The sequence below is a fragment of the Macaca thibetana genome, chromosome 5 (genome assembly GCF_024542745.1).
Source record: "Macaca thibetana thibetana isolate TM-01 chromosome 5, ASM2454274v1, whole genome shotgun sequence".
NCBI lineage: Eukaryota > Metazoa > Chordata > Mammalia > Primates > Cercopithecidae > Macaca > Macaca thibetana.
Genome location: NC_065582.1, coordinates 121,709,546 through 121,853,724, shown reverse-complemented (window position 1 = coordinate 121,853,724; position 144,179 = coordinate 121,709,546). Strand labels below are relative to the sequence as shown.

Here is a 144,179-nt window from a genome sequence, read left to right as displayed (position 1 = left end):
TCCTTATCCTATAGGTTAGTCTCATTTTGACTGAGAGAAATATATCCCTAGCTGTTATCTGCTGAGAGCCATAAGTTTCAGGGGCTCATACTCTGGCCTTTCTCTTGCTGTACCCTCACTATGGACAAAAAGCCAGGGACTGTCCTTCTATGTAGGCCATGTTTCAGGTGTCCCAAACTCAGAAATTCTCTGCCCATATGGTTATGGCCCACTAGGAGACCTATGAGACTTTCTTCCCATGGTGGCTCTTTGCAGGGAAGAAAGGGTGGGACAGAGCTTTAACTTGAGGTATGGTTTGTTCAAATATATTTATATGAGACCCTTCTGGTGGTGAGTGGAGTTGGGTGTTACTGTGGGCTAGGACTTCCATTCATATTCTTGTTTAGAACTCATAAATATTATGAGTGGGTCAGTTCCACGCAGTTTTTGATTTGGCAAAAACAGAAAGCGGTAAATTATAAAATGACAATTCCTTTCTATTCTCTCCAGATGTTTATAATTTTATTTTTCTGACATTTGAGTCAGTAGAGATGAAAATGTTCATTTATTTCAGCCTATGTGTATTAATATTTGTCTGAATAAAACGTGCAGGGTGTGCAGTCATCAAGAGGAACTAACAGGAACACCTACCACCCTCAACACAACAGGTTGGAACTCTAAGCACACACTACAGAAAGATATAGTTGTATGTACATTCTACGTACTCTACATTGGGGCAGATAGAATAGTTTAAATATAACATTTCAAGGAGTTAATCATTTATAGAAAATGTGTTCAGGCCAGATTAAGAACTATAAAACAGGTAAAACTCGAAAAATATTTTCTAAAATATGTAATTTACAAATTAGTTTCTTTAGTACCAACAATGATTTGTTTTCTTTTGAGACACAGTCTCCTTCTGTTGCCCAGGCTGGAGTGCAGTCGTCCGATCTTGGCTGACTGAAACTCCACCTCCTATTGAGAGGTGGCAATGTGCTAGCAGCCCTGGCTTTCAGCGCCTCCTCGGCCTGGTTGTCCACTCTGGCAGCACTTGAGGAGCCTTTCAGCCTGCCAGGGCACTGTGGGAGCCCCTCTCTGGGCTGGTCGAGGTGCAGCCACCTCCCTCTACTTGCAGGGAGGTATGGAGGGAGAGGCGCCCGCCAGCCCCCAGGCCAGCTCGAGTTCCGGCGGGCACAGGCGCGGGCTAGGCAGCGGCACATGGAGCGCCCTGCTGGCGCCGCTGATCCAGGACAGTGAGGAGCTTAGCACCAGGGCCAGCAGCTGCAGAGGGTGCTAGCGGCCGGCACTGCACTTGAGTTCTCGCCTGGCCTCAGCTGCCTCCCATGGGGCAGGGCTGGGGACCTGCAGCCCGCCATGTCCGAGCCCCCGTCCCCATGGGGTTCCGGGCCACCCGAGCCTCCCCGATGGGTGCCCCGCCCTGCTCCATGGCACCCGGTCCCATCTACCGCCCAAGGACTGAGCAGTGCAGGCACAGCTAGGGACTGGCAAGCAGCTCCACCTGCAGTCCCCATGCAGAATCCACTAGGTGAAGCCAGCTGGGCTGCTGAGTCTAGTGGGGATTTGGAGAACGTTTATATCTAAGGGATTGTAAATACATCAATCAGCACTCTGTGTCTAGCTCAGGGTTTGTAAATACACCAATCAGTACTCTGTGTCTAGCTCAAGGTTTGTAAAGACACCAATTGATGCTCTGTATCTAGCTAACCTAGTGGGTGGGGACTTGGAGAACTTTTCTGTCTAGCACTCTGTGTCTAGCTCAAGGATTGTAAAGGCACCAATCAGCACTCTGTCAAAACAGACCAATCAGCGCTCTGTAAAATAGACCAATCAGCTCTCTGTAAAATGGACCAATCAGCGGGATGTGGGTGGGGTCAGATGAGGGAATAAAAGCAGGCTGGCTGAGTTAGCAGTGGTAACCAGCTACGGTGTGCTTCTACACTGTGGAAGGTTTGTTCTTTAGCTCTTTGCAATAGATGCTGCTGCTGCTCACTCTTTGGGCCCATGCCACATTTATGAGCTGTAACACTCACCTCAAAGGTTTACAACTTCACTCCTGAAGCCAGCGAGACCACGAACCCACCGAGAAGAACAAACAACTCCAGATGTGCTGCATTTAAGAGCTGTAACACTCACTGCGAAGGTCTGCAGCTTCATTCGTATCAGCCAGACCATGAACCCACTAGAAGGAAGAAGCTCCAGACACATCTGAATGTCTGAAGGAACAAACTCCGGACACACCAACTGTAACACTCACAGCGAGAGTCCATGGCTTCATTCTTGAAGTCAACAAGACCAAGAAGCCACGAATTCCAGACACATGATGTTCAAGCAATTCCTGTGCCTCAGCCTCCCAAGTAGTTGGAATTACAGGTGTGTGCTACCCCACTCTGCCTACTGTTGATTTATAAATGGTCAGTTACAATGAAATAAAGAGTAAAAGGCAAGTTCAATATTGGAAATTCTCCCAATTAAAATTGGACCATTTAATATGAATTCATATATGTATAGGAGTATTTCAGAAGACTAAAGTACAACAATGGGGAATGAAACAGTGCTACTGAGATTAAGTGAATCATTTCAGATCTGATTTCAGGTGCCCCTGAGCTCTGTAAGGTTACTCTTTAAGAGAAACTGAAAGACTGAATACATAGGGCTTTTAAAACTTCTATTGTCACTGCTTGTGTGGTGTCTTGTTTTCGAAAAATTGCTGAAAGATTTATCAATGTTTTGTCTTAATCATAAACTTTCTGAAAAATCCTAGAGCTAAGTTTGAGAAACAAAAGTTTCTTGATAAAATACAGAACGCTCTTGATAAAAGATGAAAAAGAAAGAGGTGTATATTTGGGAAGGCTGCAGACCCATTAGGTTAGTTACTTTTCAGGACAACGTTAAAGTGAAAAAGGTAGTGCTTTCTCTTTATCGCTATTGAAAGCAGTGGGGAAAAAGTACAAACTTCCACCTTCGTTATAGAGCACCTGTTGTGAAAGTAGTTCTTCCTCTTTCCCCTCGTTTCTTTCTTTCTTAAGAAACTGGTAGTATCTTTCACTTTTGTGCTTTATTTTGTTGTCTTAACTAATTCTCTCTAGTACTCTGGAGTTTATTCAGGGGCTCGATTTCTAATTAAAGAGTTGTGAAGAGTTACCCTGGATAGTCCCCTGATAATTCTGAGTAAACTTTGACATCCTTACCTGCTACCAGGATGTGTAACTACCTTCACCATAATGTGCAAGTCCAGTGAGTTAAAGGCTATTGTTGTTGTGCCATGATGAATAAATGTCTTTCCTCAAAGTGCTGATAAATAACTCCAATGTATATAATAATTTTATCACAAAGCCCTCACAAACTTGAACGTCAGTATGTGCTGCACTAAATTATGTATTTAATTATCTCACACATACGTGGCTTTCATGGCTCACTATGCTCTGGAAAGCATAGGTTAGCAAATTTATCAAAAAAGAAGATGAGAAATAGGGTTCTAAAAGTAAAACACAAAGTAGAGCAAGGAAAAATAGCAAAGAGGATGTGGAATGTTATTTTTTTAGAAGTGTAGGAAAATATAGGAAGAGCCATGGGAGAATGGTCATACCATGAAGATAAAACGAGACCAGTCACTACAGCAATGTATTTTCTTTAGCCATGTTTGAGTACAAAATGGGTGGAATGTTGAATTTAGACTTGGGATTTTGCAAAACAAATATGCTGAGGGCTGACAGAGGCAGCAAAGCTGAGTGAATATACAAGAAAGGAATTAGAATAATCTATCATGAAATGTATACTGAATATAATTTCCCAAATAAGATAATTAAACATCATAAATATAACAGTAATAACTACCATTGAATAATTTATAAGTTCCAAGTACTGAGCTGATCTTGTATCATTGTATTTATTCTTAAAACATTCCTTTTATCACATTTTCTTTATTCAGTCCACTAATGATGAGTATCTACTTTGATTCCATGTCTTTGCTCTTGTGAATAGTGCTGTGGTGTACATATGAATACCTATGTCTTTTTGGTGGAATGATTCATTTTTCTTTGCGTATGTATACACCCAGTAATGAGATTACTATGTCAAATAATAGTTCTGCTCTAAGTTATTTAAAAAAAACTTCAACACAGCTTTCAACATTGGCTGAGCTAATTTACATTCCTACCAACAGTGTATTAAGTGTTCCCTTTTCTCCACATCCTCACCGGCATCTGTTATTTTTTTTTATTTTTTTAATTTTTTTTAGAAATTAACATATGCTTTTATGGAAACTTGGTATTTTACAAACATGTCATTGCAGATAAATAGGCATGAGTAGACAATTTAATAATTGAGGCAAGTGATTATCCACATGGAAAATAAACTTCCTTCTCCTCCACACACCAGGATTGTTTGTATTAACGATCTAAATGCAAAAAAAAGAAGAGTTTTTCAAATACTTAAAACATATAGGTGAATATATTTATGACTTTTGGGGAAGAAAGGACTTTTTAAAGCATAGCATAAAACATATCATTAAGAAAACCATGAATTAAAAAACAAAGCACAGCTTCTGTGAGTCAAAAGACACCGTAATAGTCACAGACGAAAAGATGAAACTTGAAATACATGCAATTCCCAAGAGATTAATAGCCTTAATAAAATGATAAGAATAAAAACCCCCCACACAATACAATTAAAATATACAAGCAAAAAATAATGTAAAAGGAATTGTCCACGATGGGGAAAATATAAATGGAAAACTGCTTCTTCAGTATATCATGGCTTCCTCATAAACAGTATCTTCCATAGAACTGGTATAATGTGGAAACTTTTACCACGAATTAGGAAGAACTACAAAGAACAATTTGCACAGCTGAATTTGATGTAAACTCCATCATCGCACACCAACGGTTGTGCAAGGAATTTTACCTTGTAAGCAAAACTACTGCTGGTAGTGCCAGAGAGAGAGAGAATTTCCTATCCTTTCGGCCTTGAGTCACTTTATCTAGTCTGTAATTACGGCCATCTAGACAGGTGTGATGTGATGTGCCACTGTGGTTTTGCTTTGCATCTATCTGATGATTAGTAACATTGAACATTTCTTATATACCTCTGGATTATTTGTATGTCTTCCTTGGAAAATATTCAGATCATTTGACTGTTTTTGTTTTATAGAGTTATTAATTTGGGTTGAGTTGCTTACTAAAAACTATAAAACTCCAATGAAAGAAATACAACAAGGTATAAACAAATGGAAAGACATCTCATATTCACCAATTTGGAAGACAATATTGTTAAAGTGTGAATACTACCCAAAGCAATCTAAGTATTCAAGGCAACTCCATTAGAGACCCAATGACATTTTTTAGAGAATTTGAAAAACAATTACAACACTCACATAAAACCAAAAAAGACTGCAAATAAGCAAATCAATCTTGACAAAGAAGAACAAAGCTAAAGGCATCATATTTCCTGATTTCAAAATATACTACAATTCTAAGCTATCGAAACAGTTTGGTACTAATATAAAGACCGATATATAGACAAAAAGAATAGAGGGCCCAGAAAGAAATCCATGCATATATGGTCAACTGACCTTTGAAATACATGCCAAGAATACACAATAGAGAAAAGATTCTCTTTTCAACAAAAGATGCTGGAAAACTAGATATCCACATGCAAAAGGATAAAATTGGACACTCATATCATACTAGAAGTAAACCCAATATGAATTAAAGACTTAAATATAAGATCTGAAATATAAAACAAAAATGGGGAATAGGTTTATGACATTGTTTTTTTTTTGCAATGGTTATTGGATACAACACCAAGAGCACAGTCAATAAAACTGAAAATAAATGAAACTACTTCGAATTTAAAAATTTCTGCACAGCAATGAAAACAATGAGTAGTGAAAACACAGCCAATAGAATGGGTGAAAGTATTTACAGACCAGACAGCTGATAAGAGGTTAATCTTCAAAACATATAAACAACTCCTAAAACACAATAGTAACCGCATCTGTTATTTTTTGTCTTTTTAATAATAACCACTCTGACTGGTGTGAGATGGTATCTTGTTGTTTTGATTGTGTTTGTCTAATAATTAGTGATGTTCAACCCTGGCAACATAGTGAGACTTGATCTGTACAAAGAAAAAATTTTTTTTAATAGCCAGGTGTGGTGGCACATGCCTGTAGTCCCAGCTGCTCAGGAAGTTGAGATGAGGGGTGCACTTGAGCTCCAGAGTTAAAGGCTGCAGTGAGCAATGATAATGCCACTGCACTTCCGCCTGGGCACCAAAGCAAGACTGTCTCAAAAAATAAAAAATAAAAATAATTAGGAATATTGAGCATTTTAAAATATATTTGTTGGCGGCATGTATGTCTTCTTTTGAGGAGTGTGTTTACGTCTTTTTCCTATTTTTTTAGTGGGGTTATTTGATTTTACTCGTTGAATTGTTTAAGTTCCTTTTAGATTGGATATTAGACCTTTATAAAATGCATAGTTCGCATTTTTTCCCCATTCTGTAGGTTGTCTGTGTACTCTGTTGATAATTTCTTTTACTGTACAGAAGCTCTTGAGCTTAATTCATCCTATTTGTAAATTTTGGGGGGTTTTGCAATTGCTTTAACAATGTAGTTATAAATTTGTTGTCAAGGCTAATTTCCAGAATTGTATTTCCTAGGTTTTCTTCTAAGATTTTTGTAATTTTAGCTCTTACATTTAAGTCTTTAATTCATCGAGTTAATTTTTGTATATGGTGAAAAGGGTCCAGTTTTAATATTCTATATATGGCTAGCCAGTTATTCCAGCACCACTTATTGAATAGGGGGTCCTTTCTTGGTTGCTTCTTATTATTGAGCTTGTCAAAGACCAGATGGTTGTATATGTGTGACACTACTTCTGGGCTCTCTATTAAATGTTCCATTGTTCTATGTGTCTGTTTTTGTACCAGTATAATGCTGTTTTGGTTACTATAGCCTTATATTGTATTTTGATGTCAGGTAGTGTGATTATCTTGAGCTTTGTTCTTTTTACCTATGATTACTTTGGCTATTCAGGCCCCTTTTTGTTCCATGTGAATTTTAGAATAGTTTTCTCCAATTCTGTGAAAAATCACATGGAAGTTTGATAAAAATAGCATGAAATCTGCAGTATACTTTAATCGTATTGATCTTCCAATTCTTAAGCGTAAAATGTTTTTATTTATTTGTGTCATCTTTTATTTATTTCAGCAGTGGAGTTCTTGAAGAGCTCTTTTCACCTCCTTCATTAAGTGTATTCCAAGGTACCATTATAACTCTATGATATATATGAGGGAGCTAATTAACTAAGTACTCTAAATTAGATAGTACCTTTAATTACTAAGTATAATATAGTCATAAAACTTATGGAAAATAGAACTAGGGTGAAATCAAGAATGTGTAAAATTTAAACATAAACAAATATAACAATTATGGGTTTGAAAGACAGATCTTATTAAAGGTGCAGGAAATGAGAAAGGTGAAGATGACCTGAGATCAGCAGTGCAGGACCAGCCTGACCAACATGGGGGAACCCCATCTCTACTAAAAATACAAAAATTAGCCAGGAATGGTGGTGGGCACCTGTAATCCCAAGTACTCAGGAGGCTGAGGCAAGAGAATCACTTGAATCCGGGAAGGGGGGGGTTGCAGTGAGCCAAGATTGTGCCATTGCACTCCAGCCTGGGTGACAGAGTGAGACTCCATCTCAAAAATTAATTAATTGATTAATTAATTAAAAAATAAAATACAAAACGTGAAGATGGCCAGTTAGATGCAGCCAGGAAGAGTCACTCCCACAGATATAACAAAATTTTGAGTAAACAAAAATAATTTGAAAAGATCTTCATAGAGAAAATGCTGAAAGTAGATGAAGACACATTGCAAACACTTAAGCTAAAGAAGAAAGCTGGTAACCCCGTGTGGGATACCCAAATGCTAGAGCTACTTTCCAGTCCTGAACGGCTTCTGGCAAATGAGTAAGAGAAGGAAATATGAGACTACTGGGATTTTAGCTACAGAGAACCCCACTTTCCCCGTTGACTTTTGAGCTGACAAAATGCTCCCTAACTCCAAAGAACAGAGCCACACCCTGATCCGGAAACCCATGGATGTGGCATGAAGCTTGGAAATGCAGAGCTGAGATACGTGGCCATGATTTGAGCAGAAAGTAACCCAAAATCTTAAAGCACTGAGCAATGTGAGATGCTTGTGTTTGTGGGCTGGAGTAGGAGTTTAGTGTGCTTCCATTAAAAGAGCCAGCCCGGAAAGGGTGAGTGAGTCCTGTGACCTGGAGAACCTAATAAAAAGAAATATGGGTGTAGTGCCAGTAATTGGAGGGGCTCCGTTAAGGCCCAGGAGCAGACCTGGTTGAAGGGGCCACTTCTCTTCCCACTGCACCACAGCACATGGATACAAATGCAAGGAAATCCAAAGGAGCCATGTGGCTAAGTAAGAACTTATCTACTGACCCTTACTCTTAAGTATCACTTACTGAATCACAACCCAAAGTAGAACACCAAATATATTTTACTAATATACTCCCCTGTAAAACCAAGGGCAATAATTCAACTACGATAAAAACCCTGTACTTAGCCTTGACACTTTGAAAACATCTAGAAACGAAGTCAACTGACTATACTCAACTTATATCACAGTTAAAGGGACACCAACCCTCCCAACTGAGAAGTGATCAGCACAAAAATTTTGGCAATTCAATAAGCCAGAAGGTTCCCTTTCTTCCAAATGAGTCCAATAGCTTCCTAGCAGGGGTTCTTAAATATACTGAAATGACAGATGTATAATGGCAAGGAAGTTCAAAAGATTCAGGAGAAAGTTGAAACCTAATCCAGGCAATCCAGGAAATCCAATAAAATGATCCAAAAGTTAAAGGCAAAAAGGTCATTTTATGAAAGAATCAAACTAAACTTCTAGAGCTGAAAAATTCATAGTAATTTCATAATACAGTAGAAAGTATTAACAGAAGAATAAACCAAGCTAAGAAAATAATCTCAGAGCTCAAAGGTGAGTTATTTGAATCAACTTAGTCAGACAAAAATAAATTTAAAAGAATTTTAAAAATCAACAAAACCTTAGAGAAATATGGGATTATGTAAAGAGACCAAATCTGTAAGAAACGTAGAAAATTTGTTTGACCAAATCTGTAAATCTGTAAGAAACGTAGAAAATTTGTTTGAGAATATAGTCATGAAAAGTTGCCTAATTTCACTAGAGATTGACATGCAAATTCCAAAAAATATATAAAAAACCCTGCCTAGATACTAAACAATACAACCATCCCTGCAACATATAGCCATCAGATGCGCCAAGGTAAACACAAGAGTGTCATGTTACATACAAAATGAACCTCATCAGGCTAGTAGCTGACTTCTCAGCAGAAATTGTACAAGCCATAAGAGATTGGGGGCATATTTTCTGTATCCTTAAATAAAAGAAATTCCAACCAACCAAGAATGTCATATCCCAGCAAACAAAACCTCATAAGTAAAAGAGTAATAAAATCATTTTCAGACAAGCAAATACTGAGGGAATTCATGTCAACTAGACCAACATTACAAGAGTTCCTTAAGGGAGTGCTAAACAGGGGATCAAGAGACCAATACCTGCTACCACAAAAACACACATAAGTAAGTAGCCCCCAGGCAGTATAAAGCAACTACACAATCAAGTCTATTAACAACCAGTTAACAATATGAGGACAAAATCAAAATCTCATATATCAACACTAGCCCTGAATGTAAATGAGCTAACCACCCCGCCAAAAGGACTTGGGTGTCAAGCTGGATAAAAAGGTAAGACCCAACTATATGCCGTCTTCAAGAAATCCATCTCATATGTAACAACAGCCACAGGCTCAAACTGAAAATGTGGAGAAAGATCTACCATGCAAATGGGAAACAAAAAGAGTAGGAACCACTATTCTTACATCAAATAAAACAGAGTTTAAAACGATAACAATTTAGAAGGACAAAGATGAGCATTACATAATGATAAAGAGTACAATCCAAGGAAATTAACTATCTGATATATATGCACTTAACATCAGAGCACACCTCTTCCTAAAATAAGTTTTATTAGCCTATAAAAACACTGAGATAAGCACACAATAACAGAGGGAGACTTCAACACATCACTGACAGCATTAGAGTGATCGTCAAGGCGGAAAACTAACAAAGACACTCTGAACTTAAACTCAATACTTAAATAATTGGAACTGACATTCTGCACCACAATCACAGAATATACATTCTTCTCATATGCACATAGAATATATTCTGAGGTTGACTACATGTTTAGTCATTTATATGGTTTGGCTGTGTCCCCACCCAAATCTCATCTTGACTTGTAGCTCACATAATTCCCATATGTCATGGAAGGGACATGGTGGGAGTTAATTGAATCATAGAGGCGAGACTTTCTCATGCTATTCTCGGCCGGGCGCGGTGGCTCAAGCCTGTAATCCCAGCACTTTGGGAGGCCGAGACGGGCGGATCATGAGGTCAGGAGATCGAGACCGTCCTGGCTAACACGGTGAAACCCCGTCTCTACTAAAAAATACAAAAAACTAGCCGGGCGAGGTGGCGGGCGCCTGTAGTCCCAGCTACTCGGGAGGCTGAGGCAGGAGAATGGTCTAAACCCGGGAGGCGGAGCTTGCAGTGAGCTGAGATCCGGCCACTGCACCCCAGCCTGGGCGACAGAGCAAGACTCTGTCTCAAAAAAAAAAAAAAAAGAGAATGGAATAATACAGTCATAAAGCAAGTCTCAACACATTTAATAACATAGAAATCATAGAAAGCATGCTCTCGAACCACAGTGTGATAAAAATAATACTTAATCTTATATTAGCCTGTTATCAAACTGCTATAAAGAACTATCTGAGACTGAGTAATTTGTAAAGAAAAGAGGTTTAATTGACTCACAGTTCCACATGGCTGGCAAGGCCTCAGGAAACTTACAATCATGGCAGAAGGTGAAGGAAAAGTACCTTTTTTCTCACAGGGCAGACAGCGAGAGAGAGAGAGGGTCGGGCACTGAAAAACACTTTTAAACCATCAGATCTCGTGATAATTCACTCCCTATCAAAAGAACAGCATGTGGGAAACTACCCCCATGATCCAATCACCTCCCAGCAGGTCCTGCCCTCAACAGGTGGGGAGTATGGTTTGGGTGGGGGCACAGAGCCAAACCATATCAAATATCAAGAATAATTCTTACGACTAAACAAATACATATAAATTAAACAACGTGCTCCTGAATGGCTCAAGGATGAACAGTGAAATTAAGAAAAAAATAAAACAATTCTTTGAAATTAATGAAAATAGAGACACAACTGCCCCCAAATCTCTCGGTTTTAGCAAAATCAGTGTTAAGAAGAAAGTTTATAGTGCGAAACACCTTCATCCAGAAATTAGAAAGATCTCAAATAGGCTGGGCATAGTGGCTCACGCCTGTAATCCCAGTACTTTGGGAGGCCAAGGTGGGTGGATCATCTGAGGTCAGAAGTTCAAGACCAGCCTGATCAACAGGGTGAAACCTCATCTCTACTAAATACACAAAAATTAGCTAGCGTGGTGGTGGGAGCCTGTAATCCCACCTACTCGGGAGGCTGAGGCAGGAGAATATCTTGAACCCAGCAGGCGGATGTTGCAGTGAGCCAAGATCATGCCATTGCACTCCAGCCTGGGCAACAAGAGTGAAACTTCATCTAAAACAAAACAAAACAAAACAAACAAAAAAAAACAAACGAACAAAAAACTCAAATAAGCAATCTAATTTCACATCTAAATGAATAGAAAAAAAAAAAAAAAAAAAAAAAGAACAAACCCCAAAGCTAGCAGGAGAAAAGAAAAGACAAAAGTTAGAGAATAATGGAACAAAATTGAGACATAAAAGTCTATACAAAGGATCAATGAAATCAAGTGTTGGTTATTTGAAAAAATTAACAAGATTAATAGACTACTGGCTAGATTAATAAATAAAAAAAGAGAATATCCGAATAAACACATTGAGAAATGACACAGACGACATAACAACTGATCCTACAGAAACAGAAAAGATACTCAGAAAATACTATGTACAACTTTATGCATGCAAATTAGAAAATGTACAGGAAAATGATAATTTCCTGGAAGCACACACTCTCCCAGGGTCGAATCGGGAAGAGATTGAAATCCTGAATAGATAAATATCAAGCTCTCAAATTGGATCTGTAATAATAATAATAAAATCAACCATAAATACCTTGGACCAGATGAATTCACAGCTAAATTCTACCAGATATACAAAGAAAAACTGGTACCAATGCTAGTAAAACTATTCCAAAAATATTGAGGAAGAGTGACACTTCCCTAAATCACTCTATGGAGCCACCATCACTATGATACCAGAATCTTGCAGAAAGACAATGAGAAAAGAAAACGTCAGGCCAATATCCCTGATGAACACAGAAGAAACAATACTCAACAAAATACTATCAAACCGAATCCAGCAGCACATCCAAAAGTTACTTCACCATGATCAAGTAGACTTTATTCCTGGGATGCAAAGTTGGTTCAACATATACAAATCAATAAATGTGATTCACCCCATAAGCAGAATTAAATGCATAAGCCACATGATCATCTCAATAGACACAGAAAAAGTCTTTGATAAAACCCAACATACCTTTAGTGTAAAAACTTCAACTAATAGGCATTGAAGGAACATATGTCAAAATAATAAGAGCCATTTATAACAAACTCACAGCCAACTTCAACTGAATGGTAAAAGCTGCAATCATTCCCCTTGAGAACTGGAATAAGACAAGAATGGCCACTCTCATCACTCCTATTCAACATAGTGCTGAAAGTCGTAGTCAGGAAAATCAACCAGAGAAAATAATAAAAGGCATCAAAATAGGAAAATAATAAATCAAACTATCTCTCTTTGCTTTGTTATTATTCTATACCTATAAAACCCTAAAGACTCCATAAAGATGCTCAAAACTGATAAATGACTTTCGTAAAGATTCAGGATACAAAACCAATGTAGAAATGTCAGCAATTTATATATACCAATAACCTCCAGGCTGAGAACCAAATAAAGAACACAATACCATTTACAATAACCAAAGGAAAATGAAATACCTGTAAATACAGCTAACCAAAAAAGGGGAAAAATGTCTACAAGAAGAATTACAAAACACTGCTGACAGATATCAGATATGACAGAGATAAATGGAAAACATTCCATGCTCATGAGTTGAAAGAATGAATATCAAAATGGCCATACTGCTCAGTGCAATTTACAGATTCAATGATATTCTTGTAAAACTCCCAAAATCATTCTTCACAGAATTAGAAGAAAAAAACCTATTCTATACTATAAGACTACAGTAACCAAAACAGCATGATACTGGTACCAAAACAGAGAAACAGACCAATGGAACAGAACAGAGCCCTCAGAAATAATACCACACATCTACAACCATCTGATCTTTGACAAACCCAACAAAAACAAGAAATGGGGAAAAGATTCCCTATTTAATAAATGGTGTTGGGAAAACTGGCTAGCCATATGTTGAAAGCTGAAACTGAATCCCTTTCTTACAGCTTACACAAAAATTAATTCAAGATGGATTAAAGACTTAAATGTCAGACCTAAAACCATAAAAACCCTGGACGAAAACCTAGGCAGTACCATTCAGGACATAGGCATGGGCAAGGACTTCATGTCTAAAACACCAAAAGAAATGACAACATAAGCTAAAATTGGCAAATGGGATCTAATTAAACTAAAGAACTTCTGCACAGCAAAGGAAACTACCATTAGAGTGAACAGGCAACCTACAGAATGGGAGAAAATTTTTGCAATCTACTTATCTGACAATAGGCTCATATCCAGAATCTGCAAATAACTCAAACAAATTTACAAGAAAAAAACAAATAATTCCATCAAAAAGTGGGCAAAGGATATGAACCGACACTTCTCAAAAGAAGACATCTATTCAGCCAACAGACATATGAAAAAAATGCTTATCATCACTGGCCATCAGAGAAATGCAAATCGAAACCACAGCGAGACACCATCTCACACCAGTTAGAATGGTGGTCATTAAAAAGTCAGGAAACAACAGATGCTGGAGAGGATGTGGAGAAATAGGAATGCTTTTACACTGTTGGTGGGAGTGTAAACTAATTCAACCATTGTGGAAGACAGTGTGGCGATCCCTCAAGGATCTAGAACTAGAAATACCATTTGACCCTGCCATTTCATTACTGGTTATATACCCAAAGACTGTAAATCACGCTGCTATAAAGACACATGAATACATATGTTTATTGAAGCACTATTCACAATAGCAAAGACTTGAAACCAAGCCAAATGTCCATCAATGATAGACTAGATTAAGAAAATGTGGCACATATACAGCATGGAATACTATGCAGCCATAAAAAAGGATGAGTTAATGTCCTTTGTAGGGACATGGATGATGCTGGAAACCCTCATTCTAAGCCAACTATTGCAAGGACAGAAAACCAAACATCGCATGTTCTCACTCATAGGTGGGAATTGAACAACGAGAACACTTGGACACAGGAAGGGGGAACATCACACACCGAGGCCTGTCATGGGATGGGGGGAAGGGGGAGGGATAGCATTAGGAGATATACCTAATGTAAATGACGAGTTAATGGGTGCAACACATCAACATGGCACATGTATACATATGTAACGAACCTGCACGGTATGCACATGTACCCTAGAACTTAAAGTATAAAGAAAAAGAGAGAGAAAAAGACACATTATGGAGCACCTATTGTGTGCCAGATAATGCATTGGCCTTTTAATAAATATTATTTAATTCTCACAGCAAAAAAAAAAAAAAAAAAAAAAAATTCATACGGAACCAAAAAAAGAGTGTGAATAGCCAAGGTAATTCTAAGCCAAAGAACTAAGCCAGAGGCACCATACTCCCCAAATTCAAAGTATATTATGAGACTACAGTAATCAGAACAGAATGGTACAATTACAAGAACAGACACATAGACCAATTGAGTAGAAAAGAAAACTCACTATTGAAGACACACACCTGCAAACATCTGATTTTTGACAAAGGTGAACAAAAACAGGAAACAAGGAAAGAACTCCCTATTCTATAAACGGTGCTGGTATGACTGATTAGCCACATGCAGCGGAATGAAACTGTACCCTTATATTTCACCCTCTACAAAAACTAACTCAAGAAGAATTAAATATTTAAAGGGAAGACTTCAAACTATAAAAAATATTTAAATGGAAGATTTTGAACTATAAAAATATTTGAAGAAAACTTAGGATAGAATTTCCTGTCAAGAGCCTAGGTAAAATATTTTTGAATAGGTCTCCAAAAGCAATTGCAACAAAAACAAAAATTGGCATGTGGGACACAATTAAATTAAAGAACTGCACAGTAAGAGAAGCTATGAAGAGATTACACAGACAATGTATGCCAAGTATATACATTGCTGAATTGACAGACTTTTCAATGAAATGAATGGTGCTTGGAAAACTGGATATTTATATGCAGATAAATGAAACTAGACCTCCTATCTCTCACCATATATAAAAATTAAATAAAGAAGCATTAAATATTTAAATTTAATACCTCAACTGAAAATACTATAAGAAAACATTGAGGAAGCACTCTAGAACAGCGTTATGGACAAAGATTTCTTGAGTAAGACCTCAAAAATACAGACAACCAAAGCAAATCAAATAACATCAACCTAAAAAGATTCTGCACAGTGAAGTAAACAAACAAAGTGAAGAGACAGCCTACCGAATTGGAGAAAATATTTGCCAAGTACCCATCTGACAAAGGATTGATAAGCAGAATCTATAAGGAGCTCAAACAACTCAGTAGGAGAAAAAAACCAAAAAACGAAAAACAAATTATTGATTGTAAAAATGGGTAAAAGCTTTGGGAGGCCGAGACGGGCGGATCACGAGGTCAGGAGATTGAGACCATCCTGGCTAACACGGTATAACCCCATCTCTACTAAAAATACAAAAATTAGCCGGGCGCCGTTGCGGGCACCTGTAGTTCCACCTACACGGGAAGTTGAAGCAGGAGAATGGCTTGAACCCGGGAGGCGGAGCTTGCAGTGAGTGGAGATCGCGCCACTGCACTCCAGCCTGGGCGACAGAGCCAGACTCCCTCCGTTTCAAAAAAAAAAAAAAAAAAAAAAAAAAAAGAATGGCCAACAAGTATATGAAAAAATGCTCAACATCACTGATCAGACAAGTGCAAATAAAATCTATAATGAGATATCTTATCCCAGTTTAAACGGCTTTTACTCAAAAAAGTAGGCAATAATAAATGCTGATGAGGATGTGGATAAAGAGGAACCCTTGTACACTGTTGGTGAAAAGGTAAATTAGAAATTAGTACAGCCATTATGGAAAACAGTGTGGAGGTTCCTCAAAAAACTAAAACTATAACTACCATATGATTCAGCAATTAATACTGCTGGGTATATATCCAAATAAAGGAAATCAATATACTGAAGAAATATGTGCACATGCATGTTTAATGCAGGACTATTTACAATAGCCAAGATATGAAATCGACATCCATTTCTACCAATAGACAAATGGATAAGGAAATCCTGGTACATAATACACAATGAATTAATATTCAACCATAAAAATAATGAAATCCTGTCATTTGCAGCAACATGGATAGATGTGGAGTTTCCTCCAGTTATGCTAAATGAAATAAGCCACACAGAGAAAGAAAAATATTGCATGTTTTCAGTCTTATGTTGGAGTTAAAAACAAAAATTAACTCACGGACGTATAGAGTAGAAGGATGGTCACCAGAGGCTGGAAAGGGTGGTGAGAATGGGGAGGGTTAAAGAGGGCATGGTTAATGGCTACAAAAAATCAAGTTAGAGTGAATAATATTCAGTACTTGGTAGCACAATATAGTGACCATAGTAAACAGTAAGTTATTGTATATTTTAAAAGAACTAAAAGAGTGGAATTGAAATTTTCCCAACACAAAAAAAGATAAATGCTTGAGGTGATGGGATTCCCAGTTATCATTATTTGATCATTACACACTTTATACATGCATCCAAAACAACATGTACCCCATAAATATGTGCAATTATTATGTATCCATAATAATTAAAACTAATCTTTTTATCTTCTAACTAGAATATGCAACAGTTCATTAAGGGAAATAATAAATGGAGAAGTGCAAGCTGTAAATTCTCTGTTTAGCTAGGATTGTAGCTTGTCGTTACTACACAAATCTAAAACTAATGAAATTTGAAATTTCTTTGCCAAAGATTTTTATTTTTTTGGAAGAGTCTTTAAGTTTCATTGTCCCACTTGAAAGTACCTCCGGTGTATGTGGCACCTCTAATTAATGATAGTGAAGTAAGAAACATATGCATAAGCTTTTGCCCATACTTTTCTTACTACTGTTTTATAGGTAAAATGTAAGTGAATAAGAAATATGTAATTGGTGAAAGTTGAATATAATTCCAGTTTCCAATTGCCAGGGATTTCTCAACTTCTCTGATTTTGATTTCTTCATCAGTAAAATAAAATTAGGATCAGAGAACTTTTGCTAGGGTTCAGAATGAAACGCTGTGTAAAAGCACTTTCAAAACTTTAATATAAAAATCTGCATCCTTTAGGGTATGCTGCCCTCATGTGGATGATGGTTGATAGTGCTGAATAAGTATGACGAGTCCAAATTACTAGGAATTTAATAATTTTGTTGACGGCAAAATAATAGTTCTCTCTCTCTCTCTCTCTCTCTCTCTCTCTCTCTCTCTCTCTCTCTCTCTCTCTCTCTCTCTTCCCCCCCCAAAAAACGGAGATGAACACACACAATGTATTTATTGGGAAATTCTGTGGTTATTCTCCAAACACTAGTTTGTTTGGTATTTATCAAGAAAGACTTTTTCAGGTTAGAGCTAGTGCTATTCATAAGTTAAAGTTAAAACAAAGATATAAGTACATTAAAGGTTTAAGCTGATTTCATTAGCAACATATAGACTCCATTAACAGGTTTAAAATAATTTTAAACAGTAAAATGACATAATTTTTACTCAATACTGTATATTAAAACTCCTAAATCTATTTCCACTAAAATGTAGTTGATATCCAGGATTGTCTGATACAATTTTCAAGACCATTGAATTAAAATATAATTAAATTTCAAAATAATACTGGAAAATAGTATTGTCTCATCTCAAAATGTTCAATACCTAGTTTCCTGAGGAAGTAACAAAGTTAACATAACAATAACAACAAAATGATAAACGAGACATTGTAATCTTAGCGTTATTGTGTTTTAATATGCCGTTTGGAAATCACTCACATTTGAGTTTAAATGAGAGATAATTTTCCAGGTCGTAAGAATTGATTTGTTCAAAGTCATTCAATTAGGGGTCTATATAAATTCAAATTACAGAAAAACTTGATTGCAGATTTTTAAATACAGTTTGTATCTATGTTGTATAATCATCAAAATTCTATGAGAAAATATCATTTCACAGAGAAATAAGCCTGGGGGAAAATGTGTGTGTGTGTGTGTGTGTGTGTATGTGTGTTTGCATGTCTGTGTTGTGTATGTAGGTTGAGAGGGGGAGCATGCATTGAATTTGATAGAACTGGTTATATTTCACTTGAAAATATTTTGGGACATCAAATTAAATAGGGTCAGATATTCCAGGAACTCAAATTCATCAATATAGTTGAGGAGTTATACTAAAGTTTGGCGAAAAGTGTTGTCACGTGAGAACAGATATAAAAAGCACAAAAATATCTAGGCAAATTCTAATACATTTCTAATTGTATTGATTTAAATGATCTTTTGCTATTCCTGCTGCCAAAAATTAATTTATTTTAGCCTATGGTAGTTGCATGAACATTTAAACACAGCACAGATAACTGAACACTTTCAAATGTTTCCATTTGCACCCCCCAAAAAGCAAGTATGTAAAGACTAAAACATATTATCCATTAATTCCTGAAGCCCTTAATATAATAAAGTCTTCATGCATTTCAGATTCAATTTTGGTTAAAATTTTTAAATATGTACTTCTAACTTTAATTGACTCTATTAAGCAACACTTGTAGAAAAGTCTTAAATGTGACCCAATACCCTTACTGATTAAAAAAATAGCAGTGAAATTTCTTTTTATTTTTCTTTTTCTTTTTCATTATACTTTAAGTTCTAGGGTACATGTGCACACCGTGCAAGTTTGTTACATATGTATACATGTGCCATGTTGGTGTGTTGCACCCGTTAACTCGTCATTTACATTAAGTATATCTCCTAATGCTATCCCTCCTCCCTCCCACAACCCCATGAAAGGCCCCGGTGTGTGATGTTCCCCTTCCTGTGCCCAAGTGTTCTCATTGTTCAATTCCCACATATGAGTGAGAACATGCGGTGTTTGGTTTTCTATCCTTGCAATAGTTTGCTCAGAATGATGGTTTCCAACTTTGTCCATGTCCTTACAAAGGACAGGAACTCAACTTTTTTATGGCTGCATAGTATTCCACGGTATGTATGTGCCACATTTTCTTAATCCAGACTATCACTGATGGACATTCAGGTTAGTTCCAAGTCTTTGCTATGTGAATAGTGCCACAATAAACATACATGCTCCTGTGTGCTTCACGTGTTCATAGCAGCATGATTTATAATCCTTTGGGTATATACCCAGTAATGGGATGGCTGGGTCAAATGGTATTTCTAGTTCTAGATCATTGAGGAATCACCACACTGTCTTGCACAATGGTTGAACTAGTTTACAGTCCCACCAACAGTGTAAAAGTGTTCCTATTTCTCCACATCCTCTCCAGCATCTGTTGTTTCCTGACTTTTTAATGATCGCCATTCTAACTGGTGTGAAATGGTATCTCGTTGTGGTTTCGATTTACATTTCTCTGATGGCCAGTGATGATAAGCATTTTTTCATATGTCTGTTGGCTGCATAGATGTCTTCTTTTGAGAAGTGCCTGTTCACATCCTTTGCCCACTTTTTGATGGCATTATTTGTTTTTTTTTTTCTTGTAAATTTGTTTGAGTTATTTGCAGATTCTGGATATTAGCCCATTGTCAGATGAGTAGATTGCAAAAATTTTCTCCCATTCTGTAGGTTGCCTGTTCACTCTAATGGTAGTTTCCTTTGCTGTGCAGAAGCTCTTTAGTTTAATTAGATACCATTTGCCAATTTTGGCTTATGCTGTCATTTCTTTTGGTGTTTTAGACATGAAGTCCTTGCCCATGCCTATGTCCTGAATGATACGGCCTCGGTTTTCGTCTTGGGTTTTTATGGTTTTAGGTCTGACATTTAAGTCTTTAATCCATCTTGAATTAATTTTTGTGTAAGCTGTAAGGAAGAGATCCAGTTTCAGCTTTCAACATATGACTAGCCAATTTTCTCAGCACCATTTATTAAATAGGGAATCCTTTCCCCATTTCTTGTTTTTGTTGGATTTGTCAAAGATCAGATGGTTGTAGATGTGTGGTATTATTTCTGAGGACTCTGTTCTGTTCTATTGGTCTATTTCTCTGTTTTGGTACCAGTACCATGCTGTTTTGGTTACTGTAGCCTTGTAGTATCATGTGAATTCAGGTAGCGTGATGCCTCCAGCTTTGTTCTTTTGGCTTAGGGCTGTCTTGGCATTGCAGGCTCTTTTCTGATTCCATACGAACTTTAAAGTAGTTTTTCCCAATTCTGTGAAGAACATGATTGGTAGCTTGATGGGGATGACATGGAATCTATAATTTACATTGGGCAATATGGCCATTTTCATGATGTTGATTCTTCCTATCCATGAGCATGGAATGTTCTTCCATTTGTTTGTCCTCTTTTATTTTGCTGAGCAGTGGTTTGTAGCTCTCCTTGAAGAGGTCCTTCACATCCCTTGTAAGTTGGATTCCGTAGTGTTTTATTATCTTTGAAGCAATTGTGAATGGGAATTCACTCATGATTTGGTTCTCTGTTTGTCTGTTATTGGTGTATAGGAATGCTTGTGATTTTTGCACATTGATTTTGTATCCTGAGACTTTGCTGAAGTTGCTTATCAACTTAAGGAGATTTTGGGCTGAGATGATGGGGTTTTCTAAATATACAATTATGTCATCTGCAAACAGTGACAACTTGACTTTCTCTTTTCCTAAATGAATATCCTTTATTTCTTTCTCCTGCCTGATTGCCCTGGCCAGAACTTCTCCTCAAGACGAGCAACCCCAAGACACATAGTTGTCAGATTCAACAAAGTTGAAATGAAGGAAAAAATGTTAAGGGCAGCCAGAGAGAAAGGTCGAGTTACCCACAAAGGGAAGCCCATCAGACAACAGCAGATCTCTCAGCAGAAACTCTGCAACCCAGAAGAAACTGTTGGCAATATTCAACATTCTTAAAGAAAATAATTTTCAACCCAGAATCTCATATCCAACAAAACTAAGCTTCATAAGTGAAGGAGAAATAAAATCCTTTACAGACAAACAAATGCTGAGAGATTTTGTCACCACCAGGCCTGCGTTACAAGAGCTACTGAAGGAAGCACTAACCAGGGAAAGGAACAACTGGTACCAGCCACTGGAAAAACATGCCAATTATAAAGACCATCGATGCTAGGAAGAAACTGCATCAACTAACAAGCAAAATAATCAGCTAACGTCATAATGACAGGATCAAATTCACACATAACAATATTAACCTTAAATGTAAATGGGCTAAATGCTCCAATTAAAAGACACAGACTGGTAAGTTGGATAAAGAGTCAAGATCCTTCTGTGTGCTGTATTCAGGAGTCCTATCTCATGTGCAGAGATACACATGAGCTCAAAATAAAGGGATGGAGGAAGATCTACCAAGCAAATGGAAAACAAACAAACAAAAAAGTAGGGGTTGCCATTCTAGTCTCTGATAAAACAGACTTTGAATCAACAAAGATCAAAAGACACAAAGAAGGCCATTACGTAAGCGTAAAGGGATCAATTCAGCAAGAAGGGCTAACTATCATAAATATATATACACCCAATACAGGAGCACCCAGCTTCATAAAGCAAGTCGTTAGAGACCTACAAAGAGACTTAGACTCCCATACAATCACAATGGGAGACTTAAACACCCCACTGTCAACATTAAACAGATCAATGAGATGGAAAGTTGACAAGGATATCCAGGAATTGAACTCAGCTCTGCACCAAGTGGACCTAATAGACATGTACAGAACTCTCAACCCCAAATCAACAGAATATACATTCTTCTCAGCACCACACTTACTCCAATATTGACCACATAGTTGGAAGTAAAGCACTCCTCAGCCAATGTAAAAGAACAGAAATTATAACAAACTGTCTCTCAGACCACAGTGCAATCAAATTAGAACTCAGGATTAGGAAACTCACTCAAAACTGCTCAGCCACATGGAAACTGAACAACCTGCTCCTGAATGACTACTGGGTACATAATGAAATGAAGGCAGAAATAAAGGTGTTCTTTGAAACCAGTGAGAACAAAGACACAACATACCAGAATCTCTGGGACACATTTAAAGCAGTGTGTAGAGGGAAATTTATAGCACTAAATGCCCACAAGAGAAAGCAGGAAAGATCTAAAATTGACACCCTAACATCACAATTAAAAGAACTAGACAAGCAAGATCAAACACATTCAAAAACTAGCAGAAAGCAACAAATAACTAAGATCGGTGTAGAACTGAAGGAGATAGAGACACAAAAATCCTTCAAAAAATCGATGAATTCAGGTGCTGGTTTTTTGAAAAGATCCACACAATTGATAAACAGCTAGCAAGACTAAGAAAGAAGAAAAGAGAGAAGAATAAAATAGACACAATAAAAATGATAAAGGGGATATCACCCCCGATCCCATAGAAATACAAACTACCATCAGAGAATAATATAAACACCTCTATGCAAATAAACTAGAAAATCTGGAGGAAATGGATAAATTCCCGGACATATGCACCCTCTCAAGACTAAACCAGGAAGAAGTTGAATCCCTGAATAAACCAATAATAAGCTTGGAAATTGAGGCAATAATTAATAGCCTACCAACCAAAAAGACTCCAGGACCACACGGATTCACAGCCAAATTCTACCAGAGGTACAAAGAGGATCTGGTACCATTCCTTCTGAAACTATTCCAATCAATAGAAAAAGAGGGAATCCTCCCTAACTCATTTTATGAGGCCAGCATCATCCTAATACAAAAGCCTGGCAGAGACACACACAAAAAAGAGATTTTAGACCAATTTCCCTGATGAACATTGATGCAAAAATCTTCAATAAAATACCGGCAAACCCAATCCAGCATCACATCAAAAGGCTTATCCACCATGATCGAGTTGTCTTCATCCCTGGGATGCAAGGCTGGTTCAACATATGCAAATCAATAAACGTAATCCATCACATAAAGAGAACCAAAGACAAAAACCACATGATTATCTCAATAGATGCAGAAAAGGCCTTTGACAAAATTCAACTGCCCTTCATGCTAAAAACTCTCAATAAACTCGGTCTTGATGGGATGTATCTCAAAATAATAAGAGCTATTTATGACAAACCCACAGCCAATATCATATTGAATGGGCAAAAACTGGAAGCATTTCATTTGAAAACTGGCACAAGACAGGGATGCCCTCTCTCACCACTCCTATTCAACATAGTGTTGAGAGTGATATTTCTTAATCAGATGAAAAATAAGAAACAATAGCTATTAAACAAATAAACAAAAAACAACAAAATAAAACAATCAAGAAACCTAACTTCAGAAAATTGTCTACTTAATAATGAATGATTAGAATAATTTTTAAAAATCAGGATCAAGACAAAGATGTTCTTTGACATCTCTTCAATTTAATGTTTAATTTGATGTTTTAATTAATGCAATATACGTATTTACATATTGTTTTCTAAAACAAAGAAATTGCTGATTTAAAACAGAAAGTTTATCAGAATTGCTATATATTAAAATAATATACAAAAGTAAATTGCAATCTTATATACACATAACAATCAGAAATGAAATTTTAAAATTACTGAGACACTACAAATAATACAATATGCCTAGTAATAGCTGTAACATAAAAAGAATATAGTCATTCTCAAATAAATTATCTCAATGGTTAATTCTGTGTTTGTATGAACTTGATTTCCAAAATCTGTGATATAAATAATGGGCTTGATGTGGTTTGGCTGTGACCCCACACAAATCTCATCTTGATTATCCCCACGTGTTGTGGGAGGGACCAGGTGGAGGTAATAGGATCATGAGGGCAGTTTTTGCCATGCTGCTCTCCTGAGAGTGAATGAGTTTCATGAGATCTCATGGTTTTATAAGCATCTGGCATTTCCCCTGCTTGCACTCATTCTCTCTCCTGTCCCCGCTTTGAAGAGTTGCCTTCCGCCATGATCGTAAGTTTCTTGAGGCATTCCCCAGCCATGTGGAAACTGAGAGTCAATTAAAACTCTTTCTTGATAAATTACCCAGCCTCAGATATTTTTTCACAGTAGCATGATAATGGACTAATACTGGGCTCAAAATAGCTAAAATACATTTGAAGGACAAAGTCATAAATACTCACTTGAACAGATATTAAGGTAAATAATAAATAATAACACTTAAGTAATAATATAGTGTAGTAACAACACAGTGATGGAAAACTAGTATATAAAGACAGGTAGAGACCTAATCATATATGTGTAGCTAATATGTCTCTGCATTTCATACCACTGGGAAATGGGAAAAATTATAGATTGCTTAATTAATGACCTGAAACAATTGTTTAACCACATAGAAACAAAAAGAGAACTGCATTTTTTTGTTTGCCTAACAAAACCAATTACAAATTTCTTAAAGAAACAGATTTTAGAAAAAATAATTTTTATTATATATTATCTGTCAAATAGATATATAGTACTTATATAATAGATACTATTGATGTATACATAATACAATGTTTATTACATATTAATATTATATATATTTTATATCATGTTAACAACTCCTGGTCTAGAAGTTTGAAGGTGAGAGGGGCATATATTGAGTATTTTGTGTGTTATAAACTTTAATTCTATGCATTGTCTCCATGCAAGAGGATGCTTAATTGTCTAGCAAAGAGAAGGGTGTCTTCAACTGACCTATAGGGTTCAGGGGAATATGGAGGTTCAAGGTTCTCAAATACATCAATCCATCTGTCCCAAACCCATGTCTTGACTTTGGTGTAGGATATTTGCTGGCTAGAAAAAATAATTGTTATGAATTCAGCATCCTTTGTAATTCTGATAAGCCAAAGATTAGGTCCTGGTTATGATTTTCAAGACAGTTTGTCCATTTGCTACGGAACATAAGGGTCTCTTTAAAAACTATACTATAAGTACTGTACTCTAAATACAGTATAGTGTATATAAGGCTACAGTAACCAAAATAACTGGCACAAAAACAGACACATAGATTAATGGAACAGAATAGAGAGCCAAGCTCTCCCACAACCATCTGATCTTTGAGAAAGTCAACAAAAGCGAGCAATGGGGAAATAATTCCCTATTCAATACATGGTGGTGGAGTAACTGGCTAGCCATATGCAGAAGATTGAAACTGGACCCCTTCTTTCCACCACATACAAAAAACAACTCAAGATAGATTAAAGACTTAATTGTAAAAAACTGAAACCATAAACACCTTGGGAGATAACCTAGAAAATACCATTCCGGACGTAGGAGTTGGCAAAGATTTCATTATGAAGGTAAGAAAAGCAATCGCAACAGAAATAAAAATTGACAAATCGGACCTAATTATACTAAAGAGCTTCTATACTGCAAAAGAAACTATCAACACAATAAACAGCCTACAGAATGGGAGAAAATACTTGCAAACTATGTGTCTGACAAAAGTCTAGTATCCAGAATCTATAAGGAGTTTAAACTAACAAGCAAAACAACCCCATTAAGAAGTGAATAAAGAACATTAGCAGATAGTTTTCGAAAGCAGACATATATGTGGCTAATAAGCATATGAAAAACTACTCAAAATCAATAATCGTTAAAGAAATGCAAATCAAAACCACAACAAGATACCATCTCACACCAGTCAGAATTGCTATTATTTAAAAGCCAAAAGATAAACAGATGATGTCCAGGTTGCAAAGAAAAGGGAATACTTATATACTCCTGGTGGGAATGTAAATTAGTTCAGCCATTGTGAAGCAGTTTGGTGATTTCTCAAATAACTCAAAGCAGAATTAACATTCAATCCAGCAATCTCATTATTGGGTATACGCTCAAAGGCATATAAATTATTTTACCTTAAAGACATAGGCACACGTGTTCATTACAGCACTATTCACAATAGCGGAGACATGGATTCAAACTAAATGCTTCTCAGTGGTAGACTCAATGAAAAAAATGTGGTATATATACACAATTGAATACTATGCAGCAGAAAAACAAACAAACAAACAAAACAAAAAAACAAGATCATGTCCTTTGTAGCAACATGGATGGAGCTGGAGGTCATTATCCTATGCAAAGTAACACCGGAACAGAAAACCAAATACATATTCTCACTTATAAGTGGCAGCTATAACATTGAGTACATATGGACATGAAGAAGGAAACAACAGGCATTGGGGACCACCTGAGAGTGGAGGGAGGAAGGAGGATGAGGATAAAAAAACTACCTATTGAGTCCTATGCTTATTACCAGGTTGATGAAATAATCTTTACATCAAACACCCATGACACAGAATTTATCTGTGTAACAAACCTTCATATGTACCCCTGAACCTAAAACAAAAGTTTGAGAAAATAATTACTATAAAAAAAGAAAACCTGTCATGGATGCCTTCTGCTTTATATTGTGTCCTGAGATATACAGGGCTGAATTGATTCTGTTATTTTCTTTCTATCTTACGTTGTTGAAAGTAATAAACACAGCTAACAGCTACGTAATCTTATAATCGTTATTGGTCCCATATTTCTTAAGTGTAGATTTTGCACAAAAATAGTCCATCCTCTTCCATCTGTTCCTCACCACAATTCACCAATAATGAAGATAGTAGTAATTGTGATTGTAGTGCATGCCAAGTGATATCTACCTCACTTCTACCAGTAATGTAGTTTTTATAGCTATATGGTCTAGCATCGCTACAATATTACTCTCTGTTTTGAGTTCCCAAAGAAATAGGCTCTCAGGAAAAAATCTGAGTGCAAATTATTTCTGTAATAAGCATTGCCAGGTAATTCCACAAGGGCAGTGGGTAACATTAAATAGGGAAAGGACAAGATCCAATATAAAGGTATTACTAAGTCACCACTGTGGAAAACTGTGCACACATGTAATAAAAATCAACATAATATTTAACAGAATATTGTGTATTCTGTTCAATATTTAAAAATATATAAAATAATATGTTACTTAATAATAAATACAAAAAATCATTACAAAGAACATGAGAATCAAAGAATTGAAGTCACAGTCATAACGAGCAAACGAACAGACAAGATATATAGAATTGTATCGTAATATTTAATTTCTTTAGATGACTATCAAATAGATTAGTGTTTGTTTAACCTCACTTTGTGTGTGAAATTATGTATGACTATGTATAAAAATAGTTCAAATAAAACCTTTGAGATGAAGGTAAAAAATTAAGCTTAATACTTTTTATAACAGATTTATTTGAAAGTAAATTAAACAAAAGTACATAAGCAAAAGCATTTCAGAAAATAAAAACAACAAGAAAGATGAAGATTTTACAAAATTAATGCAGGCCAAAATGCCCAGAAAAAGCACCTTAAAAAGGCATGTTGTATATTGTAAAACATAACAAGAACATTTAATTTTTGCGAATTATGTTTTCATGAAGAATATGAACTTTGTTATTCCTTATTTACTTTGTATATGCTTATTTTGTCAATTAGTAAAAGAAAGTCATAATAATCTCCAAATATAAATGGGACTCTGTCTATTTCTCCTTTAATTTTCATAAATTTGCTTTCTTTGATGCTCTTAGGTACATATATATTTCTGATTTTTATGTCTTTTTGATGAAATGACAACTATAATTATCAAATCACCATTTTTCCCTAATAATTTTCCCAAAAATCTACTTTATTTGATGTTATTGTAGCCACCCCTGTTTTTTAATATTTGTATTGCTATAAAATGTGTATTCTCATTTTATTTTTAAACTTTTTCTTTATAAAATGAGTTTCTTCTAGACATCATATAGATGTCTAGAAAAGCCAGTCTGACAATGTTTAACTTTTAGTGAGAGTAGTGAGACCATTTATATTTATTGTGATTATTCATATGTTTGAAGAGAAATTTATTATTTTGCTATTTGTTTTATAAATTCATCTTATCTCTTCTTTGTTCTTTTTTTTTTCTTTTCTACCTTCATTTGAATTAGTAGAATATATTTTATAATTCTATTTGACATTTTTATTGGCCTTTTAGATATTTTTGTTCCTTTTTTTGTGGTTGTACGTTCAGTTTGCAATTAATATCATATTTTGCATAACAGCTTTACAACATTATACTTCCTGTACCTCCTCCCAGATTTTCTGCTATTATTGCCATATATTTTACATCTATGTGTTATAACTTCACAATACAATAAATAATAGTAGTTATTATTTTGGTTTTAAGCAGTCATTTAACGTTTAGTGATATTAAATAAAATTTTTAAATATCTTTTATATTCACACACATATTTATAATTTTAACACTCTCCATTCACTTGTCTACATCCAAATATCCATTAGATGTTATTTTTCTTCTGCCTTTAACTTTTTAGTAAAGAAGTGGTCTTCTAGAGAAGATTAATTTTCTTGTTTCTTGTAGCTATAAAAAATCTTTAGTCTTTATTTTTAAAATTATATTTGCTGTATATTTAATTGTCTGGGCATACATATATTTATTACAAGGATTGTATTTTTTCAGGACTTTTTAGATTTAACTTTATTGTTTTCTATCTTGTATTACTTTTAATGAGAAGTCTGTTTCTATATTTTCTTCATTCATTAGGTGATACAGTTTTTAAAACTTTTCTACAATTTTTGAGGTTTTTTTCTTTATAACTGGAGTTCAATACATTGATTATGATATGCTCAGGATGACTTTTTTTTTTTTCTTTTTACCTGGTTAATTGAATTTCTGGGATGTATGCATATATAGAATTCACCAAATTTGAAAATAATTATTATTTCTTTCAAAATTGGTTTCTGTGGATGCTTCCTCTTTCAGAGAATATAATTACATGCATGTTGGGATGCTTTGTTTATTTTGTAGGGGGAGTGAAGAATGGTTTTGTTCATTTTGAGTAGTTTATATTACACTATTTTAAAGTTTATTATATTTTTCTATAGTATGTCTAATCTGTTAATACTATCCAAAATGTTCTTAATTTTAGATATTGTGTATTTCATCTCTGGTAGTTTAATATAGGCTCATGTTTAGATCTTTTATTTTCCTCCTCACATGCTCACTTTTATGTTTTTCTGGCCATAGCTACTTTTTTTCAGGTCTAAACTATATTACTCATGTAAATTTAAAATTCACACACAGAAATACAGAGCAACTGCTAAATATGGTAAAGATATATCCTTTCAAAAGCTCCAGGCAAGAAAACTTGCAAAATCAATAAACAAATATTAAAACTAAATAAAGAGCCTAACAGGTTGTCTGATAAAATATCGAGTTGTAAAACTCAACAGCATTCTGTAAACCAGATACAATTAGAAAATACAGCAAAACCTATCCTTAGAGGATTATCTTAAAGAAAGCTCAATAGTCATAAGCTGTTTATAATCGCTGTTTTCAAGTCTACTAATTCCATCATCTGTGACATTACTGTGACTTGGTCTATTAAGTAATATGCCATATTTTATATCATATATGTCACATATTTATGATTTGTTGAATATTTCAGAACTTTTCACTACGATTTTACCTTGGTTACTGGACTTTATTTATTTGTTCATTTATTTATTTATTTATATTCTTTTAAATGTTTGGTAATTTTGATCTGGTAGAGATAAATTTCTTTTTCTTTTTTTTTTTTTTTTTTTTTTTTTTTTTGAGACAGAGTTTCGCTCTGTCACCCAGGCTGGAGTGCAGTGGCCAGATCACAGCTCACTGCAAGCTCCGCCTCCCGGGTTTACGCCATTCTCCTGCCTCAGCCTCCTGAGTAGCTGGGACTACAGGCGCCCGCCACCTCGACCGGCTAGTTTTTTGTATTTTTTAGTAGAGACGGGGTTTCACCGTGTTAGCCAGGATGGTCTTGATCTCCTGACCTCATGATCCGCCCGTCTCGGCCTCCCAAAGTGCTGGGATTATAGGCTTGAGCCACCGCGCCCGGCCCGGTAGAGATAAATTTCTAAATGATCCATTAGAAGCTAGTTTTAAAGTTTATTAAATCAAATTCTAACATTTTATTTCAGAGTAAATTTTACGCCACCAATGAGGTAATACACTTTAAAGAATGTGCTTTGATGTATGGAGACCTTTCACCATGGTAGGAACCAATATGGACTAACTATTCCTGGATCACCTACTGTTTGTAGTGGTTTTATGCCCTATTATAGTATTTTCCTCACCTGCATTTGCAGATCAGTATTCTGACAAAGACAATGATTATTGAAGGGGCTTTGAGGATTACTATTTTTAATTTTAAGTGGTTCTTTACTGAAGCAAAATAGTTCACATTTCTGAGGAAAAAATGAACTTAATTGTTTAGTTTCTAGTGATTATGTTTACTGCAAGTTATTTTATTTTTCTTAACTTCATGGGACACCCTTCTCTCTTAAGCATCTGTCACTCTTTTTCTCACCCTCAAGTGTCTTTTGTTTATGATTTTTAACAATTCAAAAAATTGATTTATTACTTTTTTGGAAAAAAAATTATTTCTAGAGAGCAATTGAACTGTTTCATAACAAGTCTCCACTCTACTTTAGAAAATTATATTGTCTATCAGGTTATATTGTGGATCAAATTGCATCACCCTCTCATATTATCTTGTCGTTCCTGACTGAGACTATAATTACAGATAATTTTTTACTTAAAGTTTAATTATTTTTAATCTTAATCAAATGTTCTTATAGAGAGCAGATAAATCATTGTAAAATATATTTACATAGAATATAATTTTCACAGGTATCGAGACTAAATAAATTTTTAAAATTAGGAAAAAAAAATTAGTCTCTTTCTTAAAACGTTTTGCAAACTGGATCTCTCCCCTTTATAATGAAAAATATTCTGTGTTACTTTAATGTAACAAGAAGCCATGAAGCTAGAAGGAATAACTTTGCTTATTTTGCATCTTTTCCTAGAAAATAATACGTTGTCACACCTGTGATTATAGTCAGAGAAGACTCGGGCAATATTTATTACACAATAAGTGTGGCATAATTTTAGCAGAAAAGTATGTCTCTAAATGTGTTACATCAAATTTTATTGTCTTTTAATTAAGATCCTATTTCAGTATTTTAGTGCCATGATTTTTATCTCCTTATTCTACATATTTTTTCTGCCAATATTTATTTTATACTTTTAGAGATGTTTTTCTTGAGTGTGTTTTCTTTGTGTAATTATCTTAAAATTTGTATCATGGAGACTAGAGTGGTTCTGTACTTGTATACTATTCTGAACATAAATATGATCCCTATTATGTTTTTAGCAATTGTTAAATTATTCTAGCAAAAATCCATATATTAAACTGATTCAGGTATGAGTTACAGAGATCTTATAATATTGTCTTTTCAGCACCTTTGAGTGCTCCATGTGTCTCATTCTGGCGAAACATACATTGACTGCTTAGTATCATGCATCCCAACACATTACCTTACCCCCATATTTAAGTGTGTCATTTGCAGAGTTATATACTTTAAACACAATAAAACAAGAATTTAAAAAATTTTACGGGAGGTGTAGTTGAGGAAATAGATATATCTTTATGGCACAAAAAGAAAAAAAATAAATGTTATTGTACTGACAAACATATAAGCTTGGGCTTAAGAACAGACAAAAACAAGAAATGGGGAAAAGATTCCATATTTAATAAATGGTGCTGGGAAAGCTGGCTAGCCATATGTAGAAAGTTGAAACTGGATCCCTTCCTTACACCTTATACAAAAATTAATTCAAGATGGATTAAAGGCTTAAATGTTAGACCTAAAACCATAAAAACCCCAGAAGAAAACCTAGGCAATACCATTCAGGACATAGGCAAGGGCAAGGACTTCATGACTAAAACACCAAAAGCAATGGCAACAAAAGTCAAAATAGACAAATGGGATCTAATTAAACTAAAGAGCCTCTGCATGGCAAAAGAAATTATCATCAGAGTGAACAGGCAACCTACAGAATGGGAGAAATTTTTTGCAGTCTACTCATCTGACAAAGGGCTAATATCCAGAATCTACAAAGAACTTAAACCAATTTACAAGAAAAACGAACAAACAAACCAACAAACAAAACAGCAAAAAGAGGGCAAAGGATATAAACAGACACTTTTCAAAAGAAGACATTTAGGCAGCCAACAGACAAAGGAAAATAATGTTCGTCATCACTGATCATCAGAGAAATGCAAATCAAAACCATAATGAGATAACATCTCACACCAGTTAGAAAAGCAATCATTGAAAAGTCAGGAAACAACAGATGCTGGGGAGGATGTGGAGAAATAGGAACACTTTTACACTGTTGGTGGGACTGTAAACTAGTTCAACCATTGTGGAAGACAGTGTGGTGATTCCTCAAGGATCTAAAACTAGAAATACCATTTGACCCAGCCATCCCATTACTGGGTATATACCGAAAGGATTATAAATCATGCTACTATAAAGATGCATGTATATGTATGTTTATTGTGGCATTATTTACAATAGTAAAGACTTGGAACCAACCCAAATGTCCATCAATCATAGACTGGATTAAGAAAATGTGACACATAGACACCATGGAATAGTATGCAGCCATAAAAAAGGATGAGTTCATGTCCTTTGCAGGGCCATGAATGCAGCTGGAAACCATCATTCTGAGCAAACTATCACAAGGACAGAAAAGCAAACACCGCATGTTCTCACTCATATGTGGGAATTTAACAATGAGAACACTGACACAGGGAGGGGAACATCACACACTGGGGCTTGTCAGGGGGTGGGGGCTGGGGTAGGGATAACATTAGGAGAAATATCTAATGTAAATGATGAGCTGATGGGTGCAGCAAACCACCATGGCACATGTATACCTATGTAACAAACCTGCACATTGTGCACATGTACCTTAGAACTTAAAGTATAATTATAATAATGAAAAGAATAGTGTCTTGAGATAATAAAATTGCAAGAGGGGCTGCTCATAAAACTAAACTAAAATTTTTAAAAAATGAATTTTGCTAGCTAGGCATTAACCCTTTCTACTATTTGTGGTTGAGATTTTAAAAACAGTAATATACATATAATGTTCATTTCTATAAACAGATTATTAGGTATTATTACCAATCATTGTAACTAAAGATAAAAAAACTAGGGTACTTAATGAAATGTTAAGGTTTTGAAGACCCATAGACTTTGTGATATAAAGGTAATGTTAATATTATCTTTGGTTATACATACTGAATTTTGACATGAATAATATATGTGAAGAAACAATATAAAATTTTTACAAGATAAATGTGTGCTTTCAGAAAAGTGAGTTTCTCTGTGTCATATCACTTGATATCAAAAAATATGCAAAATCAAAGAAATGCTTTCAAAATCAACAGAATATGGAAGATAGGCTCTAACAATCTCTAAAATATACTTAAACATTTTTTCAATTTTAAAATTTCTTTTGAGTACACGGTAGATGTGTATATTTGTGGGATACATGGTATGCCTTTCATAAAGGCATGCAATGTGTAATAACCGAAATAGCCACCTTATGGAGAACGGGGTATCTGTCTCTTCAAGCACTTATCCTTTGAGTTACAACTCAATTACGTCTTTTAAGTTATTTTATAATGTAAAATTATTACCATAATCACCCTATTCTGCTATCAACCATAGGTCTTCTTTATTCTTTCTATTTATTTTGTACACATTAACCATCTCCACCTCCTTTCTCCCTCCAACCCCTCACTACCATTCTCAACCTCTGGAAACCATCCTTCTTCTGTATGTCTAAGAGTTGAGTTGTTTTGACATTTAGATTCCACAGACAAGTGAGAACATGTGATGTTTGTCTCTCTGTGCCTGTCTTATTTCACTTAAAATAATGATCTACAGTCCCACCAATGTTGTTGCAAATGACAGAATCTCATTCTTTCTTATAGCTCAGTAGTACTCCGTTGTGCATTATGTACCACATTTTCTCTATCCATTTCTCTGCTGATGGACACATAGGTTGCTTCCAAATCTTGACTATTGTGAAGAGTGCTGTAACAAACAGGAATGCAGATATCTTCAATACACTAATTTCCTTTCTTTTAACTACATACCTAGCAGTGAGATTGCTGGATCATATGGAACCTCAATTTTTAGTTTTCTGAGGAACCTCCAAACTGTTCTCCATAGTGGTTGTGTTAATTTACAGTCTCATCAACAGTTCCCTTTTCTCCACATCCTCAGCGTCATTATTACTGTCTGTCTTTTGGATATAAGACATTTCAACTGGGGAGAGATGATAGCTCATTGTAGTTTTGATTTACATTTTTCTGATGAACAGTGATGTTGAGCACCTTTTCATATGCTTGTTTGCCATCTGTATTTCTTCTTTTGAGAAATGCTTACTTTGCCTATTTTTTTAATGGGTTATTAGATTTTTTTTCCCTATAGAATCGTTCAAGCTCCTTATATACTCTAGTTATTAAACCCTTGTCAGATGGATAGTTTACAAATGTTTTCTCCACTTCTTTTGGGCTTTCTCTTTACTTTGTTAATTGCATTTTTTTTTCCTGTGCAGAAGCTTTTTAACTTGTGATCCCATTCGTCCATCTTTGCTTTGTTTGCCTATGCTTGTAAGGAATTGTTCAATAAATTTTTCTGTAGAAGGATGTCCTGGAGATTTTCCCAAATGTTTTCTTGCAGTAGTTTCATAGATTGAGATCTGTACTACCGCACTACCACTGATGTTCTCTTAAGGCCCAGGTTCTCTCTCTTTCTGTCTCTCTCTCTCTCTCTCTTTTTTTTTTTTTTTTTTTTGACAAAGCCTTGCTCTGTCATCCAGGCTGAAGTACAATGGCACAGTCTTGGCTCACTGCAACCTCTGCCTCCCAGGATCAAGCAATCCTCCCATCTCAGCCTCCCAAGTAGCTGAACCTACAAGCACATGCCACTACGCCAGGCTAATTTTTTGTAGTTTTAGTATAGATGGGTTTTTTTTTCCATGTTGTCCAGGCTTGTCTGGAACTCCTGGGCTCAAGTAATCTGCCTGCCTCAGCCTCTTACAGTGCTAAAATTATGGCATGAGCCACGGTGCCCAGGCACCCCAAGGTCTCATAAGTTGGCTTGTGGTGAATGTTACTTTCCCTGGAACTCACCTGTTAAGGAAGTGGGTTCCTCTCTGGCCTAGGTTAGGTCCAAAAATGCCATCTAAGAATCAAGTCCTTGAACTAGGGACCTTGAGAGCCCAAATGGTGCTCTACACCTTATGGTCATGCTGGTACCTAAAGTGCAAGACAAAATCCCCTTTAAATTTTCCTCTGCTTTTCTCAAACAGAAGAAGTTTTAAACCATATCCAACAGAGCTGATAATGTGCTGTGTCTTACCTTAAGCTAGCATGTCTCACACATGGCTCTGAATGTAGAACCTGAGTATCATTGCTTGTTATTCAGGGCCCAAGGGCTTTTCAGTTAGCTGGTGATGAATGTTGTCAGGACTGGGTCCTTCCCTTCAAGGCAACAGGTTCCTTTCTGGCCCTGGGTGTGTCTAGAAATGTCATCTGGGAGCTAGAGTCTGGATTAGGGACTTTAAGACTTTTACTAGTGCCCTATCCTGCTATGTCTGAGATGATATCCTAGATTCAAGGTAAAATTTTCCCCACTCTTCCTTCTCCTCTCAAGTGCAAGGATGAGGTCTCTTTTGGAGCCATAAGCTGTACAGCCTGGGTTTAGAAAAGAGGTGATGCCAGAAGTCCTTTGACTGTCCTATCTTATGTCTCAATATGTCACATGACCCCCAGTCCACTCTCTCTGGGCCTGGTACAGCAGTAGGACTCACATAAGTGTTGCAGTCCTTATGACCTAGACTGCCTTTCAAGTTTACTTGGAGAAACAGAGCACTGTAGTCCTCTGTGGTGAGGTTTGCAGGCACTCAGGTTCTGACCACTGGACTTGGTGGTTCCCCTCTGACTAGGGCTGGTTTAAATGCTCCCTCTGTGGGTGGGTGTTAGCTGAGTTCTGTCTGGGTTTATTTTCTTCTCTGAGTTCAATGCCTCGCTTTTGCTGTGTTCTCCTTGTCCAGTGCCTGGAAGTGCTCTCCACACCACACTGCTGCTGTGGAGTGAGGAGGGGTAGCATCTGCGATTCATGATTTTTTTTTTTTAACTCTTCAATGCCTCTTTCAGTTATATCAAACTAAAAGCTGGTACTATGAGTGATCACCTGATTTTTCTTATAAAGATTTTTTTTTCTGCATAGATATTTGTTAACTTGGTGTCCTTGTGGTATGTGGAGGAATATCGATGGAGGTTTCTATTCCACCATCTTGCTCCATCTCTTGTGAAATATTCTTAAATGAATACAAAATTTAATGTCTTGAAAAAAAATGGAGAACCCAATACCAAGGTTATTTATTTATTTATTATTATTTTGTTGTTGTTGTTGTTGTTGTTGTTCTTATTGCATGGCTTGATATTTGCATGGTTGTTTCTGGAGGAGATAAGGATAGCAAAGATTAATTTACTAGCTATAAAATCAGCTATAATTTCCTAAGGAAAAAAGGAAAACATTTACTTGTTATTTTTCCAAATGAGAAGGCAGGTTAGCTGTCAAACACCATTGTTCTGAACTTTAGCTTTCCTCTTATTTGATATTCTATAGGAATTGACAAAGTTTTAAAACCTCATATACTGGATAAGTAGAATACAAAAATGCCACCTGGTAAGCACAGGGATTTTTTCCGACTGTGCTAAAATAAGTACAGATGCAAATATTACCCTTAATTTTTATTTTTTCTTTACCATATTGCATTATCACATATCTCCAAATATCAGGTAGTATTGACAGACTATATTATAAGCAATACTCTTTGAGTGCTCTAAGTACAGAGAATGAAAATGGAAAAGAAAAGAAAATTAGAATTTAAAGAAGATTGGAAGAAAATCAGTAATTTAATTTAATAAAAACTGATTATTTTTGTGTATTTCTAAAGTGTTTAAAATTGTTCCTCATATAGATTTTGTATATGTTTTATTAAATTTATGCTTATCTTTTTTATTGGATTGAGAACAATTTATCTTTCTTATTGTATAAAATTCTACACATATCTCAATTTAAATTTTATACCTTATTATTTTCCTCTATATACTCTCTTGAACTTTATAATAGTTTTCCAAATATTCCTCCATATGAACTGCAAGTAAAGATAAATTACCTCTCCCTCTCTATTTTTGACATAACAGATTGTCTTCTTTTGTCTAACTTTTCTCATCTATACCTCTAAACACATGTTTAATTGTAGTAAAGATAATGGCCTCCGTATCTTAATTTGAATTTAGTATGATGCTGGCCTCATAAAATGAGTTAGGGAGGATTCCCTGTTTTTCTATTGATTGGAATAGTTTCAGAAGGAATGGTACCAGCTCCTCTTTGTACATCTGGTAGAATTCAACTGTGAATCCATCTGGTCCTGGACCTTTTTTGGTTGGTAGGCGATTAATTATTGCTCCAATTTCAGAACCTGTTGTTAGTCTATTCAGGGATTCAACTTCTTCCTGGTTTAGTCTTGGGAGGGTGTATGTGTCCAGGAATTTATCCATTTGTTGTAGATTTTCTAGTTTATTTGTGTAGAGGTGTTTATAGTGTTATCTGATGGTAGTTTATATTTCTGTGGGATCGGTGGTGATATCTCCTTTATCATTTGTTATTACATCTATTTGATTCTTCTCTTTTTTCTTCTTTATTAGTCTTGCTAGTGGTCTATCTCTTTTGTTGATCTCTTCATAAAACCAGCTCCTGAATTCATTGATTTGAAGGGTTTTTTGTGTCTCTATCTCCTTCAGTTCTGCTCTGATCTTAGTTATTTCTTGCCTTCTGATACCTTTTGAATGTGTTTGCTCTTGCTTGTCTAGTTCTTTTAATTGTGATGCTAGGGTGTCAATTTTAGATCTTTCCTGCTTTCTCTTGTGGGCATTTAGTGCTATAAATTTCCCTCTACACACTGCTTTAAATGTGTCCCAGAGATTCTGGTATGTTGTGTCTTCTTTCTCATTGGTTTCAAAGAACATCTTTATTTCTGTCTTCATTTCATTATGTGCCCAGTAGTCATTCAGGAGCAGGTTGTTCAGTTTCCATGTAGTTGAGCCGTTTTGAGTGCTTTTATTAATCCTGAGTTCTAGTTTGATTTCACTGTGGTCTCAGAGACAGCTCGTTATAATTTCTGTTCTTTTACATTGGCTGAGGAGTGCTTTACTTCCAACTATGTGGTCAATGCTGGAATAAGTGTGATGTGGTGCTGAGAAGAATATATATTCTGATGATTTGGGTGGAGAGTTCTGTCGATGTCTATTAGGTCAACTTGGTGCAGAGCTGAGTTCAATTCCTGGATATCCTTGTCAACTTTCTGTCTCATTGATCTGTTTAATATTGACAGTGGGGTGTTAAAGTCTCCCATTATTGTTGTGTGGGAGTCTAAGTCTCTTTGTAGGTCTCTAAGGACTTGCTTTATGAAGCTCGGTGCTCCTGTGTTGGGTGCATATATATTTAGGATAGTTAGCTCTTCTTGTTGAATTGTTCCCTTTACCATTATGTAATGACCTTCTTTGTCTCTTTTGATCGTTGTTGGTTTAAAGTCTGTTTTATCAGAGACTAGGATTGCAACCCCTCCTTTTTTTTTTTTTTTTTTTCATTTGCTTGGTAGATCTTCCTCCATCCCTTTATTTTGAGCCTATATGTGTCTCTCCAGGTAAGATGGGTCTCCTGAATACAGCACAGTGATGGTCTTGACTCTATCCAACTTGCCAGTCTGTGTCTTTTAACTGTAGCATTTAGCCCATTTACATCTAAGGTTAATGTTTTTATGTGTGAATTTGATCCTGTTATTTTGATGTTAGCTAGTTATTTTGCTCATTAGTTGATGCAGTTTCTTTCTAGCACTGATGGTTTTTACAATTTGGCATGTTTTTGCAGTAGCTGGTACTGGTTGTTCCTTTTCATGTTTAGTGCTTCCTTCAGGAGCTCTTGTAAGGCAGGTCTGGTGGTGACAAAATCTCTCAGCATTTTTTTGTCTGTAAAGGATTTTATTTCTCCTCCATTTGTGAAGCTTAGTTTGGCTGGATATGAAATTCTGGGTTGAAAATTCTTTCCTTTAACAATGTTGAATATTCACCCTCACTCTCTTCTGGCTTATAGAGTTTCTGCCAAGAGATCCACTGTTAGTCTGATGGGCTTTCTTTTGTGGGTAACCTGACCTTTCTCTCTGGCTGCCCTTAACATTTTTTCCTTCATTTCAACTTTGGTGAATCTGACAATTATGTGTCTTGGAGTTGTGGCAATCTCTGTATTTCCTGAATTTGAATGTTGGCCTGCCTCGCTAGGTTGGGGAAGTTCTACTGGATAATATCCTGAAGAGTGTTTTCCAACTTGGTTCCATTCTCTCTGTCACTTTCAGGTACACCAATCAGATATAGATTTGGTCTTTTCACATGGTCCCATATTTCTTGGAGGCTTTGCTCATTTCTTTTTATTTTTTATTTTCCTCTAAACTTCTTTTCTCATGTCATTTCATTCATTTGATCTTCAATCATTGATACCCTTTCTTCCACTAGATCCAATCAGCTACTGAAGCTTGTGCATGTGTCAGGTAGTTCTTGTGCTATGGTTCTCAGCTCCATCAGGTCATTTAAGGACTTCTCTACACTGGTTATTTTGGTTAGCCATTCATTTAATCTTTTTTCAAGGTTTTTAGGTTCTTTGCAATGGGTTTGAACATCCTCCTTTAGCTTGGAGAATTTTATTATTACCGATCGTCTGAAGCCTTCTTCTCTCAACTTGCAACTTGTCAAAGTCATTATCCATCCAACTTTGTTCTGTTGCTGGTGAGAAGCTGCATTCCTTTGGAGGAGAAGAGGTACTCTGATTTTTAGAATTTTCAGCTTTTCTGCTCTGGTTTCTCCCCATCTTTGTGGTTTTATCTACCTTTGGTCTTTGACAATGGTGACATACAGATGGGATTTTGGTGTGGATGTGCTGTTTGTTAGTTTTCCTTCTAACAGTCAGGACCCTAAGCTCCAGTCTGCAGCTCCCAGCATGAGCGACACAGAAGATGGGTGATTTCTGCTTTTCCAATGAGGTACCAGGTTCAACTCACTGGGGCTTGTCAGACAGTGGGTGCAACCCACAGAGAAGGGCAGGACATCACCTCACCCAGGAAGCACAAGGGGTCAGGGAATTCCCTTTCCTAGCAAAGGGAAACTGTGACAGACAGTACCTGGAAAATTGGAACACTCCCACCTTAATACTGTGCTTTTCCAATGGCCTTAGCAAATAGCACACTAGGAGATTATATCCCACACCTGCTTTGGAGGGTCCCACACCCACAGAGCCTTGCTCACTGCTAGCACAGCAGTCTGAGATCAAAATGCAAGGCAGCAATGAGGTTGGGGGAGGAGTGTCTGCCATTGCTGAGGCTTGAGTAGGTAAACAAAGCAGCCAGGAAGCTTGAACTGGGTGGAGCCCACCGCAGCTCAAGGAGGCCTGCTTGCCTCTGTAGACTCCACCTCTGGGGGAGGGAATAGCTGAACAAAAGACAGCAGAAACTTCTGCAGACTTAAATGTCCCTGTCTGACAGCTTTGAAGAGAGTAGTGGTTCTCTCAGAATGGAGTTTGAGATCTGAGAATGGACAGACTGCCTCCTCAAGTGGTTCCCTGAGCTCTGAGTAGCCTAACTGGGAGACACCTCCCAGTAGGGGCTGACTGGCTCCTCATACAGCCAGGTGCCCCTCTGAGATGAAGCTTCCAGAGGAAGGATCAGACAGCAACATCTGCTGTTCTGCAATATTTGCTGTTCTGCAACCTCTACTGCTGATACCCAGGCAAACAGGGTCTGGAGTGGATCTCCAGCAAACTTCAATTTCAGTTTTCTTAAATGTATTAAGACTTGTTTTGTGGCCTATCACATGGTTTAACTTGAAGAAAGTTCCATGCACTATTGAATAAAATGTGCATCCTGCAATTGTTGGATGAAATGTTCTATCTATCTATCTATCTATCTATCTATCTATCTATCTATCTATCATCTATCTATATATCTAGTCCATTTGTTCCAAGGTATAGTTTAAATCCATTGTTTCCTTGGTGATTATCTGTATTGATGACCTGTCTAGTGCTGTCAGTGGAGTACTAAAGTCCCCCATTATGATTGTGTTGCTGTCTCTCTCATTTCTTAGGTCTATTGGTAATTGTTTTATAAATTTAGGAGCTCCAGTGTTAAGTGCATATGTGTTTAAAATTGTGATATTTTCCTGTTGGTCAAGACCTTTTGCCATTATATAATGATCCTCTTTGTGCCCTTTAAATTCTCTTACTTTAAAATTTGCTTTGTCTGATATAAGAATAGCTACCCCTGCTTGCTTTTGGTGTCCAATTGCATGAAATGTCTTTTTCTAGCCCTTTACTTGAAGTTTATGTGAGTCCTTATGTGTTAGGCGAGTGTTCTGAAGGCAGGAGATAGTTGGTTGGTGAGTTCTTATCCATTCTGAGGTTCTGTATCTTTTAGTTGGAGCATTTAGGCCATTTACACTCAATGTTAGTTTTGAAATGTGAGGTACAATTGCATTCATCATGCTCTTTGTTGCCTGTGTACTTTGGTTATTTTTTTGGTGGTGTTGTTTTTGCTTTTAAACTTGTACTTTTGTTTTATAGGTTCTGTGTGATTTATGCTTTAAAGATATTCTGTTTGATGTGATTCCAGAATTTGTTTCAAGATTTAGAGCTCCTTTTAGCAGTTCTTGTACTGGCTTGGTAATGGTGAATTCTCAGCATTTGTTTGTCTGAAAATGGCTGAATCTTTCCTTCATATATGATGCTTAGTGTTGCTGGATACAAAATTCTTGGCTGATACTTGTTTTGTTTGAGGAAGCTAAAGATAGGGCCTCATCCATTCTGGCTTGTATGGTTTCCGCTGAAAAATCTGTTGTTAACCTGATAGGTTTTCCTTTATAGGTTGCCTGGTGCTTCTTAAGATTCTTTCCTTCATCTTAACTTTAGATAACCTGATGGCAATGTGCATAGGTAAAAATCTTTTTGCAATGAATTTCCTGGGTGTTCTTTGTGCTTCTTGTATTTGCATGTCTAAATCTCTAGCAACGCCTGGGAAGTTTTCCACAGTTATTCCCCCAAACATGTTTTTCAAGCTTTTAGAATTGTCTTCCTCCTCAGGAACACTGATTATTCTTAAGTTTGGTTGTTTAACATAATCCCAGACTTCTTGGAGGCTTTCTTCTTTGTCTTTGTTAGATTGGGTTAATTCAAAGACCTTGTCTTTGAGCTCTGAATTTTTCTTCTACTTGTTCAGTGCTATTGCTGAGACTCTACAGAGGATTTCACATTTCTAAAAGTCTGTCAAAAGTTTCTGGAATTTTTTATTGTTTTTTTCTTTAAGCTGTTTATTTCCTTGAATATTTCTCCTTCAATTCTTGCACCATGTTTTTGGATTTCCTTGCATTGGGTTTCACTTTTCTCTGGTGCCTCCTTGATTAACTTCATAACTAATCTCCTGAATTCTTTCAGGAATTAATAATAATAAGTCAGGAATTTCTTATTGTTTTGGAGCCATTGCTGGGGAGCTAGTATGATTTTTGGGGGTTGTTGAAGTGTCTTGTTTTGTCATATTACCAGGGTTGGTTTTCTGATTCCTTCTCATTTGTGTGCGCTATGTCATAGGGAAGGTCTAGGGCGGAAGGTTGTTATTCAGATTTTTTTTTGTCCTATGGGGTGATCTCATGATGTAGTACTCTTCCCCTTTTCCTGTAGATGTGACTTCATGTGAGCCCAATTGCAACGATTGTTGTCTCTCTTCTGGTCTTCTGGGTCTAGCCACCCAGTGAGTCTGCCTAGCTCTGGGCTGGTACCGGGGGTTGTCTGCACAGAATCCTGTGATGTGAACCATCTATGAGTCTCTCAGCTGTGGATACCAGTGCCTGTTCCATTAGAGGTGGCAGAAGGTGCAATGAACTCTTTGAGGGTCCTAGCTTTGGTGGTTTAATGATCTATTTTTGTGCGGCTTGGCCTCCTGCCAGGAGATGGCACTTTCCAGAACACATCAGCTGTAGTAGTGTGAAGAGATACCAACAGTGGATGGGACCCCAGAACTCCCAAGGTTAAATGTTCTTTGTTTTCTTCTACCAGGGTGGATAAGGAAGGCCCATCAGATGGCAGTGGTATAGGCCTGTGTGAGCTCAGAGTATCCTTGGGCGGGTCTTGCTGTGACTGCTGTTGGAGATGGGAGTGAGACTTCCAGGTCACTGGAGTTGTGTACCTAGTAAAGAGGTGACAATGTGCTAGCAGCCCTCGCTTGCTCTTGGTGCCTCCTTGGCCTTGGTGTCTGCTCTGGCTGCCCTGGAAGAGCCCTTCAGCCCACTGCTGTGCTGTGGGCACCCCTTTCTGGGGCTGGCAGAGGCTGAAGCCAGCTCCTTCTGCTTGCAGGGAGGTATGGAGGGAGAGGCACTAGCAGGAGCAGGGCTGTGGGTGATCGCCGGCCAGTGTAGGGTCTGAGTGGGCACGGGCTTGGTGGGCCCCACACTTAGCACAGCAGTTCGGTGCCTATGGGGCTTGATCAGGGGGAAAAGCTCTCTCTGGGCTGCTGGAGTGCCCGGGCTAGGTGCCACAAAGTCCCACAGTGAGTGTCATTGAGAGGTGAAGCTGGATGGTCTTCTAGCTCAGGTGGGGACCTGGAGAACTTTTCTGTCTAGCTAAAGGTTTGGAAACGCACCAATCAGCACTCTGTGCCTAGCTAAAGGTTTGGAAATGCACCAATCAGCACTCTGTGTCTAGCTAAAGGTTTGTAAATGCACCAATCAGTGCTCTGTGTCTAGCTAATGAAGTGGGGGACTTGGAGAACTTTTGTGTCTAGCTAAAGGATTGTTAATGCACCAATCAGCGCTCTGTGTCTAACTAAAGGTTTGTAAGTACATCAATCAGCTCTCTGTAAAACGGACCAATCAACCCTCTGTAAAATGGACCAATCAACAGGATGTGGGTGGGGCCAGATAAGGGAATAAAAGCAGGCCACTCCAGCCAGCAGTGGCAACCTGCTTTGGTTCCCTTCCACACAGTGGAAGCTTTGTTCTTTTGCACTTCACAATAAATCTTGCTGCTCCTCATTCTTTGGGTCCTCGCAGCCTTTAAGAGTTGTAACACTCAATGAAAGGTCTGTAGCTTCACTCCTGAAGCCAGTGAGACCATGACCCACTGTAAGGAACGAACAACTCCAGATGCACCACCTTTAAGAGCTGTAACACTCACCGTGAACATCTGCAGCTTCACTCCTGAAGTCAGTGAGACCATGAACCCACCAGAAGGAAGAAACTCCAGACACATCTGAACATCAGAAGGAACAAACTCTGGACACACCATCTTTAAGAACTGTAACACTCACCGCAAGGGTCTGTGGCTTCATTCTTGAAGTCAGTGAGACCAAGAACCTACCAATTCCAGACACACTAGGAGGAGTAGGGCTGCCTTTGCTGAGTCATGTAGCTTGTCAGGTAAGTGGGGGAAAGCCAGCAGTCACAGGCCTCACTCAGCTCTCATGCAAACTGAAGGGCCAGTCTAATTTCCACCATGTTCCCCTCAACAACCTGGAGTCTGTTTCCAGGTGGAGGGTGAGACCCACTTGAATACTTGCCTGAGACTTTCCACCTCCCAGCTGCCAAAGAAAAGCGCTTTAGTTTTGCCCCCGTCTGTGAAGTCTGCATGCTGGATTCATGCCATCCTCCAGGTACTGGCCAGGAGGTTTCATGCCCCATTCAAATTGTTACAAAGTTCAGGTAGAGAATTCCTTCTGCCTGTGGTATTTACCCCCTACTTCTCTGGCCAACCTCCTAGTGGATCCCTGTGGTGCCAGGCAGGTATGGGCTGCTTGGGGGACCCAGCGAGCTCCCAGGGCCTTTCCGCTATTTCTCCTACCACTGTATTTCACTTGACTCAGCTCTCTAACTTGACTCAGCTCCAGGTAAAGTCAAAAACTTCCCTGACAAGCAGACATTCAGATTCTCTAGGGGGGGTGTGTGTTGAGAACAGAAGGGTCTCCCTTTACAATTTCTGCAGTTGGGACACCCACAGTATTTATGGTGTCTCCTGGGTCCTGAAGAAACAGTCTGCTTCCATCATAGGATATGTGGGTCCTCTCAGGATTACCGGTTTGCTCTTGCAGTCGATCTTGAGCTAAAATTCACAGTGCAAGCCTCTGTCTCCTGCTGTGTCTGGAACTGCAATCTAGTCCTGCTTGCCATCTGCCATGATGCCTCAGTCATCACAAATAATCTTTTAATAACATTGTGACTAAGCATGCATACTCTGTAGTCAGATCATATACATTTAAGTACTGCTTGTGATATTAAGTTTCTGAGTGATACTGGGCAAGTTACATAAGCTTTCTATGCCTTGGCATTTTCATCTGAAAATGGGAAAAAATAATATTACCTACCTCAAAATGTTGTAAGAATTAATGTACGTAAAATACTCAGAATAGCACATGGAATATTGTAAGTACACCATAAATGTGAAATTACAAAAAAAAAAAAAAAAAAAAAAAAAACTGAAAATGCAATGAGATAAAATTTACATTGAAGTAATGTGTATAAAATGAATCACAGGAAGAGAATCATTCACAAGAATGTAAAATTTGAGAAGCGATTTAAGAATGTATCGTGTGGTAGGCTGCTTGCCATGTGGTCCTCAAAATTCTCCCACTATGACCCTAGGCCTGGCCAGGTCACTTGTTTGATCTAATAGAACTCTACAGAAGTAAAATATGACTTCAAGGCATAATCCTTAAGAAAGCTTGCAGGTATTATCCTCACTTTTTTGAGACAATGCCAGGGTACAGCTAAAAGGAGTTTCTTTTTCTTTTTTTCTTTTTCTTTTTTTTTTTTTTTTTTTTTTTTTGGATATGGAGTCTCGCTCTGTCACCCAGGCTGGAGTGCAGTGGCTGAATCTCAGCTCACTGCAAGCTCCACCTCCCAGGTTTATGCCATTCTCCTGGCTTAGCCTCCCAAGTAGCTGAGGCTACAGGTGCCCGCCACCATGCCGGGCTAGTTTTTTGTATTTTTTTAGTAGAGACGGGGTTAGGCAGGATGGTCTCCATCTTCTGACCTCTAGATGGAGTTTCTTTACATGAGAGTCTAAGAACATTGTTTCAAGAGAGTGAGGGCAAGAGTCGACATCCAAAACTTAAATGAAGCCACCTTAGACAATCTGTCTAAGTGGACTGCATTATGGTTCTCCAGAGAAAGAGAACCAAGAGGATGTGTGTGTGTGAGTGTGTGTGTGTGTATGTGTATGTATGCAGAGAGAGAGAGATGTAAATTTATTTTAAGGAAACCCTTCCTACAATTGTGGAAGCTTGATAAGTCCAAAATCTGCAAGGTACAACAGCAGGCTTGAGACTCAGGGAAGAGTTGCAGTTTGGGTCCAAAAGCAGTCTGCTGACAGAATTTCTTCTTATTTAGGTGTGATGTCAATTACTGTCTATTAAGTCCTTCAACCAACTGGATGAGGCCCACCCACATTGTGAAGAATGATCCTGTAAAATATTATCTCATTCCCAAAACACCTAGACAGAAATATTTAGAATGATGTTTGACCAAATATCTGGGCACTATGATCCAGCCAAGTTGGTACAAAAATTAACCATCACATAGAGCACCCAGGATGACTTTTGCTGCATGAGGTGTATACAGGGAAATCAGTAGAACTGTCCAACTGAACCCAGCACAAACTTCTCACCCCCAAAATTGGCAGCAAATAAAGTGATTGTTAGTTGAAGCTACTAAATCTGAAGGGACTTTTTTTGCAGCAATAAACAACTGATACACATAGGAAAAATAACTCAGAAATTAAAATGAAAAGAAAATATTTGACATGAATTTTTCAAAATGCTTTTTAAACATTGATAAAAATTATCATCATACATGGTATGAAACATTGTTGTTTTTCAAAGAAGTTTACTGGTTAACCTTGAAGTTGATGATAGTTTATCCAGTATTTCTCATTAATTCTAAGTGGTGAAAATTGCTGTCATTGAATTGGGTAAAATGAGTCATTTCCAAGAAAAGCTTCACCAATTTAAACTGTTTTCTTGTTACAGAGTTAGTCAGGTCTTTGCCTGTCTTCATGGGAGGATGAGTAGAATAACAGTGATCTTTTACACCTAGAAATGTATTGGAATCATAGGAAGTCTTCAGGCCTACTGTGTCCAGTGTTCATTACGATTTTTTCTTATTTTGAGTCTCTCCTTTGTCAAGTTGGGAATCATGCTGTTCAATATTTTCAAAGTTACTGGCTTTTCTCATTCTGTCCTAGATAGAAATTTAACCACTTGTAACAAGTAAAAATCTTGGACAAGCAAAAAAAACAAAACAAAACAAAACAAAACACTTTTATATTACAGTTAATACATTTGATATGAATTTTACAGTACAGAAAACCAAACAGAAATTTTTTTAAATAGTTATCAATTATTTGGCTTCAAAGGAATGTGTGTGTGTGTGTGTGTGTGTATGTTTGTGTGTGTGTGTGTGTGTGTTTGTGATTGGGATTATAAAAAGAAAATAAATAGAGTATGATCAAATAGATTTGAGTGAAAACTATGGTAATCAAAAAAATTAACACACATGCTATGTTACAAGTGTGAAGGCAAAAGATATATTACTATAAGTGAAAAGACTCAGAAAAGTTTCCATCTGAGGGCTCATGTTCAAATATTTGCATGAAGACTCATTTTATTTAGCTGAGAAGTTAATTATTTTAGCTATTCAAAATGGAGAAATCATTATATGAAGCACACACATTACTTCTCTTTTATCAAGATTGAACTTGTACTCCATAAACTGATGAATATTTGTAGTCAGATGTATGCAATCCAAGCTGATGTGAACTTAAAGACTTGTGTGGGGCCTCCACCGTTCTCCTTTATTTCCTCTTTAATGTTATCAAACAAAGTGTGTCTCTGTGGGACTATGCCATACTTATTAGCTGTATGAAATTTATTTCCACATTTCCATAAGTTTGTTTATCAGCAAAAACAACAAATGGTGATGTTCTATCTCAATGCTTAGTTATTGCTAAATATGACATATTTAGGACACTATGCCAAAAAACATACTAAGTTTTTTTTGCTACTTCAAAATATTTACACAAAGAAACAGCAGTAATTTTCTTCCCCAAGGATGGTGCATAATGAAGGTGTGCAATTCTAAAAAAGTTATTTCATGATCTAAATTACTATCTTCTTTATGGCAAAGATCAATTAAACCACCCACTTTCATCATCATGAATCAGGAAAATAAATATATAAATAAATAAAAATAAAGACATTTTAATTTTTTAAAATTTCTTTTCATCATCATAATAAAAATAATTGTTTCATGCGTTTGAGGGACATTAAATGCTCATACTTATTCATAACAATCTCAAGATTACTAATTATTGTCAATCTTATTTTAGATATATCCTGACATACTTGGTTAGCGGGGGTAGGGGCAGAGATCATGAGAGTAAATGCAAAATTCAGGGCAAATAGTTGCTAGGGAACCAATAGAAGGTTACACCTTTGACAAAAGGTTAATCTGCTTCACAGTTTAGTGGGTGGAAAATGTTAAGTATAAATGACTTTACATAATCTTTATTCCATTTAAGATCATATTACTGATTATATTATGCTTATTCACCTAGGATTTATTTACATTCAGCTTCTTCCTTAATGTCAAATGAGTGCTGTTAACGTTCCTTCAGGAAACTTCAGGTAAGAAACTAGAAAACTTCATGTTAATCAATACAAAATGTATGTTTAAATTTATTTTCCATTTTCTTCTTAAAGAAATATCAATCATCGAAAGGTTGGTTTAGCTTTTGGTTTGTTTCATTGCTTACCCATGAAAGTGTTATTAGTTCTAATTTATAATTTGAGGGATTTTTCTCCCAGATTTTATACTTCAAAATAATTTTACAGATATTGAGGGAACTGTGTGGACAGAGCAGTAAGTTGAGAGTTTTGTCTAAGTGTGAACTCACAGTCCTCTTTAGGGGTTCTTCTCATGCCTCTTGTTCCTACCAGTGGAGAGTTGTTTGTTCCTTCATTAGATGACACATAAGGTAACAAATAAGAAACTTTATACTGACATATGGTGAAGACAAGGATAATGTACACAAGTGACCACTGTGGTCTTTAAGACAAACATGAGGGGGCGACCTATGGGCTGCGAGGAGGAGCCTTGCCTAACTTGCAGGCAGCGCAGGGCAGAGGGCAGCAGGAGAGGCGTTCGTGGGCAGGATGAATGCAGGCTCAGATCCTGTGGTCATCGTCTCGGCGGCGCGGACCATCATAGGTTCCTTCAATGGTGCCTTAGCTACTGTTCCTGTCCAAGACTTGGGCTCCACTGTCATCAAAGAAGACTTGAAGAGGGCCACTGTGGTTCCTGAAGATGTGTGGGAGGTCATCTTTGGACATGTTTTGGCAGCAGGCTGTCGGCAGAATCCTGTTAGACAAGCCAGTGTGGGTGCAGGAATTCCCTACTCTATTCCAGCATGGAGCTGCCAGATGATCTGTGGGTCAGGTCTAAAAGCTGTGTGCCTTGCAGCCCAGTCAATAGGGATAGGAGACTCCAGCACTGTGGTTGCAGGAGGCATGGAAAATATGAGCAAGGCTCCTCACTTGGCTCACTTGAGAACCCGAGTAAAGATAGGTGAGATGCCGCTGACTGACAGTATACTCTGTGATGTTCTTACAGATGCATTTCACAACTGTCATATGGGTATTACAGCTGAAAACGTAGCCAAAAAATGGCAAGTGATTAGAGAAGATCAGGATGAGGTTGCAGTTCTGTCTCAGAATAGGACAGAGAATACACAGAAAGCTAGCCATTTTGACAAAGAGGTTGTACCAGTTTTGGTGTCATCTAGAAAAGGTCTTATTGAAGTTAAAACAGATGAGTTTCCTCGCCATGGGAGCAACATAGAAGCCATGTCCACGCTAAAGCCTTACTTTCTTACCGATGGAATGGGAACCGTCACCCCAGCCAACGCTTCAGGAATAAATGATGGTGCTGCAGCTGTGGTTCATACGAAGAAGTCAGAAGCTGATAAACGTGGGCTTACACCTTTAGCACGGATAGTTTCCTGGTCCCAAGTGGGTGTGGAGCCTTCTATTATGGGAATAGGACCAATTCTAGCCACAAAACAAGCAGTTACAAAAGCAGATTGGTCACTGGAGGATGTTGATATATTTGGAATCAATGAAGCCTTTGCAGCCCTCTCTGTTGTCATAGTTAAAGAACTTGGATTAAACCCAGAGAAGGTCAACATTGAAGGAGGGGCTATAGCCGTGGGCCACCCTCTTGGAGCATATGGCTGTCGAATTCTTGTGACCCTATTACACACACTGGAGAGAACGGGAGGAAGCTGTGGTATTGTGGCCCTGTGCATTGGGGGTGGGATGGGAATAGCAATGTGTGTTCAGAGAGGATGAATTGCTTAAACTTTGAACAACCTCAATTTCTTTTTAAACTAATAAAGTACTAAGTTGTTATATGTGAAATCAGAGGACCAAAACACATGGAAACCATTTCCTACATCACAAAAACCCAAGTTTACAACTTGTTGTACTTTAATGTGTAATACTTAACTCAAGGTACAAGACAATTGCATTTAACATTGTTATACATACAAGAGACATCAGATCAATCAAAAAAAAAAAAAGACAACACATGAATAACAGGATGTAAGATGTCATCCTCAGTGGGAATTTTATTTTCTTAATATTAATTAATAGATTTTTAAATATTTATTTTAAAATCTACTGTAAATATGTTTTATGCTATAATAAGTTTTATGCTATAAATCAAGTTTTATGCAAAATTAATTTTATTTATTAATAAAAGAAAAATGATGGCCGGGCATGGTGGCTCACGCCTGTAATTCCAGCACTTTGGGAGGTGGATCACCTGCGGTCAGAAGTTCAAGACCAGGTGAAACCCGTCTCTGCTACATATACAAAAATTAGCCAGGCGTGATGGTGGTCGCCTGTAATCCCAGCTACTCAGGAGGCTGAGGCAGGAGAATAGCTCAAACCCGGGAGGCGGAGGTTGCAGTGAGCCGAGATCATGCCCTTGCACTCCAGCTTGGACAGCAGGAGTGAACTTTGTCTCAAAAAAAAAAAATTAAAAAAAAGACATAAAGTTTTTCTAAAGAAAATATTGCTGTAAAAGTAATAACCAAGTAATAACCAATTGTGTTAATATTAATGACATGCTTACTCCTTTTGGGTGCAACTTTTAACCAGTAGAAGGCATCTGAGTTATCAGTGGCGAATCCTTACACGTCTGCAGCAACTTCAATTCTTGCCTCCTCAGAAGAAAAAATTTGACTGAGGGGCATAAGGAAGAGAAGATGAGACTGACACGAGTTTCAGAGCAGGAGTGAAAGTTTATTTTAAAGGCTTTAGAACAGGAAAGAAAGGAAAACTCACTTAGAAGAGACTCAAGTGGGCACCTGAAGTGCCCCGTTTAACCTTGATCCTAGGACTTTGTAGGCTCGCCTCTTTTCCATGATTCTTCCTTTAGCGTCGGCTGCCCACATGTACAGTGTCCTTCTTACCCTTGGGAAGTGAGCATGCACGGTCTGTTTAGGAAGTTGTATATATGCTCATCTGAGGCTTTCTTCCCTTTTTTGTAAAGTGTCCCTGGATGGTCACACGTCAACATTTTGCCTCTAAATGCACGTGCCCAGGAAGTCGCTCCTCTCTGGCATCTGCATTCACTTAATTCTTTAATGTTAACAGCTGTGGATCATAGAGACATTGTCTCTCCCAGGCACTGGCTGCAAAATTCTCATTTTTAGAGAGGCAGTGTGATAATCATCGAACTGTCACCTGACATTCCTAATGCCTATCTAATTACCTGTAACACAATTAAGCAAAGTTTATATTTTATTATCATTGTCTAAGACAAAAATATTTGAGTATGCTAACTTCTGAAATATGTTAGTTTTTTTCTCTGAACTCATGAGCGTTCACAAATATTGTAATCATATTACACTTAGTTTATTTTTATTTTTAATTTTTATGTGTATATAGTATATATATGTATATTTTATGACATATTTGTGATGTTTTGATACAGGGATAAAATGTATTTCTTTCAAAATTTTTCTGGCAAGGGCAGATTAGCTTTTCAGTGATTTTAAGATCAGAATAATTACAAACACAAATTCAGACCCACATTTTAGGCAAAATCTTTCTATTTAACAACCTCTTTAAGCCTTTTGTTGTCAATATAACTTCATTTAGTTTTCTATTAAATTTGAAAACACAAATCAATCTAAAATTTAACCTGACTAGTGTGAGAAAGTTTTTAATAATGATCATATTTTTGGCTATTTATGTTGTATCAGCACATCACATATATCACATGAATTTATGCATCTATTTTGTAGTCCACAAAAATTAAAATTGAAAACACTAAAATTCATCAGTGGCATAACACCTTTGTGCACACTGCTTGTCATGTACATCCAGGTACCCTGTACTTCAACACGAGTATCAAATATCATACCTTTCATGAAGACTTTCCTATCCTCCACCCTACCCTTAATCCCCCCAAAAAGCTGTAAGTAATCTCTACGGATCTCTGAAAACACTATACCTATGCCATTTCATATGAAGGCCCTTGTTAATTTCTCTAGGGAAGAGAAAAGAAGGGATTACATGAAAAAGATAATACATTTTAAACATCACTTTTACTCCAGGTAATATATTTGTGGCTTAATAATTACAATTGTATCTATTTAAATATATAGTTTTCTTATATGTTGTATTATTACATAATTTATGGTATTTATTGTATATTCATTTTTAATATATTAACAAATATGCTTATTTTATTTTATTACTTTATATTCTCAAACAAGTAGTTTTTAATTTTCATTTTATATATGAGAAAATTTGGTCTAATAAACGTTAAACAGCATAATGTTAAGCTAGGATTTTTTGGCCTAGTTTATTCTAAAATCTAAATTATGTTTATAATATCTTGCTTACTATAATGTATTACAGTGATTTTTGTCGCAGATATGTATGTATTTTTCTTATCTTCCACTGATAGACTATAAAAGTAATATGAGAAAGATCTCTTGGATTCCTCTTCTACCTAGTAGGTACTGCTGTGTGTGAATAATAGGTACCCAATAAACACATAGTGAAGCAGCTTAAGGTCACTGGAGCAGTCTCCCTGTCGGAGGTATTACCCAGAGGTCTTTGTCTTAGGACCAAGAAAATTAAGGTGCATGGACATCAAGGGTGAGGTTGGAGTGAAAGTCTAGTAAGTGAAAGGGGAAATTTCTCCACAACAGAGAGGGGGACCGAGAGGATTGCCATTTCTCAGTTGAATGCAAAGACTTTTATAAACAAGTCAATGGGGTGGGGTGTTTTTTATTTGCAAAGGTGCGAATTTCTCACAACTCCACCCACTCCCTCTTGTGTGCATGCAGGCCCTGAGTTATTCCATATTATCCTGTTTCCTTACTGCGCATGTATCAGGAGATGGAATTTTCCATTGCAGACATGCCTGGTTCTGTGTAACTAATCTTATCTGTGCACATGCAGGCATGTCTTAGGCAAGCCTTCCTGTGTAAGTTCTCTTATCTGAAGAGGATAGGAACAAAAAAGAAAAGGAACATGCTCACTGAAGCCCACAGTGTGTATATGTATATGTCTTTTGCTGGTTACAAAAGACAAGGGTCTTTTATGGTTGACCTTGCCTCTTTATCTGTGCTTGAAGGTTGTGCAGCTTCAGTCTGCCCTTTTGTTAGAAAGAATTTTACCAAAGGACCTTGTTCTAACTATCTGCCTAACTGGTTTCTTGATTTCTCCTCTCTCAATAGTACTTGAATAAAATACCATATTTTAGTTATCTAAAACTGGATCTGATTTCCAGCCAATAAATAAAATGAAGAAAATAACATCAGTGAATCATGACATCCTAATGAATCATGACAATTATTTTAAAGTTTCTTGCCAAGTCACTATGAACCAGGCTGACACCAGGAAGGCAGAAATTTTGTGCACACCATAACATCTTCTGCAGAGAGCCTAGAATGGAAATAAATTCAAGGAATTTTATGATCACTCTGTTAAACTTTGAACAGTACTTTATAAAAGTAATTGTTTGAATGAAACAGTTGATGTTTTCATACAGATTATCTTTGGTAATGGGAGAGCTTAGAAGAGACGATTTTATGATATCACTAAGAATATAGCATTTATAATTTCAGAAGGTTTATTAACACAAAAAAGATCACTCTGCTTATTCACAGACACATGCATACAAACATAATATTTTCACAGAGATCGCTTTACTTAAATTACTTGATCCGATATTATCCAATGTGTGTTACAAAATTTTGTATTGTGTTATCTTGCTTTTGGAAGGCTGCTATTCATATAGATTCCTTAGTTGGTAAGGGCACATGATACATTTTGATGGGACGATCTATCCCAGTGGTTAATACAATAGGCTGTGGGAGTTAGAGATCCTTAAGATTGCTACCATTAGTTCCCATCTTTTATTTATTCTTATTTTAGGGGTTCAAGTGCAGTTGTGCTGTCTGGGTACATTGTGTAGTGGTGAAATCTGAGCTTTTAGTGTACCCATCACCCAAGTAGTGTACACTGTATTTTCATTGTACCCAATAAGTAGTATTTTCTTATTTTGCTGTAGGAACATGGCAAGTTATTCAATCTCTTTGGGCAGTGGTTTCTTTTTCTTTGATGTGGGAATAATTATAAAAGATCCATAATTGGATTTTTTTAAAAAATAAGCAATAAATGAAATTAACGTGTTAAAGCGTTTGCATGATGTCTGACATACAACGAGGACTTAATAAACGCTAGCAATCATTGAAGGGTGAGTCTAGGTGTCAAGTAGCTGTTTTTCATGCAGGCTAGATAGCTTTTGAGCAGCACTTTTGGTAGATGTATGCTTGACTTAGTAATTCTCTTTAAATAGCTCCTATTCACTAGTAACATAACCTATAATCTCTTGCACATCTTTTATTTTATTCATTTATTTATAATATTTACTTGGTGATTAACATAAACTATTTTTGTAAACATGTTACTAAAGTAGTTATAAATATAGTATATATGTTATACATATTATTTATAAGTATTTGAATTTATACATATTTATAGTAATATATATTTATAAATATCATTTGACATAATGTTATATATTATAACTATTATTATAATGTCTAATTGTGACAAACGAAATTATATTAATGCATTAAAAATTTTAAAACTTACAGTATCAACAACTTTAAATTTCTGAATGAGTTTTGGTCCTAACTAAGGTTTCAATATCTAGACCTGAATGTAGAGTGGACATATACAGAAGCTTTATCTAATTTAATTGTAAAAATTTAACAATTATGAAACACACAAAAAAGGGTTGGAGGATTAAGTTCAAAAGGAGGATTAGACAGCAGGAATCATGCTAAAACATTAAAATTAAAGCAACAGGTTGAGAAGTAAGACACATTACCCATACATCTGTAAATACCCTAAAATATGGAGCTACTGTGACTAGTATCACTTTATAGCGAGAAGGGTTTTAAGGGTATTAATGGTTTGCCTCAAAACTGAGAAATCCTTTTGTCTTTCCTTTTCTTTTTCCTTTAAAAGCAGAGAAAAAGTTTTGCTTCACATCTCATCAAATCTTCTGCATCAAGCCACATCATGTTAAACAACCTTCTCCTGTTCTCCCTTCAGATAAGTCTCATAGGAACCACTCTTGGTGGAAATGTTTTGATTTGGCCAATGGAAGGTAGTCATTGGCTAAATGTTAAGATAATTATAGATGAGCTCATTAAAAAAGAGCATAATGTGACTGTCCTAGTTGCCTCGGGTGCACTTTTCATCACACCAACCTCTAACTCATCTCTGACATTTGAAATATATAAGGTGCCCTTTGGCAAAGAAAGAATCGAAGGAGTAATCAACGACATCGTTTTGACATGGCTGGAAAATAGACCATCTCCTTCAACCATTTGGAGATTCTATCAGAAGATGGCCAAAGCAATCAAGAACTTCCATATAGTGTCTCGGGAGATCTGTGATGGTGTTCTTAAAAACCAACAGCTGATGGAAAAGCTAAAGAAAAGCAAGTTTGAAGTCCTGGTGTCAGATCCAGTATTTCCTTGTGGCGACATAGTAGCTTTAAAACTTGGAATTCCATTTATGTACTCCTTGAGGTTTTCTCCAGCCTCAACAGTGGAAAAGCACTGTGGGAAGGTACCATACCCACCTTCCTATGTTCCTGCTGTTTTATCAGAACTCACCGACCAAATGTCTTTCACTGACAGAATAAGAAATTTCATCTCCTACCACCTACAGGACTACATGTTTGAAACTCTTTGGAAATCCTGGGATTCATACTATAGTAAAGCTTTAGGTATGTAACAAATTTTGTTTCTATTACTTGAATTTGAAAAAACAGAACTTTGTGGAGCCCCTTCTTTATTTCTCTATGTCTACTCTTTTTTAATTCCAAGTATTGATATACTATGTATTACTATCACTTGATAGCACAAAAGAAGATAAAAGACATTGTACTTCAGAAGTACAGTGTGTTGTTTTCTAATTGCATGGACTTAAAGATATCAATTTAGTTCTTTTAAGGATAAAATATAGTGACAAATACTTTAGTCTAAAAGTCAGGCTGTATCTTATGTAGATATTATGCTCAAAATAGAAATTGCCTAGAAACTACAGGGATGTGTGGAGAAAGCCAGAAAATGTTAAACTTTCCACAAGCCTATTATTAATACAGACATTATTATGCATGTTTAAGAGCATACATGTATGTTGATAATCTCTGATCATCATTTAATAAATATTAAGGCTCATAAAGAAACAAAATACATTAAGGCTTTATCACCTTTAATTGTAAGGTGTGAACTAAAACCATTGATCTGGATGATTTATCCATGCTAAGCTTATTTAACTTGCTTAAGTGTGATATGGTGTTTACCTGATAAATAAAAATGTAATCAATGGTACTAACATCAAAAAGCCTATATTGATCGTGTTGATATATTTATGAACATATTTGTCTAAAAATCAAACAGGCTTTGTCCATTTTTTTGCTTTTGAATTTTATCATTTATTCCTCATTAATTATAGATTTCTTACTCTTTACTAAGCACTCTTTTAGATAGGAAGACTAAAATAAAGTCCATCGGTTCAAGGATTTCACAAACAGATAAATCAGACATTAAAAGGAATATTTATTATGTGAATTACGTAAATATGGAAATATGTACCAATTACAAAATGTAGAGGAGTTAGGTATTATGTTGACAGACAGAGTGTGTTATTTTGAAAAACTTCAGAGTTCAGGTGATGCATAAGGATACTTTAAAATACTGAATGTGAGTTTTCCTGCAAAGTAAGAACGGGGAAAGAAAAAGCATGCTCAAAGTTGAAGACAAAACAGCACAGGTGCGATGGGTATTTCCGATAATTTAGTATTGCTGAAGGTTCAAGTGTAAGGTAGGGAGGCATGGGGGAAGATGCTAATGACGTTGAAACCACAAGAATGAGTGAATGAATTCAATGAATATTTCAAAGTCTCCTGTACATCATTCTAAAAACATCTTAATCTAATAAGCAATTGAGAACCATCTAAAGGGAAATATTATGACCTGATTTTCATTTTATATAAAACACTTGGACTGATGTGGCGGTAGAGTTGAGAGGTGTGAGACTAGACTAAGTTATCACTCTAGGAAAGACATGGTAAGAGCCTGCCCTACACAGGCTCAAGTGGCGAATAAATGGAGGAAAATAGTGCAGTATGAGACTACATAGCAACACAATTAGGATAGCAGGAGCTTACAGACAACATCCACATAGCCGTCTGTAGCTTTGAAAAGTAATTCAGTCTCCTTGCACCTGAACCTCATTTATGTCATCTCTGACAAGGCTACTAAAAGGACTAAATTAGTTTACATCTGAAAGGATTTAGAATAGGGTGGCCCAATCAGCCATGACAGTGAATATGGGAGAATAAAAATGGATACTGTATTGAATTTTGGACATGTTGTGTATGTGACACTTTGGGGAATATTTAGCAAAATCCAATAAGCAGCTGGATATAAGGGGTGAGATCTCAGAGGTAATCTCCTGGGTTAGAGATTGAAGTGTCATCTAAATAAAGATGACACATATATACTTTTATCTCTCTTATGGTAATCTAGTTTCCATGTTTTCTGCTATCTTATTACATGCAGGTCACCTGCTATTTTTCTGCTTTCATACATAACATATTTCTGAAATTGTCAACAATCAAAATATTTGAACTCAAGCAATGCATTTACATATTCTAAACATGATTTTCTTCCCAGGCAGGTAAAATTATTTCACAATACACAGTTGCAGCTGATACTTTGTATGTAGGGTGAAGTATTATATATTTAATGTTTACTTTGCTTTCTTGCTAAACCTTACAAATGCAGACATAAACCCAATGATAATCAGATAGAGGAGGAATGTTTTTCAAATTTGATAAGTTATATTTCTCTAAGATTTTTTATCTTATTGATACATGATAGATGTACATATTTTGGGGGTACATGTGCTATTTTGATACATATAATATGTAAAGATCAAATGAGGATAATTGGGATATCTGTCACCTTAAATATCCATCTTTTCTTGATAACAGGAACATTCAAATTATCATCTAGCAATTTTGAAATGTACAACAGGTTTATCAAAGACTGGGCTCAACTGTCTATTTGTACCCATTAATCAACCTCTCTTCATCCTCCCTCTCCTTACTCTTCCTAGCTGTTATTAAGTTCTGAGGCTGTAGCTTCTCATTAGTAACATTGGCACATTAATTTATGTGCATTCATTTATTGATAACAAAGTAATAATGCACAGACTGCAGAGACTGTAATGTTTGCTAAGCAGAGCTTGTAAGGCCTAGAAATGGTTACTAGCTAATGAATGAACATCCTACATGCTATTGAAAATAATTTAAAGATGACAAAGTGTACTAGGTAAAACAGTGGGTTACATGAATGTTGGCAAAAGAAGAAAGTGAGATTTCTGTGTAGTGATGCTTACTGATACGTTAGTTTCATTTCTACAGACCTCTGTTCTAAAAAAACTGTAAAGTTGACCTATATCAATCAAAATAAATATGCATAGGTTGGTATGTGAATGAAGACATGAGATACTACAGCCATGGGAATGATTATTATCAAAAGCTGGTAAGCCAGTTATAATTAACACCGATAGCAAAAGTCATAAACTCCTCTGGGTGTGTTAAGTAATTGGCCTAAAATTCAAAAACAGATCTTTATCTCTTGAGAAGTAAGAGAAAAACTAGTTATTCTCTTATTCAGAGAATACAAACTTTGCTACGATGATTATAGATGAACCTTCAAGTGTCCTATAGAGATAAAAATGAATGGGAAACATCTTATGGCTGAAACTAGATCTTAAAAGAGAGAGGAGAAAAAAATTGAAGTTTTATGAAGCAATGAAACTGTCAAGATGGCAAAATATCCTTCATATCCTCATATATGTGGTAAACTAAAAGGGACATCGGAGTAAGTGCAGCATCTCAGTTCAGGTAAGAGCGGAATGTACATAGACAGTCTCTTGGTCACAATTTATGTTTATATTTTCAATCCTACCACTTCAGTTTTGTCAACTCCTCATCATCAACCTTGGAATTCTAATTCTCATGATTACTAATCTCTTTATTTGTGAAGTTATCTGACAGTTTACTTTACCTAGGCTGGCAGTCTCAGAATCACATGTTCCATTTTATTTTGCCTGTAAGTAAATACTGGTAATAAAAGCACACTATTCTTTCAGTCTTAATACATGAGGCTAATCTTTCTTAACAATTTGTTCAGAGGAATATAATGCAGATTTCTAAAGATGTTCTTGTCCTCTGATTTTGATATATCATGTTTCTGATCAAATTACCCGCTTTTGACTTAGAATGACTACTTAAGTTTGTCTTTATTAAAACACAATATTCTTACTGATGCCAGGAACATGAACAGTCATATTTAAAAGACGAGGTAAGAAGTAAAGTATTGACATGACAGAGTAACTTATTTCTGTGCAAGACTTTGTGGATGTAGAATGAGAAAGGAGAATGATAAATGGAACTGACTTGTAAAAATAACTCCTTTCCAATTTGTAATTTGAATTGATGTTCCACATTTACTTAAAATTCGTTAATCAAATCATTGTAACAAATTTATATCCACTTAGACCTCGAACAGTCTCACCTGAGTAAATAAATAGAACAAGTCCCTAAGTTTACTTCTCTGCGGTGGAATGCAACAAGAAGCTCAGAGTGAGTCCTTAATCTCTGATAATTGGTAGAAATTGGATATTTATAATGTAAAATTACTCATTTTATTTCAGATCATGGGAATTTAGCTCAAACTGATGGATATCATAATAGTGATAGCAGTATATATTAATATCTTTCTATGCACTAGCCACTGTGATAAGTGATTTACGTATATTTTCTCTCAATCCTTGAACTATTGCAGTTCATTGCAAGAAAAAAGTTGTAACACAGAAAAGAATGTTAAGACTTGGAAATATCAAACATGTTAAATTATGAGAAAATAGTATTCAAATGAAAATCTTTCTCATATCAAAGCTTTGATGTCATATTTCCTAGTTCTAGAAATTGTTTTTTCTTCTTTTTAAATTTCAGGTGCAAATCTATGAACTGCTCAGAATATTTTAGGTTAAATTTTTCTTGGACACTTTTCTTCTTTTCAATGTGTTTAGCTTTTAAAATGTGCTATTCTATTTCTTGCCTATTTTTGATTTGTCAAATGAACACAATTGGGCCATTGTATCACTAGGTAACCTACTATTCATTAAGGGGTATGTCATCATGCGATTCTGTTGTCTGGGGAGGGTTGTCTAGGGATATATCTTTGGCGTTAAGAGAGCTTTATAAGCCACTTCTAACTGAAAGGAGGTAACAGGTTCCACAGTTTCTAATGTATACATTAAAAATTTTTTGAATTTTCATGCATTTTAAAAAATGGAACCAGGTAAATTTCATTTTCACTTTTATTTAAAAAGAAAAAAAAAACCACCAAAACTGGGGCACATTTAAGGGGAGAAAAACATAACATTTTTTGTCACTAAAAATACTTATAATCCATAAGCATTACATATTGTTACCAACAGCACTTTACCCTTTGACCACTGTAAAAGCAAGGTTTTTTTGTGAATAATCTCTCTATATTAGAGGTGTATAACATGTAAAAATACATAACATTATATATGAATAATTAGGTGAATAATCTCTAAGATGAATGTCATCTATAATAACAGACTTTTTTGCAAGTCTATTAAATAAGAAATCTAGATTTTCAAAAAGAATGATCATAGTATCTAGATCTTTGCATGAACTCCGGACTCCCTGAGCATGAGTAATTAATATAAAATAAAGTGCTAGAAATGAAACATGAAATGTGTATACTTCCAGGATACTTGATTTTCAGCAGTAATTTTAAAGAAGAAAAAATGCACTGGAATCTTTTCCTGTAGAATAATACATTTCTACTTAAGTCTTCCTTTTTTTTATTTTTCTCTTTCTTACTAATTATTCCTTTGCTTTCTTCTCTCCTTCCTTTTTTCCGTTATTCTTCTTCTGTTTTAATTTACATTACTCTTGATTGGTTAGAATCTTTGAAAAACTTTCTACTATCATTCCCTTTTCTGCAATGACCCATAAGCTGAATGATAGCCACAGGCATTACATTGGAGATGTAATTGAAGTTGGGACATTGGAAATTCTTGGAGATAGTGATCACTCTATCTTTTTTGCTCCCACTAATGAAAAGGTATTAGAAGAAAAGGAAATATGGAAATTATAATTTGTGTGGATATAATCTTGAGTTTTATATGCCTATATTTCTTAAAATAAGTAATTTGTAAACTTTGGTACTCTTTGCATTGTTAATAACCTGTCACTTGTGTTCTGCCGAAAGACTGAGAGGGACTGCCTTGTGGGGAAACTTTCAGTGTTTGAGAAATTCTGCACCAAACCCTAGATTCTCCAGTCTGTCACTGTAGGAGGAGAGAAAGAGTAGAGAAGGGTCAAGTTAATGAGATCTGATTTATTTGATCATTTAAAAAATAAGATTCTCTCCCTAAAACATCATGGGTAGCTATCACTTATGGAGCCCAGGTGCTGTTCTGAATAATTTACCTGCATTGTGTCACACCATACCCAAAACTATAGGAAATAGGTGCCATTGTTCTCATCATTTGGTAAATGAGGAGGCTAAGTAACTTGCTTAGTTACAATTCAGAAAGTGGTGAATCATTTGATATTAGACTCCACTCTGAGGTAAAAAGCAAAGTGCTAGAATATACGCAGTTTCTGTTTAGCAAAACAAAGCAAAACTAAAAGTACATCTAAATTTAAGCTTTTAGAGAATTAGGTTCATAAAAATCAAGAAACTCAAATAAAACTGAATCACTCATACCCAAAAGAGTATGAAAACTGGTTTCCTGGCTTTTCTGGCCTTGGGGAGACAATGAAAAAAGAGCCAGCAGAGTTGAATCCTAGCCATCAGGTGCAATGTTCTGGAAGCACTTAGGAAGAGAAGACTTTCAGGCAAGGGCACGTCTTTAGTGGAAAAATATTTTCATACCAGAATGTTGTTTTGCGGATTATCAATTCAGGCTAATGGCATTATATACATTTTACTAAATAAAATGTTGTTTTATTTAGTAAATAATAGGATAATCAATTCAAATTAAAAGCATTATATACATTTTATTGTTCTTCACTAAATTAGATAAATATTTTATCGCCCTGCAGATATTACTTAAAAGTGGAAGTTGACTAAAATCATAATTTTCCCCTTACTCTCGGTAATTTAGGAATATCTATATGTATTGAGATTTTGAAGCATATTTTGATAAGCTTTTATGTACTATCGTAGCTACATTTGTGAGTAATCCCTAATTAATTATTATATTTTCCTTACAAGTAACTCAACTTTTGAACAAATCTAAGTATTTTATAGATAGACTTTCATGTTTTCTATAATGCTGTGTTTTCTTTACTTTTTACTGAAAGTTTGACAGCAACAGATTTCTTTATGAAGATTTTTAATCCCCTTTTCCTGGGCTTATTTTGAAGATCATTAAGATTATTTACACTCTTCTCTGGCTGCCTGGTTTCAAAATCTAATTAATTTTTAAGGTACTGCCACTATATTCAAATTGAGGCTTACTCTTGAAAGGACATAAATGCAAAAATTCTAAAACCATCACTTCTCTCTCTTGTCCTTCCTGTTCTCTGCCCTCCTGGTTCTTTTGTTATTCAAGGGCCTGAAATTACATGATTTAAGGGCAACTGAGTATAAATTTAAAATACATCACTTATTTTCTAATCTTAATTTTTGATTATTATCCTTTTAATCACTTTATTTGTTCATATTTCTCGTTTTAATGGTGGCCTCTAACGATTTCAAGACAGAATTCTTACGTAATTGCTACTATTCAGTTTGGAATTCACTAAGAATTGCAACACTATATCCATATCTGATATTGTTATATCCAAGTCTAGCCAGTCATTCTGCAGCTGGCCCATGGATTTCCTCATCAATCTTTAGACAAATTGATTAAACCTTTAACATTACTAAACCCTTGCTCTGTACCAAGAAGAAGGAACAGTAGCTTTACAGACACTATTGTTAAGCCACAAAGTAATACAACAAATTAATGTCATTACCTCTCATTTTTCTTTGAGAAAACTTAGAATGGGAGGGTCTCGATAATTCCCTGAGGTCAGAATTCTTATAAAAGGACAATATTTGAATCTGAGTCTATTGAACTCCAGTATCTACCTAACTTCTCTGAATAACAAAGTCTGTGCTTCTTTGGAGTACCAGGCCATATCTTCTTCATTTGTGTCATATGGAAGAAACTGAAAAATTCCCTGTAACAAAGGCATAGGAGACAATGATCAATTGGCTTTATGGAGAAGAAAGCTATTCTATATCAAATGCATAGTATTTTGCTCTGTAATCCATATAATCTAAAACACCTTGAAATCTTTGAGCAAACTTCCTCTGAGAGAAAGTTGTTTAATCAATTTTGCGAAACGTGTATTATATTAAAGATGTATTTTATAAATCATAGTTATTATCCCAGAATATACAGATTGTAGGTTTATAACACCCCTGCCTCCTTTTCTTTAACCAAATTTTATTTCTGTTATTGAAATAATTATGTTAGTGCATATAGGAATTTGAATTATATTCTATTTTAATCTGAAGATCAGTTGACCCATAACTGAGTGTAACCATCGCATTAAGTATTATTTTATTTAGAAATTGACCTAGATGTACTTTGAAGTTTTTTTGTTTGTTTTGTTTTTTTACATCTTGAAGGACCTACAGTAGGATGGTTTCCATAATGGATTTCACCATGCCTAAGAAGTTTGTCCAGATGCTGGTTTTTAACTTGACTCTGACTGAAATTGCTCTAAGTGGGAATGTGTTAATTTGGCCTACAGATGGTAGCCATTGGTTAAATATTAAGATTATTCTAGAAGAGTTGATTCAAAGAAATCACAATGTGACTGTACTGGCTTCATCAGCAACTCTATTCATCAACTCCAATCCTGATTCTCCTGTGAATTTTGAAGTGATACCTGTTTCCTACAAGAAGAGCAATGTAGATTCCTTAATTGAGCATATGATAATGCTGTGGATTGACCATAGACCAACTCCTCTCACAATATGGGCTTTCTACAAAGAACTAGGAAACCTTCTAGACACTTTCTTTCAAATTAATATGCAAATCTGTGATGGTGTACTAAACAACCCCAAGTTAATGGAAAGACTTCAGAAAGGTGGTTTTGAAGTGTTAGTAGCAGACCCAGTAACAATCTGTGGTGATCTCATTGCTCTGAAATTAGGAATTCCATTTGTGTACACATTGAGGTTCTCTCCAGCATCAACAGTGGAGAGACACTGTGGGAAAATCCCAGCACCGGTCTCCTATGTACCGGCAGCCTTGTCAGAGCTCACTGACCAGATGACTTTTGGTGAAAGGATTAAAAATATGATATCTTATTCTCTGCAAGACTATATATTTCAGTCCTACTGGGGAGAATGGAATTCATACTATAGCAAAATTTTAGGTAAGTTTAAAATTTTCTCTTTTTAATGACTCCACATCCCTTATTTGTGCTTATTGTTGTACGGCAAAAGATTTCCATTCCACTGCATATGCTGAGCTGAAGATAATGGACTTCTAATATCTCTGTATAAACAACTCCCTGATTATTCTCTTTGAACAAATCCTTAAAAATGAAATGGTGGATTTAATATGTATGCTATTTTCTCTTAATGCAAACAACTTTGTGTCTATTTAGGTAATAGCTTTTCAATGTATAAATCAACTTCAAAATATAAATGAAAGTGCCTGTATTAGGATACATTATAACACTACTCAAAAATACCCTGGCAAATATTTTCGAGGTGATGCATGACTTACTGTCCCTCCTTTGTCCTTCATTATTTTCTTTGTCTGCAGAAAGCTTTGAAAAGCATAGAATCAGGCAATAGAAAACCAGAGTTTACACTCTACTCTAGTTCTCACTGTCTGTCTTTACACTTCTCTGGGTACTTGGGCACCATGTCTCAAATTAACTTCTGTCTATCCTGTGGCCAGCCTCACATTTCCTTTCATGAAGCATTCCTTATGAGAATCAAGCACGATAATATTAACCATCAAGGCCAGTCCTGATTGATTGTTTATATTACTTATTTTTCCTGACTTTTATGAGCCTCCCTATTTTTATTTCCTTCTCTCTTGAATGGTTTTGCCTCCAGATCTCTTAGTACTTGGGACACTAATTAATAGCACGAATTAAAAGATGATGCTACCACTGGTACTTTCTTGCAGAGGTAATGTGAAAGACTTTTTACATACCTTTTGACTTCCCTTTCTTTCTCCCTCACTCCCCTTGGTCCTTCCATTTTTCCTTCTTTCCTTCCTTTGTTCCTTTCTTCGTTCCTTCCTTGCTTCCTTCCTGCCTTCTTGCCTGCCTGCCTTCCATTTTTACTTTTCTTAGTTCATTCTCTCTTGTTTTCTTTGTGTAAAAAAAAAGTATTTGTTGAATGCCAACCTAGTTCCTACAACTTGGCTAAGTGGTAGGAATACAACAATAAGCAAAGCAGATCAAATTATCTACTCTATCTCATGGAACTTACATTCTAATGAGAGGAGACAACCAATAAATAAAATAAATATATAAAATATGTGGATGTTAACCTGTGATATATGCTATGTTATAAAGTAAGAAGAACAGATAGTTCTTAGAGTGAGGTTGCATATTTAAATAGAGCAGGCAGAGAAAGTATCAAATGAAAGAACGACATCAGGCCAAAGACCTGAGGGAAGTGAAAGTGAGAATTCATAAGATCCCTGGAGGAAAAGCCTTTTAGGAGTAGGTAAGAACAAGTATAAAGACCTGTGGCAAGCCATACACACAAGAATGCTCATCAACTCACTTGATCTTACTCTCATCTTTCACAAGTGGTATTTGTGTGTCTCTTTTTTCTCCTCTTGATATTGCAAAACTCTTGCAATAATTTTTTATCAAAAACTTTTCAACTTTTTCATAGAATTTGTCTGGAGGAAAGATATGAAATATACCACATAAAAAACATATGCAAGGTAAATAAAATTTGAGTTTATTTTTGAAGATGAGGTAATTAAAATTTTATAATGCTATGTTTTTAAAGTTCCTTTAAGGCATAATCTAACCAGATTTCCTTTTTTTTCTGGCTTTCAGATTTTGTATGCCTTCAAACCACATTTTTCTTTTAATTTAGGTGTATGATTCACATGAGTATGTTTCAAGACATTTGAAATGTGTTCTATGATAATTGTCACTAGCCAGGTACGTATTGGATAGTGATTATTATAGTTACTGAATGAGTTAACAATCTATACACCTTAAATAAGAGACATACAAAAAGTAAGAAGGTGAAGCATCCTGAAAAATATGTGTGGCTCCAGGTTCCGATTCCACTTGCTAACTGTGATCTCAGACAAGTAGCTGAAACTTTTGAGTCACAATGCTTTCTCTTCTTTAAAATAGGGTTAAAAATTTCAGTATACTCGTTAGGAGGATCATATGGCATCATTTGTGACTATTCCATATCAATTATAAAGAATTATACTTATATTAAATATTATTTACACCAAACTACTTAGGAAGCCTGCAATGATAAAACCCTAGTTACATGACCATAGGGCTCTGTAAATGGAAAGTAGCCAAAAAAATCTGCAAAAAATAAATGGTTTCTGGTATGTACTAAACCTTCCTTCTCAAAGGAAGCCATAAACAATTAGATAAATGTGAAAAAGACTTTGTAAAACAGCAAGTTCCCAACTTCTCACCTTTACAGAATAATAATCTAGGTTCAGAAATTCTATCATTTCAGAAATTAAATATCCTATTTACTGAAATCCTTCATGCTTCTTATGTTACTAAACATATCTGAACAACAAATAACTGCCTTGAATATTTTATTTCAAATTAAGGTATACTGTGAAGAACTGGTAAAACCACATTTTGTGTTTTGTTTGCCATCACATTCTCAAAGCATTAAGAACACCTGCTAACTGTAAACTGATATTGAAAGAGGGCAGATACACAATTTTACATAATTCTGTTTGACCACAGGAAAGCTATCAACATGTCAAATTTTTGTAGAGTTTCCATTACAGTAGTTGTTCTTCAGTTCTGTGTAGGAAAAATAGACTAGAGAAATGACATGTTAAATTGTGACAAAGAAAAACTCTGTCTTGAAGTACATCGGAATAAGTACAAGGATACATTTGATTGCACCAGTTAAGACACTTGTTTTCTATATCAGTGAGGAAGTCTTAACTGTGACAGATGAAATGAGTAAAACAATTAACATTTAAAAAATACCTTTAATAGCTAAGGGAACAGGGATATCAGGAATTATGAAAATCATTGCTACTCATATCCAGAAGCAAATCTATTAATAAATTTTGGGCAGGCCAAGTGTTCCACATGGCACTATCAAATTTAACTGAATCTTATTTCTTTCTCTCTCTCTTTTTTATTTTTAAAATTCTTTTTTGAGATGGACTCTCACTCTGTTGCCCAGGCTGGAGTGCAGTGGCGGATCTTGGCTCACTGCAACCTCTGCTTCCCAGGTTCAAGTGATTCTCCTGCCTCAGCCTCCAATGTAGTTGGGATTACAGACATGCCACCAGGACAAGCTAATTTTTGTATTTGTAGGAGAGACGAGGTTTCACTGTGTTGACCAGGCTAGTCTCAAATTCCTCACCTCAAGTGATCCACCCGCTTTGGCCTCACAAATTGCTGGGATTACATGCTTGAGCCAACGCGCCTGGCCTCTGGACCTTATTTCTTCCTCAACTTCTAAGAGATCTGCTGTACAGCACATAGATAGTTCTCACTGTAGAATTTGAGACTAGCCTTTGCTGCAGCAATAGAAAGGTTAAGCCCTTGAACACTGTAGTGAAAATGGTTAGACAGGTAAGGCAACTGGAAACTGGATGACTCCATTTTGCATGGGTCTTTTGGGTTTCCAGTCTGTCTCCATCCATCCCAGCGCCCTGTAGATCAAGAGAGCAGAAAGCCCAGTAATAAGCTATATGACACTTGGCTGGTATAATTTCGTTTTCACTGTCAGTACTATGTTGGGCTCTCTTTCCCTGCTGATATATTTTATTTATTCATTTTTATTTTTTGACTTTTAATATTTAATTTAAATCTGAACTTTAATCCTTACTCCTCTTTTTAAATTTATTTTTATTTTTAAACTTTTTTGTGGGTACATAGTAGTATATATTTAGGGGGTACATTCGATGTTTTGGTATAGGCCTGCAATGTAAAATAAGCACATCCTGAAGTCTGGAGTATCCATCCCCTCAAGCATTTCCTGCTGATAAATTTCAGATGGATTCTTAGATCTAATGTTACCTTACCCCAGCCCATGAAGAAAACAAATCTAACAGTTAATGAGACACTCCCGCACAATATAAGATAAAAATGAGGGTAATGGGCCTTTTGTCTCGTTCTAGATGTCAATGGAAAATCATTCATTGTTTACCATTAAGTGCGATGTTTGCTCTAGGCTAATTTTAGATACCTCTTATTAGATTGAGGAATCTCCCTTTTTCTTTTTAGTTCAAATATCATCGTGAAAGGATGATGAATTTTATCAAATGTTTTTCTGTGTCTGTTGAAATTATTATATTTTTCTTCTCTTTGTTCTGCCAATATGGTAAAATATATAAAGTGATTATCAGTTGTTAAATCAACTTTTTATTTTTGGAATGAACCCCAATTAACTTAAGAAAAAAATAGCCTCTTAACCTTCCCCCTCTAACCAACTTGTCTGGAACTGAACTAGATTAATCACAGTAATGTATTATTTGTATTTCATCTATAGTTTCTTTTCTGGGCACAGTGTTTTATTTATTGGTTCTCTTCATTTCCTATCCCAACTCTAATTCTCATACCCTACTTCCCACTCTTTCTCTGGAAAACTTGGAGCTTTCTGTTAATCTTTCCTCACAGAAGCCTTCCAGTTCCTTCTTATATGTAGCTTTCCTGCGATCAGTGTTGTGGGTTGTTGTCGTTGTTTTGTTTTGTTTGCTTTTTGAGATGGAGTCTCCCTCTGTCGCCCCCGCTGTAGCGCAGTGGAGAGATCTCGGCTCACTGCAAGCGCCGGTTCCCGGGTTCACGCGATTCTCCTGCCTCAGCCTCCCGAGTAGCTGGGACTACAGGCATCCGCCACCATGCACGGCTAATTTTTTGTATTTTTAGTAGAGACGGGGTTTCACCGTGTTAGGCAGGATGGTCTAGATCTCCTGAACTCGTGATTCGCCCGCCTCGGCCTCCCAAAGTGCTGGGATTACAGGCGTGAGCCACTGCACACGGCCGTGTTTTTAAAATTTTGTGTAATCTTTCTGTAAAACATTAATCCTAAACTTTATAGCTCATTGAAGTTTCACGAAATAACCCCACCCTTGCAACCAGCACTCAAATTAATTACACAAAACATGAATGCAATCCCTAACTCCTCCTTCTTCTGCTTATCAGTCCCTATAGCTCCTATCTAAGGGTAAACACTTTCTTGGCTTCTAATACCATATATCAATTTTCCTTGAGTTTAAACGTTATATAGATGAATCACACATTATGTACTCCTTTGTAGTTTTTCTTATTTTGATTAATATTATGTTTTTGAAATTCATATAAGTTGTTGCATGTAGATATGTTGTGTTCATTCTTATAGCTATATGGAGTCTATATTGAATTAATATATTGCATTTTATTTATCCATTCTACTGCTGATTGACATTTAGGATATTTTGGTTTTGTCACTTTATGATGAACACTGCTTTGAACATTCTTGTACCTAATATTGGTGAATACATGTATGCTATACTGTTGGATATATTCTTGAGAGTGAGGCCGGGCGCGGTGGCTCAAGCCTGTAATCCCAGCACTTTGGGAGGCCGAGACGGGCGGATCACGAGGTCAGGAGATCGAGACCATCCTGGCTAACACGGTGAAACCCCGTCTCTACTAAAAAATACAAAAAAACTAGCCGGGCGAGGTGACGGGCGCCTGTAGTCCCAGCTACTCGGGAGGCTGAGGCAGGAGAATGGCGTGAACCCGGGAGGCGGAGCTTGCAGTGAGCTGAGATCCGACCATTGCACTCCAGCCTGGCCGGCAGAGCGAGACTCCGTCTCAAAAAAAAAAAAAAAAAGAGAGAGTGGAATTGACAGGTCATAGATACCATTAAAATTTAGTTTCCCAAACGGTTATACACACTAGTAAACCTACTAGCCATATACTAGGGTTCCAGCTGTTCTCCATTGTCATCACACTTGGTATTGTTCTTTTTGTTATTTATTTTCATTGTAACCATTTTGTTGATCTGTATTGTTTTTATTAAGGTATAGTTTTTATGTGATAAAAAGTACATAAAGTGTACAGTGTGATTTGTTTCATCAGATATGTTATGTGTGTAACTAACATATCAATCATTCTCTGGGATTCCTTTCTAACAAGGCCACTACCCAGACCTTTTCGGATACTTAGGCTTAATAACTCCCACCTCTTAGTTCTAATTCTTCATTCTTACTCTCTTTTAGTTTTCTTTGGTGAACTTTTTACTACATTCTCTTATCATTTTGACTTTAACATCAAGATTAAATTGTCACCCATGTCCGGTTTGTAAGCCATCAAGAATCTCTAGTGCATAACGTATTCCTTGATTAAAAATAAAAAGTTGTCTTAAATATAGTTACTTTTTTTTTTTTTTTGACCGAGTCTTACACTGTTGCTCGGGCTGGAGTGCAATGGTGCGATCTCGGCTCACCGCAACCCCTGCCTCCCGGGTTCAAGCGATTTTCCTGCCTCAGCCTCCTGAGTAGCTGGGATTACAGGCTCCCGTCACCATGTCTGGCTAATTGTTGTATTTTTAGTAGAGACGGGGTTTCACTATGTTGGCCAAGCTAGTCTCGAACTCCTGACCTCGTGATCTGCCTGCCTCTGCCTCCAAAAGTGCTGGGATTACAGGCGTGAGTCACCACGCCTGGTCAGTTAATTATTTTTAAAAACATATTCACTAAGGCTGATTTCCATATTTACTGTTGTCATGCTTAAAAAGTTTGCCACCTGCCTGTTTTTAGTTGGTCATAAATAGAAATTGTCCTCAATGAGATTGTACTCTTTTGGCCTAAATGATGAAGCCACTGGATGTTTCAAAGAAATCATATTGTGGGTGTACTGGCATCATCAGCAACTCAATTTTGACTCTGAAAGGTGCTGTACATAAACTAAAAAATAATTTCCCTAGTTGTGGAAAAAAAAATTACCTTATCTTTAATACAGGCCCCTTATTAACCCCCAAACCTAGTTCTTTTGAGCTTTGTAACATTACATGTTATGCCTTCCCTCTTCCTTCATGGTAGCGAATCAAATTATTTTGTAATTTCTTTTATATTTATAGCAAAACAACTTGAACCTTTTAAAAATTTATTTTAATGTAATTATCTTTGAATTCATAGGCCATTTTGTTATTACAAATAAACATATAGGAATAGATCTTTCATTTTTGTGAATCTCAAAAATACAGATAAAATATACATCATATAAGTGAACAATTTTAGGAATAAATAAAAACTAATAACTATAATGTGGTATTTATTGGATTCATACAAATTGTGGTGCTTTTATTGTCCTTTTAATGACATTATTTTGGAATCCATGTTTCCACATATTTTCTGTCTTTTCTTGACAAAAGTGCCAACTAAAGGTAGTGTGAAGTGGTAGCCTTGTGTTAAAATAGAAATTGAATTCAATCAATCTTTGTTTTTAGCTCAATTGTGACTTCCTTAAAATTAGTATCCCAACATCAGTGGAACCTAGTAGCATGTCAGTAGTCTTCAAATTCCCAAAATATCCTGATGTAGTGGCTACAGTTGTTCTCATTTTCAGGTTATCAGCTGGGATAATTAGTGGACACATCCAGCAATGCCCATGTACACACTCCTCTCCTTGCTTGGCTGGTTTAGATACACAAATATCTGACTATATTGAAGTTATGGCCCCTCATCTCAAATAGTATTCTTCATTCTGTTATATTTTGGTATATTCTGTTATACACCTTGGAAAGATAACTAAACTATTTCTCAATATTGATGATTAGGCAGTAAATCTGTGGACAGTCTACTTGCTGGTGCTATAATCTTCAGTTTAGTATTAAAATTTATGATGACTAAACTCTCCACTGAAGCATTTTTCTACACATTTGGATTATTATTACTAATTTTCACAATATATTTATAAAATATTATGATAAAATAAAAAAATAGAAAAATTAAGTAACTCTCTCATTGACAAACATCATTTTGAAAAAAAATATGGGAAATAGATCTATTTACCTCCGAAGTCCACATAACTAATTTCCCTAAAATTGTATAGGTATCTTTGTGATTCTAGGATTCACTCAAGCCCTAGCTCTCTGCTTTTCCAAAGAAAAGATGCCAATAGGAAGTGAAAAATGGAGCATTTGATATTGAAACAAGTATCACTGATTCTCTTTTTCAGATGAGAAAGTAGTGTCATAGTTTAAGAAAGAGAACAATAGAAATGTTATGTCAGTGGTTCCATATCTGGAGAGCTAAGACATCCTATCACAGAAATCAGATTCAAGTTATTAATAACATGTAAATAGTATTGTTAACTCTGCCACTTAGTCATGTATTCTTTAGCACACACCACAGTGTAATAATTCTTACATGTATGCATATATATAATATATGTATAATTGATATAGAGTGTAATTGTGTGTTGTGTGAATGTGGGTGTGCTGGAGACTTGGTAAGTTAGGACTTCCTCCAGCAATAGAATTGCATTCACGGTTTCATCTTTAGGGTCTGTATACCACTTCACTAACATAATAAAACATATATAATTTTCATACATCCTTGGCAACTTGGCTGTAATAAATAGTTTTTATTTTGTGACCAGTTTGACTGTTGAAAATATGTGTCTCATTTTAATTTGCATTCCTTGGGGTTTTCTTAGAGGCCTATTATATAATTCCGTGTTTATAACCCTTTTCTACTTGGAGGAATATTAATATTCACATTGATTTGTAGTAGCTCAGAGTAGAATGTGTAAATATCATTGATTCTGCAAAATTCAAATGAAGGTGGTTTAAAGGAGAGGGAATAGTAATGCTTGATAAAAACTATGGCTTGTGGTGCTGGGGAAATGACGAAGGTAGCTTTAACATAGTCAGGATAAGAGTGTAACCAGGAAGAGGTAGGAATGGAGAGTTATAGAGAATAAAGATACTGCATGGCAAATCTGGGAAGAGGGAAATTGCTTAAAGACCCTGTTGCATATGGCCTCACTCCAACTACATCAAAAATTGCGGGAGAAAAAAATATATAGTGGCGAACTGCAGATGGAGCTATTACTATTGGTATATCCTCATTAAAACAAAGAGAAAGACAAATGTCTACAAGAATAGAAACTTAGAGCTCTGATCTATATGGCTGGATTTTAGTTACATATTTTAATATAATCTTCAATATCTTTAATCATGTAATTTAAAGTCACATTTAAATTTGAGAAATAAATTCCAGTAAATTATTTTTCATGTGGTATTTTGGAATTTTAACTATAGTTGTACATTCAAGATTAAGGAAAAAATATTTTACAAAGAAATTTCTATTGCAATGATAATATAAATTTTGTTTTACCAAATTATTCACAATGTCTTACTGATTGTTCTTATGCATCTACTCTGAGACTTGATGATCCACTAGAAGGACTCACAGGACTCAGAAGCTGCTAGACTCATGGTTGTGGTTTATTATAACAAAATAATACAGATTAAAATAAGGAGAGAGAAAAGACCCATGAAGGGTAGCCCAGAAAAGATCAGTTGCAAGCTTGCAGGGGTCCTCTTCCAGTAGACTTGCACAGGATTTATTTAATATTCCTAGCAAGGATATGTGTGACAGGATGCAGTTTTATCAACCAGCTTACCTGAACCTTGATGTCTTGGGTTATTGTTAAAGCTCAATCACACAGATGTCTAGAGCCTGTTTGACTAACCTCAGCTACCCAGACTCCAGACCCTCAGAGCAAAAACTGGTGATCATGGTAAATCACATTGATAACATAAACTATCTGGTTAAACTACTGTGGACCAAGACCTCAGATATACAAAACCCTCTTATTAGGCACTGTATTCCAAAAGATTGGAACTCAGCTCTTAGGAGACGGGTACGAGCCCGTCTTGAATATAAGAACATGAACCTTTTTTGGGAATGTACAAGCTGAGACATCAAGACCTGCAAAGTAAACCCTTTGCAGTACACTTCCTGAATGAACGCTATTCAAAGTCCTAGGAAGCTACTGTTATTGACTGTACCACTTGGCTCCCTTTCTACTTGGAGGAGTATTAATATTCCCATCATTTGTAGTAGCTCAGAGTAGAATGTATGAATATCATTGAATCTGCAAAATTCAAATGAAGGTGGTTTAAAGGAGAGGGAATAGCAATGCTTGAAAAAAACTATGGTTTGTGGTGCTGGGGAAATGACAAAGGTGGCTTTAACATAGTCAGGAGAAGAGTGTAACCATGTATCACCTGGTATCACCTGGCTCCCTTTCTCTTTGCTATCAATTTGGGTTCAGTCAATGAATCCCCTTTGAGACTAATAGTTGAAGTAAATTGAAAGATTGTCTCTCTCAGTGTAGACTATAACTTAATAGTGGCTATAGGTTCCTTTGAATTTCAATATAGACCATAATAGCATGTAAAGGTTATGGCAGTCTTTTTTCTTTTATTCAGTTTTTAGGCATTTCACATGTATTTTATTTTGTAAGCTGAAACTTTGCATTTAGTATTAAGTAGAAGTGGACATTCTGGATCATTCATATATTTGCTTTTAAAGAAAACACTTTTTCTTTCCTCCCATTTAACTTATGTTAAATATATAACCATTTGTATTAATTCAAAAAAGTTCTCTTTTCTAAGTTTTAAGGATTGTTTTCATCAAATTTGAAGAGGTGTGGTTTAAGATAAGGCTCTAATTTCCTGCTTTTGCTTGTGGATATTTAGTGTTCCCGGCATCATTTATTGAAGAGACTACTCTTTGTTCATCATGTATTCTTGACATCTTGTTGAAAGACCAGCTGACCATATATGGGTGGGTTTCTTTTAGGCTCCCCATTTTATTCCCTTAGTCTATATGTGTGTTTTAATACTGTTTGGATTCTTGTCACTTTGTAGTGTATTTTGAAATTAGGGAGTGTGATGTCTCCAGCTTTGCTCTTCTTGCATAAATTTGCTTTGACTATTTTTTTTTTATGGCTCCATATACATTTTGGATTTGTCTTTTCTATTTCTTTAAAAAATGCCAATGGGATTTTGATATGGATTCATTAATCTGGATTGCTTTCGGTAATGTGGACATTTTGATGCCCTGAGACAAATTAAATATTCAACCAAAGACCTAAAACCACAAAAATCCTGGAAAAAAACATAGGGAAATGCTTCTTGACATTGACCTTGGTAATAATTTCTTGGATATAACACCAAAAGTAAAAACAGACAAGTGGGATTATATCCATCTTAATAGGTTCTGGCCAGCAAAAGAGACAATCAACAAACTTAAAAGCCAATCTGTAGAATGGAAGTAAATATTTGTAAAACATATATATGATAAAGGGTCACTATGCAAAACTTAATAATATTTTAATATTTTTCTCTCCATTCTCTTTTTAACCGCTAATATTGTCTATGACATTTACAAATTTTCTATTTATCCGTCCCTCCATCTTGAGTTAATTTCAATGTGATACTAATATTTAATATTTTCTTTCTCATCATTAATTACAATTTGCTTATAATTTGATATAGGAACACTTGCCTTTGTATTCATGGGTGATTATGAACCTTAAATATATTTGTTCTTCAGTCCTTTTCTGAACAGTTTGAATTGGCCTTCGGAGACTCTTTCTTTCTTTCTCTTTCTTTCTCTTCCTTCCTTCCTTCCTTCCTTCCTTCCTTCCTTCCTTCCTTCCTTCCTTCCTTCATTCCTTCCTTCCATCTTTGGAAGAAAAAATATTTATTATTTGGAATTTTGTTATAATATATACATAAAATAAAATATGAGTCTAGTATGTACTAGTATAGTATGTAGTATGAGTCTAGTAGTACTGTTTCAATGCTGTTAAGAGACTCATTTATCAGACAAGTATTTTTCCATAAGCAGTAAATTTGATTTTTTTACAAATCTCTGAGTAATTCTAAAACAAATTTCATGTGTTTATTAAGGCTTATCAAATAGGTAAATATTGTGTTATTATGGCAAAGGTTTTTTACTGTTAAAAATGATTTAGAAATAGAGAATAGAAAATGTGTATGTGTGTGTCAGTACGTGCAAATATATTTTCTCTCTTTGTCCACTGAAAATATGTGAAACCCAGTAACAATGAATTGACCTAAAATGTACATCTTGAGTTTTATATGCCATTATCTAATAAAATAAAATATCATTCGCTGGAGAAATGGTTAATTTTAAGTTTGAGGCAGTGAAAACAGAAGTTGAGTCTAAACTATCTAGTAATGCCAAAAAGTCAAAAGTGCTCAGAAATAATGGAGCCATGTCAAAAGAATACAGGAACTACTGTGAAGAAGTTTCCAAAATCTGGGACAATTTGAGACACCAAATAAATAATCAGTATGATTTAATAGAACATATAAAATTCATTAATATTTTATTTTATACTGTATAAATAAAACATTCAAGCAACAAGCTATCTCTTAATTCAAATTAATGAGTATAAAAGGAATAATGAAAATTTTTTAAATGACCAGCTTTCTTTAGTATTTTATTTTTTATCTTCTGCTTTTATTTTAGCTTCCAAGCGTATATTGCAAGTTTGTTATCAGAGTATATTGCGTGTCACTAAGGCTTGATGTATGAATAATCCCATCACCCAGGTAGTGAACATTTTACCCAATAAGTATCCTCAAGTCTGTTTTGGAATACTGATCTGCACATGCATTTAAGGAAACTACTGAAACAGGGCATAAAACCACCAGAAATTGTAGGTGGTCCAATAATAGTTACTTCATATATATGTACATATATAAAAATCATATATATGTACGTAGTTTTTTTCACCATGGTTAAAAGTCTCCAAACATCAAAACAGAGTCTTTAGATGTGTATGGCCTCTTTGGTGGAATAAAATTTACTCTGAAATAAAATGTTAGAATATGATCTAATAAACTTAAAAGCAAGCCCTAGTGGATGAAATTACAAATATCTCTCTACCAGATCGAAGTGTCCAAATATTTAAAATAATTTTTTAAAAAATAGCCCAGTATCCAACAAGGTAAAATCAGAAAAAAAGTTATGAAGCATTTGACAAAGCATAAATATATAAGTGACAGCAACAAATGGCATATTATTAAATAGATAAGTTCACAGTAATGACATAGATGATAGAATTAGTAGACAAGTACTCTAAAACTGCTGTTATAAATAGCTTGTGGTTATTGAGTAACTTTAAGATAACTCTGATGATAGTTTTTGTTGCAATTCTAAACATCTCATTTTGTAACATTTTGTAGTTGTATCTGGATTAGATAATGCTATTGAATTTTGTAATTTGATATTATGTTGGACAACTTGCAAGACTCTTTAATTAATTTTAATATTTGTTTACTGATTTTTTAAGTCTTCCTGCCTGGGACTTTTGAAAAGATATATCTTTACACCATTTAGCAGTTGCTCTGTATTTCTGTAAGTAAATTTTAAATTTACATAAGTGATAAAGTGTAGACCTAAAAAAAAAAAATAGTGTATGGCCAAAAGAACATAAAAGTAAGCATATAAAGAGAAAAATAAAATATCTAAAAATAAGCCTATATTAAACTACCAGAGATGAAATGCACAATATCTAAAATTAAAAATACATTGGATAGTATTTATAGATTGGACACAACATAGAAAAAAGAATTTAAAGATATAGTAATAGAAACTATACAAAATGGAAAACAAAGAAAAATAATCACTTCTCCCTTCCCCACAAAATAAACAGAGCATCCTAACGTATAGTATTTCAAGATCCTAAAGGAAGGAGCATCAGCAGAAAAAAAATATTACAATAAATAATGCCCCCAAATTTTTCAAATTTCGTGAATTCCATATATGAATAGATCCAAGAAGCTCAATTTATGAAGTGAAAAGAAAAATAAAATGCCTCTATCACATTATAATCAATATATTGAACAGTGATAAAGAGAAAATCTGAAAAATGGAAGGGAAATTTTAAAAATACTTCATCTAACAAAGAAAAAAAGAAAAGAATGAAAACAGACTTCTCATTAAAATCAATGCAAGCTGCAAAACAGCAGTTACACCCAAAAAGTACTAAAATAAATTAAAATTATCATAATTAATACATATATTCCCAGCAAATGTAATACCCAGCCAATATAATTTTAAAAATAAAGGCTGATTTTTTTATTGTTGCTACAAGAACCAAGAAAATTAATCTTCTATAGACCACCACTTCTTGAAGAAATGTTAAAGGCAGAAGAAAAATGATCTCTAGTAAAAATTTGGATCTAGATAAAAGAATGGAAAGACAAAAATTGTAAATAAGTCAATGAATAAAAAAGGCGTTACAATTTTTATTTAATATTACTAAAGGTTAAAAGATGGCTTAGAACCAAAATAGTAACTACTGTTTTTTATTGTATTTTGAAGGTATAATACATAGAAGTAAACTGTATGGCAACAGTAGCACAAAATCCGGGAAGAAATATAGGATGTATACTGTTGTAAAGTTGTTATGCTAAAAATGATACTAACTGCAAATTTTACATACTACCCCAAAAAAGTAGAGCAAAAAAAGAATATTTAATAAGCTAATAAAAATATCAACTAGGATCATAAAATGTGTTCAACTAATAAAAATGAAGGTAGGAAGGAAAAAAAAAAGAGATGAGATAAATTTTAAAAAAATAACAAAATGATAAATTCCAACTCAAACATGTAGATAATCACATTAAATGTAAAGTGCTCACAACCCTCACCAATAGTTAGACATTGTCAAATTGGATCATTATTATTTTTTTAAAGCAAGACTAAACTCTCTTCTATCTTAAAAAAACTCATAAAGAAAAAGGTTAAAAATAAAATGAGAATATACCTATGATGCTAACAGTAAAGCAAAGGTGGAGTGGCTGTATCAATATTAGATAAAGTAGATCTTCAGAGAAATGATTATTATGAGAATAAAGGTCATTTTATAAGTAAAGGTGTTAATTCATCAAGAAGACATAATAATCACAAATATGTTTGTACCTAAGAGGACCAAAGTAAAGAAAGCAAATTGATGAAGATTAAAGGAGAAATAGACAGATTCCCATTTACACTTGGAGATTATGATGGTCCTCTCTCAGTAATTGATAATACAATTACACAGAAAATAAATGAGGAAATAATAGAGTTCATACTGTTCATGGAAAAATAATTTGTGAAAATTACATATTTTTGTTATATTTCACAATATATAAGATACTTCTTTGAGGTGCTTGTTTTGGGCATTTTGGCCAGCATTAATTTTGTAAAATCTTTATTTTTCTTTCTTTTTTTTTTTTTTTTTTTTTTTTTTTTTTTTTTTTTTTTTTTTTTTTTTTTTGAGACGGAGTCTCACTCTGTCCCCCTTGCTGGAGTGCAGTGGCCGGATCTCAGCTCACTGCAAGCTCCGCCTCCCGGGTTCAGGCCATTCTCCTGCCTCAGCCTCCCGAGTAGCTGGGACTACAGGCGCCCACCACCTCGCCCGGCTAGTTTTTTTGTATTTTTTAGTAGAGACGGGGTTTCACCGTGTTAGCCAGGATGGTCTCGATCTCCTGACGTCGTGATCCACCCGTCTCGGCCTCCCAAAGTGCTGGGATTACAGGCTTGAGCCACCGCGCCCGGCCAAATCTTTATTTTTCTGATTTGTATTTTCTGAAATGCTTTTGCTCAAGTCTTTACTTTTATTTAATTTACTTTCAAATGAATCTGTATAAAAAAGCATTAAGCTCAATTTTCTACCTTCATCTCAAAAGTTTTATTTGAATTATTTTAATAATGTATCATATATAATTTTACACATTACATGAGATAAATCCTAATCCATTTGATAGCCATCTGAAGAAATTAAACGTTATAATATAATTTTATATCCTGGCTGCTCATTTGCTCTTTAAAACTGTGACTTCAGTTCTTTGCATCTGTCATGTTTCTTTGTACATTTTGTATCTATCATTAAATAACATAAAATGTTATTTTATATTTTTTAAAAAAATTATATAAACTACTCTGTTAAATATTATGCTATTTTTTTACATGTATGCACAGTTTCCTGCAGTGGCAAGTGACTTGGTAATGCATTCATATTGGCTTTTGTCTTTTCCCTACCCCATTTTATCCACTGCCTTTGTGGTATTACTTCGGGATGATTCTCAAAGAAATTATTTGTATTCAAATTCTTTTTTCAGTGCTTCTTTCTTGGGGAATCAAAACAGAGTGTTACATTGTAGTAATCCTAGGCTAGGTAGCTGTAAAGACCACATTACTGGTAGAAATGGGGTAGTGGTATCACTTGGCATGTAGTACAATCACAATTACTGCAATTTTCATTTTTGGTGAATTGTCATGAGGAACAGATGAAAGAGGATGAATTACCTTGTGCCAAATCAACAGCTAAAAAGTGTGGAAGCAATAATAATTATAAGAATTATGTAACTGTTAGCTGTGTTTATTGCCTTCAGTAACAGAAGGTAGAAAATTTCAATTAATTCAGACACGTAAAACTCAGGACACAATATAAAGCAGAACACATCCATGACAACTTTTAAAAGACCCTTATGACCCATAACAAGTGGGTATACTGTGTTGAAAATTATAGCCAAGACCTAATTGTTGGCTTAGCGGAATTATAAATTATGCTGAATTTTTAGCAATTTTTTTGTCAGGGAATCTCCTACGCCGAAGCCAAGACATAGGATGTGGACTGCTGGATTAATGTGTTTGAGGACCTTGAACCTCTATATTCCTGTTGACCCTATGGGTCATTCTCTTTGCTAGACAATAGCAGCATCCCATTGTCTGGATGCCATATATAGAATTGAAGCTCATAACACATGAAATCTTCAATACATGCCCCCCTCACCTTTGAACCTCTAGACTAAGAATTGGCAGTACAATATGCAATGCATATATAATATTAAGATATATTATTCATTCAGTATATTGTATCCATTATATGGATTCCCTGTGTCTATTATATAGATAATGCATAATAACAATTTTTTTCAAACCTATTTAGTGAGTTTGTAATTGTTTTTGCTACACATAAAAATACAGTTCTCTTTTACATTCTATGTAGTTAAGAATTGTTTCAGATCATTAATTCAATAATTCATATTTTCCCCATTTCTCAAGTGTATGCAATACACTGGCATATTAGCTATAAATACATTTTGATCTCTAACTTTTTGTATGCCAATTTCACATCTTTGTGTTGTTATACATTATATTATTTGTTATGTAACTTGATACACGTTCAGGTAAGTATTCATAACTTTTTTCTTACAATTTCTCTTGGCTATTTTAAACTCATATGTTAATTATTTTTATTTTTATTTTTAGAAAGAACCTTTTTGTTCAGGAGTACATGTGCAGGTTTGTTCTACATGTCATGTGGTACACAGGAGTTTGTTGTACTGATTATTACAAGACCCAGGTATTAAGCCTACAACTCAATGGTTATATTTTCTGTTCACCTTCCTCCTTCCACCATCCACCCTCAAGTAGGCCTTAGTGTCTCTTGTTCCCCTCTTTGTGTCCATGAGTTCTCATTGTTTAGCTCCAACTTATAAGTGAGAGAAAGTGGTATTTGATGTTCTGTGTCTGCATTAGTTTGCTAAGAATAATGACTCTCTCCCCAGCTCCATCTATGTTCCTGCCAAAAAAAATTTCTCATTCCTTTTTTTTTGGCTGTGTAGTTTTCCATGATGAATATATACCACACATTCTTTATCCAATCTGTCATTGATAGACATTTAGGTTGACTTTATGTTTTTGCTATTGTGAATCATGCTGCAATGAACATTCACATGCATGTGTGTTTATAATAGAATGATTTATATTCCTTTAGGTATATACCCATAATGTGATTGCTGAGTTTAATGGTAGTTCTCTTTCTAAGCCTTTGAGTAATCACCACACTGCTTTCTACAATGGGTGAACTGATTTACACTTCTACCAACAGTATATAAGTGTTTCCTTTTCTCTGCAACCTCGCCAGCATCTGTTATTTTTTATTTTTTAATAAAAGCTATTCTGACTGACATAAAATGGTATCTCACTGTGGTTTTAATCTTCATTTCTCTAATAATCAGTGGTATTTAGGTTTTAACTTTTTAATATACTTGATGGTTGCATGTATGTCTTCTTTTGCAAAGTGTCTGTTAATGTCCTTTGCCCACTTTCTAATGATGTTGTTTCTTTCTTGTAAGTTTGTTTAAGTTTCTTATTAATGCTGGATATTAGACCTTTGTCAGGTGCATACTTTGAAAAATGTTGTCTCTCATTCTATAGATTGTCTATTTACTGTTGATAGTTTCTTTTGCTGTGCAGAAGCTCTTAAGTTTAATTAGATACGTTTGTCAAATTTTGCTTTTGTTGTGATTGCTTTTGACATCTTTGTCATAAAGTATTTCCTCTTTCTATGTCCGGAATAGTATTGACTAAGTTGTCTTCTAGGTTTGTATAGTTTTAGGTTTTACATTTATGTTTTTAATACATCTTGAGTTGATATTTGTATGTGTTGTAAGATAGGGGTCCAAGTTTCGATCTTCTGTATATGGCTAGCCATTTATCCCAGCACTGTTTATTGAATAGGGAATCCTTTTCTTATTGCTTGGTTTTGTTAGTTTTGTAGAAGATCAGATGGTTGTTAGTTGTGTAGCCTTATTTCTGAGCTGTCTATTCTGTTTCCTTGGTCTATGTTTCTGTTTTTTTACCTGTGCCATACTGTTCTGGTTACTGTAGCCCTGTAGTATAAAGTTGGATAACGCGATAACTCCATCTTTGTCCTTCTTGTATAGCATTGCCTTGATTTTGGGGGCTTTTTGTCTTCATATATATTTTAAAATAGTTTTCTTTTTATTTCTAATTCTGTGAAGAATGGTATTAATAGTTTAATATGAATAGCCTTGAATCTCTAAATTGCTTTAGACAGTATGGCCATTTTAATGAGATTGATTCTTCCTATCTATGAGCATGAAATGTTTTTTCATTTGTTTGTGTCATCTCTGATTTCTTAGAGCAGTGTTTTGTAATTTTCATTGTAGAGATCTTTCACCTCCATGGCTAGATTTATTCCCAGATATTTTATTCTTTTTTAGAAATTGTGAATGGGATTGCCTTCCTGATTTGTCTCTCGGCTTTGCTGTTGATGTATAGGAATGACAGTGATTTTGTAGATAGATTTTGTTTCCTGAAACTTTGCTGAAGTTTTTTATTATTCTCAAGCAGCTTTGGGGCTGAGACTCTGGGGTTTTCTAGGAAAGTTTGACTTTCTCTCTTCCTATTTGGATGCCTCTTATTTCTTTCTCTTGCCTGATTGCTCTGGAAGGCCTTCCAGTACTTTGTTGAATAGGAATGGTGAGAGAGGGCATACTTGTCTTTATCAGTTTATAAGGATAATGCTTACAGATTTTCCCCATTCGGTATGATGTTGGCTGGAGATTTGTCATATATGGTTCTTATTATTTTGAGGTATGTTTCTTCAATACTTAGATTATTGAGTTTTTGTATAAAGTTATCAAAGGCTTTTTGTGTACCTATTGAGGTAATCTTGTGGTTTTTGTCTTTCTGTTTACATGATGAACCACATGTATTGATTTGTGTATGTTGAGCCAATCTTGCCTTCTGCAGATAAGGCCTATTTGATTGTCATGGATTAGCTTTTAGATATGCTGCTGCATTTGGTTTGGAAGTATTTTGTTGAGGATTTTTGCATCAATACTCATCAAGGTTATTGACCTGAATTTGTGTGTGTGTGTGTGTGTGTGTGTGTGTGTGTGTGTTTCTGCCAGGTTTTGGTAACAGGATGATTCTGAGTGCATTATTTTTTATCATAGATTTTAGAATGTGTTTAAGTTTCACACAAACAAGTGGAATAATTTACCTGAAAAACATTATATTCCTTTTATGTTAGATTTATTTTGGGGTATGTAATTATTTTTAGAGTCTTCTTAAATGTTATTTTAAAATTTCACTTTTGTTTTTGTTGGGTATGTAAGACTGCAATTTATTTTTGTACGTTGGTTTTATTTATTTTATTTTATTTTATGTATTTATATATGTATGCATTAAGACAAGATTTTGCTCTGTCACCCAGGCTGAAGTACGGTGCTGCTGATGGTGGCTCACTGTAGTCTCAACCTCCCAGGCTCAAGCAATTCTCCAACTTCAGTCTCCAAAGTAGCTGGACTACAGGCTTGCACCACCACACCTGGCTAATTTTTTATTTTTATTTTTGTAGAGACATGTCTTTCTGTGTTTCTCAGGCTGATCTCAAACTCCTGGGCTCAAGCAATCCTTCTGTGTTGGCTTCCCAAAGTGCTGGGATTGTAGGCATGAAGCACAGCAGGTGGCCTGTATATTAAAATTATATCTATCAATATTGATAAACTTTTTTCTGACATAAATAATGTTAATTCCTACATTTACAAATGTATATACATATATTGTATATTATAATACATAACTTTTTCCATGTATTATTTTATAATTAAATTATAAAAGTCAACATTAATTTAAACTATGTTAAGCAACATCTTTGTCTTGATCCTGAGTTTTTAAAAAATTTCTTCTAAGCTTTCAATGTTGAGTACAAAGTTTTCCGAAGTTTGATTTCTTGCTGGTCTTATTTTGTTTGTTTTATGTCCTTTAATAGTTGTTTCATAATTTTCATCTGTCTAAGAAAGTTCAGTTCTATTTTTTAATCAATAAGGGTATTGGATTATACTTAAGGCTTTTCTACATTTATTGATATAATCATATAATTAATTGAACTTAGAATTACACTTTTAAAGAAATTTCAACCAAAGTTGAATCTGAAAAGCACGGAGATTTTACTGTATCAAGGGTTTCAGGGATTAATGGTCAATATAGTCTTTGTGTACTTGCACATGAAAATATTGTTAATATGGTCTATTTAAATTCTCATTCAATGGCCACATGGTTAAAATAAATTTATTTTTGGCATCAGAAATAGACAAAGAACCTTTCAATCAATAAAGTTAGAAATGTGTTAGAATTCACCAAGATATTTTTGTGCTTTTTAAATCTCTTCTCTTGTGAAGAAGTCTTTTGCCAACCTTTAGTGGAATCTCCCAATTAGATTGATTAGTTACAAGTTCCTGGGGTTACTGGTTTTATTTAATTTAACACCCCAAAAATATTTTTAAGAGAACTATAACCAGTGTTACCAAATTTAATACATTCTTCCCACTTCAACACACACGCACACAAACATACACACACACACGCTTACTACTGGCCTATTTCTCTGTGAAATAATATTTTCTCATAGAATTATGATTATTACATACACGGATACTAAATCTCTGTATAAAAACATGTAGTCCAATTTTTCTTTAATTTGAATCTATTTAGACCCCTAATTAAATGATGCCAAACAAACAGATTCTTAAGAACTGGAAAATTTTCTCTCATTAAATCCCAAATGTGAATGATTTCTGAAAAACATATTTAAACACAATAATGTTAGGAATGTAAAGTCTTGTTTATCATTTTTGTTGTTGTTGTTACTGTGTGGTTTTGTTTTTTCCTCAGGAAGCTAAGTATTGAAGATTTTTAGATAAGAATTATTGTTCTGTTCTATTTTGAAACCTAGTTATATTTTATTTCAATTACCTTGAAAATTACATCAGAAAATCTTAGATAGTAAGTGGATTATAATGGAAATATTTTTAGAAATGTTATTTCCCAATAAAGAATAATAATTTATGTTATTTTAGTGTTTAAAATTATTTTAAAGAACGTATTAATGGATCATATATGTTGCTAATGAAATCTCCTTAAACTTTTAATGTTAATGTTAATATTTTATAATACTATAAAATAATATCATTATTTTAACTTATAAATAGCCCTAACCCTAATTTGAAACAGTCTTTCTTCCTGAATCTGAAGGAAACTAGTGCTTAGAGAGTGGCTACAATATTTAATATTAAATACGTTGTGTGTGTTCATCTTGGTTTTGTACGTCTACTTATACACGCACACATAATGTGTTTTATAATATACATTTCTTATATGTTATAAACACATATATTATATATTTGTATAAACATAAATAGATCTAAATGAACTTTATTTTTACGCCATCAACAAAATTACTAAAATCCTAATAATCTGGACTCCTCACACTTATTCAGCACTATCAAGCATCATCCACAGGAGGGAAGCACATCCTAAAGCTTGGTAAACTGCTTGACGAAAAAGGAAGTCTCAAATGAGATTTAGCTTTAACCTAAGGCCTAACATTCAGCAACTGCCAAAGGATGCACATTTTTATTTTATAGTTATGAAAGTGTTTTTACACATAGTTTATTGTTGAACACTTGCAAAAGTCCTGTGATTCTAATTTTATTTTACAGATGAAGAAATCGAGATCAGAGAAGTTGAGAATTTTCTGGCAATTGGAAACTGAAATTATATCCCATTTCCACCAGCTACATATTTCTTATTCACCTACATTTTAACTACAAGACAGTAGTGAAAACAGTGTAGGCAGAAACTTATGCAAATATTTCTTTACTCCATTGTCATTGATTATAGATGTCACATACTCAGAAGGCAATTTCAAGTGGGAAAATGAAACGTAGAAACCACTACTCAAAATAAAATAAAATAAAATAAAAAATGGCAGAGAAATTTAGAAAGTGTCATTAGCTTTTGATTTTTATTATAATGAGAAGCTACAGTTCCAACTAAATGGAGGATTTATAGCTTACACTTTTCAATTTCTTATCTCCCTAAATGAACTATTGCATATCCTAGTTAGAAGACAAAAATATCATATTTTTCTGGCTTCATTTCTCTCAAATTAATTGAATGAGTAAGCCAGTGGCTTTCCAGGAAATGGTAAACTGGAAGTTTCAAACGCTTCAGTTCCTTTTTGTTGGTGGGATACATGTTATAATTGTTTAAGTTTTCGTTTTCAATTATCATGTATACATAATAGTTGTACCTATTTACAGGAAACGTTGATATTTTGATGCAAGCATAAAATGTGTAATGATCAAATCAGGATAATTGGGATACTCATAACCTCAAGCATTTATCATTTCTATGTTAGGAAAATTCCAATTCCACTCTTAGTTATTTTAAAACACACAATAAATTATTATTAACTATAGTCACCCTATTGTGCTACCAAATACTAGATTTTTTCATTCTAACTATATTTTTCTAGCCATTAATCATGCCTTCTTTATACTCTCCTCACCCTGCAAGACCTTTCCCAGCCTCTGGTAACCATCTTTCTACTCTGTATCTTCTCTATATCTTCATTCTTTAATTATTGTTTTTAGCTTCCACATGTGAATAAAAACACGGCATATTTGTCTTTCTGTGCCTGGCTTATTTCACCTGACTTAACTGGAGGAAACTCTAATTTCATCCAAGTTATTGCAAATGACAGGATTTTCACTTGTCCATTGATTCACCCATTTATGAACATATAGGATGATTCCATATCTTGGCTATTGGGAACAGTACTGCAATAAACAAGGGTGTGCAGGTATTTCTTTGATATACTGGTTCCTTTATTTGGATATATACCCAGCAGTGGGATTGTAGGATCATATGGTAGTTTTATTTTTATTTTTTTTTGAGAAACATCCACACTCTTCTCCACAGTGGCTGTACTCATTTTATATTCCCACCAACAGTGCACAAGGGTTCCCTTTTTCCACATCCTCACCAGCATTTGTTATTGCCTTTTTTTTGGGGGGGGGGTGGAGGGGGGACAGGTAAATACCATTTGAACTGGGCTGAGATGATATCTCATTATAGTTTTTACTTGCATTTATTTGATGATTAGTGATGGTGACCATTTCTTCATTTGCCTATTGTCTGTTCTTTTGAGAAATGTCTATTCAGATCTTTTACCCATTTTTTTTTTTCTTTTTTTGGGGGGGGGATTACTTGTTCTTTCTTTCCTTATTGATTTGTTTGAGCTCCTGATATATTCTACTTATCAATCCTTTGTCAGATTGGTACATGGAAAATATTTTCTCCCATTTTGTAGACTCTTTCTTCAGTTTGTTGATTGTTTTCTTTAATGTGCAGAAACATTTTAGGTTGAGGTTGATGTGATCCCATCTGACCATTTTTGCTCTGGATCCCTATGCTTCTGAGGTCTTACTAAGCAAGTCTGCCCAAAACACTGTCTTAGTGTTTCCTCAGAGTTTTGGGTTTTAAATCAGTGAGATTTAACTTAAAGATGAGAAGGATTAGATTTAAATTAGAGTGATTTAATTTTTCAGTGTGATTTGATGTTTGTATATGGTGAGAGATAGAGACTGATGTGGTTTGGCTCCTTCGTCCCCACCCAAATCTCATGTTGAATTGTAATTACCAATGTTGGGGGAGGGACCTGTTGAAAGGTGAGCAGATCATGAGGTCGGGTTTTCCACTTGCTCTTCTAGTGAGAGTGAGTTCTCATGAGATATAGTTGTTTAAAAGTGTGTAACACTTTCCCCTTATCTCTTTCTCTCTCCTGCCACCATGTGCTTGCTCCCTCATTGCCCTTCCACTACAATTGTAAGTTGCCTGAGGCCTCCCAACCATGCCTCTTGTACAGCCTGTGGAGTTGTGAGTTAATTAAACCTCTTTTCTTTATAAACTACAGAGTCTCAAGTAGTTCTTTATAGTAATGTGAGAACAGACTACTCAGAGGTCCAGTTTCATTCTTCTACATATACACACCCAGCTTCCCAGGACCATTAAGAGTCCATTCCTTTCCCAATGTATGTATTTGGCAGCTTCATTGAAAGACAGTTTACCGTAGATGTATAGATTTATGTCTGTTTTTATGACAGTGCCATGCTGTTATGGCTACTAGCTTTGAAGTATAATTTGAAGTCAAGTAACATAATTCCTCCAAATTTGTTCTTTTTGCTCAGAATAGCTTTAGCTATTCTTGTCTTTTGTGGTTCCATACAAAGTTTAGATGTATATTTTTTTCAATTTGTGAAGAATTTTATTGGTATTTTGATAGGGATTGCATTGAATCTGTAGATTGTTTTGGGTGCTATAGGTGTTTGAATACTTTTTATTCCTCTATTCTATGAACAGAAAACATATTTTCATTTTTTGTGTCCTGTTCAATTTTTTCATCCGTATTTTATATTTTTCATTGTAGATATATTTCTTTTATTTGATTCAGTTTAACAGGTATTTTATTTTATTTGTAGCTGTGGCAAATGGGATTACTTCCTTTTTTAACGTATGGTTCACTGTTGGCATGTAGAAATGCTACTGATATTTGTATGTTGATTTTGTGTCCTGGAACTACTGAATCGGTTTATCAGCTTAAAACAGTTTGTGGTAGGGTTGTTAGGTTTTTCTAGATATAAGATCATATTTTTTGTAAATAAGAATAATTGATTTTATTTTCTTTGCAATTTGAATGCCCTTTACTTCTTTCACTTGTCTAATTGCTCTGGCTAGGACTACTACTATGACGTTAAGTAAAAGTTGTGAAAATGCGTATCCTACTCTTCTTCCAGATCTTAGAAGAAACTTTTTCAATTTATACTCATTCAATATCATGTTTCCTGTAGGTTTGCAGTTTATGGCTTTTATCATGTTGAGCTATGTTCCTTCTATAATCAGTTGTTTTGAGAGTTTTTAATCATGAAGGGATGTTAATGTTCTCAAATTTTTTTTCATCATCAAATAAAATAATCAAATGGGTTTTGTCCTGGTACTGTTGATATGATGTATCACATTTATTGATTTGCATATGTTGAAACATTCTCGCATCCATGAGATGAATCACATGTAATAATGATGAATGATCCTTTGATATGTTGTTGAATTCAGACTGCTAACATTTTGGTAAGATGTTCGTGTCTATGTTCATCACAGATATTGGTCTGCTGTTGTTGTTGTTGTGTCTTTGGTTTCAATATTCTAAACATAGTTGGAATACTATGTTTTGGAACATATTTCAATGATGTTTGGAATAGTTTAAGTAGAATTGACATTAGTTATTCAAATGTTTGGTAGAATTCAGCAGTGAAAGTTTTCAGGTCCTGGGCTTTACTTTGATGGGAGAATTTTTATCACTGCTTTACCCCATTATTTAATATAGGTTTGTTCAGGTTTTGGATTTCTTCACAGTTCAATCTTATGGGTTGTATTTGTCTAGGTAACTGTTTATTTCTAGGTTTTCCAATTTATTTGCATGTAATTGCTCGTAGTGGCCTGTATTTGAATTTCTGTGGCACCAGTCGTAATGTCTACACTTTTTTGCCTCTGATTTTATTCATTTGAATCTTTCCTTCTTCTCATTAGTCTGGCTAAAGTTCTGTTCATTTTGTTTATCTTCAAATAAATAACTGTTTATCTTTTGTATTATTTTGTTAGACACAATTTTATTTATTATGTTCTAATGTTTATTTTTTTTCTACTAATTTTTGATTTGGTTTTCTCTTTCTTTTCTAGTTTGCATTTCCTAGTTTATTTTTTTTTGTTTTGTTTTAAATTTCAACTTTTATTTTAGATGTAGGGATAGGTGTTTAGGTTTGTTACAAGGGTATATTGTGTAACACTAACATTTGTAGTATGCATTCTGTCACCCTGGTAGTAAACACAGTACCTAAAAGTTAGTATTTTAGTCCACACCCCCCTTCTTCTGTCTCCACTCTGGAAGTCCACAGTGTCTATTGTTCCCATATTTAAGTGCATTTGTGCTCAGTGTTTAGCTCCCACTGATAAGTGAGAACTCAGGATATTTTGGTTTTTGTTCCTGTCTTAATTCACTTAGGAAAATGGATTCCAGCTGTATCCATGTTGCTGTAAAATACATGATTTTGTTCTCTTTATGGCTACATAGTATTCCATGGTGTATATGTACCATATTTTATTTACCCAATCCACCATTCTTGGCAGATGATTTCTTGTCTTTGGTATTGTGAAAAGCACAATGATGAACGTATTAGTACATGTATCCTTTTATGGAATGATTTATTTTCCTTTGGGTATATACCCAGTAATGGGATGGCTGGGTGAAATGGTAGATCTGTTTTAAGTTTTCTGAGAAACTTTCAAACTGTTACACATGTTGGCTTAACTAATTTACATTCCGACCAACAGTTTCTAAGCCCTTTTCTTCAGAACCTAGTCAGTTTCTGTTGTTTATTAACTTTTTAATAAGAGTTATTGTGACTGGTGTGAGATAATATATCATTGTGATTTTGATTCACATTTCTCTGATGATTAGTAATAATGCACAATTTTTCATATACAGGTTGATTGTATGTCTTCTCTTGTGAAGTGTCTATTCATGTCTTTTGCCTATTATTTTTTAGTGGGATTATTTGTTTTTTGCTTGTTAAGTTGTTTAAATTCTTTGTATAATCTGGATATTTGACCCTTATCAAATGCATAGTTTGTAAATGTTTTCTCCTATTTTGTAGGTTGTCTGTGTATTCTCTGGATAGTTTTTTTTTTTTTTTTTTTTTTCCTGCAGAAGTTCTTTATTTAATTATGTCCCACATGTCAATTTTTGTTTTTGTTGCAATTGCTTTTGATGATTGAGTCAAAAATTCTTTGCCAAGGCTGATGTCAATAAATAATATCCTAAGTTTTCTTCAGAGATTTTTATACTTTGAGGTCTTCCATTTAAATCTTTGATCCACATTGCATTAATGTTTGTATACGGTAAATTGTGACAATCCAGTTTCTTTCTTCTGCATATGGCTAGCCACTTATCCCAGCACCATTTACGGAATAGGGAGTGCTTTCCCTATTTCTTATTTTTGTCCATATTGTGAAAAATCAAATGGTTGTAGGTGGCTTTATTAATGAGTTTTGTTTTCTGCTCCATTCGTCTATGTGTCTCTTTTCAAACTAGTACCATGCTTTTAAAATTATTGTAGTCTTATCGTTTGAAGTTGGGTAGTATGGTGCTTCTGACTTAGCTCTTTAATTTGACTATCCTTGCTATTTTGGTTCCATATGAATTTTAGTATAGTTTTTTTTTTTTTTTTTTTTTTTTTTTTTTTTTTTTTTTTGAGACGGAGTCTCGCTCTGTCACCCAGGCTGGAGTGCAGTGGCCGGATCTCAGCTCACTGCAAGCTCCGCCTCCCGGGTTTACGCCATTCTCCTGCCTCAGCCTTCCGAGTAGCTGGGACTACAGGCGCCCGCCACCTCGCCCGGCTAAGTTTTTGTATTTTTAGTAGAGACGGGGTTTCACTGTGTTAGCCAGAATGGTCTCGATCTCCTGACCTCGTGATCCGCTCGTCTCGGACTCCCAAAGTGCTGGGATTACAGGCTTGAGCCACCGCGCCCGGCCGAATTTTAGTATAGTTTTTATCTAATTATGTGATTATTTTGGTAGTTTGACATGAATATCATTGAATGTGTAAACTACTTTGTGCAATTTAGTCATTTTAATGATACTGATTCTTCCAATTCATGAGCCATCTTCCAACTCACTATAGTATATGGAATAATTTTATATTTTATTTAAAATAATTCTAATATTTGAAATAATTATGCTAATATTCTACTCTCCGTTACTTTTGCTGATTTTCAGACATGAACTCTTGTTTCTTGGTAAACAGGAGCTGCCTACTAACCTTGGAATTTAATCTGTGGGAAGTGTTTGGGGCTAGGGTCAGTTTCTTCCAAAATGCTTTTCTAGCTTGAATTTTAACTGGAACCTCACAAGAGTGCTGACTATGTTAATTCTCAGAGAAGATATTTTTCTTCCACACAGGGACAAGTCAACACAGGAAATTTTTCTTGCTGTACACTTGCATGTAATGAAATTTATTTGTAAGAGTGAGGGTAGATTTGGGGAGTTGAACTTACGTGAATGCATATGTGCAGTGAGGGACACTACGGCAACCCTTAAGGCTTAGCTACTTTCCCACCCTAAAACATACTGTGTATTTTCAGAAGGAACCATTCAAGTTTTACTAAATTGTGTATTTCAGAATTCCTGTTTTTCCTTTTTTTGGCAGTGTGCTGATTTCATTTTCTTGCTGACTCAAAAGTGACTTGCAAAGGGAACAATTTTATATTTCACCCAGCCTAATGAAAAACATTCCCATACTTTTAAATTTATGCAATTAAGTTATACTGCTTAACGTGAGCTAGACTTTAGTTTTCTCAGATAAAATAATTTAGAGGTATTTCTATGCTAACACAAAGATTTGGAGAAAAAAAAACTCTGAGCTATATTATGTAGCATTGCTCTTCATTTAAAGTACTTCATAATATATGATGAAACTTGTCATAGTGTGTGCATATGTTTATCAGTTTTTTTCTTATCATTTCTGGTTTATCTTGTAGAAAAGGACTTCCATTCTCTAAGGTTATAATGTTACCTCTGTTTTCTTAGAGTACTTTTATGACCCTGCTATATTTTGTTGTTTCTGACCTTTTTTAAAATTTGGCACAATTAATAGCAATTAAGAATAGCCAGACTTGGCGGTGAACACCTGTGGTTGTAGCTACTGGGAGATTGAGGTAGGAAGATTGCTCGAAACCAGGAGGTCGAGACTGCAGTGAGCTGTGTTGGTGCCACTGCACTCCAGCTTGAGTGACAGAGCAAGATTATGTCTCAAAAAAACAAAAACAAAAACAAAAACCCCCAAAACAGTGGTTTTCTTTTTTAACTTCACTGATAACATTTATTCTCCCTATTTTAAAATTATTTTCCAATTCTGCTAAATAATGGTTTTGCTTTCTAATTTTTATATACACAGCTCTCATCTAAATACATCAGCTGAGGTAGGCTTCCACTCCAACTATTATTTTTGAGAATCATAAAGAAATGTGAACTAAGAAACCAAAGATTATACTGGGTATGAAAAATATTAGCTAATTTAACTTCCTAACCAGTGGTGTGTAGCTATAGCAGTGCTAGCAAACTAATACAAGAACTAATAATAACAAAAGTTTATTTTCTCACAGTTCTGATGGTTAGATGTCCAAAATCAGGGTTTGCCAGGTCTGTTTTTTCTTGAAGCTTTTGTGGTCACCATCTTATGTTCTCATATAGCTTTTTCTCTGCATATGGGCATTCCTGGTGTCACTTTCTCTTCTTGGAAGGACACTAGTCATAATGGATTTGAAACCCACCCTTGAACCATTTTAAGCTTAATTATCTCTGAAGGCCCTATCTTCAAATACAGTCAGGCTTCACATACAAATTTTAGTGGAACACAATTCAATTCATAACACTGACTTATAAAATAGATTATTTAAAGTTTATGTTTAAAGTTTTAAAGGGTGCATAATGTTAATCGGTTCATAAGTCAACTGAAAAAAATATTTGTAATAGATATCACAGGAAAAAGGCTTAAATTACCTAAAATGCCATAACAGTTACAAGTCAAGAGGAAAGGTGGCCAAATAGAAAATGAAATGATTTGTACCCTGCCCCAGAACATGTCTGAGGGTAAACACTAAATGATTAAACAATTTTAGGGTGCTTCATGCTAGAGACATAAGGACAATGAATTAAATGCAACTTATTTTTGGTAATAGCAGAATTGGAACAATGCAAGATTAACCCATGAAGTTTAATTTGTGCACATTTAAAAATATTTTATATATATTTTAAAATATGCATGTATTTTCAGCTTTTAGAAACTATATCAACTTTGATAATACATGAGTATAAAGTTTTGCCTTCAGTATTAGAAACATGATGCTTCCAATGGAAACCAGAAGCCTGACTGGTTTTAACGTTTTCTCTAAAAATTTTATAGGTCTGCTAATTATGTGTTATTTCCTCAATATTCTATTATTTAGTTTTTTGAAATGTATACAAACACATGGGTAAAATTTCTACTTATGTTCAACATTAGTGTAGAGATACAGTCGTGTATTTCCTTTTTATTTTTCCCCAAGTTCTATAGACAGTTTTCCATCAGGTGACTATATCATGACATTCTGTCAAATGACAATTGGCTATAGATTTTTGTGTGTGTGTGGAATGCAGTGAACATTTGGTATGTGTCTCCTGTTCCATAAGAACAATTGTATTTACAGGATATAAGCCATTTATTTTCACCCAATAAGTATAGGTATAGATATAAGTGTAGTTATAGGTATAGGTATCGGTATGGGTATGGGTGTGGGTATGGGTATAGGTATAGGAATATGTATAGGTATAAATAATCTCATCTCAGAGAGATTATACTAGTTTATACTCTCACGAGCAGGGTGTTATATTTCCCATTGTTCTGCAAACTATTCAATTCATTTAATGATTTTTATTAACAGTTGTATTGAGATATAATATACACGCTTTCAAATTCACAGTTTAAGTCTGCAGTTCAATGATTGGTGCACCTGTAATTCCAGCTCTTTAGGAGGCCAAGGTGTATCACTTGAACCCAGGAGTTTGAGGCCAGCCTGGGAAACAGAGAGAGACATCATCGCTATATAAATAAATAAATAAATAAATAAATAAATATTTTAAAAAAGAAAACAAAAAGAATAGCTAGGTTTGTGGTGTGCACCTCTGGTCCCAGCTACTGAGAGGCTGAGGTAGGAGGATTGCTTGAGCCCATAAGGTCAAGGCTGCAGTGAGCTGTGTCGGCACCACTGCATTCCAGCCTGGAAGACAGAGAAAAACCCTGTGTCGAAAAAAAAAAAAAGAAAAAAAAATTATCGTATATTCTAAATAAGCCTGGGCCAGTTTTATATATTGCAGATATCCTCCTATAGTTTATGATTGTTTTCTCATTATGTTTTAATATCAGATAATGAATTGTAGACTTTAAATCTAATGGAAGTGAATAATTTTTCTTTATGCTCCTGAGGAAATCCTTTTCTACTATGAAATTAAAAATAATATTTTTTATGCTGTCTTCATGGAAGCTATGGTTTTGCTTTTACTTTAAATATCTGAATTTATTTGCAATTATTCATTTTTTACAAAACTTACCGGACATGGTGGCATGTGCCTGTGGTCCCAGCTACTCAGGAGGCTGAGGTGGGAGAATGGCTTGAACCCGGGAGGCGGAGGCTGCAGTGAGCTGAGATCATGCCACTGCACTCCAGCCTGGGCAACAAAAGTGAAATTCTGTCTCAAAAATAATACTAATAAAATAAATTATTTTTTGTGTGTATTTTGTAGAGTTGAGTTCATTTCTTTGCATATTTTTCATTTTTTCCCTCTTTCCTTCTTCCCTGACTCCCTCTCAGCCTACCTATTTTATTTTTTTTCACCTTTGCACAAGTGTAAGGAGTTGTCCCATCACCATTTATTGAAAACATTTTTTCCTGCATATCTGCATCTTTGTCATTCATGAATTTCATTACTTCAGTGGTTTTGTTTTTTTTCACTATCTTACCTGCTTTCCTTTATATTAGTTCTTGATATCTGATAAAATAATATTCTTTCCCCTTGTATCTCTTCATCTGGAGTACCTTATTTTTGGCTGTTTGATTTTCCATATGGATTTTAGAATCACATATAAAGTTCTACAAAATTTGCAAAGGTTTATGAAACTTGTAATTTTGAAATTTTAATAAGTTTTTAAATTTTTAATTTTTTAATTTTTTTAGACAGAGTCTCACTCTGTCACCCAGGCTGGAGTGCAGTGGTGTGATCTCGGCTCACTGCAACCTGCGCCTCCCAGGTTCAAGCAATTCTCTGCCTCAGCCTCTGGAGTAGCTGGGATTACAGGCACCCGCCACCACGCCCAGCTAATTTTTTTGTATTTTTAGTAGAGACTGGGTTTCACCATCTTGGCCATGCTGGTCTTGAACTCCTGACCCTTAATAAGATTCATAATTAATCTATAAGTTGATTTTAGAGAATGGACATCTTTACGAATTTTGATCTTATCTGTGAACATATTAGCTCTATTTACTTTTCTATTGTGGGTTTTTATACAATTTTGTAATACTAAGCATGAATAGAGTATGTAACTTTTATAAAAATTATTCTAACTTTTCAAGTGTAAATTTAGATTTTAAATTAAATTTTCATCTACTTGTGCACAGAAATTTCAGTTGCTATGTTACAGTTTTGTATTGAGCAAAACTAAAACTTCTCTTGCTCATTCTGAAGATATATCTGTATATTATTTTGGATTTGTTACACAACATGATATCAGATAGATAGATAGATAGATAGAACTCCTCAATCTTTTTTATTCTAAAAATTGTTTTTCTTGTTTAACTGCAGTAGTGTAAAATATTGCTGAATTAAAGTTGACTTTTTCTCATCTTGATAAGAATGCTCTTACTAGTTTAACATAAAGGTTACATTTGGTGAAACTTTCTTGTTTGAAGTGCCTTTGTTGGTGTAAAGAAATTATTTTCTATTTGTAGTTTACTAATAGAATTTGAAGATTATGAACAACTGTTGAGTTTTTATTGCTTGAGATGGTAAGATTTTTCTCTTTTTACCTTTTAATAAAGTGAACTTATTTATTTTTCGATTTTAAGCTATCATTTCATTGCTATAATGCGTCCAGCTTTTTCATATCTTTTGTTAAAATATCACTAGATTTAGTCAGATAATCATTTTAAGTGTAACAGCATCTATTTTTGAGTATGATTGACTTTTAATTTGATTTCTATTTCAATAATATACTTTTTCTTGATTATATTAATTATTCAAGTTTTCTTAGTTTTACTCTACCCTTTAACTTCTCAAGTTCCATGGGTGTGGTGCAGTCCTACTTTGACTAAGAGTAGGAGTCTCTGAGGGCCAGACTACTATGAATGCTGCTGCTCCTCTGGACCTAGCCACCCAGTGGGACTGTCAGCCTACAGACTGGTGCTAGGGAATGTCTGCAAGGGATGTGACCTGTCCTCTAGTCTCCCATCAGTGGGTACCAGCACCAGCTCTGACAGGGGTGGCAGGGGAATTACATAGACTTTGTGATTGCATGGGATGTGACCTGTCCCCTAGTCTCCCATCAGTGGATACCAGCACCAACTCTGACACGGGTGGCAGGGGAATTACATAGACTTTGTGAGATTCCTTGATTATTGACCTTAGCAATGCTGACTTTCTCAAATTACTGTGGTAGTAAGGTACTGGCATGTGGACAAACTCAGGACCTCCTGGTTACCCAAAGTGATGCAGGCAATAGTGATAGCGGAGGTCATGCACAAGTTTTTTCCTTCCTGGCTTTGTGTTATTCTGCCTGCAGATGCTGTAACGGACTATCATTTGGCCTCTAGCCAGGAGGAGGCACTTGAAAAAGAGCTCCAACTGTACTGGTAGAAGTGAGTTTTGTGTTTGCCTTGTGTTACCCAGGATAAGTACTCTTGGTTGGGGGCAGGCCGTGGAGCTCCCCACATTCTCTGTCCTTTCTGTTAAGCTACCAGGGCAGGTGCAGGGGCAAGGACAGGTGGAGGCTGGGTCAGTCAAGTCTGTGCTCTGGCTCCCCCTGTGTGGGCACGATCAGTGGTCACAATGAGGATCAGAGCAAAGCTCTCTGTCTGCTGGGGTAACGTTCGAGGGAGAAGTGCAGCTGCCTCTGCTGCACAGAAGAATCCACATGCGGAGTATGTGTAGCAGCAAGAAGTAAACCTCACCTGGCTCTTACACACTTGGCAAGGCAGGTCTCACATTTGCAGTGTTCCACTAGCATGAGGTAACTGGATTCCAGGCACACTACTCTCAAAATTCAAAAATGCCCCAGGTCATAAGCCTTCCCCACTGATATGGTTTGGATCTGTGTTTCTGCCCAAATCTTATGTCAAATTGTAATCCCTAATGTTGGAAGTGGGGCCTGGTTGGAGAGGATTGGATCATGGGGGTAGAGTATTCATGAATGGTTTAGCACCATCCTCCCTTAGTACTGTTCTTGTGATAGTGAGTGAGTTATCATGAGGTCTGCTTTTTTTTTTTTTTTTTTTTTTTTTAAGTGTATATCACCTTTGCCCTCACTCTCTCTCTTGCTCCTGCTCCCATCATGCAAAACAACCTGCTGCTCCGTTGCCTTCTGCCATGCTTAGAAGCTTCCTGAGGCCTCTCCAGAAGCAGAAACCACTATGCTTCCTATACAGCCTATGGGACCATAAGCCAATTCAACCTCTTTTTTTAAAAAATAAATTTCTCAGTTTCAAGTATTTCTTTATAGGAATAAGAGAATGGCCTAACACACCCACTGAGATATAAACTGTTGCTTTCAGGCCATGCTCCTCTGAAGCAGGGGTGTCCATCCCCTGTGGCTGTGGCCATAGCACACTTCCTACTCATTCCTCAATTCTGACCAAAGGGAGTTTGTCCCCACTCAAGACTGTATTGTGATTCTCACTTGGGAGTTTCTCTCAACCTGTGACCACAACCTGAGTTAGTTGGCAGACTTCCGCAAGGTCCCTTGTGATGTAGGATTAGGAGTGACTTTTCTCTGTTCCTGCTGGAGTCTGAGAGTGCACACAAACCACGTCCAGATGCTGCTATTTCACATCTATTTCCCACTGCTCACTGAAGCAGCTCCAGTACTGGGTATGGTTAAGGCATTTCCCCGTGTTCTGGATGGCCAGGTTTCCCAGTGGGAGTATATATCCCATAGGCAGTTTCTCCCCACTCATACTCTTGGGACTCATAATTTTTCATGTGGGTCGCAGGATAGGCTGCTGCCCACCACTTTTTTCAAAGGGTTTATGGTTACTTTTTTGTTGTTGTTGTTAAGTTTCTGTGTTGCTTCTTGTAAAAAAAATTCAGAGCGTGAATCTCTACTCATTATATTGTCTTTTCAAGTGGGAGAGGCATGCTAACAGTGTCTCCAGTATGGTGTCCTGGGGAAAAAAGTTATCTGGCATTTAATTGAAGAGAGAATATGAATGTTAAATTTATCAGTATTTGTAGTTGTTATAGTTTAATTTTAGTTGATTTATTATTGTGAAATGACAGTTACACATTACTTCTTTTTCACTAACTAAAAATCCTCCCTCCTTCCTTCCTTTCTCAGGCCCCACTCTACTCCCTCTCTTCTTCCCTGTCTCCATTTCTCCCTCTCTCTCTCTTCCTCTGTCTCTTTAGTTCTACCTCTTTCTTCCTTTTTTCTCCCTTTTTCTTGCTTTTGTCTCTTTCTCTCTCCTTGCTTGCCTGCCTGCCTGCCTTCCTTCCTTCCTCCCTTCTTTTCCCCTTCCTTCCTTCTTTCCTTCCTTCCTCCTTTCTTTTCTTCCTTCCTTCCTTCCTTCCTTCCTTCCTTCCTTCCTTCCTTCCTTCCTTCTTTTCTCCTTCCTTCCTTCCTCCTTCCTTCCTTCCTTCCTTCCTTCCTTCCTTCCTTCCTTCCTTCCTTCCTTCCTTCCTTTCTCTCTCCTTCCTTTCTTCCTTCCTTCCTCCCTTTCGTTCTTTTTTTCTTCCTCCCTCCTTCCTTTCTTCCATCCTCTTTAATTTTTCCTTCTCCTTAATATATAAACATGATATGTATTCTAGAAGACCTAACTGAATTTTTTCTTAATAGCTTTCAGGAAATTACTGATAGTTTTTTTCCCTTCAGCAAACATACAAGCTAATTTTGTCCATCCAACTTCTTTCTCCAGGAAGACCCACTACCTTGTGTGAGACTATGGGGAAAGCTGAAATTTGGTTAATAAGAACTTATTGGGATTTTGAATTTCCTCGTCCATACTTACCTAATTTTGAGTTTGTTGGAGGATTACACTGCAAACCTGCCAAATCTTTACCTAAGGTAGGTCTACAACAGTGGAGGACTTTATGCTCCTCATAATAAAATACCTAATTTTCTTTTAAAGTTTATAGCCTCAATAACAAATAAATTTTGCTGGAAATTTCGATTCGCTGCTCCACATCTATTTTCCTCATGATAGAGGTCTCCTATAAGTAATATTAGGTGTTTTGGACTTTACATTGATAATTTAAACTGAAGAATAAAATGATTCAAGTTGTGTGTTACAAATATCAGTGTGACTATACCTTGATGCTGGACCTGGGGAGATAGAAAACCAGATCATAGAAATTACTAAGGAGATTGCCATAGTCTTCTTAACAAGACACATAGCATTATGAACAGGAATATTTACCAAATTTTTTTTTTCACTTTTTTTATTATACTTTAAGTTCTAGGGTACATGTACACAATGTGCAGGTTTGTTACATATGTACACATGTGCCATGTTGGTGTGCTGCACCCATTAACACATCATTTACATTAGGTATATCTCCTAATGCTATCCCTCCCCCTTCCCTCCACCCCATGACAGGCCCCAGTGTGTGATGTTCCCTTCCTGTGTCCAAGTGTTCTCATTGTTCAGTTCCCACCTATGAGTGAGAACATGCGGTATTTGGTTTTCTGTTCTTGCGATAGTTTGCTGAAAATGATGGTTTCCAGCTTCATCCATGTCCCTACAAGGACATGAACTCATCCTTTTTATGGCTGCATAGTATTCCATGGTGTATATGTGCCAAATTTCTTAAGAGATAAAGATGTCTTCATGAAAACTCTTGGGTGAATTCCACATAACTTGGTGAGTAAGAAGTCATTATTGAAGAAAGACAATGAAATGAGGCAAGACTCTTAGGTTTTAATCTTGTGAATTTATTAGATAATTGTGACTTCTACTGTCAGGAAACAATTGGTAAAAAAAAAAAAAAAAAAAAAAAAAAAAAAAAAAAAGAAAAGAAAAGAAAAAGAAAAACTCTTTTGTGTCAACAATGGTGAGTTACTTTTTGACTTATTTACTTTAAGGAGCCAAAAGGATTTTCAGTAATTTCTAGAAATCATTTAAGTAGTACAAAGTGTAAATCCAAGCAGAAAGCATTTAGAAATAGATTCAGATTCATCAGCATAAAGTAACTATTATAAAACTAAGAGACTCAAATATTGTATTGGTTCTTTATAAATATAGTGTCAGGTTTTATGGCATGAAAAAGAAATTGTATACTACAATATGAAGCCTTCAGAGAAGAAATGTAGAATATAAGAAATGTTATACAGAAAAAGTGTTGAGAAGCAAAATAGACTACAGGTACACATGGTAGGAACAACGTATTTAACTATCAATAGGGAGTGAGGAAATAGGCTGTTATTTATGTGGTTCATACACAAACAAAAGCAATCTTTTTAGAAAGTTCCTGGTTCCCATAAGAGTACTAAATTTCTGTTTATGGTAAAAGACATATTTAAGTTTAAAATTTTATTTCAGGATTCTGAAAATTTTATTTAAGGATTTTCTTGCCAGTCAAGTTATGACTGCAGGCAAGCTCTAGTGAATGTTTATTATAGGAGATAATGTGCCAATATCTAAATAAAGACACAGAAATATACATGACATATCCATAGGTCGCTGGATAATAACCCATGCCACACTATTATGTTTTTCCTCCCAAACCCACTTTTTACACAAACACACACAAATACATATGCTCTCACAATTTCACAAAGACAAATCAGTTACATTTTACAACAGCAGACATTATACCATTACGTATTCAATCAATTTAAATATTGATATAGGCTTTGCGAAATATCAATACCAATCATGGATTATATTGATGATAATTACACCAATCACTGGATACACAGAATACAAAAGTAACAAGAGACTGTCAAGTGAAAAATCCATATCAGTATGGTAGGTTTGAATGTGTGTGTATGTGTATGTTGTGTGTGTGTGTGTGTGTGTGTGTATTATTTTAATTAATGAATACCTGTTTGGAAACTAAACCAATATGGTAAAGCACCAATTCCTGGGACTTCAGAAATATTCTCCTGACATTAAGCCAAAAATTGCAGTCTATTTTCACTTAAGATACTACCCTCCCCTAATAATTTGGCTAGTCAGAAACTGATCCATCAGTGATTCCAGTGTAATCATGACAAATATTTGCACATGTAATGCAGAATACATCTCTAGAAAGTAGCATTCACATAGATTATGATGTGAAAGGCCTTAATCTCAGATTTTGCAGCATCAAATTTGCAAAACTATAAGTAATGACCTGGGAATTTTATTGGCAGAGAAATTTATATTTTACTTTTGCTTTAAGGCTCAAATTAAGGGCACGTAGCTAACATCACACTCATGGCAGCTTATACATCAGGAAGAAGAGATACACTGTCTCATAAGCATCATTGTGATTATAGTTGGAGATGCACTTTGTTGTCTCGTTCTAAAATATGTTACTATTAGATGACATTTTACACAAATTTTTTCTTAGACCTATTAAACAAGGAAGGCATAAACTTGACAAAATGATCATGAATGCTTAACAGAAACCAGTAAATTTATTAATAATTTATTAGATATAACTGGCATGCTAATAATTTTAAAAGCCTAACTCAGTACCCTTTACTGTGCTTCCTTCCAAAACCTGTTTTTATGAGTTTGCAAACAACCTTGTTGGTTGGTTAAATTAAGCCTTGGGGGTAGCAATTTCAGTTACCATGAGAAAGGTTGTCTCTTATTTAGTGTTCATTTCTGTCATGGTTTTGGTTCCATGCTTGGACTTGTAATCACTGATTTTATATTTAAGTTATACATTTCAGAGACATGTTTCCTCTTAAGGAGACTAGATCTGACTGGGTACAGTGGCTCATGCTTGTAATTCCAGCACTTTGGGAGGCCGAGACAGGTGGATCACTGGAGGTCAGGAGCTCGAGACCAGCCTGGCCAACGTGGTGAAACCCCATCTCTACTAAAAAGACAAAACTTAGCCAGGCACGGTGGCATGTGACTATAATTCCAGTTACTCAGGAGGCTGAGGTGTGAGAATCACTTGAACTGGGGAGGTGAGTTTGCAGTGAGCGGAGATCATGCCACTGCGCTCCAGCCTGGGCAACAGACAGAGACTCTGTCAAAAAAAAAAAAAAAAGAAACTAGATCTTTCTACATGTCAGAAGACAGACCAGGTTAATAATTTCTCTGACATATATCTTAATTTAACCTACTTAAATGTGTAAGTAAACTTATTTTTTCTTATGATACTACACCTTTGTAATAGAAAATATATTATGTATGCAGGAAATGGAAGAATTTATCCAGAGCTCAGGTAAAGATGGTGTTGTGGTGTTTTCTCTGGGATCAATGGTCAAAAACCTTACAGAAGAAAAGGCCAATCTTATTGCCTCAGCCCTTGCCCAGATTCCACAGAAGGTCAGTACAGCCTGGGATCCTGGTACACAGCTTTTTACTAAGGGGAGACACAGTGCGTCTAGTAACGTTCTTTCGATATGAAAATTGAAACTCATTATACACTGAGTACCATTAGTAACAGTTGTAAGTAAAATTGTGTAATATATTAAAATTATGTACATTAGCACATTGAATCATTTCCCTACTGAGCCTTGGCATTATTTTGGGAATGCATACTTTTTTGAAGTCATTTATTTTTAATGGAATAGAAATGAAAACTTTAAGCCCCCACTGAACTTTTACTATTTGAAATTTTTTTGTTCTCCACTGACTACTTTCAAAACTTCTGAAGTTTGTTAGCTCCATGGCCCAGGAAAAGAGAGTGTGTATACACAAAGCAGGGAGAAATTATGCTAAAAATGTAATTCAAATGTCTAGGTTTTATTACAACTCTTATCAAAATGTAGTTGGTTTAGAAGTAGAAGTCTGGATTCAATTAGTCTTTCTAAGTTGAATAATCTCTAGCTAAAAACAATTAAAATTCAAATATTATAGTCCAACAACATGCATCTTCTGATTTATGTTATTCAATTAACCTTCATTTTTATCTCTACAATTTTGCATTACTATTCTTTTTATATTTCTATTCATGAAACATCCTAGGACTCTTTATATTTATGTATTGGTTAAAGCACCTAACACGCTTCATGATTTTTCTCCTCCATGTTGTGATTGATTAAACTGGTCTTGTTTATGTTCTATTTCTTCACTTAAAATATAACTTCCAAAAGCTTTTAAGTGATAAATATCAAAACAATAATACTATACTTAATAGATTATTAGTACAAGACTTTACAAAAAGGTAGATATAACAGTCCTACTATATATCTCAACATTTGTAAACTTCTGCTTACATAATTGCCATCTTCCATGTAGCTGGCTAAATGATTTCTAAATAATTCTACCAACTTAAAATGTCCTCATTGTGTTTTTCTTGCAAAATTAAAGCACAATTTTCCACAGGTTTTATGGAGATACGTAGGAAAGAAACCAGCCACATTAGGAAACAATACTCAGCTCTATGATTGGATACCCCAGAATGATCTTCTTGGTAAGACAGTTGGAAAAGAAAAGCTGTACAGTGGGACAATAGACAAGTTAAGTAACTCTTTAATAGAAAATACATTCCATAAATTTTTAATAATTTAAAATTTTGACACCCAATTTTAAAGCAGATGTAATTACCTAATTGGTGGTTAATTTTATAGATTCATATTTTCTGTTTCACAAAAGAGCATTTTCAGTTAAGATTAATTACACTTCACGTTTCATTTTCAGTTCAGATACCATCTCCTCAGTAATATATTCCCAGAAAATGCAAATGCTGTTGGTTACTGCTTTTCCTGGGATCACAGTTTTCTGAGAGGGCAACGCCCTCTGTGATCTGCTTTTGTAGAAAATGTATCCTTCTTTAGAGAGTTATGTTATAGCTTTTGGACCCCTTCTGTCTCTCAAATTCTGCTAATGTGTTATTATTACACACCCACTTCTCACTCCATCCTCAAATCAGGTCATCCCAAAACCAAAGCTTTTATCACTCATGGCGGAACTAACGGGATCTATGAAGCTATTTACCACGGAGTCCCTATGGTGGGAGTTCCCATGTTTGCTGATCAGCCTGATAACATTGCTCACATGAAGGCCAAAGGAGCAGCTGTGGAAGTGAACCTGAACACAATGACAAGTGTGGATTTGCTTAGCGCTTTGAGAACAGTCATTAATGAACCTTCGTAAGTACTAAGCCTCCTAAAGACTTGTCTAACATTAATTACGTTTTTTATAATACCAGAAAATGTACATTCTTTAATACTTTTGTAATTATTTTCCAGTAACAACCATAACCTGTCCAATATAAAAACTATTTTATTTGCCAAACTGCTGAAGTGATTTCCTGAAATCGGAAAAAAAGAAAATCCTAAGACTTCAAATATTCTTCCAATATTTTTCAAAATAAAGAATGCTATGATTATATATATTCTCATTTTTTTTCTGGGTAATCTGCTTAATTTTATAAACTAATTAGTAAGTATGTACATATTATAAACTAATCAGTAAATACAAAATTGAAATGATAATATGCCCACTAATAATCATTCAGAAATAACTATTAACACTGAGTATTTACCATTCTATACCTTTCATTAGTGTATGTATACACACAGAGAGAAAATATATAGGGTAGTTAATTGTTTAAATATTGATTGGTACTATCTGTGATATTTTAAATAAAATTTAAGTATAATTTTATCTGATTTAGCTTTTAGATTGAAATGAATCTATAAAATATATTGAGCTATATATAGACACATAGCTTAGTATATAATATGTATGTCTCTATATATAGCTTAGTAGATTGTGTGTGTGTGTGTATGTCTATATATATATATACTTGTGTCTTATCTTTTTTCTCTGAAAGATTTCACCAAATCTAGGAAATAATATGATCTATGTATATGTAATTTTGAGTCTTTATTTTTGATGATATGTTTTAATTTTAGCCACATATAGTTCAACTCCTGCTTTGAAATTTATCTCTATTTCATTCCAAATTTGTATTACTTATATTGTAATTTTACTTTACCAATATTTGTCATTTTTTCTCACATTTATTTAGTCTTTTTCCTATATTTTAAGTGACTCAGTGTTCACCACTGAATTACAGATTATTTATTCTAAAATATTTACAATTTATTTCTTGACTGATTATCTCACATGGAATTTTATTCCAGTAAAGACTTTGATATTGAATTCTCCGAGATAATGTTTAGCAATATTCTCTCACTGCTTTGTTATGAGAATGACTTCTATCTGAATATAGTTTATTTAGCTCTTGCTTTCTTTCCTTCAGACCTGTGGAAATATCACTCATGGCCTTCCATTTCAAATTGTGCTATAGGATTTCTGAGTCATGCCTGACCATTTTATCATTTTGCTTTCTTTTCAATTTGGAAAAAGAAATTGTTACTTTTTAAAAATCAGAAACTCAATTATGGTATATTCTTACAAATTATTTTATATATTTTTCTTCAGTTATACTGTGTCCTTACAGCACTGTTAATCTAGCATTAAAAAAATCCAGTTTTTCTTTTCAGAAATTAATTATTTTGTGTATTATTTCTTAGAATACCTTTTATGTCCATTTTTTATCTTTAATTCTGGAGCACCAGTTTAGTCTTCCCTATGATAAAATATTTTGGTATGTTTTCCTCTATTATTTCCTAATTGTTCTAATCAATTTTTACTATTCTTAATTCATTGAGATTGTCTCAAATAGTTCACAAATTAGTAAATTCATTATTTTCACCATGAGCATTGCTTGCTATTTCTAATTTCTTTATTAATTCTTTAAACTGCCATTTTTAACAACTTATTTCATCAGCTCACCTATCTCCTTACCACTTCCTCTTGCTTTATAAATCAATTTTGATAGTGTATTCATTACCCTCCCGCTGTTATTATATTTTGAATCTCCTCTTCTTTGGACTATATGCCATACCTAAATGCATTTTTAGTTTCTCATTTATTTTTCAATATATGTAAGTGGTTATCAGGCTGTTATTTTTTCTTGGTCTTGGTGTTTGCTCTGAATTTGGGTAGGTGCCTTAAACTTGCTTCTATGTTGTATTGGACTTAATTGTTTTCATGTAGAGTCAAAGCTTGAAGAATAGATGTAACCTTTCATTCAGTTTTCCTGAAGGCTGAGATTCAGGAAGTAGAGGAGAAGGTAAACTCGGATGGAATTTAGTGCTTTTCCTTAATGGAACTAACCTGCTAAAAACATCTATTCAGTGTCCTTTGCCGGGCATTTTAGACACGGGGGCAAGTGTACTCATTTCAGAAAAGAAAGACACTCAATACTTGGTTTAGATTCATACCAAGACTCAGCCCTGGTTGTCCACTTTTGCTTCCCATCCACATTCAAATTAATTGACTTTTATTAATACATACATGTTGTATAAGTCATAATTTTAGAAATCATAATGCAGGAGCTAAGTGGTGGGTTAGGAGCTTCTGCAAGACTCAGTATGAACTTTTTTTGACTTCAGTGTCTAGTCAATTAGACTATTACAAAATTGTTAGTGGCTGACAATTTGGTTCATTTTATTAATTATCAGCATAGGTGCGGTCTGTGATTCTCTTTAACTCTAATGCTTAAAATGATCATTAAATATTATTGTTGACTTGAAAACTGTAAACCAAAAATAAAATTCTAAGCCTCCCACCCAACCATCTGAATGGACTTCCTCCTCAGCTAGGCCTCCTTTAAATTTAATCTTAGAGTCTGTTTTAGGCCATGATGGGAAGTGAGGGTCAAACATGCCTCAGTATACCTCTCTGGCATTAGCATCAACACAGACTTTAAGTCTGATAAGAAACATTTCACAACCTATTCTCTCTGAAGCCTACTACCTGAAGGCTCCCTCTGGAAATAAGGACTTGGGTCTTTGCAATCCTTTATCTTAACCAAGGCATTCCTACCCTTTGATCACAGGTCTTTAGACAAACTCAACCAATTGTCAACCAGAAAATGTTTAAATATACCTGTAGCCTGGATGTACCTCCACTTCAAGTTGTCCCACTTTTCTAAACCAAACCGATGTATTTCTTAAATGTATTTGATTAATGTTTATGCCTTCCTAAAATGTAAAAACCAAGTTGCATCCCCAAAACCTTGGGCACATATGCTAAGAACCTCCTGTGGGCTGTGTCATGGGCCATGAACACTCATATTATGCTATAAGTAAATATCTTCAAATATTTTAGATTTTGACTCATTTCATTGACAAAAATATTGATGCAATAAACAAGAACTATAAATACTGTGAGAAGTTTCTAAAAAAATGCCTAAAAATTATTTAATTTAAAATACCGTCACTGTAACCCTAAACCAAATACTACCTCTGGGAACACAGGGTACAGTTTAGAGTATACATATGGATGTGTTTATACTCCATTCTGTTATTCATTAAAGCAATTAATAAACATTAACAATTACATTTGAATAGATAGACCATCATAAGCTAATTATTCAGAATATTTTAACATATCAGTCATAAAACATTAGTGTATAATAAAACATGAAATAATGAATTTTTGAGTATGGTCTTTGTCCCACATCATTTATAGGAAAACATGTTTTCTTCTTATTATTTTTTGATTCACATGTAGAAATTTATTTATTGTCTAAAGTATATTAGGATGATCCATGTGAAATTACTGTCTTGACCCTACCTAAGGTTCAATGCAGTTGCAAGTATGAATATTCTTTTTCACTAGATAGACACACACACACACACACACTCAACACATGTAAACTACTTCTGCTGCTTAATCTAGTGTACCATGTTCTCTTGTAAATGATCACCATATTCCCCATTCCCCAGTCCTAACAATGTCCTGCCAACACCAGGACATCTCTACACAGACCCTTTACCTTCTCTCATCTTCATGACTCCAGGCTGGAACTTTTATTCCAGACACAAACCAAAATGAAACCTACTAACTTTGGTTTAACAACTGCGGAAACTGCAAGTGAAGACATAATTTGCCTTTTAAATATGTAGATATCCATCCAATATTGTTTGAGAAGCTATTAGAACTGTTATCTCTGTGACTATTGCTATTGTGATGGTAAGTTGATTAAGAGCTCTAATTCTAGGGAGATGTTTCAATTGAAACATCAAAGTTCAGGTACTTGGATATGCCACTTCTTAAATCACCAGAGTAGTTTTGTTCAGTCTTCATGTTACAGATACAGACACTGTCCTTTTCATCACAAACATACAAATGTGTGCCACAGAGTAATTATCACAGTGCCAACATCTTAGAACTGTCAAATGACTCACTAATGCTGACTGCCAATGTCCTTTGTCTGTCATATGAACTAGTCAGACATTAGAAGATATGCTTATGTATGTGTTCAATGATTTTTATCCCACCATATTAGGTTATGAACCATCTTGGTCTTGGAATCATCCTGCACAGTATAATTCACACAGTATCAAAATTACTTTTGGAAAAATTATGCTAGATATATATGTTTACAACTGGCTTACTCTACTTTTTTATGTCTACCTTTGATCATACTTGTGTTAAGAATATATTTCATCCACATCTTCCCTTTCGTAACTCTTAAAATCCTATGCACTAGCAAAGTTCATGCAAAAATTATATTCTTGCTCAACATAATTACGGCCTTTAACTTGTATAGCAAATATGTATCACACGTTTATCTTCAATGAAAATGAAAACAAAAATTATCTAATTTCTGCCTATTTATTTGTCTTCTAGTTATAAAGAGAATGCTATGAGGTTATCAAGAATTCACCATGATCAACTTGTAAAGCCCCTGGATCGAGCAGTCTTCTGGATCGAGTTTGTCATGCGCCACAAAGGAGCCAAGCACCTGCGCCCAGCTGCCCACAACCTCACCTGGTTCCAGTACCACTCTTTGGATGTAATCGGGTTCTTGCTGGTCTGTGTGACAATGGCTATATTTTTGGTCATACAATGTTGTTTGTTTTCCTGTCAAAAATTTGGTAAGATAGGAAAGAAGAAAAAAAGAGAATAGGTCAAGAGAAAGAGGAAATTCTATATATATATAAAATTTTTATATATATATAAGTTTGGCAAAATCCTGAATGTTATAGTCTTATTACTTCCAGCCAAAAGGAGTTTAACAAAAACACATCTCCCATCCTGTTTCCAAACTTTCTATTTCTCTACCTGCAATAAGCCTACTGATAAACCCTAGATTTTGGCATGATTATCATTAACTTGTGAGTTGTAGTCTTCTATTTCTCCTTTGTCTTTCCCTGCTGACTATACCCTCTTCCTTTCACTCTTCTGACACAAGGATACTACCTAATTTTAAATATGTTCTATTCATAGTATCAAATTATTTTATAGTTCACCTTAATTAATGATTAACATTATGCTGAATCCTGGTAATGCACAGTGTAGATAGAATTTGATAGGTGTAAGGAAGAGTCAAATTCACAAGTTTTCATATACCAAATAATTCAGGGAGCCACCATAGGACAGTAGTGTGTTATGAGAAAGGTAATGATTTCCTTGTTTTAATAAAAATAAACTCTTCTGTGTGCTCAATTTTGCAGGAGTTAGAGAATGAATTTTAAGTGTGATGTGCATCCCTATTTAATGTCTACAAAATTTTTATTGAGCATATCCAGAAAATCACAATGTAACTTGCCTGCCTTTCTTCAACATATATTCTTATATAAGCTGTAGTGGAAGATTTGGGTACTGTCTTTAATAAATAAATCAATTGACTCTTTGATTTCAAAGTGAAAGTTCTATGTTATATATTGAAGGTGAACAGATCATATATAGAGGATATAATAAAGAAAAATCTAGAAAATAATAAGTAATTTTATAAAATTTTTAGTTAAGTGTTCAAATAATTACATTAAATATCAATTAATTATGTTTAAAAAACACTAATGTTCATAATATATAATCACCATTTATAATCAAAAGTTTAATTTTATGCTGAAAAATAAAAAATGCTTACTTGGAATTTGAGGTCATTGCATTATTTTTGTCTTTATCTTCCACAAATTTAAATTTATCAATTAATTGTTATGCTGTGTATATAAAAGACTAAGAGCTTGACCAAGGATATGGTATAATAAATTTTTACCAATGGAAAGCACTAGTTGGAGGCAAATGCTTTTACTTGATTCAGCTTTGCATTAATTTAATAAATATATTAAAGATTTTGCTTTATTTATCCTTTATAAATTTAATGACATTTCTAACTAAAGTGTTAATTTCAATATTTGAAATTGAGAAGATAAATTACATTCACTGGCTTAGTAAAATTTTTGAAATTCTTTCTTTCATTCTTTCTTTTTTCAATTTTACATTATTTTAAGTTCCAGGATGCATGTGCAGGTTTGTTACATAGCAAACGTGTGCCATGGTGGTTTGCTGCACCTATCAGCCCATCACCTAGGTATTAAACCTAGCATGCATTACCTACAGGCATATAGCTAGACATACACTCACTTTTAATAGTTTGTAAAATCTGGAAATATAGCCAAACATAGAGTCAACTGATATTTGACAAGAATGCAAAACTATACAAGGAAGAAAAAAATAGTCTCTTTAACAAATACCAGTGGGCAAACAGATTTATCAATATTCAAAAGAATAAAATTGAACCCCTTACCTCAAGCCATATATAAAAATGTACTCAAAATAGATGATTTAAAAAAATCCAAATGTAAAAGCAAGAACTATAAAACTCTTAGCAGGAAGAATATGGGTATAACTTTCTAACCCTGAATTTTGCAAGGTTTTTAGATATGACACCAAAAGCAGAAGCAATCAAATTAAAATTGATAAATTGGACTTCACTGAAATTAATTTTTTTGTACATCCAAGAACACCATCACTAAAGTCTGAAGAGAAAACAGACTTTGGAGGGTATAGTTGCAAATTACATACATGGTAAATGACTTGTGTAAGAAATTTATAAAGAAAGCTCACAGCTCAATGATTAAAAAAACAAAAACAAAAACAAAAAAAACCATAAATGACCCAATTCAAAAATGTGCATAAGATCTGAACAGGCATTTCTCTAAGGAATATGTAAATGTCCAATAAGGACAAATGAACAAATGTAATGTCCAATAAGAACAGATGAGAAAAATGCTCTGCATCATTAGGTTCAACATTATTACAGGAAAACGTTAGTAAAAATCACAATGAGATACCACTTCACCCTTACTAACACGGCTATTATCAAAAAGATAAATAATTAAAAGTGTTGGCAAGGATGTGGAGAATTTGGAATCTTCATACTTTGCTTGTGTGAATCAAAAATTATTCAGGCATTTTGAAACAATCTGCCAGTTTATCAAAAGTTTACATATAGAGTTACAATATGACCCAGCAATTCTACTTCTAGTAGTATACCAGAGACAAATGACAATAAGTCTATACAAAATTAATACATGCATGTTGATAAACAACATCTTAACCAAAACTGGAAGGAAAACTACAGTCATCATTGATAAATGAATAAACAATATGATGTAGAATATTATTTGGCAATAAAAATAATGAAGTCTTGATGCATGCTATACCATTAATGAAACTTTTAAAAACACTATACTAAGTATAGATGTCAAACAACAAAGATCACATACTGTGTAAGTCCCTTCATATGAAATGCTCTTAATAGGAAAATCAGTAAAGATAAAAAGTAGGGGAACCGGGCACAGTGGCTCACGCCTGTAATCTCAGCACTTTGGGAGGCACGAGCTCAGGAGATCGAGACCACGGTGAAACTGCGTCACTACTAAAAATTCAAAAAACTAGCCGGGAGCGGTGGCGGGCTCCTGTAGTCCCAGCTACTCGGGAGCTGAGGCAGGAGAATGGCGTGAACCCGGGAGGCGGAGCTTGCAGTGAGCCGAGATGGCACCACTACACTCCAGTCTGGGCGACAGAGTGAGACTCCGTCTCAAAAAAAAAAAAAAAAAAAAAAAAAAAGGAGGATAAGGAAAGGCTGAGGGTACAGTGTTTCTTTTGGTGGGTGATAAAATACTCTAAATCTTGTTCTAGTTGTTGAGAAATTCTATGAATATACGATTAACCATTGAATTGTATATTAAAAACTTTGTTTTGGAAGACAGGGTTCACTTGTCACCAAGGCTGGAGTGCAGTATTGCAATCTCTACTCACTGCAGCCTCAACGTCCTGGGCTCATGGCGTCCTCCCACCTCAGCCTCCCAAGTAGCAAGGACTGCAGGTGCACACCACCACAGCCAGCTAATTGTTCGTTTTGTTTTTGTTTTTGTTTTTGTTTTTGTTTTTTGTAGAGATGAGGATTCACTGTGTTACCCTTGTTGATATCAAATCCCTGGGTTTAAGCAACCCACCTTCCTGGGTTTCACAAAGTCCTGCAATTACAGACGTGAGTCATTGCACCCAGCCATTGAGTTGTACACTTTAAACTGATAAATATATGATATGTGTTTTGTATGTGTACAAACTTTTTACACACAAAAGTATCTTGAACGGTGACATCCAAGAAATGGTAATTCAGCTGTATAATTACTTTATCTTCAGTTCTGTGTCAAGGAGACTGCAGACAAAGAAGTCTCCATTTGTCACTGTACTTGACACTTCACAAACCTCTTACATGACTTAGGTGTCTAGAAAACACAAGTTCAACTCTTACTGGGGAGTAAAACACTTGTAATTTTAAAAGACACATTAACACACACTTGTAAGCATGAGATCATCTGCCTTTTCTTGATCCATTTGCCATCCAGAAACTGTGATTGTTCAGATAATGTATTTACTTTGACATTGCTATGGTTTGAATGTGTCCCTTCCAAAATTCAGGTGTTGCCAATGTGACAGATTATGAGGAGGGGCCTCTTAGAGGTGATATTGCCTTCTTCGTTAATGGGATGAAGGCCTTTATAGAAGAGGATTCAAGCAGCATTCAGCAGGCTTGCTTTTCCACCACATGAAGATACAGAATTGGTCACTTTTGCCATTCCACTTCCATCATGTGAGGATGCAGCAAGAAGGCTTTCCCTAGATACCAGCATCTTGCTCTTTAACTTGTCAGCCTCCAGAACTGTGAGAAAACAATTTCTGTTCTTGGTAAATTATCCAGTCTCATGTATCTTGCTATAACAGCAAAGCTGCGTAAGCCAGATGCGTTGGAGTTTTCTTTTAAATTCTTGATGATTTCTCCTTAGTTAGAAGCAACAGCAATAGCATAGAGAAATAAGCATTGCAGTTAACTAGGATGCCTGTGAAATGAACTTCAGTTTTGCTCCCCCTACAGTTGAGTTGTTACTTTAGGTAGAGTTGTGGAAAGGTGCTGGTAAAATATAGACATTGGATCAATACGAAGTGAATTGAGAACTGTAATGAAGTGAATTGAGAACTCATATGAAGTGAGTATTGAATAAACTTGTACAGAGAGGTCACGCAGTGACTGTTCTAGACCTTTATTTTCCATTTTCCTTGATCTCAATAGACTATCTAGTATTAAATTTGAACTTTTTAATACATGTTGCACTATAGATGGACTATAGAATTTTTTGACAGGATAGATCAATGCATAAAAGATGTGCCCAAAGATACATTTTGGACAGATATGACACTACTATGAAACAATTATGGGGATATTCTGAATGTCATGAAAATCTTTGTAAAAATTTGGTTTTGAACAAGAAACTTTAAAAAAATATATACAAAATTTGAGGTTTTATGTCATTCTTGCACCTGCCAGTGGTCTCAGTGGTGAGCTGCTGACTCAGCTACTAAAGCATCCTTTTTGTACAGTTTCTGTTTCTTTCCTGGATACATACTGGAGAAATGTAGTGGAGGACTTCAATTACCTCTTTCCTACATGCGTGTTGTTCCGTCAAAATTTTATAATCAAATAACATAAACGGAGAACACAACATATATATGTGCGTGTGTTTTCTTTTGACTCTTGGTTTCAAACATTCAATAAGAAATGGGATCACTTTTAAAGTGTGCCATCAGGGCCTGGTGTGGTGGCTCATGCCTGTGTTCTCAGTTCTTTGGGAGGCTGAGGTGGGTGGATCATTTCAGGTCAGAAGTTTGAGACCAGCCTGGCCAGCATGGTGGAAACTTGTCTCACCTAAAAATGCAAAATTGGCTAGGCATGGTAGCGCATGACTGTATTTCCAGCTACTGGGGAAGGCTACCTCATCTTGAACTCGGGGTCAGAGGTTGCAGCGGGCCAGGATTGCGCCACTGTACTTCAGTGTGGGTGACGGAGTGAGACTCCGTCTCAAAAAATACGGTAAAAATGTGCCATCAAGTTAGAAGTTCTAAATTCGTGGTACAAGAATTGCCATAGATGCGCCTGAAAGAAACACACAGATGACCTTTTTCTGAGACAAGGTCTGTGTTGCACAGGCTGGAGTATGGTGGCAGGAGCATGGCTCACTGCAACCTCAACCTCCCAGGCTCAAGAGATCCACCTGCTTCAGACTTTCATGTAACTGGGACTACAGGCGTGTGCCACCATGAACAGCTGATAGTTTCACTTTTTGTAGAAAGGAGGGGGAATTTAACATTGTTGCCAGATTGATCTCGAACTCCTGGGCTCAAGCGATCTGCTCGCCTTGGTGCCCAAAGTGCTGGGATTACAGGTGAGTTTCTTTCTTTCTTTTCTTTTCTTTTTTTTTTAAGAGACAGTCTTGGGGGCAGAGCAAGATGGCCAAATAGGAATAGCTCCAGTCTCCAGCTCCCAGCGCGAGCGACATAGAAGACAAGTGATTTCTGCATTATCAACTGAGGTACTGGGTTCATCTCACTGGGGAGTGCTGGATAATGGATGCTGCTCAGTTGTTGCAGCCCGACCAGCGAGAGCTGAAGCAGGGCGAGGCATTGCCTCACCCGGGAGGTGCAAGGGGGAAGGGAATCCCTTTTCCTAGTCAGGGGAACTGAGACACACAACACCTGGAAAATCGGGTAACTCCCACCCCAACACTGTGCTCTAAGCAAACGGGCACACCAGGAGATTATATCCCACACCTGGCTGGGAGGGTCCCACACCCACGGAGGCTTCCTCATTGCTAGCACAGCAGTCTGCGATCTAAAGGCAAGGCAGCAGCCAGGCTGGGGGAGGGGCGCCCACCATTGCTGAGGCTGAAGTAGGTAAACAAAGCCCTGGGAAGATCGAACTGGGTGGAGCTTACAGCAGTTCAAGGAGACCTGCCAGTCTCTGTAGACTCCACCTCTGGGGACAGGGCACAGCTAAACAACAACAACAACAACAACAAAAAGCAGCAGAAACCTATGCAGATGCAAGCGACTCTGACAGCTTTGAAGAGAGCAGTGGATCTCCCAACACAGAGGTTGATCTGAGAACAGACAGACTGTCTGCTCAAGTGGGTCCCTGACCCCTGAGTAACCTAACTGGGAGACATCCTCCACTAGGGGCAGACCGACACCCCACACCTCACACGGTGGAGTACACCGCCGAGAGGAAGCTTCCAAAGCAAGAATCAGACAGGTACACTTGCTGTTCAGCAGTATTCTATCTTCTGCAGCCTCTGCTGCTGACACCAAGGCAAACAGGGTCTGGAGTGGACCTCAAGCAATCACCAACAGACCTACAGCTGAAGGTCCTGACTGTTAAAAGGAAAACTAACAAACAGGAAGGACACCCACACCAAAAACCCATCAGTACATCACCATCATCAAAGACCAGAGGCAGATAAAACCACAAAGATGGGGAAAAAGCAGGGCAGAAAAGCTGGAAATTCAAAAAATAAGAGCACATCTCCCCCTCCAAAGGAACGCAGCTCATCGCCAGCAATGGATCAAAGCTGGAGGGAGAATGACTTTGACGAGATGAGAGAAAGCTTCAGTCCATCAAACTTCTCAGAGCTAAAGGAGGAATTATGTACCCAGTGCAAAGAAATTAGAAAGCTTGAAAAAAGAGTGGAAGAATTGATAACTAGAATAATTAATGCAGAGAAGGCCATAAACGAATGGACAGAGATGAAAACCATGACAAGAGAAATAAGTGACAAATGCACAAGCTTCAGTAACCAACTCGATCAACTGGAAGAAAGAGTATCTGCGATTGAGGATCAAATGAATGAAATGAAGCGAGAAGAGAAATCTAAAGAAAAAAGAAGAAAAAAAAAATGAACAAAGCCTGCAAGAAGTATAAGATTATGTAAAAAGACCAAATCTACGTCTGATTGGGGTGCCTGAAAGTGAGGGGGAAAATGGAACCAAGTTGGAAAACATCTTCAAGATATCATCCAGGAGAACTTCCCCAACCTAGTAGGGCAGGCCAATATTCAAATCCAGGAAATACAGAGAATGCCACAAAGATACTCCTCGAGAAGAGCAACTCCAAGACACATAATTGCCAGATTCACCAAAGTTGACATGAAGGAAAAAATCTTAAGGGCAGCCAGAGAGAAAGGTCGGGTTACCCACAAAGGGAAGCCCATCAGAATAACAGCAGATCTCTTGGCAGAAACTCTACAAGCCAGAAGAGAGTGGGGGCCAATATTCAACATTCTTAAAGAAAAGAATTTTAAACCCAGAATTTCATATCCAGCCAAACTAAGTTTGATAAGTGAAGGAGAAATAAAATCCTTTACAGACAAGCAAATGCTTAGAGATTTTGTCACCAGCAGGCCTGCCTTACAAGAGACCCTGAAGGAAGCACTAAACGTGGAAAGGAACAACCGGTACCAGCCATTGCAAAAACATGCCAAAATGTAAAGACCATCGAGGCTAGGAAGAAACTACATCAACTAACGAGCAAAATAACCAGTTAATATCATAATTGCAGGAGCAAGTTCACACATCACAATATTAACCTTAAATGTAAATGGACTAAATGTTCCAATTAAAAGACACAGACTGGCAAACTGGATAAAGAGTCAAGACCCATCAGTCTGCTGTATTCAGGAGACCCATCTCACATGCAGAGACATATATAGGCTCAAAATAAAGGGATGGAGGAAGATCTACCAAGCAAATGGAGAACAAAAAAAAGCAGGGGTTGCAACCCTAGTCTCTGATAAAACAGACTTTAAACCATCAAAGATCAAAAGAGACAAAGAAGGCCATTACATAATGGTAAAGGGATCAATTCAACAGGAAGAGCTAACTATCCTAAATATATATGCACCCAATACAGGAGCACCCAGATTCATAAAGCAAGTCCTTAGAGACTTACAAAGAGACTTAGACTCCCATACAATAATAATGGGAGACTTCAACACCCCACTGTCAACATTAGATAGATCAACGAGACAGAAAGTTAACAAGGATATCCAGGAATTGAACTCATCTCTGCAGCAAGCAGACCTAATAAACATCTACAGAACTCTCCACCCCAAATCAACAGAATATACATCCTTCTCAGCACCACATCACACTTATTCCAAAATTGACAACATATTTGGAGGTAAAGCACTCCTCAGCAAATGTACAAGAAGAGAAATTTTAACAAACTGTCTCTCAGACCACAGTGCAATCAAAGTAGAACTCAGGACTAAGAAACTCAATCAAAACCACTCAACTACATGGAAACCAAATAACCTGCTCCTGAATGACTACTGGGTACACAACGAAATGAAGGCAGAAATAAAGAAGTTCTTTGAAACCAATGAGAACAAAGATACAACATACCAGAATCTCTGGGACACATTTAAAGCAGTGTGTAGAGGGAAATTTATAGCACTAAATGCCCACAAGAGAAAGCTGGAAAGATCTAGAATTGACACTCTAACATCACAATTAAAAGAACTAGAGAAGCAAGAGTAAACACATTCAAAAGCTAGCAGAAGGCAAGAAATAACTAAGATCAGAGCAGAACTGAAGGAGATAGAGACACAAAAAACCCTCCAAAAAATCAATGAATCCAGGAGTTGGTTTTTTGAAAAGATCAACAAAATTGACAGACCGCTAGCAAGACTAATAAAGAAGAAAAGAGAGAAGAATCAAATAGACGTAATAAAAAATGATAAAGGGGATATGACTACCGACCCCACAGAAATACAAACTACCATTAGATAATACTATAAACACCTCTATGCAAATAAACTAGAATATCTAGAAGAAATGGATAATTTCCTGGACACTTACACTCTTCCAAGACTAAACCAGGAAGAAGCTGAATCCCTGAATAGACCAATAGCAGGCTCTGAAATTGAGGCAATAATTAATAGCCTACCAACCAAAAAAAGTCCAGGACCAGATGGATTCACAGCTGAATTCTACCAGAGGTACAAGGAGGAGTTGGTACCATTCCTTCTGAAATTATTCCAATCAATAGAAAAAGAGGGAATCCTCCCTAACTCATTTTATGAGGCCAACATCATCCTGATACCAAAACCTGGCAGAGACACAACAAAAAAAGAGAATTTTAGACCAATATCCCTGATGAACATCGATGCAAAAATCCTCAATAAAATACTGGCAAACCGGATCCAGCAGCACATCAAAAAGCTTATTCACCATGATCAAGTGGGCTTCATCCCTGGGATGCAAGGCTGGTTCAACATACGCAAATCAATTAACATAATCCGGCATATAAACAGAACCAAAGACAAAAACCACATGATTTTCTAAATAGATGCAGAAAAGGCTTTTGACAAAATTCAACAGCCCTTCATGCTAAAAATGCTCAATAAATTTGGTATCGATGGAACGTATCTCAAAATCAAAAGAGCTATTTATGACAAACCCACAGTCAATATCATACTGAATGGGAAAAAACTAGAAAAATTCCCTCTGAAAATTGGCACAAGACAGGGATGCCTTCTCTCTCCACTCCTATTCAACATAGTGTTGGAAGTTCTGGCTAGGGCAATCAGGCAAGAGAAAGAAATCAAGGGTATTCAGTTAGGAAAAGAAGAAGTCCAATTGTCCCTGTTTGCAGATGACATGATTGTATATTTAGAAAACCCCATTGTCTCAGCCCAAAATCTCCTTAAGCTGATAAGGAACTTCAGCAAAGTCTCGGGATACAAAATTAATGTGCAAAAATCACAAGCATTCTTATACACCAGTAACAGACAAACAGAAAGCCAAATCAGGAATGAACTTCCATTCACAATTGCTTCAAAGAGAATAAAATACCTAGGAATCCAACTTACAAGGGATGTAAAGGACCTCTTCAAGGAGAACTACAAACCACTGCTCAGTGAAATAAAAGAGGACACAAACAAATGGAAGAACATACCATGCTCATGGATAGGAAGAATCAATATCGTGAAAATGGCCATACTGCCCAAGGTTATTTATAGATTCAATGCCATCCCCATCAAGCTACCAATGAGTTTCTTCACAGAATTGGAAAAAACTGCTTTAAAGTTCATATGGAACCAAAAAAGAGCCCACATCTCCAAGACAATCCTAAGTCAAAAGAACAAAGCTGGAGGCATCACGCTACCTGACTTCAAACTATACTACAAGGCTACAGTAACCAAAACAGCATGGTACTGGTACCAAAACAGAGATAGAGACCAATGGAACAGAACAGAGTCCTCAGAAATAATACCACACATCTACAGCCATCCGATCTTTGACAAACCTGAGAAAAACAAGAAATGGGGAAAGGATTCCCTATTTAATAAATGGTGCTGGGAAAATTGGCTAGCCATAAGTAGAAAGCTAAAACTGGATCCTTTCCTTACTCCTTATATGAAAATGAATTCTAGATGGATTAGAGACTTAAATGTTTGACCTAATACCATAAAAACTGTAGTAGAAAACCTAGGTAATACCATTCAGGACATAGGCATGGGCAAGGACTTCATGTCTAAAACACCAAAAACAATGGCAACAAAAGCCAATATTGACAAATGGGATTTAATTAAACTAAAGTGCTTCTGCACAGCAAAAGAAACTACCATCAGAGTGAACAGGCAACCTACAGAATGGGAGAAAATTTTTGCAATCTACTCATCTGACAAAGGGCTAATATCCAGAACCTACAAAGAACTCAAACAAATTTACAAGAAAAAAACAAACAACCCCATCAAAATGTGGGCATAGGATATGAACAGACATTTCTCAAAAGAAGACATTCATACAGCCAACAGACACATGAAAAAATGTTCCTCATCACTGGCCATCAGAGAAATGCAAATCAAAACCACAATGAGATACCATCTCACACCAGTTAGAATGGCGATCATTAAAAAGTCAGGAAACAGCAGGTGCTGGAGAGGATGTGGAGAAATAGGAACACTTTTACACTGTTGGTGGGATTGTAAACTAGTTCAACCATTATGGAAAACAGTATGGCGATTCCTCAAGGATCTAGAACTAGAAGTACCATATGACCCAGCCATCCCATTACTGGCTATATACCCAAAGGATTATAAATCATGCTGCTATAAAGACTCATGCACACGTATGTTTATTGTGGCACTATTCACAATAGCAAATACTTGGAATCAACCCAAATGTCCATCAGTGACAGACTGGATTAAGAAAATGTGGCACATATACACCATGGAATACTATGCAGCCATAAAAAAGGATGAGTTTGTGTCCTTTGTAGGGACATGGGTGCAGCTGGAAACCATCATTCTCAGCAAAGTATCGCAAGAATAGAAAACCAAACACCGCATGTTCTCACTCATAGGTGGGAACTGAACAATGAGATCACTTGGACTCGGGAAGGGGAACATCACACACCAGGGCCTATCATGAGGAGGGGAGAAGAGGGAGGGATTGCATTGGGAGTTATACCTGATGTAAATGACGAGTTGATGGGTGATGACGAGTTGATGGGTGCAGCACACCAACATGACACAAGTATACATATGTAACAAACCTGCACATTATGCACATGTACCCTAGAACTTAAAGTATAATAAAAATAAATAAATAAATAAATAAAAAGCACCTCCCACATTCAAAAAAACAAAAAAGAGACAGTCTTACGTCATTTTGCCACACAGGCTTGAATGACTTTCTAAAATTGCAGAAAACATATTAATCTAAAATTTGTGCAATTTTTATAAATTTGTAATTTTGTAAATTTGAAATTTGTGTAAATTTCTGCAAACTAAAATTGCAGAAATAATATTATATTCTTGCTCTTTATAATATTGTGGTCATGCCAAAGAGAAAGAGTATTTCTCCCTAAAGAAAATTACAAGTAAAAAATTTATGTTTTACTTTTACTCATAAAAGGTATTGTAGAATACAAAACATTTTTCAAACTGGTTTTGTCTTTGGTTGGCTTTTATAATCCACACTTCACAAAAAGAAATGCGTTTAACTTTTTAGAATAACTTAGTCAAAAAGTATAATGTTACCTTGCCTTGCACAACTTTTAACTATTGCAGATGATGTTTTGTCCTTCCCCTTTGTCCAGTATTTTCCAAATGGTAAAAAGTTTAAATATTTAAGCTTACACTGAGAAACCTTGCCACATTTCAGCAGTTTTGTTTTGCTTTTGGTGGAGAGCACCTGATCTCAACTTTACAGACAATGTATTTACTCTAAATTACACTTTTATAGACACAAGGGAAAGTGTAGCTTGTGAAGGCACTCAGGAGCCATAAAATGTGGTCAATCACAATAAATAACATAAGCTAAACAAAGTATTCACACTTTCATTTTTTAATAAGGAATTTAAGATCCGTAGTAAAAGTTTAATGCTTGGAAGAGACACAAATTCAAGTTGATAAAAATATTAATTAGAAAATGCACAACATGCCTCAAGTATATCAACACTGGACTCCACAAAGAAGACATAACCATGAAAACAACACTCCCTTTATTTTGGGCTCCCAAAATCAAAAGTAAGATTAGAACTAATATATTTAATGTATCACAGATATTTAGTACACTTCATACACTAACATTTTCTTTAAAAAATCAAAAAACCAAAAACGCTTACATTGTACAATGTTTCTGTGTTCTACATTTTTTTTTCCCACAGTTGTTGAAAATTTTAGCCTCAATTTGAAGCATCAGCTGCATGATAGGCTATAAGTTGTCAATAGTTCTGTTTCTTTGGAAAAGTACAGTTGTGACATTTACTCATTTTCTCAGATAGCTAAAAGGGAAAATAAGGAAAAATATACACTGGATCTGCAGTTAAGTTTTTGATAATGCCAAGGATCTAAAACAGACAAAACAACATTTGTTGAAAATGAAAAGGTATTGCACTGGTCTTAATAGGGATGTTGCCATCTCTGGGTAAGGATGCTGACTGAGCCTGTTCTGTTTCTTCACCTCTATGTGTTTTCTCTTCTACGACAGACCTCCAAGAGACAAGATCCATGTAGTCAGCCACAGAAGGTCCATTTGACCTTCTCATTCTTCTCTAGTCTTTTCTCTGTGACTTTTGACAAAAATGCTCAGTTCACAATATTAGCTGCCTGCTTCTGATGGGTAGGAGGTATATAATCAAAATACTCCCACCAAAGCACTCAATGGTCTAGACTTGATACTTAAAATTTAGTTTTCATCATTTCTCAACAAGGATACCTTGAGGTAATAGAAGATATTTTGGTAAGTGAAAATAATTCCTGCTTGGAACACAGCTTACTGAACTCAAGATTTCATTTCTTTGAGTATTAGCCAGTTCTCAATAAATTGATGTATTTTCTGAAGAATGATTCTAAAGAGGTTAGTGATATACTGTTTGGGAATAGATTTACAAAACTGAAGGTACTCTCCAGCTCTACAATTCTGTATTAGGAACAATAGGGAAATGAGAAAGTGCCTCTATATTGTAATCTAGTGGGTCTCTGGGGGATTACTATCTACCTGCATAGTAGTTGAGGAAAAAGACAAGCTCCCAAACACACAAAAATCAACCTGAAATAACATCAGATTCAGCCTGATCAATATATTGGGAACCCATATCTACAGAAAATTAGCCAGGACGAGAGGCACACGCCTGTATTCCCAACTACTTGGGAGGTAGAGGCAGGAGGATCGCTTGAGCCCAAGAGGCCAAGGCTGCAGTGAGGTGCGGTCATGCCACTGCACTCCAGTGTGGGAGACAGAGCGAGACCATGTCTCAACAAAATGAAACAAAAACATCGACTGCATTCCATATTCAAGTTCTGTAACAGTGACATGTCTACTGAATTACTTTTATTTCTTTTAGGAATGTCTGTATCTATGGATTGTCACTATTTAAAAACAAACAAACAAACAAACAAAAACCCAAAAGTGTGAGCTTGACAGAGAGAATAAAATTATACTTTTTTTTTGTAAAGGAAATGGGATTAGTTTTACAATGAAGAACTATGTAAGTTTTTAATTGGTAGTATGAAGCCCTACATTTCCTTGTGCCTTTTAAGGTAAGTTTATATAAATATAAAATCAAAAAAACTGTGTGTTTTATAGGTGAAATGATAAAATGCAAAGATAAAATGATCAATAATCTTACAAATATGGGGGGAAGTCTGCTGTTACCAGATCAGACAGAAGCCTGTGACCATCACTCATACAGGACACTGTAGGAAGTCATACGACCATGAATTAATGAATTTCAGATTTATTTAAGCAATAAGATATACATTTTCCATATATCCATTTTTATCCTATAAAAACTCAGCAGATGCCTTCCTAATATCTTGATAAACAAAGATATAGATCGATGAGGCACACATATATTTCTAACACAGTTGTGTAGCACTGAGGAAATTGCATGTCCTTGTACAGATCAGTTTCCTTATTTAAAAAGAAAATATTTATTTTGTATTACTTAAAGGACTCTTCACAGGTGAGAAATACATTATCTTTATCTCCAGATGCAAAAAAAAAAAAACCCTGTACTTGGAGGTTTTTAATAATTATACATTTCTTTATTAAGTCCTCACAAGTCCGTTTTAAATACATAAAACCTGATTAATGTTTGGAGATACATGTAATTAGTCTTCACTCTCTAAAATTTATTTTCCTCCATTTAAAAACTCAGCCAAAACTAAGGGTGAGCACAAACCTTAATTTCCACAATTTCTGAAAACATTCTAGCTGCTATTAGCAAATATTTCTATAAACAATGTTCTTCAGTTCTTAACATAACCAAAAGCAGTAGTGGGTACCAGAAATTCAGACATTCTCTCAAAAGCGTCACATTCACTTGGAAAGCCAAGGTTCAGGAACCAGTTTGCTAAATAGTAGAAACTAAAATGCATGCTCCTGGGAAACCTGTTTCCATGGATATGTTAAGATTACTTGATTCTGGGGTTAAAATAGTTGTTTACATGTATGTCTTTAGAGAGAAAATAAATGCATATTCAATTTTATAGTGCATTATTTTAATGGCTAGATGATGTTAGAGACAGTCTCCTCTCATTTTGCCTTTCATATATATGTGTATGTATGTGTGTATATATATACTATATAACACAAATTATTGATACAAATTATGTTATGTACACGTTAGTGTAATTATTTCAGTAATGCACAGATACTTTCTAAAGCATTGGCTGTATTATTCCAACGTATTTTGGAAAATTACACAGTCTATCCACATGACAATAGTCTCATTATGCTGTCTGTTATTTTACTCATTCAGGGAGACCCACTGCATTGTCTAAGACAATGGGGAAACAGAAATATGGCTAATTAGAACTGAATAGTATTTAGTGTTTTCTCTCTCAAACTCACCAAGCTTTGATTTTGTTAAAGGATCCCAGTGAAAACCTGCTAACCTCTTGTCTAAAATAACTATCATCATCATTATAGAATAAAGTGAGATGCCTGTGAGACATTAATAATAGGGTCACTGAAACTAAGGAATTCATTACTCAACACATAAGACAGTATAAATCATTTCCTCAAAAACTATTTATAAAGTGATTATTAAAATACACCAGAGGTAAGTGCTGGATTTGCAGAGAAACAAATTTAGGCACCTTTTCTACTCCCATAGACTTTAAATTCTATTTGGAATTGTAGAATGAAAAGCATGTCATAAAATGTGTATAAAATGTTTTAGAAAGGAAGGACCACAATCCTTACAGGACATTCAGTAGGAATAGTAAGTACACCAGCAACACTGATCATAAAAGTGAGACCTGAATGATTTGCAGAAACAGGTCAAATGAGAGGAAGACACAAAATGAAAGCAGGTAGAATAGTAATGATAGTTCAGTTCTGAAGACTCCAAGTTTAGTTTAGCAGGAAGAGGTTGAATAAAGAGGCAGATTTCCTTAGAGAGATAGTTTGGAATCAGATAACAGAAATACATTTGAAACATGTAATGAAGGCATTGGGGAGCCAGAGGAAAAAAAAAAAAAAGAAAATTGAGCTGGGGAAAGATATGATCAGACTTCACTTAAAAAAAGCCTTAAGATACAGTGCCTGATTTTGACTGCAGAGGGCTAAGACTATGCGAAGTAGCATTTAGGAGATGGATGTAAGAGTTCAGGCAACAGTTGATAAAATTATTCAAGAATATTCTTATCCGAGATGACTATGACTACTCTAATAATAGTAGTACAAATCTTATATTGCATTGTGTAGGAAAAGCAGTTAATAGAGACAAAACTGTTAAAATATATTTGATACCTAGTCAGTGATTCAAATTAATGTTGACTAGTAACATTATTGCTATTTCTTGTTGTTACTAACACTATTAATTTCCTAATATGTGCCAGACACTTCAGATCAGGGTCAAGCAGAAGGAAGCCAGGTATGGAGAGAGGTTCAGATACCCCATAAAATACAGTAATAACTAACTTTCGAATATGTACAACTTTGATCTAAATATTGTATTAAATATTTATGAGATATTCTTTAGTTTTATATCCTATATAGCTTTCCTGTAATCACCTTTACTAATTTTTTTTGCTGCAAACCTGAAGTTACATTTATTGCTTATATAGCAAATAAATGTTAAAAATGTGTTCATTATACTCTAGTTTATGAAGATTGTTTGGTAACTCCAAAATCAGTACTTCATTTTGGTATTAGGCATATACCAAATGGCTTAGCTATAGATGACCATAATGATCACTGCTGTCTACACTTTGTAGTTTGTCACTGAAAAGTTAACAGTAAGTTGAACAAAATTTAGCATCATCACAATTTTGGAAAAATTTCAAATGCCTTATTATTTTTGAACCATCAGTCAGTCCAATAGTTAAAGAATTTACAATGCTAGCAAATATGATAATATTCTGAATATATGTGAAAATGTCACTGGAATTTTATTTTATTTTATTTTTATTTTTTTATTTTTTTTTTTTGATATGGAGTCTCGCTCTGTCGCCCAGGCTGGAGTACAGTGGCACGATCTTGGCTCTCTGAAAACTCTGCCTCCCAGGTTCTCCCGAGTAGCTGGGACTACAGGTGTACGCCACCCCGCCCGGCTAATTTTTTGTATTTTTAGTAGAGACGGGGTTTCACCATGTTAGTCAGGATGGTCTCTATCTGCTGACCTTGTGATCCACCCGCCTCGGCCTCCCAAAGTGCTGGGATTACAGGAGTGAGCCACCGTGCCCGGCTGTCGCTTTATTTTTTTTATGGAAGAAATGCTTAGTAATTTGTAATTAGAAACAAGTTATATGTAATTTCTAAACAGAACTAACTTAGTTCTCATACATAAATGATTGCATATATTTGATTTTTTGTAAACCATCAGCTGTCAGACTTGACTTATGGCACAAGTGAATAAAAGTAAATTCTCTCCAATTTAATTGATTTAAAAATAAAAAGCTTAATACTAAATTCTGCAGATGAAAGTGAGTACGGTAAATACATTAATAAAAAAGGTATAGATGATTAATAATTTATTGCTATTATTTACATTAGGATTGTGACTGCTTAACAATTACTTAAATGTTTGAATTTATCACTTATTATCTTATTTGTCTAAGTCACTATGTATGAAACATCATGATTGTGTTTAATCTAATTTAATGTAAAAATAAATAAAAAATAAGTTGGTGCAAATGTAATTGAGGTTTTTGACATTACTTTTTTAAAAACTGCAATTACTTTTACACCAACTAAATATTTATTTATTTATTTATTTATTTATTTTCACTTCAGGTTTCCATAGTTCGGTTACTTAACCTGTGCTGTCCTCATATCCTTACTAGCTTTATGGAAGGCATTTAACTAGGTGATCTCTCTGTCATTTTAGAATTCTTACAAATATGCTATAATTTGAATTTGACTCATATGACAAAGTACTTTTTTTTTTAACTTTCAGTTTAAGTTCAGGAGTACAAGCGACAGTTTGTTCCATAGGTAAACCTGTGTCATAGGGGTTTGTTGTACAGATTATTTCATCACCCAGATATTAAGCCTAGTACCCACTAGTTATTTTTCCTGATCCTCTCCCTCCTCATAACTTCTACCCTCTGAAAAACCCCAGTGTGTGTTGTGGCCCTCTATGTGTCCACGTATTATCATTGTTACAGTCCCTTATCTGTATAGTTCTATGGAAATTTGGTGACAGGAAATCAGATACATTAGTACCAATACTCAGCTGTATAAGTGAGTATCAGCCAAACAGGTTGAAAATGATCCAACAGAAAACTAACTCTTTCACCATTTATTATTTAAAAACTCAAAATCTAACTTCATTACATCACTATCCCAGTTCTGGGGGAAAATACAATAAACTACAACAGTTTGCATTTTATTATACACAGTCATATCATTTATGGCCAGAAACTAGCTACCTTTGTTTCTAGTGTAGTTACATTGCACAGATAACTTTCCAATAATTTTCTGGTTTGTCTGTCTCTTAATTTGAATGTTACACCTACACTTTCTCCTAATATATAGATATTTCAAATACAACTAAAAAATAACAGCTCTTCTTTTATTATCAGTGACTGTATTTTCTATGGGAATAAATCCCTAGTCTTTATTACGAAGTGGTAATGCATTTTGTGATGAAGTGTGACCTGTCCTTCCTCTATTCGAGCACCACCACCACCCCACTCCCTGCTGCCCTGGACACCACACCCTATCACACTCAGTGACTCCGCTATTTCTCTAAAAGAACATGTCTTACCTTGCATCCTGGTTTTGAGGTCTGGAGCAGGGGTTTGTAGTTTTCTTTATTCATGGTGTGCTCTATTTGTCCACTTGACAATCTTGTATTCATTCTTCAAGTCTCAAGTCACATACCACTTGTGGAGCCTTCACTTATCGCCTCAGAGGTGTTTCTTCCTCTGAGATTGAAGCTATTTTAATGCAGTTTTTCTGCAATGGTAATTTGTTATCTAGAGAACACTGCCCGTCTCATTGCCTCATATTGTGCATTGCTCATTTCATTTCTAAGACTTATAAAAAATAATTATTCAAAAATTAATTGAATCTTAGGTCATCCAAAAACCAAAGCTTTCATAACTCATGGTGGAGCCAACAGCACCTATGAGAGGATCTACCATGGGATCCCTATGTGGAGGGGGCTTCCTTTGTTTGCAGATCAATCTGATAACATTGTTCACATCAAGGCTAGGGGAGAAGCTATTAAACTGGACACAAAAATGATGTCAACTACAGATTTGCTCAATGCATTAAAAGCAGTCATTAATGATCGTTTGTGAAAGTACAGGTTTTTTTTTTTTTTTTTTTTTTAACTACATAGCATGTATTGATGAGTTCTTACATGAAGACCAAAGGAGCAGCAGTGACTCTGAACATGAACACAATGCTGAGTACATATATGTATTTTTTAATGCTTGAAGACAATCGTTAACAAACCATTGTGAGTATCACAATCTGGTTTTTTTTGTGTGTATGTGTGTGGTTTTAATGGAAATATTTGACAGAGGTTTTAGGATAATGCATATGTTTTGAAATAGTTGAAAAGTGAAATAAGAGAAATTGATGATGATGGTAATAGAAGGATTATGAGGAAGATTGAGAACAAACCTGAAGCAGGGAACCATGAATGTCATGATAGTACTGACTAATTTATGCGGGTCTTTCAGTAAGACAGCTCATCAAATGTTATATTTTAAATAAATTTTATTTTGTATATTGAAGGTATACAAAGTGATGTTATGGGATATAAATACAGAGTAAAAATTTTGCCACAGTGAAGCAAATAAACATGTCTAGCATCTCACATTAGTTGCACATTTTCCCTTATTTTTAAAACTCTTTAAAAATAATTCATTTTTGGCTACCGTCCCCATTCATCACCCAGCCTGTGGTCCACTCCCACCACCAGCTGGAACCCTGGGGACTACGACGTACCTCAAACCTTGCTTCTACGAGACAAAAAGAACATCCAGTCATGGATAAAAATGAGCTGGTTCAGAAGGCCAAACTGGCCAAGCAGGCTGAATGATATGATGACATGGCAGCCTGCATGAAGTCTGTAACTGAGCAAGGAGCTGAATTATCCAATGAGGAGAGGAATCTTCTCTCAGTTGCTTATAAAAATATTATAGGATCCCGTAGGTCATCTTGGAGGGTCGTCTCAAGTATTGAACTTACGGAAGGTGCTGAGAAAAAACAGTAGATGGCTCGAGAATACAGAGAGAAAATTGAGACGGAGCTAAGAGATATCTGCAATGATGTACTGTCTCTTTTGGAAAAATTCTTGATTCCCAATGCTTCATAAGCAGAGAGCAAAGTCTTCTATTTGAAAACGAAAGGCGATTACTATCATTACTTGGCTGAGGTTGCCATTGGTGATGACAAGAAAGGGACTGTGGATCAGTCACAACAAGCATACCAAGAAGCTTTTGAAATCAGCAAAAAGGAAATGGAACCAACACATCCTATCAGACTGGGTCTGGCCCTTAACTTCTCTGTGTTCTATTATGAGATTCTGAACTCCCCAGAGAAAGCCTGCTCTCTTGCAAAGTCAGCTTTTGATGAAGCCATTGCTGAACTTGATACATTAAGTGAAGGGTCATACAAAGACAGCACGGTAATAATGCAATTACTGAGAGACAACTTGACATTGTGGACATCGGATACCCAAGGAGGCGAAGCTGAAGCAGGAGAAGGAGGGGAAAATTAACCAGACTTCCAACTTTTGTCTGCCTCATTCTAAAATTTACACCATAGACCATTTGTCATCCATGCTGTCCCACAAATAGTTTTTTGTTTACGATTTATGACAGGTTTATGTTACTTCTATTTGAATTTCTGTATTTCTCATGTAGTTTTTATGTTTAATATTTGGGGAGTAGAGCCAGTTAACATTTAGGGAGTTATCTGTTTTCATCTTGAGGTGGCCAATATGGGGCTGTGGAATTTTTATACAAGCTCTAAATGTTTGGCATACTACTTTTGGTACATTGTGGCTTCACAAGGGCCAGTGTAAAACCGCTTCTGTGTCTAAGCAAAGAAAACTGCCTATATATTGGTTTGTCCTGGTGGGGAATAAAAGGGATCATTAGTTCCAGTCACAGGTGTAGTAATTGTGGGTACTTTAAGGTCTGGAGCGCTTAGAAGGCTGTGGTAGAGACATACCCCATGGACACCATAGGTTAAACCATGTGTATCTGTGGAACACTCAATCTCAATATGCACATCTTTGACTACAGCTGCAGAAATGTTCCTTTAGACAAAGTTGTGACCCATTTTACTCTGGATAAGGTCAGAAATGGTTCACATTCCATTATTTGTAAAGTTACCTGCTGTTAGCTTTCATTATTTTTGCTACACTCATTTTATTTGTATTTAAATGTTTTAGGCAACCTAAGAACAAATGTAAAAGTAAAGATGCAGTAAAAATGAATTGCTTGGTATTGATTACTTCATGTATATTAAGTACAGCAGTAAAACAAAAAACCCACGTATTTAACTTTTTTTTAAGGTTTTTTGCTTTTGTGATTTTTTTTTTTTTTTGATACTTGCCTAACATGCATGTGCTGTAAAAATAGTTAACAGGGAAATAACTTGAGATGATGGCTAGCTTTGTTTAATATCTTATGAAATTTTCATGAACAATCCAAGCATAATTGTTAAGAACACGTGTATTAAATTCATGTAAGTGGAATAAAAGTTTTATGAATGGACTTTTCAACTACTTTCTCTACAGCTTTTCATGTAAATTAGTCTTTTGGTTCTGAAACTTCTCTAAAGGAAATTGTACATTTTTTTGAAATTTATTCCTTATTCCCTCTTGGCAGCTAATGGGCTTTTATCAAGTTTAAACACAAAATTTATCATAACAACAAAACTACTAATATAACTACTGTTTCCATGTCCCATGATCCCCTCTCTTCCTCTCCACCCTGAAAAAAAATGAGTTCCTATTTTTTCTGGGAGTGGGGGAGATTGATTGCAAAACAATGTAATATGTTCCATTTAAAATTTTGGTATATGGCATTTTCTAACTTAGGAAGGTACAATGTTCTTGGCCCATCATCACACTGGGTAGCATTAACTGTAAGTTTTGTGCTTCCAAATCACTTTTTGGTTTTTAAGAATTTCTTGATACTCTTACAGACTGCCTTCAATTTTGATCCTTTATTCTATTTGTCAGGTGCACAAGATTACCTTCCTATTTTAGCCTTCTGTCTTGTCACCAACCATTCCTACTTGGGGGCCATGTACTTGGGAAAAGGCCGCATGATCTTTCTGGCTCCACTCAATGTCTAAGGCACCCTGCTTTCTTTGCTTGCACCCCACAGACTATTTCCCCATCCTATTTACCGTAGCAAATCTGTCCTTAGTTGATGAGATTGTGTTTATCTCCCTTTAAAACCCTACCTATCCTGAATGGTCTGTCATTGTCTGCCTTTAAAATCCTTCCTCTTTCTTCTTCCTCTCTTCTCTAAATAATGATGGGGCTAAGTTATACCCAAAGCTCACTGTAACAAAATATTTTCTTAGTACTTTGCAGAAAACACCAAACAAAAATGCCATTTTAAAAGAAGTGTATTTTTTCTTTTAGAATGTAAGCTCCTCAAGAGCAGGGACAATGTTTTCTGTATGTTCTATTGTGCCTAGTACACTGTAAATGCTCAATAAATATTAATGATGGAAAAAAAATAATTCATTTTCATTAAATCAGAATGACATAATGAAACTCTAATTGCCATTATATTTAATGCCTTCCAAATTTTTCATGCTAAGATTTTGTTCCTATCATTGATAAATTTTAAACTACCAGAGCTTTCAAATTTGACTTTTAAAAATTATTATAAAAAGAAGATACTAGTATACATGTAGCTATATTCTTTGTTTTATAGCTGTGGTTGCTTTTTTTTGAAAAAAATAAAATAAAATCAAAAAATAATTGACTTGAAAGAAATAAGTTGCCAAAATGTCTCCAACCAGAAATATGAGGCTTCTACATAGCAGTTTTTGGTTTCGACATGGTAAGCCAAATACTGACACGCATTCTTATTCTTTGTCTATTAGTCTATAATTATTTCAACAGCAAAAACAAATGGAAGTACAAAGCCTCAAATTAAAATATTGAGCACCACTTATATTCTAAAAACCACAATACAAAAAAGAGAGTAATAATTGCAAATGTTTACTGAGAACCTCTTTATCATGAGAATAATTCCACCAGGTATTCTAAGATTCAAACTAAATATAACCAGCTTCATGCTTTTAAACATTAATCCACTGATATAATGCCAATACTAACTCCTGATCAATACTAACTTCTTATCAGCTTTGCCTGGAAGTGGACCTGAATCTTGTCATAGATTTGTTTCCTATCTCTAGGCTTTGATACTATTTTGAACCTTGTATACCACATCCATTACTATTTTGAACCCTGTATACAACATCCATTAATAATTGTTATAGCAGATAATTAAACTTTGTATTCTCAAATTATACATACGTGTATATATGTATATATGTATATATATGTGTGTATATATATATGTGTGTGGGTATATATATATGTACATTTAATTTTGGCTTTAACTTCTTCCACTCTCTAGGCTAGAAATACTTATTCTCTCTTAAGTTCTCTCTTTACATCTTGAAAACTTATGCATCCAACAAATTCTAGTCCATAAACCAAAATCTCTATAATCACTTTGAAATAAAATATTTTAGTTTTCATCCATGTTATGTGGCACTCATTTTAAACTTCTGCAAAAAAATTTTCACATATTTATCTTTTCTAGTTTATTCTATAAGTTGTTGACTATTTGATTTTATTTTATCTGTAGAGAGAATGTTACATGATTATGGATCATTCATTATGTTCAGCCTATGAAGTCCTAAGAAGTCTTCTGGATTGAGTTTGTCAGACACCAAAAAGCAACCAAGTACCTGTGCCAACTGCCCACAACCTCACCTGGTTCCAGTACTACTCTCTGCATGTGCTGGCCTGCATGGAAATTCTTACTCTATTTGTCATAAAATATTGCTTTTTCAGTTATCAAAAGTTTGTTAAGTCCATAAAGAAGGAAAAGAGATATTAGCACTCTTTGAGAACTAAGGCTGGTAGGCATGACACCAGAGATCATTCCATTTAATTCCATTTCTATGCATTAAGTTGTGGCAAGATTCTCCTCTACATTTCATAAAACCTGTAATTCCTGATTTATTTAAATATTTTACTCTTGGCTAAACATTAAGTAATGTGTAATTATAATTTTAGAAAACCTCAAATAATTGAATTTTTATGCTTACAAGTGTATATTTTTAAAGTAAAAAAAAACCACAAGATTCACTGGAATTTTATTTTATTTTATTTATTTTATTTTTTTTTTAGTGAGGAAAGATTTTTATTTTTTTATTTTTTTTATTTATTTATTTTTTAAATTTATTTATTATTATTATACTTTAAGTTGTAGGGTACATGTGCATAACGTGCAGGTTTGTTACATATGTATACTTGTGCCTTGTTGGTGTGCTGCACCCATCAACTCGTCATTTACATCAGGTATAACTCCCAATGCAATCCCTCCCCCCTCCCCCCTCCCCCCTCCCCATGATAGGCCCCGGTGTGTGATGTTCCCCTTCCTGAGTCCAAGTGATCTCATTGTTCAGTTCCCACCTATGAGTGAGAACATGCGGTGTTTGGTTTTCTGTTCTTGTGATAGTTTGCTAAGAATGATGGTTTCCAGCTGCATCCATGTCCCTACAAAGGACACAAACTCATCCTTTTTGATAGCTGCATAGTATTCCATGGTGTATATGTGCCACATTTTCTTAATCCAATCTGTCACTGATGGACATTTGGGTTGATTCCAAGACTTTGCTATTGTGAATAGTGCTGCAATAAACATACGTGTGCATGTGTCTTTATAGCGGCATAATTTATAATCCTTTGGGTATATACCCAGTAATGGGATGGCTGGGTCATATGGTACATCTAGTTCTAGATCCTTGAGGAATCGCCATACTGTTTTCCATAATGGTTGAACTAGTTTACAATCCCACCAACAGTGTAAAAGTGTTCCTATTTCTCCACATCCTCTCCAGCACCTGTTATTTCCTGACTTTTTAATGATCGCCATTCTAACTGGTGTGAGATGGTATCTCATTGTGGTTTTGATTTGCATTTCTCTGATGGCCAGTGATGATGAACATTTTTTCATGTGTCTGTTGGCTGTATGAATGTCTTCTTTTGAGAAATGTCTGTTCATATCCTTTGCCCACTTTTTGATGGGGTTGTTTGTTTTTTTCTTGTAAATTTGTTTGAGTTCTTTGTAGGTTCTGGATATTAGCCCTTTGTCAGATGAGTAGATTGCAAAAATGTTCTCCCATTCTGTAGGTTGCCTGTTCACTCTGATGGTAGTTTCTTTTGCTGTGCAGAAGCTCTTTAGTTTAATGAGATCCCATTTGTCAATTTTGGCTTTTGCTGCTGTTGCTTTTGGTGTTTTAGACATGAAGTCTTTGCCCATGCCTATGTCCTGAATGGTACTACCTAGGTTTTCCTCTAGGGTTTTTATGGTATTAGGTCTAACATTTAAGTCTCTAATCCGTCTTGAATTAATTTTCATATAAGGAGTAAGGAAAGGATCCAGTTTCACGAGTTTCTTCACAGAATTGGAAAAAACTGCTTTTAAGTTCATATGGAACCAAAAAAGAGCCTGCATCTCCAAGACAATCCTAAGTCAAAAGAACAAAGCTGGAGGCATCATGCTACCTGACTTCAAACTATACTACAAGGCTACAGTAACCAAAACAGCATGGTACTGGTACCAAAATAGAGATATAGACCAATGGAACAGAACAGAGTCCTCAGAAATAATACCACACATCTACAGCCATCTGATCTTTGACAAACCTGAGAGAAACAAGAAATGGGGAAAGGATTCCCTATTGAATAAATGGTGCTGGGAAAATTGGCTAGCCATAAGTAGAAAGATTCACTGGAATTTTAATCTGTTGATTTGAAATCAGAAAGACTAGGCATTTTAATTGTGCATTTTAACAACATCTTCTGTATAAACAAAATACAATCAAACAGAATATATGTGTTTCTGTCAAAGAAAATCAAAGCAAGGTCCTTGTTAAAGATTGCAAAGCAGATGTTATTTTGACTACTGAAGTAGGGGATAGAGACTACTGTATAAACTGAGCTCAACTCCAACTGAAACAAAGGTACTGAGGTTTATAAAGAGAAAACAGATATGAATAAAAAGGAAATATGAGGAAACAAAAATGAAGAAAACAAGGGACTAGTAGGACTATATGAAAACAGAATATTACATAAAAAGGAAGTGGAAAATAATTGCTAATTGTTCAGGAACATCAGCTAAACAGTATATGTTTTGCAGTCTGGCAGGTTCATGCTATTTTCAGCAAAGTCTCAACATGGAGGCTGGGGTCACTTTTCGGGACAAATCCGTCACCTAGTGCACACATAAGCTGAACTAAACTTGGCCAAGTCTCTTAGCGTGGTGTTTAGGCAAGTCTTTTGTGTTACATAGAAGTTTAAATTCACATTCTATATGAAATACACAATATTTCCTCATGAAAATATTCTTTGTTTCAAAAATACTAGATGGTCATAATTGCTTTCTTGTCTAAAACTATGCAACCTGGTAAACTATTTGTTTAGAAACTCTAAAGATGTTTTCCTCATATGGCCTTAAACGTGCTTGAGTTGCCATTTTTGCTTTAGTGGTGACCCTTTGTAATTGGATAGTAATACACAAAACAAAAGGAGAAGCTAGTTCCTTTTAGTTAGGAATGATAGATGGAGCCCAGAAAGTTTAGTCCAGTCCCTCTAGATTATAAGGTTACAAGATTTCTCTTCTGAACTAAGATGTCACACTTCTTAGTCTTACCTTGTCAAGTCAGATACTTCCAATTACTTTAATACCTGGCATACTGAGGATATACAAACCAGAAATGTATATAGTCATTTTGCTTACTATCCTCTCATAACACAGAGAAAAATAAATTGTAGATTGAATAAAGAACCAAATATTCTGTACAATAATTTTTAAAGTCTATGCTGGAGAAAGCATGATAAATGACAAAAGCTCTCTAAATCTTGCCTTTAAATTTTGGTCATTATAGCCTTTAGATTCAGAACAAGAATTGAAAAGCAAATCACAGAGAAGAAAGAAATGAACTTAAGAGCAGTTCTTTTGTGATGAGATATATCTGAACAGCTGAATGAAAAAAAGGATAATAATAATTTATGATGCATGGGAAATAATTTTACAGCGCTCATCTATAAATAATACTTTTAACAATAATTGGTAATGAAACTAAGTATGATAACATCTAGAAAATAAATATATGCTGAATATTTTATTAAACTGAACATATAGTCATTCCATTAAAAAGAAATAATAGTGAAATACAAGGAAGGAAAAAAGTAATGCATTAATGCTCTTTAATTATTTTAATGTGTTTTTTTTTTAAAGGGGTAAACCTTACATATAAATACTAGCCTAAGTCAGTAATGAAGCTTAACATGTACTATGGAAGCTAGTTTATTTATATTTTCTTAACAAAATATCATTTGGAAATGTATTAATGACTTTGTCAAAATAGATCTTCTTTGCAATTCTTAGACCACATAGCTAGATACATAAATTAATATCTATCCATAGGAGATCAAAGAATACTTTCACTTTGATTTGTTTAATTTTGAAAAGTCTTTTTATGTAAAGTGATATATACATGTATAGTTAGGAAAATATGTTCATATAAAGGTGTACTTGATAGAGAGTCATCAGAATCCCAAAGTATATTAAATTCAAAAAGTTATAATATTGTGCATCTGTCTCTTTGATATTGATTCAGCAAACTTTTAAATGTCTAAGCCATTAGCAATATGTAAACACATAAACTTTAAGTAATCACATAGAATGACTGTATTTATGTAACATTCTTCATCTCTGTGATAATCTCTTTTATTTTTATTTTGAATATGATACTTAAAGATAGGAATATGCAAGCACCACAGAGGTTGAAAGCAAAAATCAAATAATTGTGAAGTTAGTCTTGAAAATAACATATAAAGCTGAGTCTATCTATGTCAAGGACAAATAGTATATGTAGGAGTTTTCTATATTGATTCCTGAGCAGAATGCTACGTTTCTTAAAAGATAAAACAAATATGCTAATTGAAATGTCCTTCTTATATTCTTTAAGTATATTTTTACATATATTCTTTAAAATACATATTATTAAAACCCAATAATCTTCACAAAAATTACTGAATGACAGTGAAGAGTAGGACCTTGGGAGGGATGTGTCTTCCTGCCTACACTCCCTCTCAGTCACTCCAGTGTTCTCTATTGATGAAACTTACCACTCAGACAGCTGGCAAATGAGGAATGTTTACAGGGTCCTGATTCAACATCACAAAACTTTATTTGCACCTGGTGAACAATCAATTGAAAACTGGTAAACAAATTTCAAATTTCTCATTTGCTAGCATCCCCAAAGTTCTTGTACCATTGGCCATTGAATCCTAGATTCAGATAAGTAAGAGGCATGGCTTTCTTTCGAAAATAATGTTTTTGTAAGTTGTGGCATATAGAGTTTCCGACAAAGATGAGCTTAGAGTTGGCCCACAGAATTTTCAGTCCCACTGGTAGTCTGTTTCCTAATGTCCAAAAGTATAATGAGAATTGAGATACTAGTAGGTTGCAATCTGCTCTTCTGGGCCCCTGTGTACCATTCACCTATCACCAGTCATATGCCAAACAAACCAGCCCTGGAGTCGCCAGTTATTTGGTGCTTGGCCTGTAAATAAATATTAATTTTATCAGTGCAAAATATAAAAATGTATCAGTGATTTTACTGTAAATCCCTAATTATTAATCTGATTAATCACTTTCTTGGTTTATAATCCAGTCAGAATTTTGTTCATATTCTGTCCTCAATTTTTCATGTTGTGTTCTTTTCTATAGATTCTTCTCTGGTATAGATATTTTACAAAATATAAATTTGTTAATTGAAAGAGATCTACAATCCTGAGTCATCATGATTGTGGTTCAGAGTGACTGGCAAAGGATATAAGGTTAGCCAAGGTCAGACAAACTAGTAAAAATTAATGAATAGTCCTTGGTCAGATAAGGTGATCTTTGTAGTTGAATTGATCAATCATAATGAGGACATGCAAGTTGCAAGAGTTGGGATAGCATGAAACAAAAATGGAAACAAACACATTGAATTAGATCACAAACATTTCAACAAAGCGTGGGATGGGTGGTTAAGATCAAGCAAACAACTGGAAACATGAGAGCTTTAGAAGAAAAGCAGGTGATGAGGACAGCTGTAATGCAAGTTGTTAACAAAAAAAAAATGTATATGTTTTCATCAGTTTATTGGCAGTGTCTAGAGCATTATGTGATTTCTCTCAGGGGCAATATTTCATATACTTAGGGAACCAATTTCTAATTTCAAAAATAAAAATATCTATTTTATTTTATTTTTTTATTTTTCCATAGGTTATCGGGGTAGAGGTGGTGTTTGGTTACATGAATAAGTTCTCTAGTGGTGATCTGTGAGATTTTGGTGCACCCATAACCTGAGCAGTAGACACTGCACCCTATTTGTAGTCTTTTATTCCTTACCCTTCACCCCCTTCCATCCTTACCCACAAGTCCCCAAAGTCCATTGTATCATTCTTATGCGTTTGCGTCCTGATAGCTTAATTCCCACATATCAGTGAGAATATATGATGTGTGATTTTCCATTCCTGAATTACTTCACTGAGAATAATAGTTTCCAATCTCATCCAGGTTGCTGTGAATGCTGTTAACTCATTCCTTATCATGGCTGAGTATTATCCCATCATATATATTTGCATTGGTCCACGATTTTGCAATTGTGAATTATGCTGCTATAAACATGCATGTGCAAGTAACTTTTGTATATAATGACTTCTTTTCCTCTGGATAGATACTCAGTAGTGGGATTGCTGGATCAAATGGTAGTTCTACTTTTAGTTCTCTAGGGAACCTCCATACTGTTTTCCATAGTGTTTATACTAGTTTGCAACCTGACTAGCAGTGTAGAAGTGTTCCCTGATCACCACATCCATGCCAACATCCACTGTTTTGGTTTTTTTTGATTATGGCCATTCTTGCAGGAGTAAGGTAGTATCACATTATGCTTGTTTGGTTTTTAGAATTCATGCTTCTTTTACCATTCCATCTTTGTCTTATGTTAGTGACTCTTTTTTCTCTGAATATTCGAATCATGCTTATTTACAATTTTTATTCTGTCCAGTTTCAGTGCTACACACTTATAATTCCAACACTTTGAGAGGCCAAGGTGGAAGGATTCCTTGAGCCCAGGAGCAACATAGCGAGAGCTTGCCTCTACAAAAAATTAAAAACATTACCTGGATGTGGTAGCATGAATCTGTGATCTGTTCAGGGGGCTGAGGTGAGACAATTGCTTGAGCTGGGAAGGTTGAAGCTGCAATGAGTCATAATCATATCACTGAAAACATACCACTCTGGGCAATACAGCAACATCCTATCTCAAAAAATAAAAATAAAACATAAACATCTCATTCTGACATTTTTCTCTATCTACAAATCTTGGATGCAAATCTTTCTATTGTATATGGTTATTTTCTTATATGGTTTTCTTTAGGAAATTTTCAACAGGTATTGATTTATGAACACTCTGCATGTAAGAGTATGTGTTCACAATTTTTTTAATTGACTCTGCTTTAGTCTAGGAAGATCTCTAGTTCCATTACATTTGTTTTATTTATTTATTTATTTAAGCAGGAATTCACTGCATTCTAAATTGTACTCTATACTTCCAGGGACTATGTCTCATTTGGTTTCCTCCCAAAAGTCACTTTTTTTCATACCTTTTACAAGGATCTAATCATAGAATTACTTCTAGTGTTAACACTTGGTGGACATAATGTCTTCATTTTATGCTAGTCTATGTATGTTGATCAATGTCATTTTTTCTTCTGGAAGTATATATTTCTGGAGTAGAAGAAGTGGGAAAAAATTGAGACACTTATAATCATTTCAGTGTACTACACTATATGAAACACTGAAATGTATGTATTTTTGTACATGTAATTTGAATAGTGGTGCATTCTTTTTTAATCAATTATTATTTTTAAAAAAATTTATTGCACTGTAGTCAGATATGTCTAAAATAAATACTTCAGAATTTGTTGAGCTCTCATCTGTGACCTTGCCTGAAGCGAAGGTCAAAGAAATTTATAAAATTGTGTTAGTCAGTTTTTACTCTGCTGATAAAAACATACCCCAGACTGGGTAATTTATAAAGAAAAAGAGGTTTAATGGAAGAGGTTCCACGTGTCTGGGGAGGCTTCACAATCATGGAGGAAGGCAAAAGACATGTTGTAAATGGCATCGTACATGGCGACAGGCAAGAGAGAAATGAATGCCAGCAGGGGAAATGCTAGACGCTTATGAAACCATCAGATCTCATGGAACTCACTCACTATCACAGGAACAATATGGGGAAAATTGGCCCCGTGATTCAATTATCTCCCGCCAGGTCCCTCCCATAACACATGGGGATTATTACAATTCAATGAGATTTGCATGGGGACACAGAGCCAAACCATATTAATACTCTCATATACTCCTTCAGGGTTTGGGAGACAAATAGTGCTACTTAACTTTAATGTGCATCCAGAGTCAGGGTAACTTTTTCTCCCCTAAAACATACATTAAAGCATTTTCCAGTAGAATTTATGTGGAATGAGAAAAAATAGCAAGGTCAATCTG

General features: G+C 35.4%; 2 protein-coding genes and 1 pseudogene across 5 annotated transcripts; all 3 read left to right on the top strand.

Moving 5' to 3' along the window:
* The first annotated feature begins 49,143 nt into the window (after positions 1-49,143).
* Positions 49,144-113,122, top strand: UGT2A1 (UDP glucuronosyltransferase family 2 member A1 complex locus). Of its 3 annotated transcripts, XM_050791364.1 has the most exons (8): positions 49,144-49,209; positions 56,143-56,911; positions 65,054-65,683; positions 101,971-102,119; positions 105,412-105,543; positions 106,546-106,633; positions 107,093-107,312; positions 111,874-113,122. In XM_050791364.1, exons 2-8 carry the CDS (start codon positions 56,197-56,199, stop codon positions 112,151-112,153), a joined length of 2,214 nt encoding a protein of 737 aa, XP_050647321.1. In that variant the 5' UTR covers positions 49,144-49,209; positions 56,143-56,196; the 3' UTR covers positions 112,154-113,122. The 3 variants fall into 3 exon arrangements, with proteins under 3 accessions (XP_050647321.1, XP_050647322.1, XP_050647323.1); XM_050791365.1 differs by lacking the exon at positions 105,412-105,543; XM_050791366.1 differs by lacking the exons at positions 49,144-49,209; positions 56,143-56,911 and having other exon boundaries at positions 65,359-65,434; positions 111,874-112,531.
* On the top strand, positions 49,649-51,014 carry LOC126955138 (acetyl-CoA acetyltransferase, cytosolic-like). The gene has a single exon (XM_050791418.1). The coding sequence runs from the start codon at positions 49,738-49,740 to the stop codon at positions 50,929-50,931; it is 1,194 nt and encodes a 397-aa protein (XP_050647375.1). The 5' UTR covers positions 49,649-49,737; the 3' UTR covers positions 50,932-51,014.
* Positions 113,123-132,316: 19,194 nt separating the features above from the next.
* Positions 132,317-134,077, top strand: LOC126955146 (14-3-3 protein zeta/delta-like; annotated as a pseudogene). The gene has a single exon (XR_007725814.1). The product of XR_007725814.1 is annotated as a 14-3-3 protein zeta/delta-like (transcript).
* The last annotated feature ends 10,102 nt before the right edge of the window (positions 134,078-144,179 follow it).

What these genes read in the sequence shown, in the direction of transcription:
- LOC126955138 (XM_050791418.1), top strand. Translation starts at nt 49,738, where the DNA reads ATGAATGCAGGCTCAGATCCTGTGGTCATCGTCTCGGCGGCGCGGACC.
- UGT2A1 (XM_050791364.1), top strand. Translation starts at nt 56,197, where the DNA reads ATGTTAAACAACCTTCTCCTGTTCTCCCTTCAGATAAGTCTCATAGGA. An exon ending in ATACTATAGTAAAGCTTTAG is followed by an intron (nt 56,912 to 65,053) that starts GTATGTAACAAA and finishes TTTGGCCTACAG; the next exon opens with ATGGTAGCCATTGGTTAAAT. An exon ending in TTGCCCAGATTCCACAGAAG is followed by an intron (nt 105,544 to 106,545) that starts GTCAGTACAGCC and finishes AATTTTCCACAG; the next exon opens with GTTTTATGGAGATACGTAGG.